We start from the raw sequence: 122,947 nt of genomic DNA, 5'->3' as shown, positions 1-122,947 counted from the left end.
TAGCTATTAATAATAAATGAAGTTATGGTTGCTGGTTTTCGGTCGTACAGCTTTTCCGGCCAGCGAGAAAAAAGGAACGGGTAATTGTTTTGGTTCGAACTGATGACTATTGGACGACTCGAACTGCAGATTTTCAGATGACTCGACTTGTTTACTTTTAGTATCATCTTCTTCAGGTAACCGTACATTGAAGCGACACCAAATTCTTCTTCTATACGCGTGGAGGTCTTCCACTTTTTAACAAGTTTTCGAGACTTGTTTTAACACTTGGTACGGTCTTAAATGATCCACCACCACCATCTCAAAAACTTCTTTAGGAGGACGAATTGGGCACAACGATCCAGCTGGGTATCCGAAGCGAGATTTTAAAGGTTGACAGAATTCACAGGACTTCACATAACACTTCACACTTTTCTTCATATTTTCCACCAATATCGCTGTTATTGTTTCGCGAGTGTCTTTTCGATTCCGTGGTGACCACCATTAGGTGAGTCATGGCACTCGTAGAGAAGATCTCGGCGGTGGGTGATAGACTTTGCGTTCTTCTTAAACAGTGCTCCTTCGTGGAAAATGAAGTGCGCCACAACTGGATTGTTTTTTCGGTGCTATAAGTATGCTATGGTAAGACGATCAGCCGGATATCTTCATCGGCTTGTTGAAATTGAGCCAGTTGTCTAGCAGAATACTCTCCTGCTCGGACACTACATAAAAATTTATCAGTTGAATCTGTCAGTTCTTCAGCTCCTACCTGAGTAACGGTTTCAACAAAATGGACTCTCGACGCGAGAATTCCTCTCACCCCTTTTAACCGAACACACGTTTTATGTTCTCTTTTCGGAGCAATCACTTCGTCTTCTACCATAACACCCATTAAAATTAATTGATCGACGGCTTTTTCAAATGAGTTGTTGGTTTCTACATAGACGACTTCTGCTTTTTCCTCATCATCGACGAATTCTTGTTCAGTTCTACCCTATGAAGCATCATCACCACCTAATTTCTCTTTTTCTCGATTTACACTCGGCGACCGCGTTTTTTCTTTGAAATTCTTCGAAACGTTCACTACCGGCTTCTCATCTTTGACGTAGATGACGGCTCTCGCTTTTCCAATCCAATCCTTCCCCAATACAACTAGGTAAGCCGTGTTTTCCATCACAAGCACGTGTTTTAAATCTATTGTTTCACCATTATATCTTACAATCAAATTAGTCTCTCCTACCACAGCTAAAACGTTACTATCTTATGATCTCCAGTTTTTTAGAGGGATCTGAATATTGAAAGATGACCGCTCTCGAACTAAATTAGCAAAAATAACACTTTTTCTTGATCCTGTATCAACTATAGCTCTTTGCGTGCCCACTCTGAAGATGTCCACTTCGATTATTGGGCTTCCATTCGGCGAGGTTGTGGGGGATTGAACTGTGTTCATGGCCAACTCTGCCCCGAGGGGTCGGCTGACTCGTTTTCCGGTCTCGGTCTGTTCCAGCGGAGGTTTGGACGAGGACAATCGCGCGAGGAGTGGCCAAAATCGTTACAGTTGTATCACTGAATTTCGTCTCTGGACTGAGACAAAACACAGTTTCTGTCCTTTAATTTTGGAAACTTTATGTGGTTTTCTCCTTTCGATTTTACCATAGGGACCATCATATAAAGTCTCTTGTCTATACTCTTGTCTATACTGAGATTTTTTATGTATCTGTAGATTAAAGCAAAGACTAAGATTAGAAAGACTGATATCTCCTATACAGCCATCAGGATAATGCTCATGACTCCCGATGTGACGCTTCGAACAGTCCAGAGGGAACTTTTGGGTGAATTTTTCCTTTATCCCTACTGATAGACCTCTCGCACCGTGCGGATAGCAGGATTCTTGCAGTCCAAAAAAGTCGGCAGCCATATTGAGAAAAACACACCCTTTTATTACACGGGCTCTTATGGAAGTATTTTTTCAAAGTGTTTTTTCTCTTAACTGGATAACAACTTCGACCAAAGAAAAAATTGAAAAATACTAAATCATTCAGATAATCCGTAGCATGTAAGTTTTCCACTATTGAAGTAGTAGAAGTCATAATAATAAAATGTTTTGTACAGGGCATATGGTCATTTTTTATAAATGTAGGACCCACACATGTATAGTTTACTTATAATGTTCAACAGTTTCCCACTGAAACACTTGGTAATTGATTTTTCCGAATTATTTAGATTGTCATGTGTGACGAGGAATTGGTGTAAAATGCTGTAATCCAATTGTTCGACCTCTCAAGAAGAACTGGTGGTGTTTTGCGAGAAGACGCTGCTCACCGTCGTCCGCTTATTGTGAGTAACAGTAGTTGTGTTAAGTTGTTAAGTATATGCAGGGTGAAATTCTACAGATTGACATGGTAAACAGTGAGAAAAATTTGGAGGGCAATGTGAGGGAGCAGGAATCGAATCAGGGCCTTTTTTCAAGTTTACATTTGAAATTAAATGTGTTGAGCTAGAAGTAAAGCCTCAGAAGTTTTATGAGCACAATACATTTTTTCACGTACAGTAACCATGAAGGTGTTCAGTGCCATTTTTTATTTGTAGAAGAATCTTGAAAGCTTGGAAGATTTGGAAACCAATGGTTTCAAACCATACTGTCCACCACGTCCAGAAGCTGAGAAACATTTCACATGTAAATAAAATGTTTTTAATTGCAAAATCTTTCATTAAACAGATGAAGATTTTCCACATAAACTTCACTTCAGCTATCCTTTCTAGCACTTACGTCAAATTTCGCAGGCCTTTGCTGTTAACATCAATAACATGCACTAATTGAAGGTTAGCAAAGTGACTATCTAATTAAGGTTAACAAAAAATTAAATGTTTTGATTTGGGAGTCAAACTAAAGGCGTTTTAAGGAAAAAATCTTGGCTTCCATTGATTAGTTTTAATATTTTGGAATTTTGTTGAGTCATCAACATTGAATAAAGTTCAAATTCAAATGTGAATTTGTATTTAAATCTTTAATGAGATGATCTTTGATGAGATCATCTAAATTTCTGTTTCAACAAAAGATATCAGATAATGTTGCCATGGAATATTTGGGTTAACCATGTGAAACACCATAGCATTATTTTCATTGATGCTAAAATTAATTTGATTTCATTTTTTTTGTAGTTCCATGTTCCCATTGTTGCTGCCCAATGTAGCGTGTTATCATCAGAGATAAGGAGATGGGCCACTCTGTGTTAAGTCCAGCAGTCGACTTTTTCCCCCCTCCTCCTTCTTTTCGACTGCCCTGCTCCTTTCGGCGAGCTCCGGAAGCTTTACCTTACTTGGCGGTAGGGGAGGTTCTGAAGGGAGAGAACTACTGGGAAATGCTTCCGGAGCTCGCCGAAAGGAGCAAGGCGCGAGGTGGAGGTTCGTTGGCGCGAAAGAAAACAAAAGGATGGGAGCAGAAAAAAGGGGAATTCTACTTTTTCGTTTTTCAACTTAAAATTTAACTTAGATAATATAAATGAAAAAAATTGAAAATCAGACCTGATATAAAGCTAACGCAGACCGATTTTTAGAAAAAAGTCGAGTTTCCCTAGCCCAAGCCGTTCAACTGCAAAAAAAAGGTCAAAGTGGCCTAATTTGCATAAGGTCCTCTCGGCATTCCAAAGACTTTTAGAACCGGCTAAAATTACTTCAGTGAATGTAAACAAAAATCTGAAAAAAAAATCAGAGGTGTTCTCACTACCTCTAGCAACTAGCTCTAGCTAAAAAACACGATAAATTATTGCAAAATTTTTCACCCGAATTATTGATCTTGTCCAAGTTTGTTTGAGTAAAAAAAATTTTAAACACATCAGTGTGTAAAACTGTTTGTCCTTTACAATTGTGTGTAAGAAAATTATTTTTAGGTGCTTTGGTGTACCTACAATTAATTAATTTGCGGGGGGCATGATTTTGAGGCCATTTTGGACAGTGGACAATGGGTAATATATTGATTTCAGCGCCACCTACATTTTTTCCCTATCTCGCCCCATATAAAAGTTGTAATTCTTTCACTTTAAGAAAGTTTTTTCAGTTTTAAAGATATAATTTCCAAAATTTGTTTGGGGTTAAACTACATTACCATCTACATTTCCTGATTTTTTCATAATTTTTAATTCATACTATCCCTCTTTTAATACCCTGTCTAACTTGGTACAGGCCCCTGTCTAATTTCACCCCGGATCGGTAAAAAAACCACGAAAAATGGAAATCAATGTAAATTCTTAAATTTTAAAGTTACACATTTTAAAAAAATCAAGGGGGTGGGGGCAAGGCTAAAGAATGACCTTAGCCAAAAAAAACTCTTTTGCCCAAGGGGATCGGGATATATGCGGGAAAAACCGCGACTGTCCAAGATGGGTCCAGTCTCCCCTACTGTCGTCTGCTTTCGATTTGTTTTGTTTCAATCGCCAAGCAGACGACAGACACGACACACACACACAAAAAAAAGACAACACCAAGAGGGACCTGCCGCCACACCGGCACCTCCTGGTATCTTCTTCTACTAGATGGCACCACAATGCGTAAAATCAGCGTTAGAAAATGAAAACAGCAACTAAAATCTTGCATTAACATGCACTTCCATGAAAATTGAAGGCTAAAAAATTGTCATTTAAGTTTACCTGATAGTTGTATTTTTAAAAAATTACTTTTTAGTTTTTACCCGTGACTTGGAAATCACAAATCAGTCTGGCAATGTATAGGGGCCAGCAGCCAGCAGCTGCTAACATGCTGAAATTTCAAATAAATCTTGATTGCAAATTTGCCATAATGTTTTCGACCTCTATAGCTATAGTGTTGCACGATGTGCGGGCACACCTGTGGGTGTGTAAGCGCATGGACCCCCTCCTCAATGATCGGATGTTATATAAGGTTTGTAAAAATAAAAATTATCTCAATTGTGTGTTCGTTAGCGTGTTACGCCGTACCACTTGTGCGTTGGGCGTAATTTATTTCTTGTTGGCTCAAGTTAAGCGAAATAGAGTTTAGTTTTTCAAGTTTTGTTACGGCATTATTAAACAAAAAAATGCTCTGTGGTAGAAGAATGCATAAATGATTGAATTCCCATGTTTTTGCTATGCTACACATAATTTCTATAGTGGTATGGAATTTGACCTTATTTAGCAACTCCTATTGATTTCATTTCAAATAGGGTTCCTGTTATTGAGGCACATAGCTAATCGAGGTCCGTTAGTTTAGCCTATAGATAGCCTATAGGCTATCTCGATAGTCGATACTAGTGAGGAATTTGATTCGCTAATGGAGCTCCAATTATCTAAATAAAAACATTATTACTATTATCTACAAAAAGAGCCTCATTTAGGACCCTCGATTAACTCTTGTAACTAAAAACACTATCCCTTTTGAACTAATTGTCATGTGTGTTGTACTGTATGTTGAATTTATTTCTCGTTCAAGGTACCCGTCATATTTGGAATTATTGCCATAGTTGGGTTCTTCGGTAATGCCCTAGTTGTAACGGTGGTCGTTGCCAATTCGCGAATGCGTAGCACAACCAACCTGCTCATCGTCAATTTAGCACTTGCCGATCTTTTATTTATTGTATTTTGCGTTCCGTTCACTGCCTCGGATTACGCTCTACTCTTTTGGCCGTTTGGTGAGGTCTGGTGTAAAATTGTCCATTATCTAGTTATCGTGACAGCTAATGCCAGTATTTACACCTTAGTTCTAATGTCACTTGATCGCTATTTAATTGTTGTCCATCCGCTCAGTTCCATCTCTATTCGAACAAAAACAAAGACGTATTGCGGTATTGGGCAATCGCCGTTACTTGGGTATTTCTTTCTCATGAAGTACTAACCTTTTCAATTTCTCCGATTTCTCCATACTTACAGCGTAGATTTTCACGTTCCATTTAGGTTGTTATTTTCTCGGCCTGTGTCCCATTACTGATGGCCCACGGACACGTTGTGTACCAATTTGCTGGCGAAGAGTATACCGGTTGTCGGTTTCTCCACAAGGTTATTGAATTCTTTCAAACATTACGAAAACGGCAGTTAACTCTCCTTATTAATTGAAAAAAAATTTTCTCTTAAAAAAAAACCAACAATTTCGTTTAGGAAGGATGGAGCTACTTCAGATCGCATTTTTTGCAACTTCTTATGCAAGTTCTTATGTCGTCCCACTTTTGCTAATTTGCGGATTATACATAGGCATGCTCACGCATTTGTGGAGACGGACAACGCACGGAGGACGTGTTTCCGTTAGGCGTCAGCGCGGTAAAAAGATGCGTGTTACTCGCATGGTGTGCATCGTTGTTTGCACTTTTGCCATATGTTGGCTCCCCATTCAGCTGTATTTGCTTTTGAAAAGTCTGGCCTTGTTTAACACCTCACCCGTTACCGTTGTGATACAAATAACGTCGCACATACTAGCTTACATGAATTCCTGCATGAACCCCTTTCTGTACGCATTCATTTCGGATAACTTTCGAAAATCATTCCGAAAAATCATTCACTGCCCGAGGTAAAATGTCGCTCTGTTGTCAGTTACAGCAGTACTAAAGTAATAATAAATACAAATGTTACAAAAAAAATATGCACGACTTTTACTTCCGTTTTCTAAAATTCACGCTGCATCAATTCGTTCAAATGTGTCAAAACTCTTAATAGGTCTCGATATGTCAGCCAAACCTAGATATATTTGAATTTGCATTCCTGTTAAAATTCTGGTGGACCAGCTTTAGAAAAACCTTCCATAGAAACTGAAATTTTGAAATTTTCATTTACCTGTTATCAATGTGAAATGACAAACTTATTTTTATCCATGGCGCCGTCCTCATTATCGCTCGTGAGTTGCTGTTACATATTCAACATCACGACTGTTGTTATGCAAGTTAGTATCGCTTATTACGTGATCTGACTATGTAATGTAGCAAAGGTTATCGCCAAGGTCAATACAAAAAGCACTGCTTACACTGAGCATTTAGTTTAAATCAGCCAGGATTAACTAGGTTTTAGTATTATTCAGTACATACGCAAATTTGCTTTAATGTCTTTCCTTAAATCTGGGAACCGGTATCTATTTTTGAAATGGTCGATTACAGACACCAAGTAATTTAACTGTTAAATCTTAAAACTATCCGCAAAATAGATTTACCCAAGAGACGTTGACTTAATGAAAAGTGGACCCTTGATAAAATGCTAATGAAAATTCATCAAGAAAGAAAATCGCAAAAAATAAGTAAAATAACAAGACGCATAGTCATATATCTTGAAAAAACCTGACACTGCTGTTCACCTTGAGTGAAGCACATTTGATTTAATCTGACTCAGAAAATAAATTTTCTTCAAAATGACAACAACCTTTTTTATGTAAAATAACTAGTAGTTTGAAAAGGTTCGGTTACCCGCAAAAACATGTCAAATGGAATATGGAACTCACCTTTCGCTTCCGGCAATTAGAAAACCTGTTCTTGTTCCTAACTATCGCCCGCTGTTCATTGCGCTCTATTTCCTAGAAGAAAAGAGTCACTATCACATAGTTGAATCTGTTAACAAATCACTGGTTAAATCAAATCGGAGACTTAAAAAGATGATTTCAACGTTACGTTTATGGGATTGTAAAACGAGCTAATTGTATTGAAACAGCAAGCGAGTATATACCGTTAAAAAATTGAACACACAAAACAAAAAGCTGTCGGTCATGACACAAAAAGTAGAAAATTCACATGAAACCCATGAATTGTTTAAATATCCCCGCAAATTTATGCTCGTGCTGACTTACGTTTTTTAGTCACTGATAGTCTCCATCATTCTGTATGCATCTTTCGACAATTAAAATTGCTACTAGTTACCGGTGAGTCCTTAACACTTTTAAAGAATGACGAGATTATCCGCTCCGGGTTTCCAAATTTTTTGTTTTTGTTTTTACCTTTGTGTCTCAAAAGTCAGCCGAAACGGAACGGGCAAGTATTCGGATGGGAGGATAAAGAAACGCGTGAAAAAGTACAGTAAGTAAGTCATCAAAAATATCACACGAAATAGCGCAAAATTTCGCAAATCATACAATGAAGGGGAAAAGGATATTATTATTTTTTTTGCTTGCTTTTCATTTCCAATTGTCACGACTAGAGCCGGAATAACAATCTCTAAAAAAAAATAATAATAAATGCGGATATCCGATTTAGGCCTTTTCCCTGTCAACATTTTAATCAATCAACTATCAATCTAGAAAAATACAACAAATGTCCCTTTTTCTTCAAAAAGAAAAGTACAAAAAAAAAGTAAGGGTCATTGGAATTTTTCGTTTCCTCTGTACAGATTCTTATTCTTTTTTTATGATTCTGCGCTCCTTTCTTTTAAAAGCTACTTCGCATTCCACTCGTTTGGTAGTTTTCTTTAATAAATTGGGCTGCAAGGATTTTAGCTCGAGAGTGCCATTCCCAATTGTCAGATTTGAGGCGAATTTTTGGGGGGTGTATAGTTGACCTGGCATCTTTCGAGTGGTAGATGGATGCTTTGTCGTTGGGGAGGACATTATTAAGACTTTGTTTCCTTTTCTTCTGCTGTTTCTTGCTACCACTCTTGCTCGATTTGCCCCTAGCTCTGTTACCATCAACTGGACTTGGATCGCGACTTGTTGTTGTACAATTTGAATTTGGGAAACTGAAAGCTGACTCGCATCCGGAGCTCGAGCTGTCGGCAAGACTGGGTGTTGGACTAACCTGAGTTTTCGTCTTGTATGGCTGCAAGGCCTTTTCTGACATATTCAGGGACACGGGCAAAGTTGTTTTGACCATCTCGACTTCTTCAACCTTCTGACCGACCTCGAGCCGGAAATCTAATGGAGCTGGCTGGTGCTCTTTTTGTCGGTGAGTCGGAGAATGACGAGGATCGGGTGGCTGATTAAATTGTGGCCGCGTAAAATTACGTAGAAGGAAGACGACCAACACTGCTATGACAATCACCTCAACCACCATAAGAAACAAGTGCTGTTCAATTGTCTAAATAAAATACAAAAAAAAAAAACATCTTTAGTCAGCTAACAAAATCCAAAAAAGGAAATCGTTTGGAAAAATGGGTCACCTGAGCTCGAAGGACCAGATTCTCCTCTGCCAGTTTGTACGCCGAGGTTTTTAATTCGGCCATATCAAAATGGAGCTGACTTAGTACGACTTGATAACGCTCTTCTTGCGTGCTCATTCGCTGCAACGTGTCGTTCAAAGTCTAAACGGGAAAATAAATTTCTCTGATGACATTGATGTTTTATTTTTTAAATAGAATTTGACGGAAACGAACCTGTAGAGTGCAATTTAACGATTTCTGCATATTGTCTACTTGGCGTTTGTACCGACGGCTAAGCTCTTCCAAATATTGGCTGTGTCTGCTGCTGACGATGTTGTTGTTGCTGTATCTGTTGCTCCTGGGGCTGCTGTTGATCATACTGTTGATGTTGCTCTTGTTGTTGCTGTTGTACACCAATGGGCTTCGAAGGCTCAATTAAGAAGCCATCATTTGGGATAATGGTCTCCATTCCGATTGGTAGGTCATCCGACGACGTTGCTACTGTTCCCATTTCTTCAGAAAATAACTGCTCCAAATTTTCGAGTTCATTCTGTTCAGCACTGGGCTGCTCAGCAGCGATGGATTCCACTTCACCGACCTGTTGAGCTTCAGTACACGGATTTACATTCTCAGGCACATCCAACTCCACAATTGGGGGTGAGACTGATTCCAATGAAGCTGGAATGTGCGGGTCTTCTGGCAAGATCCAGTGGCAAAGAGCTTGAATAGTCGACCGAGTCCATATGGATTCAGCGAAAGCCAATTCTACCGAAGAAAATGTTTGATCAAACGACTCTTTCTGACATTGGAGGAGCAACGAAGAGTGAAGCCAAGGCAGTGAGGCAAGAAATTTCAATTCTTTCCATTCGCAGCTGAGAGATCCGTTGATAGCTCGTGACACATTGACCGGCTGGACTGCTGTGTAGCAAACAGTTGGGTGTATCGCTTCTTTATTATCTGTTTCGTTAACGGTCACCATCACACTTTGCGGAGCAGGACTCTTGGTAAGGACTTCGGCTGCTTTCTTCACTATGTTTATGACAGCATCTTTGGCACTCCCAAATAAATTTTTTCCTTCCACGACGACATCGGTGTTGCTGTTATTTTTTTTCAAATCAAAAGCATTTCTTCCTCTGTTGAATCCTCTTCTTGACGGTGTGAAATTTATCCCGTCCGGGAATCTTCTTCATTGTCTAGCACCTCGTATTCGCTGTTACCGTAGACGTGAAAAAGTGAGATGGGACAAAAATGTTCCTTGCTATAGTGACTGACCAATTCCACCTATCAAATTCCAACAATTATTTTTAAAAATGAAGGAAAAAATTCTCCATTTAGTTATCTCACCTTAACGAACTTGCCAAGGAGCTGCCTTTCCAGTGTGAAACTTTGAATGGACCTCAGCGGCGGTGAACAGACCAATCAAAGCCCAATCCCGAGTTGGATAACGGTCGCTAATGTAAACGCGGAAATCCTTCGGCGAGGATGAAAATAACTCGAAATTGGCAATGCCCACCTACAAATTAGCAAGAGGAAGTGATAAAACCTCAGAAAAGAAAAATCCAAGCTAATCGCCTTACCCTTTGAGCTTGAATGGCTTCACATAATTCAATCACGAACCAAATTTTCGCCGAGCAGATACTTTAGATAATTTAGCAGGGGTTTGCACACCAGTACTTCCGTTTGCACCTACACAATTTGTGAATGTTTAAACGATCAGTAAACTTTCTCGATTTTAAACAAAAAAAATTTACCTGATTTCTCTTCCTCCGCCAACACCTTTAACGTCCATTCACTGAATGATGGGATGTCATCTTCACTAGATCCACTCTCGTTGTTACGGGTCACATTGTTGGTCACATTAAGCACATTATTTGTAGTTAGAACATTTTCCAGTTTGACATTGGGCTCAGCATCAGCAGAGATAACCTCACTGGCAGAAATATCGGGATAAGCAGATTCTTCTAGAATTTCGGTAGAAGATAAAACTTCAATACTCGGTACCGATAGATCCGCATCTAGATTATCCACAGGCACTGTCACTTCACTTGATGTCAGGTTGCTGTTGAAATAATAATAAAAAATAAATAAATATGATGAAATAGATTTAACAGATGGATTGGATAATCACTAAATACATAGACGTGAAAAATACCCATTCAGTTGATGTGGTAATAAAGAAAAGAAATAAAATTCCGAAGGAGACTTCAAAGAAAATTTGACATAATTTAGTCTTCTTTATCTATGCTGGTGTGTACAATTTTAAAAGACCCACGTCACCTGAATGATCATAATCCAACCTCCAACTAGCTCGATTATAACAATGGTTACATCAGTGAATTTCTAAATAGTGGCGTTTCTAGAAGATAACCTTGAAATTCTTGCTTCCTACTAATGTTCAGAGACAAAAATGAAATTTTTCGGTTGAATTAATAACCGTGTTTATCAATCACTTTAATCAATAATTCAGATAAAACCAAAATCAATCAAAGGAAACGAAAATGCCACCACATTCTTTCAGAAGCCACGCTTCAACCATGCTTCAAGTGACAACAAAACAAGAAGAAGGAGGGGCTTGACGAACCCACCCACCTAGCCCTCGTCAATTACCACCCACCCACCCAACTTCGAATGTCGGGTGTTGGACGACGACGACGACGTTTGGACAATGTCCAAGACCATTCCTCTCAGCCCCACCCCCGTTCATACTTCATAGTCTACAGTCTATACAGACATACAGTCTACACCTCTTAGTCTGTGCCTCTGTGGTCTGGTCTTAAACGTTAATCTTGCTTTTATTCTACTGGAAAAAAGGATATAGTAGCATAAAATGAAATACGCTAACCCTGAAATATCTTGGCACAATCGTGAACCAGTATTAAGTATCGACTTTCAGCCCAAATCTAGTGATGGCCTTCTCAGATTAGCAACGGGAGGGACTGATTCTCACGTTGTGGCAAGTTTCTCGTTGGTTCTTGCTTTCATTTCAGAATTGAATTCCAATTTTATTTTATTTTATTCTTATTAGATGTGGAGTGTAATTGTTGGAAAAAATGGAGCAGGTTCTGTGGAATTCCTTTCTGATTTAGATAAACATAGTAAACCTGTCAATGCAGTCCGATTCTCACCAAATGGAGAAATGTTAGCTTCTGGTGATGATGGTATTGTTAATCTTTCAAAAGAAGCTCTGAATATTTCCTGAATTAAATGTTGAATGTCTGAAATTCATAGAAGGTATCATTTTGCTTTGGATGCTGCAACTGAATGAAGATGCTGCTAAGAATGAAGAAAAATGGACTGTTCGAAAAATTCTTAGGGGACATATGGAAGATGTCTGTGACGTGTGCTGGTCTCCTGATTGCATGAAGATTTTGTCAGGGTCTGTGGATAACACAGCCATTTTATGGGATGTCAGCAAACGTATGAATAATTAATCTATTTAGTGATATTAAAACTAATCAAAACACTTTTAATTGCTATTTTTTAAAGGGAAATCAATCAAACTACCAGAACACAAGGGATTTGTTCAAGGAGTAACTTGGGATCCCAAGAACAAATTTGTTGCAACATTAAGCAGTGACAGGAGTTGTAGAGTTTACTCACTTCTGACCAAAAAAGTGGAAACTCTAAATTCGGTATTTCATTTTATTCTTCAACTCATTCCATTTTGAAAAAGCTAAATTGTGTAACTGGAATTAAATTATTCTTACAGGTGCAAATAAAAAATGCCGATGGTGAAGAAAGGCCTCACCAAATTTTTCACGATGATACACTCAAGACATTCTGTCGTCGCTTGAACTTTTCGCCGGACGGTAGGATTCTCTTTGCCCCTTGTGGCCTTTTGGAACTTGATGAGGTTACCACTACCGATGACAGCGAACCCACCAAGAAAAAAATCTACACCACTTACGCATTCGTTCGCTATGATAATTTCTCGAAGCCGGCTGCATATTATCCATCAGACGATGGCTATTCGGTTGCTGTTCGCTGTTGTCCGATCCTGTTCGAATTGCAACCAGGCCAGCCATCTTGTTACGACATTCCTTACAGGATGATATTCGCTGTCGCAACAGAGAAATCTATTCTGCTCTATGACACGCAGGAGATGGCACCTTTTGCACGAATTAGTCGTATACATTACACCCGCCTTACCGACGTGGCCTGGTATTTAGTATATATCGACGTTGTTCCTGCATCAGATTTATAGTTTCCACGTTTCTCTTTCAGGTCTAGCAATGGACGGATCCTAGTCGTTTCATCTATGGATGGCTACTGCTCGATTGTAACGTTCAGTGATGGCGAGCTTGGAAAACCTTATGAGACCATGAAATGTGTGGAGGAAGCAGTCTCGCCAAATTTACCTTCCAGTTTCCAACCATTACTACAGGGGGAAATATTCCACGAAAATGTTCAGCCGATAATCGATGACGAAGATTTCCACCTGGCCAACGAAGTCACCGAAATGACCCTAGACACTCCTGCTGCACCTTGTCCTCCTACCCAAAGCAAGTTGAATTCCAAATGCACCGCCCAGGAAAGTCCGAAATGCGTCAACGTTCGCAACAGTCCGAAACGTGTTAAATTAGTGACGCTTCCCAGTCCCAAGAAGTAACCCTGTAGCTGTAGAAGTTTTATTTCGTATGTAAAAAACGAACCCCTTCTTACTTAAAATTGATCCTTATGTTTTTGTTCAAGTTCGAATATAATTTACATTTAAAATATATTATACGCTGATGGCTGTCGCTTCTGGTTTGGAATGTGGAAATAGATTCCAATTTTGGTGGTTATCAGGTCAATGGCGAGCTTGAAGAACAACCAAACGTTTGGTTGGTAAGAATCCTTGAACATTTTTCATTTCATATTAATTTTAATACTGGTGGTTGAAACTTAATCAGCATTGACTGCCCTGATGATGTTGCTAGATAGTATATGAAGTTCTTGTAAAGTAATTCTATACCTGGATGTTAAATGAGATTCTAATATTTGATTTTAGATTTGCCGTTTTATTAGGCTGGAGATGTTGCCTGCTTCTATTATATCAAATTGGGTCGTCGTCGTGTGGAACATCACGACCATGCTATTGTACAAGTATAACTCTGCCCCGATTTACATCACCAAAGAGGCTGAGTACTACACCTAGGTTTTGAAGTACTACACCATCAAGGCACCGGAGTACTGCACGACTACGTATGCTGCCCCAACAGAGGCTCCGGTTTATTTCACCACTTAGGCCCCGAGTATTACACTACAACCTACGCTGCCCCCAGCTACTACACTGAAGCTCCAAAGTATTACTCTGCCCCGAGTTACTACACCACTAAAGCATTTGGATATTACACCACCACCTACGCTTCTTCAGTTTACTAGAGAAAGTCTCCTAAATACTAGCCAAATTTCAGTTTTATTTAATTGTATTCAGAGTTTTCGGTCATATCATAGTTAGGCTACTAGTCACTGGTATTGTTGTTCTTAAATGAGAAAAATAGATTTTTTTATGAAGGTAATCATCTTGTATAAGACTTCTCTTAACACCTCCAAGCCATTGCGATGGGTCCTAATTTCGTATGTTGGAAGTGATTATTGCTCTAATCGCTCTGCATTCGGAAATTTTCTGGTGTTTGGAAAACACCATTTCAGGGTAACTTACGAAAGACTGTTAAGGGTTTACTCTAAATTTGTGAAGTTTGTATTTTCAACTCATTAACAATTACTTAAAGTAAATGTAAAACTTCAAATTTTTAAGAAAAATATTGATAAGAATTGCTTTATTGTCCCACCTCCACCCAAAATTCCACCACACATTTTACAATCACATACATACATACATACACTTAATTAACCCGTTGGCTGCCACGCCATACAACCCGTAGGTTGTACTCTCTACTACTCTACGCGCCATGTCCTAAGGATCCATGACCAAGGTGGGACTTGCTATTGATGACAAGTCCGGGCTGACACGGTGACAGGAGAAGATGGAATGCACAACCTCTAGAATCCATCACCGTATCGACAAGGGGGAAGGGGGATGGTGCATTGCCTAACTGGCGCCTTGCGGCGAATTTTGGGCTGGTGCGACTTTCCGACCCCGCGGCATGAAAACCACGAGACCGAACAGCGCACGCGGCCCGTGCTAAGGAGCTAGGGGAGAACAAAGGCGTGGCAGACAACGGGTTAACTAACACAAACGCAATAATACCAACAATACGATGATCCACGTTGATGAGGAGTCTCGGTGCCGGTCGCGATTGTCCATTTCCGTTTTCCAGTGATGGTCCCTTTCCATCGATTATCCTTTTCCAATGCCAGAAGTATTTTGTTGGCGAATTCTAAATCAGATTTTAAAAAATTTGATGGGATTAAAATACAATACAGACAACCTAAATGTGAATAACTAGTAAATGATGAACTTACATCCATGCACTCCACCGAGTTTCGTTCGCACCAGGAGCAGGGGCAACATCCGACGGAGACCGGTGACGATTTTTAAAGATGAGAAAATCCATCTTCTCGACGTCTCCTCTTCATTACCTGAATAAAGACAAAAAAATTCTTATTAAGTGACATGTCAACAAAAGTTAAATAATAGTCACATAATACATATAGGTACATGGATCTGGTTTTTTTGCTCAAAACTTTAAAGGCACGCTTTAATATGCTTAAAATCTACCTGACAATATTGAGAACTGAACACCTAACAAAAATCACTTGCTAGTCTTAAAACAAAATTCCTGAACTTAAGTTCAGGATAATTCTCGAAACCGGAAGTACGCGTACGTAAAAAAACAACAACATGAACTTTACCACAAATTTTACGAGGATCACGAATATGTGGTTCTTTTGCTCCTCGAATGAATATTTACTGAACTACTGTCTGAATTGAGCAAACCGGAAGTGGAAAAAAAATTACACATTGTAAAAATCTAACAAGTGAACTTTGTTGGTGGAATAGTTATCGTCAGTTTGGACTAAAAAATTTCCGCACAATAAATCTGCCAATGAATGTTTTAAGAGATTTGCAAAGTAACTGAAACTGACTGTAAAGCCATCTAGCGTTAGAAAAAAGAAACGTCTTTAAGTAACAATTTGTTTTCGCGTAAGAAGGGCCCGATTTAGGAATTATAATTACACAGACAAAAAGCTTAAAGCAAGTAGAATATTAGTAGATAATCTACGAAAATAAGTTAATTGTGTGCTACCTGGACATAATCCCGTGGTGAGTAACTGCAGGTGTGTAGCAGCGAAGCTAGATGATGAACATACGTCGGGAAGATAACGTGAATGGAAGTCACTCGTCCGTCCTGGACAAAGGGCAGGATTGGCTTATGGATCTCTAGCGTGCTCTGCAAAATTAATGTAATACATTAAATGAAAATAAATAACAGTTAATAAAGCATATCAATCTTTACCTTTAGTTCTTAACTAAGAAGCACAATGAAATTTTCATGATAAAAAAACCGTAAAAATGGAAATCACAGCAACAAACAGTCCTCATGTTGAGATTTCCTGATGTTAAAGAAAGTGTCATGAAGTGTTGCAGTAGCATGGTGAAAGGTGGTATCAATGCTTACCTTTATCATACAAGTGATGAATTTAGTAAGGCATTGTCAAGCAGAACTGGAACATGTATGTACACACATGGCATTATTCACGTCACACTCTTCATGTCACTGAAACTTTCATTAGCAATTGGACAAGGAAATTCTTTACGTTATTTACAAATTTACACAAATTTACGCATGAGAAATAAAACTCTACCTACCCCTCAGCTTGGTTGCCTTCTAAACATAAGTAGAAACAGCCATAACAGCAAACATGCTGTTGCAGGTTACACCAACAAAATTGTGAGATTCAGAAAATATCCTATGGTTCATGAACAAGAATACCTATGTTACATGAAAATCTGAATTGTAATGGTCTGGTAGCAGCAATGGGGAATACCTTATCTCGGCACATTTGTATTCCACTATATGTGTACTTCAAACATGAGTTTTATGCTTTTGACAGCATGAGGGTCTGATCTCTGATGGATGGAAAGTGACTGCAAAGTCAACTTGTTGGAATGACTGACAGCATGCATCTAAAATTTGAAGAAATAAGTTGGTACAGTATAAAAATAAGGAAATCAGGTCAAGATAAACCTACATAAGATACGAAGTTAAATCAGTTGTATGAAATCCCAGGAATAAAAAGTTTAAATTAGCAACAATTTGTTACGCCCATTCCGCCTCGTTTCACGATGCGAAACAACAAGGGCGACACTGGCGACATCTAGTAACGAGTTTTGAATGGGCCACCCTATATCGTGTACGCATCACCGTGTACGCATACTGCCTATATCGTGTCCATCTACCGTGTATTTGCTCAACTCCTCCCCGAAGGGGGAGGGGCCTAGGGCCTTTTGTACACGATATAGACCCAGCAGACGACAACAGAAATTGTCTAAATCGTGTACGCATTGTCGTGTACGCTATTTTTGTTCACGTATTGCACCTTCATTTTGAATAAATAAACGACTTTTTATTGAAACTTTTTAGATAAACAAATTAATAAATCCAGGACGTGTCAAATTTTTAATTAGAGTCCATTTTGTTTTTATATATAATATATACAACATATTAGTTTTATATACTTTACATAATTTATAAATGCTGTATCATATATAAGGTATATGGAGATTCCTTATTAGAAATAATTTTTTTCAATCAAGACTCTTGTACCAATTATAAACATATTCTTGTGAATGAATTTAGTTATTGTGCATAATATGGTTGTGGCAATCACAATTGTTGTTGCACGGTCGGTCGGTTATGGAGAATAGTCCTCCGTAATGATAATTTATTTCAGTTATTATCAATTTACATTTGTAATTATGAAATGAAGTACATGGTGTTATACGGTACTATGCTATTTTTGTTATAGACTAACACAAACAATTATGACTTATAGATCGTCAGCCGTTATTAATTAACGGAAGGACTATCGCCATAAGAAAATAACCACGTTCACATTATTGGTGTAGTCGTTCCCTGTTTTCAAATTCATTAACTAGAATACAGTAAAATTTTGTGCTTAATGGAGATATTAAAAAAGTTTTATTAAAATCATTTGTTAATTTAGTCATCTCTTATATTTCTCTCATATTCATCTCTTGTATTTTGAAGAGTAAGTATAACCATGTCACTTATCAAATTTATGAACAAATTTGCTTTTTGCGGGCAGATGGCGCAGAGCGGCGCACGCGCATTTTCGATAACAATTTCAGAAGTGCTGGCAACACTGTTAGATATAGAGAGCAGGAAAACGTTGATGTTTATCAAGAAGAAAGATGTCTATCTTAAAAAAACTTCGGAGCCGAGTTATTTTGCAACCAGTCATGGTAATATTATATAACATATTAACGTTAGATAATAGTTAAATTGTATAGTGCTTATAGGTTATAGATGATGTATATTTTAGATCTTTCATTGACTTTCAAGTACCTATAATCTATATCACGTGTCTGTACATTTCTATGATGCATTTGTTAACAATCACTTGAAGATATAAATGTTAAGTTGTGAACTTTGTGGGTGAATTATTGGAAATATGTGTAATTCAAAGGTTTGTTCAACATAAAAATATCTTGAATTAATCTTTTACAGGAAGGTGGGATGATGGAAGACGTGAAAGAAAGTAATCAAGTATGTAACTTATCAACGCTTAATAGTTTTTGTTTCAAATGACATTATGTACATTCATCCTGACAGGAAAATGTGTCAATTGAAGAAAGAGTTCTTGAAAAAACCGCAGATCCCGATGCTATTGTTGATGCGGAAAATGGAAATGGCGATATTCCTGATGCAGTAAGTTTATTATTTCCATGTTCATACATTCCACATATTGAACTGATTATTTTCACACTTTTTATTCACGAAAACAGGGAAATCCCAAAGTTGGTGAAACATCCAACCATGGAAGGAGTGATATTGGCGAGGAATCCGACGATATTGCTCATATGCCTGAAATCACTGATGCGGTTAGTATAGCAACTTTATACAGTTTCTTTAAATCATATAATGTATACATGGCTTATATTTACCCACTTTTTTCATTTGTTATGTTCACGATCACAGGAAAATCCCACAGTTGGTGAAACATCCAACCATGGAAGGAGTGATATTGGCGAGGAATCCGACGATATTGCTCATATGCCTGAAATCACTGATGCGGTTAGTATAGCAACTGTATACAGTTTATATAAATTATATAATGTATACATGGCTTATATTTACCCACTTTTTTCCATTTTTTATGTTCACGATCACAGGAAAATCCCACAGTTGGTGAAACATCCAACCATGGAAGGAGTGATATTGGCGAGGAATCCGACGATATTGCTCATATGCCTGAAATCACTGATGCGGTTAGTATAGCAACTGTATACAGTTTATATAAATTATATAATGTATACATGGCTTATATTTACCCACTTTTTTCCATTTTTTATGTTCACGATCACAGGAAAATCCCACAGTTGGTGAAACATCCAACCATGGAAGGAGTGACAGTATCGATGGGGTAGTAAATACTTTTCTGTTAATTTTGCTCATTATAAGTATACATTCCGTACATTTACATTCACAGGATAATTTTGTAATGAAGGGACCCTCTCGAGAATTAGTTCTTAAACTGAAAAGATGCGACCATTTGGTAACGTTTGGGTTTATAATGTGTTAATAACGTTCAACATAAATAAAATCGCTTCTCTATTAGATCAAGGGCAGGAAAGTGAATAAAACAACAAAGTTTTTAAAGAAGAGAAACAAGAAAGGGATGAAAAAGATACTCGAAGAAATGAGTAAACGTTTGAAGGAAAGTCAAAAGGTGAGAGGCAAAATAAAAATATTGGAAGAAAACAGAAATTAATTAATTCTCATTTCTATGTTAGAAATTGAAAGAATCTAACGAAGAAATATTGAAGTTGAAGAGAATGTTGAAAGATAAACAGGAATCAGGAGGAGAACGTGGAAGTCGAAGCGTGAAGAATGTCGAACGTGAAGAACGTGGAGGTCGAAGCACGGAATATGTTAAGTCATTGCAGGAAAAGATAAAGAAAATGGAAGAAGAAAAAGATGGTTTTTTTGCACCGAAGGTACTGTAATTGTTACATTGATTGATTTTGGATAAAAAGAAATTTGCACTACAGAATGCTGTAGAAACTTTATACATTTTATATCAATTATATAATTTATAAAATTTATACACGTGTAAATGCTATATACAAAAAATTTTCTTCACACAGGGCATGTTCCCAATCAAACAAACCTGGAAAAATAAGTTAAAGGCAATGTATCCCAAGAACGAAGAAGAATGTGTTTTGAAATTGGTGGAGAAGGTATACACAAAAAGTTTTTTGGAAATTCACAAAAAGACGACTATGCGTTCAAAGGTGTCAGAAGATTTGAAGATTGCAATCGACCCTGAACAATTATCCGATATACGAAGTAAGTCATCTCATATATATATTATTATATATCATAATGTATTATATGTTACCATAATACGTTTCATTTTTCATAATTTATTAGATGCCATTTCCGAGATGTACCGCATCCCGCTGTCCAAAAGAAATACGCTGCCTTCTAACCTGGAAGCAAAAATTGGACAAAAGTTTAATACCGTTTTAACAGCTTCCAGCAGAGAATGGCTGCAAACGTACAAGGAGTTGTTAACTGAATTAGAATCATTGCTGGAATAACAAATAATGATTTGTGAAATGTTCAATAAACGTCCTTTCTCATTAAAATTGTAGTTCTTAAATATCTTTAACTGAATCACCTATAAGCACTGACGGCTCATATGAAAATAACTGTTTGTTTAGTTGTAGAAAATCTTACTTCTCTCTTGAGCGTCTCTCTCTTGCGTGTGCAAAGATATTTCATTCACATGCATTTGCATTTCATTTATTGATGAAGAAATACGAGAGATTTGTAATGAAATGGGTAAATATTATTTATTGAATCTTACGTTTGTAATGCTTACACACTGTTTCAAAGAAATAAGCTGAATTGCGTGCTTATCGTGGAAGAAATTTTTATCGTCCGTTTTGGCGTTGAACATTGGCAACTGATTTTTTTAAGTAAACGAGGACGGATATTCCATCAGTTAATTTCGACTGCCTTCGCTATATCTGTCGCAAACAAAACATTCCAGTTTACCCCAGGGGTTGGCAATTGATCTGATTCTCAAGAAACGCGTAAACTAAAGAGCACATCGTATGTAATAAGATTGCAAGGCAATTGTCTAAAGTTATCAATCTCAAAAACATGCGCCGTTATACAGCACAGAGTATAAACTTTATTTCAGAACAATTTCCTATACCCTCGTCATCGATTTCGTCTGAAATCTCCTCTTCCGATTTAGATTATTCGTCCTCCGCAATCCTTACATTTTCACCGGTCTTATTGATCGGAGACTTTTGCCAGATAATTTGGCAATTGTTGCAACTGGAACCTTTCATCTGATAACTTGTCCCTCTCAAAGAAAAACTTTCCCTTGTCGTGGACCTTATTGTAGTCGTTCCGGTCGGATGGCTGGGCACGGAAGAACTTTTTTTCCGAGTCCCTTTCTCCATCCTCCGTTACCCCATGCTCCCAAAGCGTGAACAAAAAGTTGGACTCTTTTTTATTTTTGACTGATGATTTTATTTTGACCCCAAAAGTCTTGGGTGAACTTTTCCCGTCCTGGGATTTATACAGTGAAGAGGTACAAGCGCCAAGCTGGAGCAGAAACAATATATCTTCGATTTATCTAGTGGTACTGGTTATGCCAACACGTATGGAGAGTAGAAGCAATTATGACAACGACGGGTTATACCACCTTTGCTAATAATACCAATGTTAATTGTAATGACAAAATCAAAATTTTTTCAACAGCAGTACCCGTTACAAATTCTTGACACATAATTTAAAATGAAAAACTTGACTAAAAACCATGTAGTAATCCAACTGCTTCAATATGGAGAATGACCTTGACTGGAGAAAAAGACCCTGATGGTGCAACGGAAATGGCTACTGAGTAACACCCTAAGGGCTTTTTTGGTGTTCACATATAGTAGTTACAGTATCACAGTTGGTTGTGCTACGACCACGAATTACTTTGTTGGAAACCTTAGACGACCTCGAATGACCTCTAAGCGGTAACGATCTAAAGTCATACTGCATATCGATATTTGTGGGAGCAACAGATTTTTGAAGAATATCTTTGGGCTATTAGTAGTAGACGACCTTGAATAACCTCACAGCTGTCACCATATATGGTCATACCGCATGGTAGTATTTTTAACCTCTTTTCAAGTGTTTGCTGGACAACGTGATTGAGAAAGTGTTTGTAAGTTTGTAGCTATTCCAATAAAATGGGTTCCTACAAAAAAAGAATGGATTATATGATAAATATAATTTCCATGTTTTCTGATACCTCTTTGCCGACATTTGTGATCAACAAGGACAGAAATTTGCCATCACAAGCTCTTCTACCGAAACCTGGTAATATTAGTAATTTCATTTTTTTTTCCGGTGTAGTATTTGATTGAATTGAAACTAGAAAAATGTAATAACTTTTGCAATTTTTGAAGTAATTTTTGTTATCATGACAGTTTTGAGTAATGTTTACGTAATGTATTTCAAGTGGATATTGATGTGTGAGTTATTTAAATTGAGATGAAACCATTTTCTAATTTTTTTTTTATAAATTGTATAAATTGTATAAATTGTATAAATTGTATAACTTTAATTTTTAAATTCCGGAAACAGGGTCGAAATTCATGATAATAAGGGCTTTTTTGGTGTTCACATATAGTAGTTACAGTATCACAGTTGGTTGTGCTACGACCACGAATTACTTTGTTGGAAACCTTAGACGACCTCGAATGACCTCTAAGCGGTAACGATCTAAAGTCATACTGCATATCGATATTTGTGGGAGCAACAGATTTTTGAAGAATATCTTTGGGCTATTAGTAGTAGACGACCTTGAATAACCTCACAGCTGTCACCATATATGGTCATACCGCATGGTAGTATTTTTAACCTCTTTTCAAGTGTTTGCTGGACAACGTGATTGAGAAAGTGTTTGTAAGTTTGTAGCTATTCCAATAAAATGGGTTCCTACAAAAAAAGAATGGATTATATGATAAATATAATTTCCATGTTTTCTGATACCTCTTTGCCGACATTTGTGATCAACAAGGACAGAAATTTGCCATCACAAGCTCTTCTACCGAAACCTGGTAATATTAGTAATTTCATTTTTTTTTCCGGTGTAGTATTTGATTGAATTGAAACTAGAAAAATGTAATAACTTTTGCAATTTTTGAAGTAATTTTTGTTATCATGACAGTTTTGAGTAATGTTTACGTAATGTATTTCAAGTGGATATTGATGTGTGAGTTATTTAAATTGAGATGAAACCATTTTCTAATTTTTTTTTTATAAATTGTATAAATTGTATAAATTGTATAAATTGTATAACTTTAATTTTTAAATTCCGGAAACAGGGTCGAAATTCATGATAAAATGGGAAGGGGAAAAATTTGAGGATTATTGGCGGTGCGACGGATATTGCTGGCGTCAACAAAGGTCAAAAGTGGACTATACCCTACAGAAAAAAATGTTGTTTTCAGAGAATTCTGAAGATTTCAAACATGCAGAGAGACAAAATCTTTCATTAACCTTTTCACGTATAACTTTTAAATTGCGAATTAACTGCGGTGAAACTGCAGAGTCATTCACAACGAAGTTCACCAAAAAAGTCTATATGCTTGATGACTATCCCAATCAAGTTTTGGTCGTATACGAAGGGGATGCATCTGTGGCCAATCCAACCTATTCCCATGGTAATGCTAAAAAGCCAGAAAAGACGCAAAAGCCGTTCTTCAGAACAGCAAAATCAGTGTTTGAAACTGCAAAGGAAAGGGAAAATGATCAGCCTGCTGAAATATATGGGGCTATGATAAAAAGTGTTGGAGAAAATATGAAAAAACAAGCTGTCCAGGCACCCAGAGATATCAAGCAGGTAGAAAATGCACAAAGTAGAGCAAGAGAATTGAAGAAAATGGGCCGCGACGCGCAATATCACGCTTACGAGGTCGGAATCGAAACAAACTTTATGAGAAAGTTCGAGTTGTTTCCTAATGTGAATTATGCGTGCATGCAATTCGGTAAATATATTTATATAATTTATAAAACAAATAACAAGTATATAAACATACGTGAATTTTCTGCAACTAACAATCATTTCTTCGTTTCAGAAATGGCTCACGAATTGGAACTTCTTCTTAACCGAGAAGATTTACCAGCGGTCATAATGGAACTAGACACTACCTTCGATATTGGAAATTATTATGTGACTTTTATCACATTTCGGCACTCGGAGTTCGAAGATCTTCCTGATAACCCCATGCCAACAATGGGACTTGCCTGTTTTATACACACAAGCAAGCAGCAGTCATCACATGAGTACTTTTTGAATATGATTAAAGAAGAAATTCCTCCATTACAATCCGCTAAAAATGTAATGATGTGCACTGATGACGAAACAGCAATAGTTAACGCATTTAAAAAGGTATAAAGAAACATTCGTTGTACAATATAAATTACGGTATATATTGTATATATTGTATTTATTGTATAATATATATATACACATTTTCGTTTGTAATTAAAACATTTGCTAGGTTTTCCCAAATATTCCTCATGCAAGATGTCATATTCACGCTTGGAGGAACATTAAGAAGAAGTTGAGAAGCATGGGAATCTCAAAGAATACTGAATTGACACCCTATCGTGAGCAGTTTTATGAGCTGTTACACAAAGACACTTACGATGACTACAAAGTTAGTCTCCATATTTTCAAATCACACGTTTGGAAACAGGTTTGACTGAGCGAAACTATTAAATGTAATAAAAATTAATGAAATTAACGAACATTGCTATTACTGTAAAGGAATTTTCTGTGTATTTTGAACGACAAATTCACCCGGACATGAAAGATATGGGTGTTTGGGCACTTCGACCTTACGGTGTTAAAAATATCCTTTCGACAAACCGCATGGAATCCTTCAATTCCCTTTTGAAAAGAAGATTTAAGAAAAAAAGAGGGTACGGAGAGGAAGAAGTAATAGACGGATGTTCAGAAATTAGCCGACTTCAATTGCTTCGGTGCAAAAGGGCGAAGCACGCCGTAGGGGAGAAGTGGTTACTTCGGGATCACCTAAGACAAGCTTACCCCTTGCAAGAAGACAGCAGTGAGTTGTATGAGCTGGACACCGATCTTATTGAAAAAAGAAGCGATTTAATGGAGGTATAGTATAACATGTATACATTTATTACAATTATTACATTTTATATACTATATATAATTTGATAGGTTATTAGTACTCCAAAGGGAACCTCAAAGGAATATATACCAAGTCCCACTGTTCTTAGTCGAGCAAAGCTGATAATATTGGAAAACAGAATTTCACTGGTCCCTCAACAGAAATGCTTTGCTGTAACCTCCCATGGTGGGCAGAAACATGCGGTAACTTTGTTTCATGGTGAAAATGGAGAACCAGGACAATATTGCACGTGCTCATCAACAGTGACTTGTTCACATATTATGGCTGCAATGCTATCAATTGGATACATTCCGAGAAAGACGAATAAAAAACCAAATGGAACAAGAATGAGAAGAAACATGAAAAATTCTCGTTCTGGAACTAAAGGAGAACCAAGATCCGCCAAAGCGCAGAAGAAGAAGGCCAGTGGATATAGGAAATTCAAGAAAATGAACACGAATGTATGAAATGTTTACATTATATATCATATATACAAATCAGTTATAATTTTTACAGCTATAACAAAATACTCATAATCTATATGTTTTTATGAAAATTCAATAGTAATTTATGATTACAGAAAAGATGAACAAATAGTATTAAGTTTTATGATTTTTTTGTAGGAAAAACAAAATGATGATTTATTCTCATGCAACCCTTATGAAGAAGAGGCCGAAATTGCAAAAATAGAATCTTTGCATCTCCAAGAAAATCGAGAAAAACGTTACCAAAGCGTGGAAGACAAAACGTGTGATCGTGATTCAGACTGTTCTTACAAGCCGAGTACTTATGATCCATTACCAACAATTTTGAAGAAGAGGAAACATTCTTTTTCTGTGGTGAGAAACTTTCCTATATAACATATATAAAATACTTAAAGTAGGCTAAATTAATTAACTCATATTATTGCAAATTATCCAGATCGAAAATTCCAGTGAGGATGGGGAAGATGAAGACAAAAAAAAACAAAGATTCACCTGCGGAAAAAAAAGAAAAACAAGACAACAGAACGGAAGAGGACTTGAATGGTACAATTATAAACGGCGATTACATTACTGAAGGGGACGCTACGGATTGTTTATCAAATTCAAGCGGCAATTATACCAAAAAAATGTTGCAAAAAGAACCTGAATTGAAGAACTTCAAACAACGACAAATTCTGGAACATGATAACCAGTTTTCTGATGACTTCCAAGACTACGAAGACAATTATCATTACAACATCAAAGATGATTCAGAACTTCAACAACCAGAAATAGAGAAAACAGTAGAGGAAGAAAGACCCACAGTTACGGAAGAGGAGAATCTTTGTTATGTCAGTGGAGAAGAGGAACTGTGTACACATGATTCATCTTCCGAAGAAAGCACACATGATTCATCTTCCGAAGAAAGCATTTGTAGCATATATCGCGATATTTCCTTTGATAAAAACATAGACGAAGACATTAAAAAATACATGGAGAATTATGACGCCCAATGCAGAAAACATCAGGAAGGAAACATCTCATTGGAATCAGTAAGAAGCAACAATAGTGTTTCACTTATGAACAACAAAACTAATATGCTATTTAGGAAGAAAGGATTGGCGGAGATATAGGACCGGTCGAAATAGGCCCCGACGAAATAGGCCCGGCAAATAGGACCGGTCGAAATAGGACCCTACGAAATAGGCCCACTTTTAAAATATTTTTAAAGCGGTCCTATTTCTCCGTCAAAGTGGGCCTATTTCTCCCAATTATTTCTAAGTTCCATAAGGTACTCTGAAATATTTTCAAAAAATATTCGACCTTCTCCACATGAGCGAGAAGGCGGAATATTCAACGAAGGATCCGCCACCGCTTATATTCATTGCCGTAGCTCAAACCACGATGAGTGAATTCACACATTGCCGTTTCGTTTTTCACATGTTAGGTAGCTGATTTCCGTCTTTATTTTTTTATGAACGTATTCCCCTTGATCTTAACTGTAAAATTCATTTTTTACAAACGTCGTTTTCACTTATTAACTATCGCTAATTTAAAAAAATGAACAAATTTTCGTGTTTTCTTCGCCATTTATTTGTTCCGTAGCTCGATCCCCCCTTCAGCGGCTCAGCCTTGAACGCGTCTCTCCCCTTCAGCGGCTCAGCCTTGAACGCGTCTATCCCCCCTCTACCTATGCCAGTACTCAGGTGAAGTAGGAAATGAACATGTTTGATGAAATAAATCTTACGGATTGATTTCAAACATATCCATAACAATTTCATGTTTTTTTTAAAGCAACAAACGCATATCACTTTTAAGTTTCTTGTTTTATGGGGCTGACGCGAGGTGCTGCTCAAGCCGGCCAGAAGGGTGGTCGAGCGGGGGAGGCTGCACGCACTCATGGGAGAGGGGTGAGTGAAGGGGGGTTTACCTGGGCCATACCATACAGTCCCATCTTTTCCCTTCCACGTACATGTCAACGGATGGTCTAGTGGTTATCAACTCGGGGTAATAATCTCAAGTGCCGGTGTTCGAATCTCGGCCATGTCGATTAAGATTTTTATTTACAAAATATTTTAGAAAAATTAATAGCTCAACAGCATAAAGCGGTGTGGAACTATCCTGGCGAAATTGATCGTTTTTTGTTTTTTTAATTGATGATATATACATTAATTGATTTAATATACAGCACGAAAAGGAAATTTCTATTATAGTTGAATACCAAATGTGGTTTTGAAGATTTCCATCTATCGGTGATAGTGGCGTCACTAGCGTGGTTCAATAGCGTCATAAAGATGGCGTCATCTGCTCATCGTCAACTTCAGCGTTTAATTTACAAATAAGAAATAGAAATCTTATAAAAAAATTAAAATAGCTTCAACATGTGTACATTTTATTTTTAATCATTTTAAAATTTGAATTGCAATTTTCGTTACATTTGATCTGTAAGAATTCGATTCTGAATCATTTTCATTTCAAATCGATTCACACACATAGCAGACGCTAACACATCAAGCGTCATCAATAGCGTGGTCTGTGGTGCAATGCTATCGCTGGAGTAAGGCGTTTACCTTCAATTCGGGTATGTTAGAGAACTCTTATCATGTTATTTTCAATCTTTAGTTAATACTATTGTTATTATCAACTTGTGTGGATAGGTAGCGTCATGATTGGCCTACCCTGATGGCGTCATGATCGCTGCTGATTGCCTTTCAAATAGGTTTTCAGCATTCTGCTTACACCTTTGGCATAGAGTCACATATTTCACAATCCAACATCAATTGGTACCAACAGCAGCCCTTCTCTCCATCATCCAGAAGGGTCTGAGATCAGTGTTGGAGATGTGTGTGACAATTTTAATATGATGAAATTTATCTACCACCAAATTTTTACTCTTTTATGTTTTTGTTTTCCAGGATGGTTCGGAACAACCCATGGAAAGCTTATCACTCATTGATGCTGTGATGCCTGATGTTGTTGCAAGTCGTTAACAGCAAACACAGAACAATCAGAAACCACAAGTGGTAAAGACAGAACCACCAAATTCCAGGAGATGAACCCATGCATTCCTATCGTAAGATGGTCAATACTTTTCTTTGATCCCCTTAATACTTACTTATTTTCCCTTCAACTATTTAATGAAGGCTGGGAAGAGGAAACAGGAGTAGAGATACCTGCCAGCAAATCAACTGTACTACGTGGCCATGAATCTGAAGTTTTCATCTGCGCCTCAACCCAACAACTGATTTATTGGCTTCTGGCTCTGGTGATAGTAGTGCCAGAATTTGGAACATGAATGAAAACCCATCTTCACCAACTCAATTTGTTATTAGTCATTGCATTCAGAAGGGTGGAACTGAAATGCCGAGCAACAAAAATGTCACCTCACTTGACTGGAATGTACGTTTTTTCTTATACCCTAAGTGCCAAATAGTTAGCTGTGTAATAATAGTGTTCTTTTTTTCTTAGTGTGATGGAACTCTTCTTGTAACTGGCTCTTACGATGATTACGCTCGCATTTGGACAACTGATAGATTAGCTAGCACTTTGGGACAGCATAAAAGACTTATTTCACACTAAAATGGAACAAAAAGTGCAACTATATCCTCAGTGCTGGAGTCGACTAAGTAGACTTAAGTTTTCATTTTTTAAAACGAAAACTGTTGATATTAATGTATTTCTTTCATTAGACGGCCATCATTTGGGACGCTTCAACGGGCCAGTGCACGCAGCAGTTTGCTATCCATAATAAAACGCAGGAAGACCGGTAATTAATTTGAATATTTAAAAAACGGGAAGCCAACTCAAAGTTTTTATATACGGTAATTTTATATTCTCAATGGCTGGGATGGAGTACAAGCGCTGGAGATGAAACAAGTTTAACATGGTCTAATATTATCGCAGGAGATTCAAAGGATGCATCTGCGTGGCATGGAAAGACAGTCTCGATTTAAAGTTGAACTTGTTAAAAAAAGTAAAAAGAAAAAAAACAACCGTTCTATTATTAGTTATTCAAATAAAAGTGATTCTGTATTCATCGGCAGAAAGATAACAGAATAAACGTTTGACTCCATTAACTACGTTTGTAGTTTGCTATTAGTGATAAATTCAACGTGACGCATTTTACCTACATTTAATTTAACCATTCATAATGTTTCATAAGGTTTTTTCTTCTTTATTATTGAGAGGCGTGTCAGTGTCGCAGCGACGATAAAACCTAAAAGGCCTTGGTAACCAGATTACCGCTAAGTCTTCACCTTTAATGCTCCGTATGTTATGTAATGACCTGATTAGCATTCGTTACGAAGCGCTAGCCAAAATCAGATTCATGTTTAGGTTATTTGTTCAAAGGCCGGTAGGACTCCATTTTATGGTGTAGATTTCCTTGTTGTGTGCTTGCAAATCATGAACACAAGTGTCTTGTTTCATGGACCATATCTAGGAAAAGGATCGGACACATTTGATTTGATAGTATTTTGACAAGAATGAACTTGCACTTTACCTTGAGCGTCATATCGTCAGAACAGGAAGCCAAAAGATTACCCTGAGGATCCCACTTGATAGCGTTTACTTCATTCTAGAGAAACAACAAAAATATTTCTCTTTTAATCATTCACAAATTCGCAAGAGAAATAAGCATATGGTTGCCGTATGTCCTTGGAAAGATTTGGTTGGCTTGTCACTGCCCAGCTTACAAACATGAATACACTGGTCAGTGGAGCATGAGGCAAAACTGACATTCGACTGCCAATCTACGTCGAGTGCTGGGGCGGAATGGAAAGCAAACTGCTGCGTGCACTGACTCGTTGAAGCGTCCCAAATGATGGCCGTCTAATGAAAGAAATACATTAATATCAACAGTTTTCGTTTTAAAAAATGAAAACTTAAGTCTACTTTGTCGAATCCAGCACTGAGGATATAGTTGCCATTTTTGTTCCATTTTAGTGCGACAGTAGGTCCTTTATGCTGTCCCAAAGTGCTAGCTAATCTTCCATCAGTTGTCCAAATGCGAGCGTAACCATCGTAAGAGCCAGTTGCAGGAAGAGTTCCATCACACTAAAAAAAAAAAAAAGAACTCTGTTATTACACAGCAAACTATTTGGCGCTTAAGTTATAAGAAAAAAACTTACATACCAGTCAAGTGAGGTGACATCTTTGATGCTCGGAACTTCAGTTCCACCCTTCTGAATGTTGTTGGGTTCAGGCGCAGACAGATGAAAACTTCAGATTCATGGCCACGAAGTACAGTAGATTTGCTGGCAGGTATCTCTACTCCTGTTTCCTCTTCCCAGCCTTCATTAAATAGTTGAAGGGAAAATAAGTAAGCAGTTCAGGGGATAAAAAAAAAGTATTGACTATCTTACGATAGGAATGCATGGGTTCATCTCCATTGGAATTTGGTGGTTCTGTCTTACCACTTTGGTTTCTGATTGTTCTGTGTTTGCTGTTAACGACTTGCAACAACATCAGGCATCACAGCATCAATGAGTGATAAGCTTTCCATGGGTTGTTCCGAACCATCCTGGAAAACAAAAACATAAAAGAGTAAAAATTTGGTGGTAGATAAATTTCATCATATTAAAATTGTCACACACATCTCCAACACTGATCTCAGACCCTTCTGGATGATGGAGAGAAGGGCTGCTGTTGGTACCAATTGATGTTGGATTGTGAAATATGTGACTCTATGCCAAAGGTGTAAGCAGAATGCTGAAAACCTATTTGAAAGGCAATCAGCAGCGATCATGACGCCATCAGGGTAGGCCAATCATGACGCTACCTATCCACACAAGTTGATAATAACAATAGTATTAACTAAAGATTGAAAATAACATGATAAGAGTTCTCTAACATACCCGAATTGAAGGTAAACGCCTTACTCCAGCGATAGCATTGCACCACAGACCACGCTATTGATGACGCTTGATGTGTTAGCGTCTGCTATGTGTGTGAATCGATTTGAAATGAAAATGATTCAGAATCGAATTCTTACAGATCAAATGTAACGAAAATTGCAATTCAAATTTTAAAATGATTAAAAATAAAATGTACACATGTTGAAGCTATTTTAATTTTTTTATAAGATTTCTATTTCTTATTTGTAAATTAAACGCTGAAGTTGACGATGAGCAGATGACGCCATCTTTATGACGCTATTGAACCACGCTAGTGACGCCACTATCACCGATAGATGGAAATCTTCAAAACCACATTTGGTATTCAACTATAATAGAAATTTCCTTTTCGTGCTGTATATTAAATCAATTAATGTATATATCATCAATTAAAAAAACAAAAAACGATCAATTTCGCCAGGATAGTTCCACACCGCTTTATGCTGTTGAGCTATTAATTTTTCTAAAATATTTTGTAAATAAAAATCTTAATCGACATGGCCGAGATTCGAACACCGGCACTTGAGATTATTACCCCGAGTTGCTAACCACTAGACCATCCGTTGACATGTACGTAGAAGGGAAAAGATGGGACTGTATGGTATGGCCCAGGTAAACCCCCCTTCACTCACCCCTCTCCCATGAGTGCGTGCAGCCTCCCCCGCTCGACCACCCTTCTGGCCGGCTTGAGCAGCACCTCGCGTCAGCCCCATAAAACAAGAAACTTAAAAGTGATATGCGTTTGTTGCTTTAAAAAAAACATGAAATTGTTATGGATATGTTTGAAATCAATCCGTAAGATTTATTTCATCAAACATGTTCATTTCCTACTTCACCTGAGTACTGGCATAGGTAGAGGGGGGATAGACGCGTTCAAGGCTGAGCCGCTGAAGGGGAGAGACGCGTTCAAGGCTGAGCCGCTGAAGGGGGGATCGAGCTACGGAACAAATAAATGGCGAAGAAAACACGAAAATTTGTTCATTTTTTTAAATTAGCGATAGTTAATAAGTGAAAACGACGTTTGTAAAAAATGAATTTTACAGTTAAGATCAAGGGGAATACGTTCATAAAAAAATAAAGACGGAAATCAGCTACCTAACATGTGAAAAACGAAACGGCAATGTGTGAATTCACTCATCGTGGTTTGAGCTACGGCAATGAATATAAGCGGTGGCGGATCCTTCGTTGAATATTCCGCCTTCTCGCTCATGTGGAGAAGGTCGAATATTTTTTGAAAATATTTCAGAGTACCTTATGGAACTTAGAAATAATTGGGAGAAATAGGCCCACTTTGACGGAGAAATAGGACCGCTTTAAAAATATTTTAAAAGTGGGCCTATTTCGTAGGGTCCTATTTCGACCGGTCCTATTTGCCGGGCCTATTTCGTCGGGGCCTATTTCGACCGGTCCTATATCTCCGGCTTCCGAAGAAAGTGGCGACGAAAAGATGTCTGCCCAAAACAAAAATGACATCTCCATTCCAAAAGATGACTGTGTTTCATCTGTCCAGGAAGGTGCGGTAAAAGGAATCGACGAGATCGATGTAACTATTCCATCGAAAGAAATCAATGTAGATCCACACGCAAGGCGTGAGGTAGGCCTAATTTTTTAATTCAAGTTACATTTTCACATATAGAGACAATAGGTTATACGTAATAATATAAATGGTATAATATATAATGTTTTGTACATTAGATACAAAGGACGGTGTTTTCTGATGAAAAACTATCTGAAAAGGAAATGAATGAAATCTTGATTCCGAGGTCTTGGTTCATGGATTACCACATGGATGCCGCTTCAACAATCCTACGTCGGCAGTTTCCTAATATTGGTGGCTTCATGTCAGTGAGGTTGTCGCAATTGGCTAATTACCCGGTTCCCGATAAAGAAAAATGGATCCAAATACTGCACAACCCGGGTCACTGGCTGGTTGTTGCAAAAGGTTTTTTTGGTGGTGGTAGCGCAATTCGCGTTTACGATAGGTATGAAACCATCAATACTGTTAGATTAAGGGAAATGTTATTAAATTAATAAGAGCAAATGTGGAATTGTTACCATTGTTTTCCACAAATTTAAAATTTCAATATTATTTAGAATGTTGTTTATATGTATTATATATATTATATATACATTACATTATATAACTATTATATACATAGATAATCATTTAAAAATTACTCTATATCTTTTACAGCATGAATTTTTTTGAAGACGGAAGACAACCGGTTTTGGCTTGTATGTCATCGTTGGTGAAGACCACAGACCGTACCATGACTTACCAGATAGCACCATGCCAGCGAATGTTGGATAAAGAAATTGGAGATTGTGGGGTTCTTGCTATCGCGTTTGCAACAGCAATTGCCAACGACATTGATCCCATTCATTACCAATTTAATGGCAATGAAATAAGGAAACATCTTTTCAACTGTTTCGTTAATCAGGAAATGACAATCTTCCCTGGTGAAAAGCGAAGAAGCACTAGCCGCATTCCGTCAAGAAATATACCAGTTTACTGCTATTGTCGAAGGATTGAGTACAAGAGTGGTGGGAAAGATTGGGATCTTATCGAGTGTGACAAGTGTGAAGGATGGTTTCATCGAATGTGTGTAGAAGATTACCCAGCGAAGCCGAAACATGTTAAATGGTACTGCACATCTTGCAAATAATAATGGTTTACCTTCGTTCATCTTCATGGTTAATAAAGAACAATACATTGTAAAAAAGAAAAAAAAACTAGTTCTGACTGACTGTGTTTTAAAATCGCCATGTAGCACAAAGTAACAATAGTTGTTTTATTTAAATAAAGCTTTTTACAACCAAAATGGTAGGGTCCCAAACGTGGGGATAAACGATGTATAAATTGTATAAGTCGTATATAATATATAAATATTATATACCTTTATCAATAGATTTACCTCTATAGTGTTTCTTCATCATCCTTCCAAAGACGTGAATATGGTTAAACACTTAAATGTAAGCTGAATATTTGTCTACCCTTGTCTACCCTTACAAACACTATGCTAAATTTTCTTTATTGTGGAATGTAAAGGGATAATAACAGACAAAATAACGCTTCAGCAGTGTTACATAACAAATTGTACATTTCATGTTGACCTGCCTTTTACATTGATACATCTCAACTGAAAGACATCAATAAACTAAACAAGTTAATGCTTCAAATTGTTCATGCTGAGAGACAGAAATAATAGACTTGAAATACTTGAGCAAAATTTTTCCAGGTAAGGAACGGGGAAGCTTTCTTCACTCACAGGAATGACTTGAACTTTCCACAAATATTTGAAATATTTCGAAAGAATTTAACAGCTGAACTTGTAATACTTCAGGTTAAAGTTACTAAATACCTATAACAAAAATAAAAGGAGTTAACTATGAACAGCTTAGTAGTGTAACGTATTCAGTTATGTCAAAAGAAAACCTGTACGATATCCACTGACATGAAGCCAAATAGCAGTAAGATACTTAAATCACCTCAACTTTGAATTTTTGTCTGAAAGCTTCCTGTGTATGAGAAAGAAAAGAAATATTACATGCAGAAAAGAATATAAAATTTGTAGCTGTGTTACGTGTCAATATTTACCATTGTAGATAAACCTTCATTAAATGTCACTTACAGAAAAGAAAAAACCTTAATGAATTAACTGTAACCTACCTTTTCTAATATGATTCTTATTTTTTTTTAAATACTTACTAGTAACATATCACCTCAAATTGTTGTAAAACACTACAAAAATATCTTTCATTCGGCACGACACGAATACACGATTTAGGAGAAATCGTGTACTTGACACGGCCCTAGGCTCCTCCCCCTTCGGGGAGGAGTTGAGCAAATACACGGTAGATGACACGATATAGGCAGTATGCGTACACGGTGATGCGTACACGATATAGGGGGGCCCGTTTTGAATCTTAAGTTAGTTGCACAGTCCATAGCCTACTAAATGTCTAAATGTGACTTGTCAAAGCCTGCTCCATGGCTATCTCGCCCGTGCATTGGTTTTGACCGATGTCCTGCCTCCTTTTTTTCTAGGTCGAATGGACTGTGGCGCAATCTACTGGAGACGAAGAACAACTTTTTGAAAAATATACACATGTTTCTATATTTTTAAATTTCCGCCAAATATTACTTGGTTTGATCGCTTAGTTCCATTATAGTGAATCTTTCAAAATTATATATGAAAATACAGAAAAATAATTCAGATTCTATTTCTTTTAAGATTTATGAAGAAAGAAACCAGCGATTTTTGATTTTGCGTTCCGTTTAGCCTAATTATAGGCTTTATAACCGAAGGGCTTCATTATTATTTTATAACCTAAGGGCTTCATTATGACTTAATGCGCCTTTTTATTCAATTATCGAAACAACACATATGCAGGAAGATTTCACAAATTTCTTAACTCCTTTTTTAATGAAATGTGACACAATGAGTTGTGGGGATAAGTCACCTAAACACAATGAAAAGATGATTAGATGGATACTGGCTAAGTTTTTACGTCCAGCATTTACTAATTTTGGCAACGAGAAAACAGATAAAGAAATGCCAAAGATAAATTTCAAATCAAAGCCTTTGAACCAAAAATACAGAGCCTTTTCATAAGGCAAAGTTTAAGAAAACCATGACACATTATACATTTCTTAATGTAATGATTTTTGTTTACTTATGCTACTTACCATGAAACTGAACAGAAGGCTTGCAATAGAGAATTTTTCAAACCATTCAATCATTGTCAACGTCTTTAATGTCCAACACTTTCAAAAGAGTAAATGTCTAACAAACAAAACAAAACTGTTTACAAAACAAAAACCCAATGAAGTTCCAAAACTCTTTGGTGGAGTCGCTAGTGTCCATTCTGGAATAAGCTCCTCCCATAGCCTGAGGCGTCGGTCACTTTTAGAGCCCAATGGAACAGGCTTGAACTAGGTCATTTAGTAGGCTATGCACAGTCACAGCTCAAATTTTTGGAGTTCTTGATTTGATGTCCCTCTTCAGTGCCCCAGACTCTTGGTCAGTTTTGGCGTTTTGTGATTTGTGATGATTAAATCTATTGCCAAGATTAAAAATGAGCAAAAATCATTCAGATCTCTTTAAGGAAGCCATGGCCCGGATGAATGCCTTTGGATCAGGGACCTTTACATTTTCAAATAAAACATTGTTTTTAAAAACAGTTAATTTTTAGATCTAGTGGTGAAAGGGATCATAGTAGGTCTACCCTCTTTTGGACTGATAAAGGGGCTGCAAAACCAAAGAAGGAATTCAAACCGAACATCTCATTATCAGTTCGGCAGCGAACGACTCGTGAGGCACCAAAACAGAACATCAAAGTGAATAAGGCTGCTGAGAGTCAATTAGCACGAGAAGATGTCTTGGATGATTCTGAACTGGATGATGGTTTTGACAATAACATGGTAACACAGTCCGTCCAACCACACAAATCAAGTTTAGGTATGCAGAACTGGATAGCAGTAAAGAGATGGGAAATTAAATGTGGTTGTTTTTGTTTTTATAATTACATAGATGCAAATAATGTAAAGGAAGAATGTGACAAAAGTGATATGAAATCGGAGAGCAATCCAGCCATTACAGCAGAAGGAGGGGTCACCGCTGCAATCAAACAGAAGACCAAAGTGAACATCCACAATAACGAAACTATTTCATTTATTTGAATATTTGTTCATTCATTTTTTTTCAATTTGTTTAGGCTAGAGAAATAAAAATTGCAGAGGAGAAAGTACTTAAGGAACAATTGAGGAGAGAAAAAGAAGAAGAAAAGAAAAAGAGAGCAGAAGAAAGAGTAGCCGAGATGAAAAACAAAGAAGAAGAAAAGAAGAACAAGGAAGCAGAAAAGAAAAAGAATTACGACGCGCGTATCGATTTTCTCGAACGTTCGTTTTTGGTTCAAAAAGGTATTCAAACCTACTATTTCTCAGTTTGGCAGCGAACGACTCGGGAGGCACCAAATATTGGTAAAGTTGAAGAATCATTCAGCAAGGGGACAGAAGGTGGGGGCTCTTCTGTAGGGTTAGCAAAACCACAATTGAACTCTCAGGTAAGAACACCCAACAATAGAAAAAATAACAAGTACACTAATTCATCTTTCAGTTTTTCTGGTTCTAAACTTACTTCATTCTGTGAAAAATGTTAACCTTCAAAATATGAAAAAGGTTAGTATTCATGAGAAACTTGTGTGAAGTCCTAGAGGAAAATCACAAGACACTAGATCTGTGTACATTGATGACACTTGTCAAAATCTAGTCATTCAGTGGGCCCAAGACGTCCTTTCGGCAAAGAGGTATGTATTATTTGAAAGAAAACATGAATAAAGCAATAAATGTACGCCATCTTTTCTACAGAATATATTCGATTACGATGTCGATTCTGATGACGAATGGGAAGTTGAACCAGACAAACCTTCGACCGATTCGGAAAGTGAAGGCGGAGAAAATGAGCCATACGATGACTATGAGGTTGTTTTGTTGGAATGAGAATGTAAAAAATCCTTCACTGACAACTAACAATCATCTTTTTGTAGGTGGACAATGTGTTCGTTGTACCTGGTGGGTACTTGAGCGGTGATGAACTTCGCTTTACTTCCTAACCCCCCAAATTCGGCCTATAAACCAAATCCAGTTCCCCGCAATATGGATAGGTGGCTTTTTGAAAAAAACAAATTGTCGTTCGGATTCTTTTGAAGGATACTGCACATTGGGCAATGGAAAAAGAAAGATAATTTTTCGTGAACGGACGTTTTTGCCAAATGCTCAGTATGCCCAAATGCTGAAACTAACACACAACATTATGGCAAGTCGGTATTAAACAAGCCACCTTCTTTAACCTAACCTAACTGTAAGACGTGACCGGACGTAACGTTTCGATTTCTGATTTGTTTACTGCAGACGAACTTCCGCTGGAAAGTAATGCTGCTATTTTCAAGATCGATGCCAAATCGATTATATCTCCTTCTACTAGATGGCACCACAATGCGTGAAAACAGCAAAAAGTTGGGTTGAGGTTTATTTATATTAGATAACTAAAAACTTGCCATAATAAACTGCACTTACACGAAAATTGAAGGCTAAAAAATTGTCATTTAAGTTTACCTGATAGTTGTATTTTTAAAATTACTTTTTAGTTTTTACCCGTGAGGCCGTGACTTGGAAATCACAAATCAGTCTGGCAATGTATAGGGGCCAGCAGCCAGCCAGCAGCTGCTAACATGCTGAAATTTCAAATAAATGTTGATTGCCAATTTGCCATAATGTTTTGGACCCCTATAGTGTTGTTGCACGATGTGCGGGCACATCGCACATCGTGTGTGTGTAAGCGCATGGACCCCCTCCTCAATAATCGGATGTTATATAAGGTTTGTAAAAATAAAAATCTCAATTGTGTGTTCGTTAGCGTGTTACGCCGTACCACTTGCGCGTTGGGCGTAATTTATTTCCTGTTGGCTCAAGTTAAGCGAAATCAGAGTTTAGTTTTTCAAGTTTTGTTACGACATTATTAAACAAAAAAATGCTCTGTGGTAGAAGAATGCATAAATGATTGAATTTCCATGTTTTTGCTATGCTACACATAATTTCTATAGTGGTATGGAATTTGACCTTATTTAGCAACTCCAATTGATTTCATTTCAAATAGGGTTCCTGTTATTTGGGTACATAGCTAATCGAGGTCCGTTAGTTTAACTAGACTATCTCGATAGTCGATACTTGCCTTGTGAGGTATTTGATTCGCTAATGGAGCTCCAATTATCTAGATAAAAACATTATTACTATTATCTACAAAAAATTACCTCATTTAGGATCCTCGATTAACTCATGTAACTAAAAACACTATCCCTTTTGAACTAATTGTCATGTGTGCTTGATGTTGAATTTATTTCTCGTTCAAGGTACCCGTCATATTTGGAATTATTGCCATAGTTGGGTTCTTCGGTAATGCCCTAGTTGTAACGGTGGTCGTTGCCAATTCGCGAATGCGTAGCACAACCAACCTGCTCATCGTCAATTTAGCACTTGCCGATATTTTATTTATTGTATTTTGCGTTCCGTTCACTGCCTCGGATTACGCTCTACTCTTTTGGCCGTTTGGTGAGGTCTGGTGTAAAATTGTCCAATATCTAGTTATCGTGACAGCTAATGCCAGTATTTACACCTTAGTTCTAATGTCACTTGATCGCTATTTAATTGTTGTCCATCCGCTCAGTTCCATCTCTATTCGAACAAAAACAAAGACGTATTGGGCAATCGCCGTTACTTGGGTATTTCTTTCTCATGAAGTACTAACCTTTTCAATTTCTCCGATTTCTCCATACTTACAGCGCAGATTTTCACGTTCCATTTAGGTTGTTATTTTCTCGGCCTGTGTCCCATTACTGATGGCCCACGGACACGTTGTGTACCAATTTGCTGGCGAAGAGTATACCGGTTGTCGGTTTCTCCACAAGGTTATTGAATTCTTTCAAACATTACGAAAATGACAGTAAACAGTAAACTCTCCTTATTAATTGAAAAAATTGTTTAAATCACGCAATTTTTTCTATTAAAAAACAAACAAACAAACTATTTCGTTTAGGAAGGATGGAGCTACTATGCCTTTCAGATCGCATTTTTTGCAACTTCTTATGTCGTCCCACTTTTGCTAATTTGCGGATTATACGTAGGCATGCTCACGCATTTGTGGAGACGGACAACGCCCGGAGGGCGTGTTTCCGTTAGGCGTCAGCGCGGTAAAAAGATGCGTGTTACTCGCCTGGTGTGCATCGTTGTTTTCACTTTCGCCATATGTTGGCTCCCCATTCAGCTGTATTTGCTTTTGAAAAGTCTGGCCTTGTTTAACACCTCACCCGTTACCGTTGTGATACAAATAACGTCGCACATACTAGCTTACATGAATTCCTGCATGAACCCCTTTCTGTACGCATTCATTTCGGATAACTTTCGAAAATCATTCCGAAAAATCATTCACTGCCCGAGGTAAAATGTCGCTCTGTTGTCGCCACGAACAGTTGCAGCAGTACTACAGTAATAATAAATACAAATGATACAAAAAAAAATATGCACGACTTTTACTTTCGTTATCTAAAATTCACGCTGCATCAATTCGTTAAAATGTGTCAGAACTATTAATAGGTCTCGACATGTCAGCCAAACCTACATATATTCGAATTTGCATTCCTGTTGAAATTTCGGTGGACCAGCTTTAGAAAAACCTTCCATAGGAACTGAAATTTTTGAAATTTGTATTTACCTGTTATCAATGTGAAATGACAAACTTATTTTTATCCATGGCGCCGTCCTCATTATCGCTCGTGAGTTGCTGTTACATATTCAACATCACGACTGTTGTTATGCAAGTTAGTATCGCTTATTACGTGATTTGACTATGTAATGTAGCAAAGGTTATCGCCAAGGTCAATACAAAAAGCACTACTTACACTGAGCATTTAGTTTAAATCAGCCAGGATTAACTAGGTTTTAGTATTATTCAGTACATACGCAAATTTTCTTTAATGTCTTTCCTTAAATCTGGGAACCGGTATCTATTATTGAAATGGTCGATTACAGACACCAAGTAATTTAACTGTTAAACCTTAAAACTATTCGCAAAATAGATTTACCCAAGAGACGTTGACTTAATGAAAAGTGGACCCTTGATAAAATGCTAATGAAAATCCATCAAGAAGGAAAATCGCAAAAAATAAGTAAAATAACAAGACGCATAGTCATATATCTTGAAAAAACCCTCACTGCTGTTCACCTTGAGTGAAGCACATTTGATTTAATCTGACTTAGAAAATGAATTTTCTTCAAAATGACAACAACCTTTTTTATGTAAAATAACTAGTAGTTTGAAAAGGGTCGGTTACCCGCAAAAACATGTCAAATGGAATATGGAACACACCTTTCCCTTCCGGCAATAAGAAAACCTGTTCTTGTTCCTAACTATCGCCCGCTGTTCATTGCGCTCTATTTCCTAGAAGAAAAGAGTCACTATCACATAGTTGAATATGTTAACAAATCACTGGTTAAAACAAATCGGAGACTTAAAAAGATGATTTCAAAGTTGCGTTTATGGGATTGTAAAACGAGCTAATTGTATTGAAACAGCAAGCGAGTATATACCGTTAAAAAATCGAACACACAAAACAAAAAGCTGTCGGTCATGACACAAAAAGTAGAAAATTCACATGAAACCCAAGAATTGTTTAAATATCACCGCAAATTTATGCTCGTGCTGACTTACGTTTAGTCACTGATAGTCTCCATCATTCTGTATGCATCTTTCGACAATTAAAATTGCTACTAGTTACCGGTGGGTCCTTAACACTTTTAAAGAATGACGAGATTATCCGCTCCGGGTTTCCAAATTTTTTGTTTTTGTTTTTACCTTTGTGTCTCAAAAGTCAGCCGAAACGGAACGGGCAAGTATTCGGATGGGAGGATAAAGAAACGCGTGAAAAAGTACAGTAAGTAAGTCATCAAAAATATCACACGAAATAGCCTAATTTCGCAAATCATAAAATGAAGGGGAAAAGGATATTATTTTTTTTTTTGCTTGCTTTTCATTTCCAATTGTCACGACTAGAGCCGGAATAACAATCTCTAAAAAAAAATAATAATAAATGCGGATATCCGATTTAGGCCTTTTCCCTGTCAACATTTTAATCAATCAACTATCAATCTAGAAAAATACAACAAATGTCCCTTTTTCTTCAATAAGAATGTACAAAAAAAAGTAAGGGTCATAGGAATTTTTCGTTTCCGTCTGTACAGATTCTTATTCTTTTTTTATGATTCTGCGCTCCTTTTTTTTAAAAGCTACTTCGCATTCCACTCGTTTGGTAGTTTTCTTTAATAAATTGGGCTGCAAGGATTTTAGCTCGAGAGTGCCATTCCCAATTGTCAGATTTGAGGCGAATTTTTGGGGGGTGTATAGTTGACCTGGCATCTTTCGAGTGGTAGATGGATGCTTTGTCGTTGGGGAGGACATTATTAAGACTTTGTTTCCTTTTCTTCTGCTGTTTCTTGCTACCACTCTTGCTCGATTTGCCCCTAGCTCTGTTACCATCAACTGGACTTGGATCGCGACTCGTTGTTGTACAATTTGAATTTGGGAAACTGAAAGCTGACTCGCATCCGGAGCTCGAGCTGTCGGCAAGACTGGGTGTTGGACTAACCTGAGTTTTCGTCTTGTATGGCTGCAAGGCCTTTTCTGACATGTTCAGGGACACGGGCGAATTATTTTTGACCATCTCGACTTCTTCAACCTTCTGACCGACCTCGAGCCGGAAATCTAATGAAGCTGGCTGGTGCTCTTTTTGTCGGTGAGTCGGAGAATGACGAGGACAAGGATCGGGTGGCTGATTAAATTGTGGCCGCGTAAAATTACGTAGAAGAAAGACGACCAATACTGCTATGACAATCACCTCAACCACCATAAGAAACAAGTGCTGTTCAATTGTCTAAATAAAATTAAAAAAAAAAAAAAAACATCTTTAGTCAGCTAACAAAATCCAAAAAAGGAAATCGTTTGGAAAAATGGGTCACCTGAGCTCGAAGGACCAGATTCTCCTCTGCCAGTTTGTACGCCGAGGTTTTTAATTCGGCCATATCCCCATGAAGTTGACTAAGTACGACTTGATAACGCTCTTCTTGCGTGCTCATTCGCTGCAACGTGTCGTTCAAAGTCTAAACGGGAAAACAAATTTCTCAGATGACATTGATGTATTATATTTTTTAAATAGAAATTGACGGAAACGAACCTGTAGCGTACGATTTAACGATTTCTGCATATCGTCTACTTGGCGTTTGTACCGACGGCTAAGCTCTTCCAAATATTGGCCGGATAACGACATGTTGCGCTCCAGCACTTTAATCCTGTTTTGTAAGTAATTAAGATTTATTAAACGTAATTATTTAGTATTGGTCTACTTCACTCTACCTGTTGGAAAGCCGGACAAACACCGATTCCTTCTGTGTCTGCTGCTGACGATGTTGTTGTTGCTGTATCTGTTGCTCCTGGGGCTGCTGTTGATCATACTGTTGATGTTGCTCTTGTTGTTGCTGTTGTACACCAATGGGCTTTGAAGGCTCAATTAAGAAGCCATCATTTGGGATAATGGTCTCCATTCCAATTGGTAGGTCATCCGACGACGTTGCTACTGTTCCCATTTCTTCAGAAAATAACTGTTCCAAATTTTCGAGTTCAGTCTGTTCAGCACTGGGCTGCTCAGCAGCGATGGATTCCACTTCACCGACCTGTTGAGCTTCAGTACACGGATTTACATTTTCAGGCACATCCAACTCCACAATTGAGGGTGAGACTGATTCTAATGAAGCTGGAATGTGCGGGTCTTCTGGCAAGATCCAGTGGCAAAGAGCTTGAATAGTCAACCGAGTCCATATAGATTCAGCGAAAGCCAATTCTACCGAAGAAAATGTTTGATCAAACGACTCTTTCTGACATTGGAGGAGCAACGAAGAGTGAAGCCAAGGCAGTGAGGCAAGAAATTTCAATTCTTTCCATTCGCAGCTGAGAGATCCGTTGATAGCTCGTGACACATTGACCGGCTCGACTGCTGTGTAGCAAACAGTCGGGTGTATCGCTTCTTTATTATCTGTTTCGTTAACGGTCACCATCACACTTTGTGGAGCAGGACTCTTGGTAAGGACTTCGGCCGCTTTCTTCACTATGTTGATGACAGCATCTTTGGCACTCCCAAATAAATTTTTTCCTTCCACGACGACATCGGTGTTGCTGTTATTTTTTTGCAAATCAAAAAGCATTTCTTCCTCTGTTGAATCCTCTTCTTGGCGGTGTGAAATTGATCCCGTCCGGGAATCTTCTTCATTGTCTAGCACCTCGTATTCGCTGTTACCGTAGACGTGAAAAAGTGATATGGGACAAAAATGTTCCTTGCCATAGTGACTGACCAATTCCACCTATCAAATTCCAACAATTATTTTTAAAAATGAAGTAAAAAATTCTCCATTTAGTTATCTCACCTTAACGAACTTGCCAAAGAGCTGTCTTTCCAGTGTGAAACTTTGAATGGACCTCTCATCAGCGGCGGTGAACAGACCAATCAAAGCCCAATCCCGAGTTGGATAACGGTCGCTAATGTAAACGCGGAAATCCTTCGGCGAGGATGAAAATAACTCGAAATTGGCAATGCCCACCTACAAATTAGCAAGAGGAAGTGATAAAACCTCAGAAAAGACAAATCCAAACTAATCGCCTTACCCTTTGAGCTTGAATGGCTTCACATAATTCAATCACGAACCAAATTTTCGCCGAGCAGATACTTAAAAAATATTCATCTCTAGACGGGTCCAAAATGGCAGACGTGTGTTCAGCTTCGCTGTTGGCATCCAATATTTTCGCTCCGCAATCTGGCGAGGCATAGTTTTTTTGTCGCAATTTTGGGGTGGCAGACAATTTAGCAGGGGTTTGCACACCAGTACTTCCGTTTGCACCTAAACAATTTGTGAATGTTAAAACGATCAGTAAACTTTCTCGATTTTAAACAAAAAAAATTTACCTGATTTCTCTTCCTCCGCCAACACCTTTAACGTCCATTCACTGAATGATGGGATGTCATCTTCACTAGATCCACTCTCGTTGTTACGGGTCACATTGTTGGTCACATTAAGCACATTATTTGTAGTTAGAACATTTTCCAGTTGGACATTGGGCTCAACATCAGCAGAGATAACCTCACTGGCAGAAATCTCGGGATAAGCAGATTCTTCTAGAATTTCGGTAGAAGATAAAACTTCAATACTCGGTACCGATAGATCCGCGTCTAGATTATCCACAGGCACTGTCACTTCACTTGATGTCAGGTTGCTGTTGAAATAATAATAAAAAATAAATAAATATGATGAAATAGATTTAACAGATGGATTGGATTATCACTAAATATATAGACGTGTAAAATACCCATTCAGTTGATGTGGTATAATGAAAAGAAATAAAATTCCAAAGGTGATTTCAAACAAAATAAGAAAGTTTGACATAATTCAGTCAACGGGAGACATTATGGAGAAAAGACCGACTAGTTGCTCGGACGAGTGACGCAGCTGAAATGAGCGCTGGTGTGTACAATTTTAAAAGACCCACGTCACCTGAATGATCATAATCCAACTAGCTCGATATAACAATGATCGATAACTAAGGTATCGATCGCTTACATCAGTGAATTTCTAACTAGTGGTGTTTCTAGAAGATAACCTTGAAATTCTTGCTTTATACTCATGTTCAGAGACAAAAATGAAATTTTTACCAAGGTCTTAGAACCAGAATAAGGAAGGAGGAAGTACAGTCAGACAGAAAACCCCTCTAGCACAGTAAATGAAACTGGAAAATGCACTCACTCATCCAAAATTGCTGGAGATTCAGTGGTTAGAAGAATTCCATCGTGGGGTGGTTGCCCAGCAACAACTGGAGAAATTTCTAGAGAATTTGTTATAAGCTTGGGATATTCTTTAACATCCACTTCCTCATCTTTGGGATAAATAATTGCTTCTTCAACAGGCTGATATTCATTTTCAATAGAATGTGTGTTCACACTGTCAGTTTGGTTGAACGAAAAAGATAATGACACCAAGCTATAAATTTTAAAAAAAACAGGATCAAATTAGTATATTAAACCATAGATGTATAAGTTTTTTTCAATCATCTTACCAATAGATAAGGCACCACACAGTGGGTCTCGGACTAATACGAGATCTCATTTGACAAGAACCGAAGAATCTGTTCGGTATCAGCTTCACTTCCAGATGTGTAACGACAATTTCCTTCTCAATTCATTATTCGGTTCAGAGCTCGAACGTACGTCTCCTGAATAACGGTCAAACTAACTCTACTAATAGTACTAAATTGTGCAATTTCACTTGGTCCGATATTTGACAGCAGAGACCAGTTATCGGGTTTATTTGTATGAACGACAAGTAAATTTTAACGGTTTTGGGGCTCGTCTTGGCCCTCTAGCGGAAAAACGAAAACACAGAAATACAAGTGGTCCTACTGCAGTTATATTGAGCTGTATTGACTCGTTCGTATCATATGATATAACACGCACCACGCAAGTTCGGCACGTAACAACGAATCAATCCATTTTTGGACCTGGCTGGCATAGCAACTAAAACAATAAATGGCAAAGGACTTAATAATAGGGCTTGAAGCGATAAAAAAAGAAGAGTGTTATGTTCCGTTTGTCCTTGACGAATAGATCTGATAATATGAAAAAGTACGTACTTCTTGCGTAGAACATTGTGTGAAAGAGAATGTTTGGTCCAGTCAATTTTGCGAAAAAAGCTCGTCAGGAATGGCGCATCTGGTTAAGTAAAGGGCAAAGCCAAGGTCGAGTGCTACAAACCAAAAGGAAGCAATGTTTATTGTAATATAAAACATGCGGTAATCTAACCACAAAACAAAGTTCGTTTCTCAGCCTTTTTATGGGACAAATGTTTTTCACCGATAAAATCGCTGAATTGCAATTTAAGAAATAAGAATGGAATTTTGCGGTAATTTAAAAATAAGGCTTTTTAGTGGGCATGATAATTCTTCAGCATCACGCGAGTAAGATGAGATGGGTTATAGTTTGATACATTCTCGTTCTCAAATTTCTGTTTGAGTTGACGTCAGTTGACGTAAACATTAGCGTTCACAGTTTGCAACGCGCGTATACAATATAATGTCGCCTCTCACAGCAACCACAAAATTATTGAATAACAAAATTTGTTGCATTTGTGTGCGCCTGTCTTATCGTGTGCATCCGTTCAAACATGCAAATAGACCAGGACATCCGTTTCAATTAGGACTATCAATGAAATTTGGTTTTTGTTAACCAACTGCTAATTAAATAAATTCATACGTGATTAGATAGAACCGCTTTTTTCGATTTCGAAGCTTACTAGAGAAATTCAAATGCAGATGTTTGTTTACATGTTAACACCTTGGCCCTGTTTTCTATTTATCTGGATACAAAATGAACCTCGTCCTCTCTATGTATGGGCCTGAACGGTTTCGAGGTCGGTTGTTTTCCCGCTAAAGGGGTTACGGTTGCCGCCGGATCACTCGTCGTATTTCGAGAGTAAAAAAAAGCTGGTAAGTCAATGTATGCCTTAAAACACGGTTGTTGAATGGAACTCAAACGTCCAAAACCACTATTGACCATTACGGATATCTTTTCAAGGATTTTGTGGTTTAGTTTCTCCAAGATTTTCTCAAATAAAATAAGCTTACAGCAATGCGTGAATTTGTAACCTTCGGCAAACGATCAAACGCAGGTTGACAAAACTTTGTCATAGTCGCACCGCTCCAGTGGCCCACTAAAGTTGAGAGCTATAAAAGGACCGAAAGTTTTCGACTATGTTTTGCCAACAAACTGGCAAACATCACGACAACTTGTATGGACATTTGGATAACCATTGAAATGCATTTTTGCGAGCATTTTTGCAAGCCTTTTTAAAACAAAATAGAACAATCTATCATTGACTTGTGGTTTCATAGATGGCGTGAAGAACTGATTTTGTGGGAAGGAAGTTTTATGTGGTTGGTATGGTTACGGTTATATATGACGTCTGAGGCAGACGAAAAAAAAAACTCGTTGGGGTTGTTAACTACTCCTCCCGTTGTCGTCTTCGTACAGATTTTTTTTTTCTGATTTTTTCCCTTCGGAAACAAGATTCTTCCGGGTCGAGTCATTTGAGATCTGTTTACTTTCATTCGTGATTGAGACTTTGAGTATATAGCGTGCAACTTTTCCCCTGCATTGACAGGGGACTGGCGGGCTTTTTCATCCTGCTAGTGGCGTGATATTCCTTTCTATCGTGGTTCGACGCTTCTGTCTTATCGACAATTTCCGCACATTATCAGGAAAATGTTCTTCAGTTGGGATGTACTTTTGGTTTCCTTAGTGGTTCTAGCCATCACTTATGAAACACAGTCATGGTTCAGATACTACTTTCGATTTACCCTCTACATTTCCATAGTCATGCTAACTGCTGTGTTCCTAATCCCTATTGCCATGTTCAGGCCTGGCAATGTTCATAACACAGTGTAAAGCACTTTAAATATTTCAATTAAAAAAGATGGCACCTAACATCATTTTCATTTTACAGACTTGTTGCTTATTTCCTTGGACCCCTCTTAAATGCTCTTCTTGGAATGAAAGTGCACCTACGGAACCCAGAAAATTTTGTGAATGATGGTTCAATTATTTGTGCAAACCATCAAAGTTGCCTTGATTTCCTTGGTAATATAGTTATTTTTAATTATACATTGCTTTTACTCCAATGAATTCATTCTCAACATCAGGGATGATAACTCATTGGCCCACTATGGAGCGTTGTGCAGCTATTGCAAAGAAGGAGGTAAATTACATTGGTCCATTTGGCTATGTAGCAGGTCTTTGTGGAACCATTTTCATAAAAAGAAACAAAGCACACGATTCTCACGCTACAATGAATGAGGCAGCTGAGCAAGTGAAGCAGAAAAAAGTAAGTTTCTTCTGATTTTAATTCTTTAATTAATCTGAGTAGCATTTCAAGAATTGTTTTGCGCTTTATTTAGTTGAAGTTATGGATCTTTCCAGAAGGAACGCGTAATAGCGGGAAAAGAGACATGCTCCCATTTAAAAAAGGTGCTTTCTACATTGCCATCAATGCGCAGCTGCCTATTAGTCCTGTCGTTTACTCGTACTACTACTTTCTTGATCACAAACAAAAGCGGTTTGACCCAGGTGAAATTGTAATGACCGTATTACCACCAGTGTCTACTAAAGGCATGACAATGGAAGATTTACCTGAGTTAATGGAGCGAGTGCGCAACATGATGTTGGAAGTGTATCAATCCTCTTCTGACGAAATATCTAATGCTAATAATGCTCAACCTTCTAGTTAAAAGCTCTGACATAGACTAAATCCGCTGGTCTGGACTAATGTTGCACCGCTTCAAAAGTGAGAAATTTAAAGTGTAACAATTGATAATTTTTTTCTGTCAAGGCGAAAAAATGTGCTGTCTAGTCCCCGTGTAGACCTGAATTCCTAAATTTTTTTGTCCCATTTCCAATGTTCGGTTTGGCAATTTTTTTTAACTACTTTTTGTGTGTTAACTTCGCTGTTGTTGCGTATGTTCAATGGCCATCAAGTTTATCTGCGACCGGGCAGGTACAACGATGCACAAAATCGTTTTTTCTATTGGAAATCTCCCTTTTTGTACTCCTCCATGTTATTAACAGTGCAAGTTTAACTGTTTGAGACTCAGCAGCTTCATTACGAATCGAAATAAAAAATTAAAGCAATGAAAATGTCAATTTGTTGATGATGAAATTTTATTATTCATTTATTATACTGTACGGATGGTCTGTTTAAGCGCGAACTGCAGCCTGAGGGTTGGCGGCAACTTGGGCTTGTACTTTCAAATCCATCACTTCAGCAACAGCTGCAGTAAAAAAATCTTTAGTACATAGAGAAAATTAAAAATAATATCAAAGTAAATTACCATCTCTGACTTGACTCTTTTCAATACCAAGCATCTGTACTTTCTCCATTTGTTCAGTAACAAACTTTACTTTACGTCTGAAATAACTCTTAGCTTGTTCAATTGTCTGAACATTAAACAATAAAACTTAGTAACCATTTCAATCTTTTGACAAGATTATCAGCACTTACATTCTCTGCATAGTAACCGGTTCCAATATCAATCAAAGGTTGTTCTGGTTTACTGATTTTTCCAGGCACATACATCTATCAAATATAAGGTCTTATACCAAGAAATCATATGTACAATTACTTTAATCTAGCTTACAGATCCTGTGAGTGGAACAAGTATAGGTGCACCTTCCTGGGTAGATTCTAGTTTCTCAGCACTTTCAGCTGATTCTTGAAATTTTGTCTGTGCAATTTTCAAAGTCTGAAGAGAATCTTGGTACAGGCTTAAATCCTATACAGTCAAAAATGAAAGAAAGCAGTTATAAATAATTCTATAAAATAAAATAATGAAATAATGACTTGTTCAAGTTGCTGCTTTAACTGAGACAGCTGTGGAAGTGTCAAAGTGGTCAAGTCTATTTTCTGCATATTATCTCCTCCTTGGGCTTTATCTTTTTGTGCATTACCAGCCATTTTCACAGGTGTGTTACTTGATTGGAATCTATCAACTTAACGAGAAATACAAATATATAGAACCGCAAAAATTCGAGTATTTTGGGTGTACCTTTAAAAGGAAATGTCCACCACCACCAGTGTAAAAGAGCAGACGACGTGATTTAAAGGTTTGGGCGTTTAGCATTTCTAAACAGCATCTGTTCTTATAAGATGGTTTCAGAGAAAAACACCTGAAAATGAAGTCACAATTATTTATAGAAATATTTCTAAAGCCTTCAGTCATTGAGAATTCACGGAGAAATTTTTTAAATCATGCATCTTGTTTCTAATTTGAGACTTGAATTCTTTTTTCAAGTTGCAAAAAAATAGGAATAAGTATAGACGGATTGGATTCCTTGTTATTGTGATTGCGAAATATTCAGCGTTGAAGGAGCCAGAGGAAAAAAACCGGCCTCTCGGCGACAGTCTCTACTTCATCGGTATCAAGATCAGGAGCGATCAGGAGTATGAAAAGGGCAGACAGTGGTGCGTTTTCCGACCTTCCGTCATGAGTTGACGATTTCTTCACAATCAGTCAGACGACAGATACCGGGTGACACGACACGTGCCGCAACGTAAGACCGCTATATATTTCCAATCGTCTACAATCATCTTGCGAGACACACAGAGAATAGTCTGAACTCTTATGGCCTATTGGCTACTGGAAAGGCAGGAATCCTTCAGAACAGCAAAGATCAATGTACTGGGGGTCACCGAGCATCAAAATCTGCTGGCCAGTCCAGGATGTAACTCCCTTTTATCACTTTCGATATCTCGATATACAGAGGTTCTTGATATACAGATATTGTGTGGGCGGACTGGAATCTGACTAGACACCAGACAGAGCTCTCTTTTACTGTTACACTGAGACTAAATAACATTTTTTTAATTTGACAGCCAATAAGGACACTATAAGCTGCAACTTAACTAAGCGATAAGAAAACGTTGCTTTTTAACGAACAGGACTCGATAGTCTATGCACAACGCACTGGCACAATTATGCTTACCATTCACACAATGAATACTTTCAGAATCAATTACTAGGATGCACAAGTCTAATCAATAACTTTTAATGAGGAACTCAGGATGAATTGAATATGTAATGTATAGCATTTTTTTAAAGTATTTTTGTGTATCGTGTCAAATATTTTACATGAAGAAACAAGCGAAAAATTTAGACTAAATGCATTAAACGATATTATGTTTTTCTGACTTCTTTGACAATATTAAAAATGGGTTGGTTATCCATGGAATGCTGATCTAAAACAAGATTTTTAAAAAGTAATTACCAATAACGAAACAAATTATTTTCCGATATTCAAATTACCTGAATTAATTGTATCGGACGGATCTCATCAAAGAAGAACAAAATACAATTATTTGAAAAAAAAGGTGACTTAACCGATATTCGGCCGGCACTTTCCTGTCTGCGTTCGGCGGCTACCGGGACCACAAGGACGCATTCCGGCTACAGCGACGGATCTACCTGATGGGGATCTACTTTCGGCTTCCTTATCTTCCAGATTCCGTTCATCAATTTCGTTGCCCCCGTGATGAGGTCTCCTACCAATCTTAAATGCTCTTAATTGACATCCGACGGTATTTGTGGCGTAACGCTCTAGCGTTTCATTTTCGGAACAAGGTCCTTGGCTCCCCAACAGCCAACATTGTTTTTCACTTGCTTCACTCGATCCTTCATAATCGGGGCTCCAAAATACGTAGTGTCCGTCGGCCAGGCATCCGTCTGGAAGCGTTTCGCACGACAGTATTCCGTCGTCGGTTAACGTAAACCATTCTCCATCTTTACACGGTCCCTAATCACAGACAAAGTTAATTTTTTAAATTGTTTACGCACTCTTTAAAATTAATAATAATAAAAAAAAACCTGGGAGTTTTGCTGATAGCATTCGCCAGTTTCAGCGGAATAGATGAACAGACTGTTTTCGCAATCACAGATGCCGCTGTCGTCCGAGTCCAGATAAAATAGCTGATTAGGTTCTTCGAGGTCGAACAAAAACATAATATAATAGCAATAAATTTAAATTGTAATTATTTTATTTAATAATGTGTGTTAAAAATTTACTGCAGGGTCCTTGCGTCATCAGCTGGAAACACGATAACTGATCATCAATTATGTAAAACCTTTCATTTGGCGAAAGGCAGTCGAATCTATTTCGAATCACAGTCGATTATTTTTGCAAGTAAATGGCTTTAAAAGTAAATTAACTTACGCTGATGATAGATTGCTGACGACAGCTAATGGAGACTGAGTTGACAAGTCGATGAGGCTGTTTTCCGCTATGAATCCTTCATGGGTTGCGTTGGTATGGAATAAATCCTGATCGCTGGTCCAAGAAAAGATAAACACGATTAGTTGTAGGAGGTTAGCCATTAAGAGAGTTAGTAAAGATTCGGCCATAATACGAACACGCACCAATTTAAACTGGTCTAATGTTTTCACTAGAGAGGGGAGGAATGCGTAGTAGGCGTATTCAGACGATTTACATCATTCCTCTCGCTGGATTTCCTGCAATATTGTCCGACCTTTGACACAGAAACATGAACCCCCTTAAAAAGCTGAACTTCAGTCCGAATCGAATAGCATAAGCAAGCTCATGTGGCGCAACTCTCAAAATTGATAAGCAGTGCAGTATGCGTGTTGTATTCATTTATATGACTATACAGAATATTACAGTCTAACTAAAAGAACAAAACACAAATTAATAAATCAACAGCAACGTCATCAGTTGTATTTAAAAGGGGAAACTAACAAATAATCAAGTTTGTTAAAAAGAAGAACCAATTGACCAACCGTAGCCCGATCGATATTGCTGGCCAGATTACCTTTTTGTTCCCGTTCTACCAATTGTTTCATAATTCCCTCAACCGTTTCTTTTAATGGGGAAACTACTTTTTTCTCAATAAAACCTTGTTTCTTTTCCAATTCGTAGAAAATATGTATTGTGCCGTGAACCACGGCTTCGAGCTCTTTCATTCCCCGAGCAAAGTTGATGACGTTTTCGATTGGAATCCGAAATTCGTCTTGGAGAGCAATCGTGATAAGTATTATCGTATTGTTTAGCGACTCTATTTTTTCAAACTCTTCCAAAGCTTCTTTGATATCACCGGATTTCAAACTTGCAATTACGACTTTTGCTTGGGCTCTCCTGTATAAGTTGTCAACGGATTCTAATTTCTCCAAAGTGTCCCGCATGTTCTTTTCCAGCTTTTGAAAATCTTGATTCAATTGTTCAATCTTGGTTTTGTACTTCTGCTCGATTTGCAGGTCTTTGTTGTCCAGTTTCTCCCTCAGTTGGGCAACCTCGGTCTCGTAAGCTGCTTTCTTCTCGTTGAAACGAGGATCTAACTCCTCGGTATTTGACAGATCACAGTAGGCGCTCCTGACACTGCTTGTGCTTAACTGGATTGATTCAATAAGCTTATTGCATCCTCCTCCCGATTTGGTTGGCAGTGACCGTTTTCTTCTGGTTAACAAAGGTGCCGACGAGTTAGCGGCGGCTGTTTCGGTCGAATTTTTATTCGGATTAACTATCGGTTTCGTTGAATTACGTGCTGTGGATTTCGTGGAACTTCCAACGGCCAATTGGACCACATTAGCCGCCGATTTAATGGAACTGATTTTTGGTTTTGTTGAGTTAGTCGCTGACTTTGTCGGACTGACCACCCCAGTTGATTTAACGCCGGTCTTTGGACTAGTGGCCACTTTTGTCGAATTTACGGTTGGCTTGGACGCGCTGCTGATCAATTTCGAATTGCTTGTCGGGTTACTTATTGCTGTCTTCGTCGAATTAGTGGATGCCGGACGACTAGCCACCGTTTTTGACGAACTCGCTGGTGATTTCACGGTTGTTTTTACCGGATTAACAACGGGTGTAACCTTACTATCGGTCGATTTTGAAGGAGCTGCGTCTGACGTCGCAGGTCCAATTTGTTTTGGGCGTTCAACATTTTGCACGTTGCAAAAATTCTTGTCCACTTTTGTGAACTTTTGAAAGAGACCAAGAATCTGATCGAGTTCGGTTTCCGATAGCGTGCAACTTTCGGGACCGTCAAACGGAAATGGTTCGCTATCACTGTTGCGTCGCTTCCTGTGATTATTCAATAAAGCTGTATCCTTATCTGGCACTATGGCCAAATTGTTGATCCCTTCCAAAAGACTCGCCATGGTACTGATGTAAATTATTTCCAAATTTGTGATAATCTTTGGAGAGTCATTAATAAGGATATTCGTCTCAACATCTGCAAAATATAATTTTGTCGTTTAATCAACAATAAAGTAAATAATTCGTTAATATTATTCATTCTACTAACCCGAATGTTGGAGATCGGTGGGTACGGAGCAAACAAATGTTTCCATCGTTAAGAGAATAACACTGATTACTAGCGCTAGACAAAAAATGCATTGTTGAGGTTTTTAAGATTGCCAACTGGTATTTAAACGAGCCATTCCAGCTGAATCGTGATGGACACTGTCCGCTCATCAGTGAAAGAGGCAAAATGTTGTTGCAACAAATAGTTGAACCGAGACACCATTCATATCGTTTGATTTATTTTGGAATAAATGGGAGATAATACGGATTATTATTTCGTAGACTGCGTCAAAACTCAGAGGTCAGTTTTGATGTCAAAAAGTCATTCCGGTCGTGTTTCCCCAAACCGTGATAGTCCCAGCATCCAACTTGAACTATAATACTTATCTGGGTTGTTATTCTAAAAAACCGTACTGAATCGAGCTGTGCACTGCTCTCGGAAATTAAAGATACAGAAAAAAAAATATTATGCATAGACGATAAGTCAGCATATGGTTCTAAAAATTAACTGGGAGGTTTTCAGTTATAGCTTATAGCAAATAGCGCAGTTAGAAATGGTTTGAGAATAGACGCTATACACATGAAGTGGACAGAACTGTCCAGACTAAACTTTTAGTCTGAAGTTCGGAACGCAGGCCCATGTGCACATAATATTTAAAGTTGCATAGATTACCAGCGTATTCAGTGTCAGTTATTGAAATAATTTTGAGAAAAATATGATTTTACCGCAGCGTTCCAGCAGCACGGCCATCAGATACAGAAGAGTTGTATTGCTCAAGAGATGTATACCGTTGAGTAGGAGTTGACTTGTAAATAATTATTTGATGCTACAATATTTTTATCTAGTATATGAAAATTGTGCTTCAGGTAAAAATACCAGCGTTCAGAAAAAACGACATCCCGGGGGGACAGTTGGATCAAACCTTAATCGATGGCCGAATTTGCTGTCAATCCAGTAACTGGTTTCAGACGTTTTTTTCCCCTCGCCATGATCCCCTCATTATGATGAACGACTAGGCTATACTACAACACATAAGGGAGATTAAAACACGCTACATGTAATCACGCGCCCGATATACAGCAACGCATAATAAAGACGTAGTCATTCCTCTCACGACTCTCAAAATACTGACCTTGTTTTGTTACCCCGCAACTTGTTACACGTCATTTGGCCTTTCGCGATGCCTTAAGAGATGCCTTGATTCATCAACGGAAGGGCATTGACATCGTTGCATAACGGGGCATTCTGAATTAAGCTGAGAAATTGATTGAATTAAACATTTGGGTTGCAGATTCAACGCGATCTAGAGCTATGTCTGGAACACGACGATTGCTTCAAAAATCCAAACTTGATTTTCCAGTTCTCCACCACTCATGCACATTTGGCTTGTCTTTTTTCTCAACTTCAAATTTAGTTACCATTTTCAAAAGGCCATGTTTCTCTGATAAATTTGGCAATTTGAATTTGCGCACCGAAACCAGGTTGAGCGGACGACGCTAGAAAATCTTGTTGGTTGGTAATCGCAGTCGCTAGATGTCTTGGTTGGTAATCAACTAATCACCATGAAGTACAGAATCGTATGCCAATATTGCCGAACTTGGAAAATTAAAAAATCTTTTATATACATACACTATGAGTTCTTTATGCTCCAAAAATCTGAAATTTTCACCGCTTATTTATCGGAATGGGTACTCATACCTTAGAGTAAAAACAGATTCGGTTACAGGTCCGTGTATGGGAGTTGGATAAGGCGTCGGATTATTATTCCTTATTATTGGCCATGAGTTCGACTCTCCGTTCACGCACTACTTATAATCAAGCAATATGAATGTTTATGGGAAATTAATATCATTATGTGATGGATTGTCGGTTGTTTCGCGTATTTGATTAAATCATATTCCGAAACTGTACGAGTATGCAATGGTTTATAAAGAATTGTTGCGTATGAATCATAGTATCTCTTGTGTGTATTAGGTATAGGCACACAACATACAAGATGTAATACTAGGTCCGGTATGGTCATCTACACGGTTCACAGTTAATTCATGGTTAAACTGTTCTACGTCTCAACTGAGATGGGCACTGTACACACATTGTGATTTCTCATAAAATATTCTATGAGAATTGCTATAATCGATACGATTAAAATGAAAAATTGGGCTTCCAACGGGTAGCTCAATTTTTAAAAAATCCATAGTACCACATAAACATATTATCTGTAAAACTTTAAACTTTTATTAATTGTTTTTGGAACCTATGAAAAATGAATGAAATGGATTGAATGAGAAAAATAAATAAATAGATGAGATAAAATCATAAAACCCAATGATAACAAAATAATTATGAATGAAGTATCGAATGTAACAGATAAAGACCACGAAGACGTAGTCATTCCTCTCACGACTCTCGAAATACTGACCGTTTCCAGTTTTCAAATTGAGAAGTTTCAGCATTTTTTTAACATTTTTTAAACTATTTTTTGGGGTATTTTTACGTATGCCCATCAGCCTATGGGTAATTGGACACGGGTAGATAAGATGAGGGCCTCTGCCGCAGAATAAATATTCAAACACATCAGCACAGTCTCCACCAAATAGTTTTGCTATTCAAAATGGGTTAGGAGATCAAGTAAATTTGGAAATTGTGGAGATAACGGAGATGTGGTACAGGATGAAGGCTAATTTTAAAACTCCACCGGCCCAGTTACTACGTTAGGACTGATTGGCTTTTGGAAAATAAAAATTATCGTTGGAATTGTACGTTATGCTGAAATAATTTGCACTGACTAGGGCATGGATAAATATTTTAAATTACAAATGTAAAACATAATTTTATAGTTAAATAGCTTCTTCTCTGTTATGAAGTTAACTACTTAACGTACATTCGAACTTTATTTTCCAAGTAACATTTTTAAAATTGGAGCCTGGGGAATGCCTACTTCTCATTGGTTGAGAGCCAGACAGACGACAGACAGAAAATAACAACAAACTTGTCAGTTGTCACTGTTTTTTTCTGACATAAAAAATGGCCACTGGTTTTGAAAGACACTCTTTTCCTAGTAAACACAAATATTTCAAAAATCGATTGGAAGAAAAACCAAAACCACAGTTAAATTTCAAAGAAAAGATTACAAACGATTCGAAACCATTTCGTCACAAACTCAAAGAGAAGCCTCATTGTTTAAATCCGCTGTCAATGGAACAGCGAGACAGACATCCCTACGAGTTTGAATTGAAGAAATTTTCTCCAGATTCAAAATTTTTGAAAATCAAACATCAAGTGCCACATTTCCAACCTGTTGCTTCAACGCCACTGATTATGGTTGATATAACAGAAGCTTTCGAACACCTCTTACGAGATTTATTATCACAGACAGTGATAGGTGTTGATCTTGAGGTAATAATATCACTGTGATTTTTAACAATGACATGTTAGACCACTGGGTCTTTTTTTCTAGCATCATAGTGACAGATCATATCGAGGTATTACTTGCTTGATGCAAATTTCAACCGACAAGACTGACTACATTATTGACACACTTAAATTGTGGGACCACTTACAGCCACTGAATAAAGTCTTCTGTGATCCAAACATTGTTAAGGTACCATCTTGCAAAAAATTGTGTTAACACGAATGTAACTATTTACTTAACTTTGTTTAGATATTCCAAGGAGCTGACAGTGATGTTATCCCTACTAGCACACATTGTCCATAGGACGTCCATTGGATATCCGACGGTCCATTTTCCGTTTGTCCGTTTAGCGTTAGCTACGGATATCCTATGGATGGTATATTTTGATCCAGATAACGGTTGGTCGCGGATGGTCATACTGGGAGGTCCTATGAATGTCCATCTGGTACCAATCTCGGATGTGAAGTCAGCCGTACATTCGTGATGAGTATTGGACATCGTATGGATATCAGAATAAGGATCTGAAACGAACGATTAATTTCACATCCCAGATTGGTACCGATGGACATCCATAGGACATCCCAGTATGGACCGTGTTTTCTTGATCCAAACATTCCATCCATAGGATATCCGTAGCTGACGCTAAACAGACGGACGGTTTTCGTTCACAGGATATCCATAGAACGTCCTGTGGACATTGTGTGCTAGTGGAGAACATTAAATATCCCCTTTGTTTCATATTGATAAGAACAAGTATAGCATGGATGCATAACACTGGCATGTCATCCAAGAGTCCCGGGTTCGATCCCCGATGAAGTTAGATCTTTTAATTTTTCCCAAATTTATAACTGATACCAAAGACGTCCGTTTTTTGGACGTCCATGGATATCCCAAGTTGGACGTCCACAGGAGAGGACATTAGTATATCCTTTAAACATCCATAGGACGTCCAACTGGGACATCCAACTGAATCGGCTCTGACATCCATAGGATATCCTATGGATATCTCTGTGCTAGTAGGGATCTGGCTTCAGCGGGATTTTGGGATTTATGTTGTCAATCTTTTTGACACGTTGCAAGCTGCATCCCTCCTTGGATTTGAAAAGAAGGGCTTGTCTTTTCTTCTTCAGCACTACTGCCAAGTCCATGTCAACAAAAAATACCAACTTGCAGACTGGCGAATTCGTCCCTTGCCTCAGGAAATGGTGAAGTACGCCCGAGAAGACACGCACTACCTGATCTATATCTACGAAAGGATGAAACAAGATCTCTATTCACGTCATTGTCTTGGGGATGTGAAAATAACACCCGAAATGAAGAAAGGAGCGCCCGAAGAGTCAAAAGACAGGAAGCCTAAGAGCAAATCGAGTCAAATCACACCGGTAAACGAAAAGGGCGTCAACCAGGTCTTACAAGTGTGGAACAATAGCCGTTCTGTCTGCCTGAAACAATACAGGATTCAAACATTGGAGGAAATGTACTCGAAATTTTACGGCAGCTTGAATAAAGAAGGAAAAAAGTTCAACAATCAGCAATCGTACGCCCTTCAAGAAATCTTTTCCTGGAGAGATCGAGTGGCCCGCGAACTGGATGAGAGCCCTCATTATGTAATGACGAAGTTTAATATGCTGAATATTATCAATCAGCTTCACAACCAGCCGGAAAACATCCTGCAACCCATTTCTCGTCACCGTTTCGTCCATCATCATTTACCGGAATTGCACGAGGTTATCGTGAAAGCAAAAGCCATTGCTATTCAATCCAGTCCAATATCTAAGAAGCAAACGAAGAAAAGAGGTGCAGCTTCCTCATCTGTCACTGCCGTCCCTCCTGTTTCCCTACCTCCGATGAAGAAGCGCAAAATTGACAATGTTGCATCATCAACAATAACAAAAGCACGTCTAGTCCAACAAAAGATTTCCAAAGTAGAAATGATTGATTTGAGTTGTGAGCCCAATCAGAGGAAAGAGCTGCGCTCAGCCAAGAAGATAAATACGTGCAAGATAGTTTTAACCGATCTGGTCCAAAAGATTGACGCTGTTGTGGTGAAATCATCATCAGGGAATGAAACGAGGCCAACCAGGAAGTCACGCAAGGTAGAACTGATTGATTTGACATAATCTTGCTCAAGGTGATACGTTCCCCGTTTTTGTTTTAGTTAATGTACTATCAATTGCTACAGATTGGGAGGAAACCGTTGTGTTGGGTTTTTTGAAATATAAATCGACTAATTTAATGTACATGACTGAAACAATTCGGTTGCAAACTGCCTCATGTAAAAGCATTTCAGTTTGCAATACACAGAATGCTCAAGTGATTTATCTGATTAATTGAATATTCATTGAGAAGGTATTGTTAAGCATGTCGTCGTGATACTGATAATCAATTTAAATTTGTGAATGACCCTAGTGTATTGAATGTTTTTGCGTAGTATGTTGGTTGGTACATTGTTTACTTGATAGCATTCGAAAAGAGTTTGCAGGTAATTCTTGTTTTGATAAAATAACTAAAATCAATCCTTATTTGCGGGAATGAAATAAATACTACAAATCGCCACAACAAGAAATGTTACAGTTTAGGGGAGACACTGTCACATTTGTGATGATTCTTGGCATTGAGCGGAAGAAATCAAACAAGAATCTTAAGGGTAGGTAGCTGTGTAATGGCGGTAAGAGTTCCAGTAACATCTCACCACTGCGCCAGGCGCTGTGCTAGTGACTACGAGCTGCAAGTATCCGATTTCAGTTCTAGGTGTATCCGTAGTTAAAAGAATTGGGCCAGTTTGCTATTCATGGGGGGGGAAACGATTGTGAAAATCATTTTTTAAATATTTTATAATTTCCGCGGTACAAGAATGAAACTCTCTTACCGTATAAATTGAAGCATCGGTGATTGCAGTGCAAATAAGCTTGATTCTGGTATTTACTGGCGAACCAGCCGTGATGGCAATAACTGCTGTTTGGTCAGCAGCCGGCATCAAAATATCGATCCTACCGTAATTGGCTTGCGATGCTCGTTTGCAGGGACCGAGACCTTCGGTAGCAATATTAGCAATAAGGCATTCTAAAAGAGAAAAACACAAAAATTTCAATCAAATATGCCATCGGTAAACGTACAAATGCCAAATCAACGAAACCAATAATTTTACCTGCTGCTACTGGATGGACAGTAATTGTAGCTTCTCTGTTAAAATTCTTTTTCCACAATTTCCACGGGCCGAAGTCGTCAACTCCTTCGTGATATCTCCCAGCGGCAGGAGTTTCCCCTTCTTCTTCTTCTTCGCGATCGTACTTCAGTTCTTGAAATTGAAATTTGCAGTTGTCATTATAGTTTTCTATCGTAATAGGCCGATTGGTTACCTGGTGATGACAAGAGCGGGTAATCGTATGGCCGGTTCAATGATGCAAGTTGTTGTTGCTTGCGAACTGGGTACCGCTGGATAAAAGGTGACTGACGGGGCATCATCAACGGGAGCTCGTACGGACTGCCGCCGAGATAACCTGCTGCTGATGACAGCTGAGGCACAAGGTAAATCTGCTTAGATTGGCGATTTCCAGTTGGAGCCTGGTCGACTGATGGCACTTCTTCTTCGGCTGAAATCGTCATCAGACAGCTGACCGCTACGATCTGTAATTTAATTTCAGAATGAATTAAAATAAAAGATAGAAATTCTGTAACAATCAAATGTTTAATTATAATTTGAATAATTAATTATACCAGCAACAGTGAAATAGATATGGAGTTAGCGAATGCCATTTTTATTAAAATAGCACTTTAATATTTTTTATCCCTGTAGAATTCCTGGATATGAATCTTGGACGAAAGATGCAAGTGGACTGAAGACTAAGAGCAGAACGCCTGGTATTTATATAGGTATCAGGGGGCTTGCCTGGGAGATGTATACTGTTTACGGCCAAATCTTGAGCATTTGAATGCGTGTTGGATTTTCACATGTATGTGTGGGTTGGTCTCAGAGTCTGTGCGCATCACCAGTTATGTTTTTGTTTTTTTCTGCTCATTTTAATCACCTAATTTGGGCATCGAATTCATCAAGCAATTGAGGAATGTAACACTCCGGCTGCTGAATATGCTGATACCTAAACGTAAGATGGACGGACATGTGGATTGTGTATTCGATTCGATGCCGAAATATATAGTCCGCTATTTGACGAATATGAATTGATTGAGCTGGTATTGCAAAATAAGATAAGATTATATAGCTCAACCGTCCTGATTGCCTACTCATTTTTATTCCTTCAGACTTGTATGTTCCTTTACATAATAATTCCGATTTATTTCATCGACCATAATTCGCCCTTGAGGTTGAAATTATAACTTGGAGTTCACCAGGTCTAGAACGGCAAACAGGTTTATTTCAAATCGTTTCAAATATTCTACGTCAGTTGAGAAAATATACTGTTGTGCGTGTCGTTAACCCCACATAAAAATTTATTTTTTACTACTGCAACCATATTGCTATAGCATAGCTATAAAATCATTTTTTATATTATGACACACAAGGCTTTATCTTTATCGAATTCAAATTTATGAAAGAACTTTTAAGAAAATAATCTTTGGATAATACAATTTTTTTGCTTGCTATAAATTTAGTAATAAAAAATAATAATATGGATCAGGCTGATAGAGTGTATTAAGTGTTTCGATGCTGGTACATTGTTCGCACGTTATACTTGATATAGCATTCAAAACAGTTTGCCGGTATTTTTATTTTTAAATATTATAAGAACTCAAATCAAACCTTTTCCTGTGGAAATGAAATATAAATACTATACTAATCGCCACAACAAGAAATGTACAGTCTAGAAGAGACACTGGCACATTTATGGCGATTTTATCGGCATTGAGCGGAAGCAATAGAGTAATAATTTGGCCGGATGGAACATCACGTCGTCAACAATCCCTAAGGATAAGTAGCTGTGTAATGGCGGTAAGTTATCCACGAGCATCTCACCACTGCGTTGGCCGCCGTGCTAGTGATTACGATGTGCATAAATCCAACCTCAGTTCTAGGTGTATCCGCAACTGTAGCAATTTTGCCATTTTGCTATCATTCCGGAGAAAAAAAAAATATCGATTGTCAACCATTATTTATAAAAACAAATAAATCAATAAATCCACATGAAATTGAATGAAATTTCTTACTGTAAAGACTCCCGCAGAGACGATGTCAGTACAGATCAATCTGATTCTGGTATTGACTGGCGAATTAGCCGTGATCGCAATAACCGCTGACTGCGCGGCCCACGGATCAGGACCCGCAAGTCTAACATCGATAGTTCCGTGAGGGGCTTGTGTTGCTCGTTTGCAGGGACCGAAACCATCGGCAGCAACGTTGGCAGCCACGCACTCTAATTTGAGTAGATAAATTTGCCAATAAATCAAAGTGCATAAGAGCGAAAGGGATTAAATCCAAATGAACAAAACCAATGTTTCACCTGTTCCTGCTGGAATGATGGTAATTACTGCCTGTCTGTTGAAACGTTTTTTCCACCATTTCAAATGGTCAAAGTCGTCAATTCCGTCTTGAACCCTCCAAGCGGCAGGGATTTCCTCATCTTCCGATTCTTCGCGGTCGTCTTTAAGTTCTTGAAATTGAGTGAGATTTAGATGAATTTCTATACGTTCATTTTATATCGGTCGATTACCTGGTGATGACAAGAGCGGGTAATCGTATGGCCGGTTCAATGATGCAAGTTGCTGTTGCTTGCGGACTGGGTACCGCTGGATAAAAGGTGACTGACGGGGCATCATCAACGGGAGCTCGTATGGGCTGCCGCCGAGATAACTTGCTGGATAGATGCTGCCAGGTGACAGTGGCATAAGCATAAGCTGCTTTGATTGGCGATTTCCAGTTGCAGCCTCGTCTACTGATGGCACTTCTTCTTCGGCTGAAATCGTCATCAGACAGCTGACCGCTACGATCTGTAATTTAATTTCAGAATTTGAATTAAAATAAAAGATATAAATTCTGTAACAATCAAATGTTTAATTATAATCGGAATAATTAATTGTACCAGCAACAGTGAAATAGATATGGAGTTAGCGAATGCCATTTTTATTAAAATAGCACTTTATTTTTTATCCCTGTAGATTTCCTGGATATGAATCTTCCTGGACTAAAGACGGTAGCAGACTGAAAACTAAAAGAAGAACGCCCGGTATTTATATAGGTATTGAGGGCTCGCCTCGGAGAAATACACTTCATATTCACGCAGCCAAGTGTTGAGCTGAGATGAGTAGCGCGCGCAATTTTTTTTAAATATCTGTATGAGTCTTATTGTATATACCATATGTATAGTGTATACCAATTTCTTTCTACTGCTGTGCTTCTGCCCATTCTTATCGTCTAATTTGGACATAATTTCGTTCGTCCAACATTTTGATGCCACACTCGGATTAATAAATCTGATTATCTTCGTAATATGGTGTTCATGCTGGCGACACATTCCGTTATTTGACATTTATTATTAAATTTTTTAGCTAGGCTTATTTGGCCCAGAAACACTTTTTAGCTCCTCCAGAGTCCAGAATAATATTTCTTTAATTAATTCCTGTTTGCATCTTCGACCATGTTCGCGCCCTTGAGGTTCTTCGGAGATTATCAGGTCTAGCCTAAGAAACAGGTTTCTATCAAAAAATAGTTCGACGTCCTCTCGTGTCCCGCTTGCGTGATTATACCACAAAAGAGAATCAAAAACAAAACAAAAATTTCATTGAAACGCAATCCTAAAAATAAATCTTGAAGGGGAAAAAATAATAATATTAATCTAGGAGATTTTTCCGCTATTGTCGGTGATGGAAAGTGTGCTCAGAAACAGGCTTATTCCCCACAGAATATTAGAAAATAAGATTAAAATGTTTTTTTAGGGCATGCTGCTCCCAAATGCTGGCATATATGCATGCAACTGATTATCCAAAGGTAGTTTCTTATATAATAGCACCAGATTTCTCCTAAATTAAATTGTGTTGCTTTAATTCATTTTTTGAAGCAATTTGTCTTACAGCATTTTCATGGAAAATTACGTGCCATCGTTATACGCTTTCGAATTAGACTATCTGATTGAAAGAAAATTTGTCGACACATTTTCAGTTACATGACGTCGCTTCCTCTTCCTGTTAGATTTGAAGATACCAAATTCTATTTCTAATGCAAATCTATCAAATGTTATTTCCGTGTCGTAAAATACAAATCAATTTTATGTGTCCTACATTTGATCAGAGAAACATAACCAATTTGATTCGGAATTTTTTTACGGGTATTACGTAATTTTATTACGGTGCTCGTCCAGGTTTATTATGTTATAACATTTACACACTATGTCGCAAAAGCCGCTACAGCGGCTACAGCTACAAAAAATGTTGGCTTTCTTAAGTATTTGAATTTTGAGTTTGACTGATGTTGAACTGTCAAAAGTTGCCCGAGAACAACTAAAACTACACCTAACGAAGAAACAGCTGTATGGAGCTGACCCCGTGATTATGCAGTTAAAGGAATTCGACTTATGAACTATAAGAATGCAACCGGTTTGATGATTGATAGTCTTCATGCTTTAATGACGTCTGAGCCTTGCTATAGTTGCAGCAGCACAAAACCTTGAATCCCCTGGTGAAGAAGGTTAAGAGGTGTTAGTCACGATATTACACCAGACCACCACACAAACTTCTATGTTATATAACAGATATTTTTGAAAATTAAAACAAAAACGGTCTATTGGCACCTTAAATCCAAACAAATCGATTCAGTATCGATTTCGTCGCTTTATTATAGATTATATAATAATTTGATATTCAGTTTGATTTTTTAAAATTTTTTATCATAAAAACGGATGGCTGGACGAATAAAACACGTCAGTTGGTTCATTTGAACATTAGATTTCCTTTTAGAACGCCGCTCATCCATCACCAAACTGGTCGAATAATTAAGCAGTGACTATAAGCGCGGCTGCGAGTATAAACCACCGCGATCATTCACATTGAGAATCTCGATTTGGGTGGGTAGGTGTTACAGGCGAACTGGCTCATTCTGATTGCATATTCGTGTAGACTTTTTTTTCGTCAAAGAAAAACAAAATGTAACCCGTTCATTTTTTGTTATAGGGTGTGGTTAATATGCATTGAATCACAAGAAAATCCCACCGGTTCATTGCCCTCAATTAATGTCGGTGTCTGAAAAATCACGATTCCTTTGTCTGTAAGAAATAAAAGCCAGACGGTTGCATTGGCAGCCTTTGCCAATACAATTTTAAAAAAAAAGAAAACAAAAATTTGGTTGGTAGAGAGAGTAGAGGGATTGGGTAGCAACTTTTTTACGTGGGGGTAGGGTTACCTAGGAAATTGGAGGTCAGAACCAAAATATTAAAATAGACAGAGAAATTCTCAAAATTCAAATTGCAAAGGGGAGGGGTCTGAAAAAGAGACATTGTTATTTGTTTCCACCAAAAACTGAGTGACGTCTTTGGGCAAATCCGTATCTCTGAATTGTTCACGTATTTACAAAAATGATTAAATAACATCTTTGGGCTATACGGCTGTGTGGCCTGAGGAAATCAATTGCTCTTGAATCACAAAATGCGAGAATAACGGTAGCAAATCATCTGCTCGATTCAGGACAAAGTATATATAGTCAAAGGAAGGTCAAACTAGAAATCATATTTAAAATGTTGTTATTATTCTTTCAAAATAAGAGCTTGTAAAAAATTCAAGAATTTGGCCAGAGTTAATTGAGTTGGCCAATGTTGCCATTAAACAAAAATCAGGTTTAAATGGCAATGACAAAGAAACGTTGTATTTACCCATAAGGTATTATTACAGGATTACTTGGGATTCCGTAACGCCCTCTCCGAGTAGTTGTAGCCAAACCCTGGAAACAATTGGCTCTTGATTGCCAAACTACATATACTATACAGTTACTTTATTTCTGTTTCAATCTGTTAATTAGATATTCATCCACGCCGTTATTTCGACACCATGTTATATAACGAAACATTATCCGAGTTTCAAGCGTTCTATTTTCCTATTTAATTTCGATTGTATAGGCTATTACTCACGCAACTTTCAGCAATATAGTAAAATTCATTCTTCTCATACAGGCATTAAGGATATCGAGAATTAATTTTTGGTTTGACTCTTTAACTATGTTTACATTATATACTGTATGGCGTTTATTTGTGATTTATTTTGTGATTTTCTACAGTATTGCGTAACGTAATTAAAAATTTCTGGGGCTTGGGCTTGTTTGAAATTGAAGAGGGCGTGTTCATCACGGTACGTTTTTAACCCCCCAGGTAAGCTAAGACCGTTAGAAGTGATGATGGATTGATTTCAAAACGTGCTGGTGAAAAGTCAACTTGTAATCCTTGATCTTTGTGCCAGAGAACATTGAATAATATTTTTGAAATCAAACTAGGTTGATTATCGACTTTTTGCGTGACTTGCTCCAAGGGTTCCGGGTTAAATAGCGCGAGCTACTACTATACCGTACATTTGATTGATTCTTTTTGGACTTGGCGGCTTATTAGGTGTCCTCATTTTTTAAATACCAACAGCGTAGCAAACTAGATTGAAGCGCAGTACGGAAATTCACATCAGACAAAAGTGCAATGACAATAGACTGCTGTTACGGATCAACAGATTGATAGCGAAAGAAGATAAGCTTTGGCCCATTTTGAATTTCTCCCGCCCTTGCATGATGACCAGCCAATCAGCCTTCGGCTCAGTTTTACCCCCACACACACACAAGCACACACACTAGTAGGAATGCCTATAGCTGGGGAAAAAACTGGTTAGAATTGTAACATTCAATTCATTTAAGGGGATATGCTTGGCGCGTATTCATTCCGCCGGATGACGTCTACGTTTGATACGAGTAAAATTTTAATTTTGGACGTAGGCTACCGGCTACCCTACACTGCTGACGTGCTGAGTGCTGACCAAAATTCTCAGCTTGATTTGATATCAATAAAAATTCAAAAACTGAAATATCCCGCAACCTGTAACGTTGTTTCAATCATTCGTTTTCTCAACAGCTGAGGTTGACGAACTCGTGTGATGAGTTGACGTCATTCAGCGGCCTACATTATTTTTGACGCAAATCAATTGCAGCTGCAGCTAGACGAGTCCATCAAACACACATTGCGATGACGAAATATGTAGAATTGATGAAATTGCATTTTGCCAGAGGTCATAATTATACCCTGTAGGTTTTATGTTTTTTTCTGAAAACAGGATCGGACTTAAAATGGAACGGAATTCGCCAAAGGTGCCAGAACAATCCATCATGTAAATGCCCGATAACTCTAGTTCCACACTTGTGACCCTTATTGATGAAATGGGGAAATGTTACGGTGCAAAAGCTGAGAGACCGAAGGCGAATCTTTTTGGAAATCGAACAGCATTTAAACAAACCAACAATTAAATGATTGATGAGAGAGTATTCTCTGGCACTCATCTCTAGCTTGAGGGTCAATTTTTTGGCGCAATAAGAACTATTTCAGTTCGTTGACATTTTGACGAGAAATGGGAAAACTCGTCAGGGTAGCGGAAAGGTCAAGAAATCAGGACAGAAAAGGTTTTTAAAAATAAATGTATTTAGAGCTGAAACTGTACATCGCCTGTTTTGAACTCGTGGACAATAAAGAAGCAAGTGACCCTATGTATTTCTGAATTATTCTATTTTGTGAACCCTTCTGACCTTTGCAATAAAAGAAAGTTTGTCGATGAGGTTGTTGGTCTTGGACTGTTGGCGACCTTTGCGGAAACCAAAGTTGTTCACCACGACCTATATAAAAAGCAATTGCCATTCAAATCAATCAGTCGACAAAATGAAGAGCTACAGCACCTTGTCCCTGGTTTTTCTCGCCGGTTTTCTATTATTAGTTGCCGTTTCAGGTAAGATACTTTTGAATATTACTGTTAAAATGTATAATTTCTAGACTAATTAAATCATTCGGGTTTCTGCAGGTAACAAGACAACAGGCAATGAAGACACACCGTTTTTGTCGTCTACCATTGATGTCAGCAATGCTTCAGAGACTCGGCCAGCATCAGCACCGGTAGCCGCTACTGCCAGCGAAGAGGACAAGAAATTGCTGTTACCTATACTGGCTATGAAGCCGCTGGTTATCGCTGGCGGTTTACTGGCTGGTGGGAAGTTAAACCAGAAGAGACCTTCAGTGCCGAGCCCGGCAGTCGCAGCCGCTAGACCCACATCAGCAGTCAACAATAACGTTTTGGTGGTGATCGATGACAACATGCAGCAGCAGCAGCTCGTGCTGGAAAAGAGCGAAGATGATGATGATGAGCCCAGAAAATTGCTGATCCCGATGATGGCCATGAAACCGCTGTTACTCGTCAGTGTGTTGACCGGCGCAAAGCTAGTTAAATTACCCGCCATATCGCCACCGAAAATCGGCATCACAATTACTAAACATGAATATCCCGAAAAATTTGCTGACGACATTATTATGTCTAACACGCCAATATAAACCGATTCACTTCCGTCAACACTGAAATCATTTATTTATATTACAATCGTACATATGTACTGTGTTTTCGGCAATAAAAATACAATCAAATCTTTTCTAAAAATATTGTCATTTTACTTATACTTAAAATTTATGAATCTATAAGTTAACTGGAGACAAAAATAGATCTTTAATTTTTACAATGTTTAGAGAGAGGTCATTGATCTCCGTATCTGCGTGACCTCTTTCGACCTACCTTAACCTAAATAAAGGTCGTTGAAATGTAGTCAAAATTATTTTCAATTATAGGCATATGTGGTGGTGTATATCGTCAAACACGGATATAGTTTAGTATAAAAAGTGGCGTACGGAGCTTTGGATGACAACAGTATAGCGAAACATGTCGAAGCGCAGCATCTTGTTCTCCGTGTTAGTCTGTGTGGGTCTTGTTTTGGCTACTGGTAGGCAGTTATTAATTCTTTTAAAATTTAATTGGTTTAAAATTAACAGTGTGTTGGTATTGTAGGTATTCATGGTGAGTCGGTTGGCGAAGTAGACAACAAATTCTTATTTGGAGGCATTTCAATTTCAATCGACAAACCTGGGGTAAATCCTCCATCAACTCCGACGCCAACTCCACCAACTCCGCCAACTCCGCCAACGCCGCCAACGCCAACTCCGCCAACGCCAACTCCGCCAACTCCGACGCCTCCCAATCCGAACGGTATAGTACTATTAGATTCTAGAAATTGAACAATTTTATTTTTCGCATGAAATATTATAAGTCAACTTGTATCCGTGTAGAATGTGTCAGTTTCACCGGCGGCTTCAAATGTTACAAGCTGCCGACAGGTTGTGTTTGCCCCGTCAACACTCAGGTGAGCATTTTAAAAAGTGATTTCATTTTATTCCAGTTTTGATTATTAAACTATGTATTTTATTCTATAGAAACCGTGGGTGGATGCCTTTGATTTCTGTAAGGCCAACGGTCGGTCTCTCATTAGCTTCAAAACGGCGGAAAAACAAGCCGAATTCGAAACTTATTTACCTGCCATAATAGCAAAATGTAAGTTTGCTAATTATTTTTATGTATTCGAATGGTTCATTTTATCTCAATTGATTTGTTGACAGCGGATAACCTTTTTACGACAATCGGATTTTGGACATCGGGAACTTTTTGCTTGGAGACGTTGGCTGCAAATGTTTACTGCCCTTCTAAAAACACTTGGGCGTGGGCGGCCACTCGTGAAAATTTCGGTTACGTTAACTGGGAGACGGGTCAGCCCGATATGACCATGTTGCCAAGGACTGCGTGCGCTCGTTCCGTACCCACCAACAAATACAAATGGGACGACATTGACTGCGGCCAGTTCCTACCATTCATCTGTGAATAGAGAAAGTAATGCCACTATTTTGTCGGGATAAAATGAGAGAAATTCAGCGCCTTTTTTCCACGTCGTATAATTTATCATTCTGTAACAATCCAATCAATCGCAATAAATTTTAGAAGGACTATTTGAAATCCATCGTGCAGAAAATCCGAGGTCCTTTGGTCGTTTAGAATTGTTCTGTCTTGTAGGTAGGAATTGCATTCATATTGAGTCCTACTCTTGGAATTGTTTGCTTATTTTCATCCATCTCAGGTTTTCCTATATTTTTTTTTAGAAAAAGAAATAAATTTCGAATTCAATTTGGCTGTTGAATTTTAATGATTTGAATATTACTTGTCTTGGTGGGACTGACGAGCAGCTTCTCCAAATTTAACAGCGGAACTTCCACGGTAAGGGAGATGGCGAATGCCATGAAAAAGACCATCAACAGGACTCCAAAGTAGTGCTCAACGTGAGTGAACTTGGTGTAGTAATACGGCTTTCGGATGTAAGCGTGATAGACCGTTAGGTAATTTAAATGAACCAAATAGACGACGTAGGTTAGACGGGCTAATGGAATAAAAGCCTTCCATGACAGAAATCGGTTGATGAAACCTTTAAAATCAAACATGAATGATTATCTAAATGAATTTGATGAGGAATTTCATACAGGTTAAATGATGATGTAATACCTCCGTAACCATGGATACAGGCAAATACAATCCAAGCGACAACAGTCGCCCATGCAAATCGATGGAGCGATCCGTAAGAAACGCGAGCGACGTCGTTCATCTCTGGTATCTCGAGCTCGTTCAAATAGGGGACCATGCCATAAACGACGGCTAAGCCGATTAACGTCGCAAAGAACCAACCAGCTGCAACAACTCCCTATTGAAATACAAATTTAAAAAAAAAAAGCTATTGATAAAAGACAAATAAAATGGGCATCCTATAAAACCTTGTTCATCTTGATTCTGGAATTTTTAGTTTTGTGAAGAATCCAACCGAGTAGAATTCCGAGTATGTAAGGCGGGAAACGGGTCCATGTTTGGACATAATAGCCGTAGTAATAATACGGATTGCTTGTGTCATTCCTGTTAAAGAAAAATAATTCGTGAAATATAGACTGATTTTTCTATTAGGATGAGATCTTACGGTCTTGTAAAGAAACCCATAGCTGGAAGATCCCAGACAATGAAGATGGCGATAGTTCCAGCAATGAGCCCCAATATGTTGAAGATGGCCCAGCTCAAACCAATTTTTCTCCATCGCCAAAGAGGATAGATGAATAGCGGACTCAGTATAAACATTTGCATATCACATGCTAAATACCAGGTTTCACCCATACACTGAAATCATATAATCACATAAATGTCAGTAAAACTTTTAAAGTATATCCTAAAGACTCGAGCCAGTCGCTTTACCTCCAAATCAAAAGTACGGACGTAATTATTGACGTAGAGAAGATTATTCCACCAGTTCCAACGGCAGGCCACACTCAAGTCCCGGACATTTTGCCAATTGGGTCCTGATCCCAGATAAGCCAACAGTGTGGCTATGAAACCCAATATCACGGCGTAAACTGGGGTCAATCTATAGATTCAAGTTAAAAATTGATTATTGTTACAAGTTCTGCTTTAAAAATCACTCCTGATGATCCACCTAAGGAAGCGATGGAGATAAAAGAGGGCGACATTGAATCGGCCTTTATTCCGGTCCAGTTCACGCATCAAGGAATAAGTGACGAGCAGGCCGCTCATCAAGAAAAATGTGTCAACTGCAATTGTGCCGTTGAGAACGCCGTGCAACTGCCACTCTAACGCATCCTAGAAAATAATTGTTACATAAGAGGTCCTTTATTTAATTCATTACTATACTCTACATTTCTTGTTATACCTTTAAGAATCCTAAAGGATTGTACATGGGACTGATAATAGCTAAATAGTACGTATGGTAAAGAACGATCCAGGTAGTGGACAACACTCGCATTCCGTTCAAACAGGACAGATTGTCAACAGCAGCTGATTTGGTTGACAGCAATTTCTTGCCGTTGGTTAGCATGGAGAAACACCGCAGGGCTTTCACAGGCAGTCCAACTTTTTTCGGCTGATCGGGTTGAATTTGGTAATAACTGAACCACACATCGTGTAGTGTAGCACAAAGAATCACCAAGCCAAGGATGCTTAATGTAACACTGTAAAATAAGAGAGACCATGGTTACATAATAAATTAGATAATCAGCACTTAAGCGGTAAATTACATCACAGCTATGTCGGGTCCGTCAAAATTCGGAGTGGCTTTGATCTGCTCGGCGGTGTAGCAATAATTATCGTCGTTGACGGCCACCATGGAAGTGTAGTAATTGGTGTCGTTGTAAGTCGTGTTATCTATCGCCCTACTTCCGATCAGTTGCGCAATGGACAAGCGGAAGTCTTTAGCGGTGCAGGAAGAAGGGATGCAATAATCAAGGGCTGCCAGGTATCTTGAGTTAAGATCGGTGTCTCTCACTTTGGGCTCTTTCAATTTCGGACCGTTGTAGAGCCATTCCAACACCTGTATGATTCCCACCCAATTTGTCCGCTGCATTTCGTCTCCTGTTACGGGATTCTCCTCTTCCAACTCTTCTGGCATTACCAGGTCCGAATCAAAGAACACCGTGCAGTACTTGCCCTGGAAGGATGTGTTGGTCCAATCGGCCTGGACGGCTAGACATTCGTCGAAAAGTCCTAGCCCGTGAAAGTTACCACTGTAATAAAGCGCTTCTGGGAATTTCCCCGTCGATTCATACACTGTGCAATACGTAGGAAAAAATTTTAATAAAATAAAATAAAATAAAAACATTTTGAAGAAGATTTACTTTGCTTGGCCCAGTCGACTCGAAGAAGGTAGGCTTGGTGGTAAGCGATGCTGTCGTTTAAACATTGCTCGCTGATGTTGGTGGCCACAAGTGTTGGGAAATTGGATCTTTTTGAAAGATTGCGCCGTTCCCGCGCAAAGAAGGCGACGATGGCATTAGTAACAATGTTACTAACGATGGACTTGTCGTCGTCATTTTGTTGATTTAAATAAAGGCTTGGATCAATTTCTGACAATTCTAAATTTTCGAGCTCCTCTGGAGAGATACCTAATTCGATTGAATCAAATCGACTAAGTTGATCTAGATTGCTCGTTAAAGAAATCACTTGGCCGGCCCCGGCAAGAACTAAAATAAAAAATAAAAACATGGCGTTGAGCTCACGCCTATAAGAACCTGTAATAACTAGGGCGCTATATACTAATTATAGTGTACTAGTATAAAAGGTTCACGCTCAACTGTTCGATAATGGACAATAATAATCAGTTTTATATGCTGTTGCGTTAACGAACTTCCTGATAAGGCACACACTATTACGTTTGTGATTATTGTGACCGGATGAAAGTTTCGTCATTGACACCGTTGGAGGTTATAGAGCAAAGAGTTGCCGCTCTTTTTGCGTTTTAAATTTTGAAATGAAATTGTCGCGCCTTATCCAAACAATTGGGAACGCTATCGACAAGGATAAAAAATTAATTTGACATGTGCGGACAAATAGTTTTATCTGTATTTGATGGTGCAAGAATGATTTGAAAACGTATGGACATCAAAGACGAAGGCTGCTTATTTACATACTTGTTACTTGAGACAATAAAAAAACGACCTTTCGCCATCATAAGCTCTAATAATGACCGTTATCCACTGAATGCACTTATAACAAAGGTCACCTTTACTTATCATTATTCAAATCTCATCTTGTTCTTTTTTTGATTTACTAATGATTAACTGGAGACGTGATCACGTGAACGGAACGTGACAATCAAAATCTAGTTAATTTACAATGTGAAAGTTGCAATATTCATTATAATGCGCACTAATGATAGGAGGCGTTTTCCCTTATTACGCAATGGACAGAATAATCAAAAATCGTCTACAGCTTGAAAAGAAAAGTGTTTACACTTATATGTTTATGATTTATGCAGGCATTACCGATTCTATCGGTATTATACTATATGCTATAATAATGTTATCTCTATTGTAATAGCGTGACGCAAGAATCAACATTACATTACATACTTTTGCAATCATTCATGTATACGTGTGTGTGTTCCATTAAAACCAATATTTCAACTAGCGGGTGATTTAAACGAATAACGTGGAGATTTAACTCAATCTTCTTCTCCGTTCGGCCTCTTTGGCTCAATTTCAATATCGACTGCCGCAGGTTTTTCTGTTTTTCATTGTCAAAAGGGAAAACAGATGAACGAAATGAACTTTGAAAAGGTAAAGTCAAATGACATACTTGTCCTGGTGGGATTGACGAGCAGCTTCTCCAAATTCAAAAGAGGAACCTCCACGACCAGGCAGATGGCGAATGCCATGAGAAAGACCATCAAGATAATGCCAAAGTAGTGCTCGGCGTGAGTGAACTTGGTGTAGTAATACGGCTTTCGGATGTAAGCGTGATAGACCAGCAAGTAGTTTTGATGAACTAGGTAGACGACATACGTCAAGCGGCCCAACGGAATAAATATCTTCCACGATAGAAAGCGGTTGACGTATCCTTTTTCACGTTCGATAATTTTAGGTTATTCTATAATAGACTTTAAAGTATTTAAATAATTAAATATATACCTCCGTAACCATGAATGCAAGCGAAAATAATCCAAGCGACGCAGGAGGCCCAGGCGATGCGGTGAAGTGATCCGTACGAGACGCGGACGAAATCGTTCATTTCCGGAACCTCGTACTCATTCAAATAAGGCACCATACCGTAAATAACGGCCAATCCAATCACGATGGTGAGGGTCCAGCCAACAGCCACCACAACCTAATTTTAAAAAATTAAAAAAGGTTTTATAAAAAAAAATAATGATATGGTTAAAAATTCACGCTAAAAAAGTTACCTTCTTAAGTTTAATCTGCGTGTTCTTTGTCAAGTGAAGTATCCATCCGAGTAAAATTCCAAGAATGTATGGAGGAAAACGAGTCCACAGTGAAGCATAATAGCCATAGAAGTAATACGGATTGTTCATGTCATTCCTATAATGTTTAATTAAATTGATTAGGTATAATCATCAGCCTAAAAATAGAAAAGAAAGTAAAAATAACATACTCTCTTGTGAAAAAACTCATAGCTGGAAGATCCCAAACAATGAAGATGGCAATAGTTCCACACAGAATTCCTACTATATTGAAAATGGCCCAGCTCAAGCCAATTTTTCTCCATCGCCAAAGAGGATAGATGAATAGCGGACTCAGTATAAACATTTGCATATCACATGCTAAATACCAGGTCTCACCCATACACTAAAACCGATAAGGTAATAATATTAAATCATTCAGGCCAAATTTAAAATAAGTGTTACTCCATTATTACATCAGCTCCCAAAAAGTTATTGATGTAAAGAAGATTGGTCCACCATCTCGAGCGACAAACAAGGCTATGATTCCGGACATTTTGCCAATTGGGTCCTGATCCGAGATAAGCCAACAGTGTGGCTATGAAGCCCAATATCACGGCGTAAACCGGCGTCAGTCTGTGTCAAATAGGAAAATCAATTAGTCCAGGATAAAATGGACCAAACAATAAAATGTATAGAGACCTGAGATATCGATGAAGATAAAAGAAGCCAACGTTAAAACGGCCTTTGTTTCGGTCCAGCTGGCGCATCAAGGAATAAGTGACGAGCAGGCCGCTCATCAGGAAAAACGTGTCGACTGAAACGGTGGCGTTCAGAACGCTATGAAGTTGCCATGTCAGTGCATCCTAAGAAATAATACTTTAATTATATGTATAATACGGACGGAATTCATTTATTACCTCAATTAATGTAAAAACGTTGTACATGGGATTGATAATTGCTTGATAGTACGTGTGATAGAGAACGATCCAGGTGGTTGACAGGACTCTGATTCCATTCAAACAGGCCAAGTTGTCGACGGCGGCCGATTTGGTGGACAACAATTTCTTGCCGTTGGTGAGCATGGAGAAACAATGCAATGCTTTCACGACCATTTTCTTCGGCTGGACAGGACGATTTTGATAATGCAGCCATAATTCGTGCGATGTGGCCAAAAGAACAACCAATCCAAGTAAACTCAGTACGACACTTAATTTCAATTAGAGAGATATTACATCGATGAATGATTGAAAATTAATTGAAAATATACTATGACTTACACAACAGTAATATCGGCTCCGTTATACTTGGGTGGGGCGTGGATCTTCTCTGTGGTGTAGCAATAATTCTCGTCGTTGATGGTGACCATGGAAGTGTAGTAGAAATTCCCATCGTACGTCGTGTTCCCTATGACTCTGCTCCCCACCAATTGGGCGACAGACGAGCGGAAGTCTTGAGCGGAGCACGAAGAAGGTATGCAATAATCGAGGGCCATTAAATGTTTCGAATTGGGATCGCTGCTTCTCATTTTGGGCTCTTTCAATCTCGGGCCGTTGTAGAGCAACTCCAAGCCTTGCAGAATCCCCACCCAATTGTTTCGCTGCATCTCATTATTCTCTGAATTTTTCTTGGTTGGACTAGTCTCTTCCAGCTCCCATGGCATTACTAACGCTGAATCGAAGAACACCGTACAATACTGACCGTGGAATGGCATTTCCGCCCAGTATCCTACCGATAAACACTCGTCGAAAAGTCCTAGACCGTGCAAATTGCCACTGCCGTGCCAGGCTTCCGGGAGTTTGCCGGTAGATTCAAACACTGCACATATCAAATTATAAGGTTTTTAAGCATTTCGCGGGTGAATGTTGAATTTGATTTGAATTATAATTACTTTTCTTAGCCCAGTCGACTCTAAGGAGATAGGCTTGGTGATAGGTGACACTGTCCTTGTGGCACTGCTCGCTGATATTGGTGGCCACAAGGGTCGGGAAGTTGGACGACTTGGTGATGTTGTGTTGCTCACGAGCGAGTAACGCGATGATGGCTTGAGTGATGATGTTGGTGGCGATCGACTTTCCATCACGTTGTTGGTTCTTATTAATTTTTTCCTGTGGAATTCCGTCTGACGAGACTGAAGAATTGTGATGTAATTCTCGGTTGTTAATTAAGGAAGAAGTCGTTTTTCCAAAACCGACTAATAACACTAAAAAAATTGGGAAATGCATATTCCCGTAATCGATTTGAACGGCCCGCTCAACCTTTTTGGATTACCAACGCTTGACCGCTGTCTACTGACTGAGTTGAGACCAAAATAAGCTTTTGTTTATGTATCGAAACGCAGACGCTGATAAACATTTGTTTCCGGTTGATCTTCGGTGTCTGGTAATCACTTCCTTTGTGGTTACTAGCTAGCTGTTGCTTGTGACAGAGTTTTGTGCAACGAACGAATTATTTTGCTAAGAATTGGATGAAAGATGATCAACTTTTTTCCAACTTTTTATCGACGGTCAAACGTTTGTTCCGTTGATTGCGTCGAGTCTCGTTAAATAAACACACACATTAGCAAGTTAAGTTAAGACAAGGAAATATCTATATAGAGTAGATATGGAAATCAATATAGAGATGAACATTTAACACTATTTCCCAATTTCCAAGGTGTGCCACGAACCGCAAGTATATAAAATACCAAGTGCTCCAGTGTAACTTGAGAGTGACTATGTTATACACCCAGCTGGAGCTTTGGGTTTTCTATACATAATATTAGGTAATAAGCAAACAGAAAAAGAAAACATGTCAGCTGTGATGACGGCCATGAGGAAGCAAATAATAAATACATTCATTTTCGTGACAGCGCTGCAAGCGCGTTCTTTTTTTGTAGCTTGTTCCATCACTTAGTATGCACGGAAATTCATAATAACCAGCAAAAGAGGGAGTGACGCAACCGGTCTCTAACGGGTAATGGTGTAAATAAATAATTGATTGATGTATTGATTAATTTCCCATATACTTTATTTTGTGGCCGAGTGTCTCAAACTTTTTACTGTAATCTAAAGGGCGAGTATTTTCCACTGGATTTTAAAATCTACTTATTAATCTTACTAATTATTTTATCTTCCACGATCTTCTACAAGTTATCTGGATACAGTTTGTATTGAGTATTGACATTTGAATTTTCTCAAAGATTTGAACCGGGCAACCGCCACCGGCGGTCCGCGAGGCTGCGGGAAAGAACTGGCTTCTTTAAAGGTTGGCCCATCTTCTTTTCCTCTCCTTTCAAAATTTCTTGGCGTTGTAGTTGCCGCTAGATCTCTGCTGTCTCTCTGTACACCTGAATCTCCAAAAAGGCAAAAAGCTAACTTGCTTTCAGTGATTTATATTCAAAATTAGAATTCCTCGTTAAACGCTACAGTTTTCAGAGCGAACTTTATAAAATATGGCTCCAGTTAGAGTTCCAGAACTAGCACTAGAAACTGCAAAAGAAGAGCTTAAAGGTATCTTTGTGTCCAGAAATAAAGTTAAAATGGAATCAGTCTTGCTCTAATGATTTGAATTTAGCTTTTGTAGCGAAACCAGCGAATAGAGATCGAGAGAAATGGAAGGGATTTGCAATCATTAATGCAGATGAGAATATGATGCAAAATATGGAGTCTGCTACCCAGTTACAAGAATCACTGCTTTCGGTCATGGAAACCAAAGTACGATTACCAGTAAGACAAACAGTGATAACCTTTCCTATTAATGTTTAAATTGACAAGCAATTATTACATTTGCAGTGCATAGTGTGCCAAGGTCAAAAAGGTGCTATATTTTGTAGAATAACATATACGTCTGCCCTAAATGCCAAAGAAAAACTTGCAAACTCCCGATTTAAGCCCCCATTCTATTTTGTGGTTTTTCCAAATGAAACTGTTTTCTATTGCATTAAAAAATCCATCCCTGATATGATCGCCGACACCCTGATCAAAGTGTATGGAGCAACTCGATTGAGAATACTTCCTCTTGAAGGCAATGATTTCCGTTCCCTAAGACAACTGCATTTAAACAAGATTAGCAAAGGAAAGATCTGTAGAAGACCTGTCAAAACTACACATCCAATCGATGCAGACGTCGAGATGAAAGAATCTCATTCGGGTAATTTGTCATTATTCTGGAAGCCAATTTTTTGAGACATAATTCTTGTTGTTTGATTGCAGATTTAAAAGAAGACATAGAAGATGAAGATAGACCATGGAAGAAAAGAAAAGATGAATACTATTCTGAGCATTTCTATCCTGAGAAGGATCCTGTCATAACCAAATTCACTGTTTCGGTAAAATTTTGTTTCTCTTTCTAGATCCAGTTCACGCCTAATTTTTTATTTTCTATTGCTTAGTCTTCGTCCAAGTTCTCCGGTACCCGGACGACTTCGAAACTTAAGTGCGACCTTAAAGTAACCTTACGATCAGACAACCTCCTCGAGTTTTTTAACTATTCATTGGACAAGGGAATTCTCACGTACCCTTTAAACCCGTTTTTTGAAAACATCGTTAATTTAGGGCGCACCTCAATTTCAACAAAGGATATAGAAGAAAACTAGACTGTAATTGTTGCTACATTTTTCATTTTCAAACTGTATGATACGGTTATTACGGTAAATTTAAATGATTTTTAAATACACTAAATTTGAATTCATTCTATTATCGAAAAGTGTTTTGGTAGAGTGATTGTTTCGGACTTTCAGTCTCGTCTCGCTCGATCATAAGTTATGACAAAGTAAGAGAGTAAAAAGCATAATTATTCATAATTTTCATCAGCTACTGGATTTTCATGGATTTCCGCTTATTCTCTGCTTATGACTATGAATTATGAGTTAATGAGTTGTGTTCAATTTATCTTGCAACCTCGCGATTTATTCTGACACATAAACAAGCAGACAGTTTTCAATAGCAAATTGTAGTGTGGCTGTGGCAGCCAGTGAGCAGCAAACAAGTTGTGTAAACAAACTTAATAAATTACACATATTTATTGAGATGACGGAGGAAAACCCGGATTTGCAAAGAAAAATTGTAAAAGCACTCAATGAAGAAATTGGATCAGATTTAAAACAACTTCACAAACTCAAAGAACTGTATGATGAAACCAAAACCATACAAAATGATCTGAAAGAGAAAGTAAAATAATCTTGCTTCACCTGTTTTTCCAACATCTATTTATCTAATATTTATCTATTTTCAGCTTTCATTAGTTAGCACAGAAGCTCCAACAAAAGTTCAAAACACCTTGAGGGAGGTTGAAGAGCTCTCAAAAAAACTAGTGACTCTTGAAAAACAATACTTGGACTTGAAAGTTGAAGCCCAATCACACTTAACATCTGTCGACACATTTCTAGGAAATTTCAGCAGTCAACTACAAGAAATAGAAAGACTTGAACTGGAATATTCCTACCTGAAATGCATCAAAACTGTGGAAGATCTAAGGTATTCAATTTAATAAACATATAAACCCCATCATAAAGTATTAATCATGTTTCATCACTTATGATATTAGTGAGAAAATCCGACAGAGTTTACAGTCTAACCTAGATTTGGAAGCTGTTGAGTTGTACAACAAACTCGTACAACACAACTGCATGCTGGAAACATCTCAGTGTGAAAATCTAAAAAAGTTTGTTAATGATACTGTAATTTTCTGGTTTGAGATGATCAAGGAAAAACTAAAAAAGTATAGCCCATTTCAATTAAAGATTTATTATACACGTTAAAAAATGTTCTTTTGAAAAACAGGGAAATGCAAGATACTCTTAAACTGATACAGTGGCCTTTGATTTCAACGAACCAGGAGGTTTTAAAAACTGTCCCTCCACCTGATGTGATGAGCAAGTTTCAGTTACAATTTCAGTGCCTTGGCAAACTGGAAATCCCATCCAAACAGTCAGTTCTACACTGGCCCAAGTACAAGTTTGCGGATACATTTTGAATTCTTTATTTCTTTCAGGTTGGAAGATCCAAGTGTGGCAGATCATGTGATTTTGTCTAGATTTACTCCTTCCAGCCTAGCCATCCAAGAATTAATATATCCTCTATTGAAAAGATTTTTATATCATTTTGGTGGTAATCGACCAACCAACCGTCGTGACAAACCCGAGTGGTATATGCGCCAGATTCTTCAGTGGATTGGAGATCACGCTAAATTCCTCGAAACAAACGTTCAACCCTTGTATGCACCTAATGATGCTTTAACGGATTTTTCACGAGGACTCGTTCAACTTGCTGTCGAGAAACTAGTAAAGGACACACCGGTTATCCTTGAGGATGAAACCATTTTGGCACACACTATCGGTGAAGTACTCAGCTTTGAGAGTGAACTTCGATCCTCTTACAACTACCCATCCTCACAGCCGTCAGCTTTACTTGTTCTCTCTCAGCCCCAGTTTTTTACTCGATGGATTGCCTTAGAAAGAGCTTGTAAGTTGACTAATGAGAATTTCCTCGCATTCTACTTAAACTTCAATCATTCTGTTTCATTCATAGTCGCCGTAGAAAAAATGGACATCCTTTTGATTAGCGATAAAGCCTGGACTTGCGTCTCTGGAGACAATTCCGAGGCAGAAGACGAAGTTCGATTAACTGAGTGTGGCGAAGGATTTCTCCAAATGCTGCTGGCCATTACGGATCGTTACAAGATCTTACCCCAACCCGGTCATAAGTTGCAGTTTTTGGATTTACAGCTTGAACTGCTGGACGAGTTCCGTATTCGGTTGCTACAGTTAGCCCGTCAAGACAAATTTCACGAATTATTCGCCAATCGATCATCGCCCAATATCAGCCCTATCCTGAACACGCTGACGGCTGTTATTAATGTTCTAGATGACTGGACTGATTTGCCGGTAATAATTTATCCAAATTATGAATTATCGTATAATAATCGTTTATGTTTCTCTTTTGTGATGCAAGTTCTTCGTTCAACTGCATAGTTATAAAGTCCAGACGGAAAATATTGAACGTTTAGCTGCAGAAGCTATTAGCAATGATGAGGCCTCGCTTCCTTGGCTTCGTACTCAAGCTCATACTAATCGAGACGAAGAAGGTAAACAAATAGTCTTTTCAATATTATTTTTCCGAACAAAACATTATTCCGAATTTGATCATCAACAGGATCGGTATTTGACAGCATCATTGAGCTTTTAAAGAGAATGCAGGAAGATTTGCTGCGCCGTCTGGTAGAGGCGGTGATGCTCGAAGTGAAAGCCAAATCGCAACCCTACAGACTTGACAAGTAAGTAATTGAAATAATTTTTTGAATTGCCTTATTATAAAAAATGGAATTGTCCGGTAGGTGGGCATCACTCCCCAATCCGGATGAATTCATTCAACCCAGCCTATCGCCAACAGGTCAGTATTTAGATTCGTAGTTTTTATTTGATAATCCGTTTTATTATTTGACGTCTTTGTTCTATAATAAATAGGATCTGCAATGCTCCAGGCAGTAGCGATTGGCTTGTTGTGGCTTAAGGATTCCCTGGCATCTACTATGTTTGTCGAAGCGTGGCAGAAATTGGCCTCTCAAGTGAACGACGTATGAAATGACTGTGCCTGTTTTTATTCAATCAGAAATTTTAACGAATCAAACATTAATTCTAGTTCCTCTTGGAAGAGCTGATCCTACAGCGGCAGTTTAATGAAGGAGGCGCTTCTCAACTTTGCTTCGACATCCAGCAGAATCTGATACCGCTTTTTGGGCAATACACCACAAAACCGGAGATTTACTTTAAAGAGTACGTGTCTGTCCGTTATATTACTTTGCATAACTTCTTAATTGTATTTTATTTTGATAACAGGCTTAAAGATGCATGCACATTATTGCGGCTTCCGCGTCCCATCACTCTTTTGTTACTGGATACTCTCTCCGTAGCTATACAGGATAGTGAAAGCACATCTGTCAAATCAAATCGGGCCACATTCAACGGCAAACAAGCGCTGAAAGACCAAGGAATTAAAAAATTATCCGTTGAAGATTCTTTGAGCGTTCTCCGTCGGAGAATTTTGTAAAGGAGGTTTTACAAATTGGGATGTTAATACAAGTCTAATGAATGTTTTAGACTGCTGGGTAGAGACGGCCACTGTGAGTTGTGATTATAGCGGGAAAAAAGCGGTGAAAAGGGGCAAAATCAATTCTATTGTTGGAATTTTGCGTCGTGGGAGATGTTCAAGGCCGGTATAAAGTGCGTTAGTAGTCCTAGTGCGCGAGAGCCCAGCAACCTGAGTACGGTGCTGGAGGCAGTTCCAACTGATCGAAGTCCTTGAAAATTTGACGGAGGGGTAGGGCCTTATCGGTCCAATCGTAAGATAATTTTACATTTGAATGGTGAAGTGTCTAACATGCAGAGTGGGCTCTCGGTCAAAATCTAAAGTTTTCTCAAGGTTCGGACACACCGATTATCGCCCTTTTTTTTATCGCAGTACCACTTTAGTTTCATTTAGTTGTTGTTTTTCAGTTGTTACTATTTGTTTCTAAAATTTTGTTGCCTAGTGACTGTTTTTCAAAAAAGTAATTTTCGTCGTCGACACATTCGCAATGGAAAAGGAAGGTGAAATCCTACTCAAACCCGGTCAACAGATAAAACCTCACGTTCCAAATGAAGTGGTTCATCAACTTGTTTTTAAATTGTACAATCTTGAAGTGGCTTCAGTAAAAGAATTGAATAGTTACGACGATAAAAACTTCCACGTCACGGTAATGTTTAGTCCATTTTTTAGCTCTCTAGGTTTTATATAAAAATAACTTAAAGCATTTAAAGTTTTCTTTCATTTAGGTTAAAAGTGACAGTGCCTTGCCTGATATTCACGATGCATGCCCTCACGGATATGTTTTGAAAGTCCTGAATTCCCTTGATTCTAAAGCGTACAACTTGATTGACGCACAGAATGAAATGATGCTTTATTTGGGTATGTTAACCTGTTTTCTTTAGTAGACATTCAGAGTTTATTTATTTCAATGAATGTTTTGTTTAGCTAAGACGGGGTTGCCTTGTCCAAGACCGGTGAAAAATATTGACGGAAAGAGCATGTCGTTGGAGCATTTGAAAGGTAATACTATTGATGGAGTTACATGAGAATTTATACAAATGCTATTATTCGTCTCACAGATGCACAGAATCAGTCTACGGATCAATATATCGTGCGGCTTCTGTCCTTTGTGCCCGGTAAAATTTTGTTTAGCGTTCCTTATACAAAGGAATTGTTTTTTCAAGTCGGAGAGTTGGTGGCTAAAACAGATCTCGCTTTGATGGTATTTAATTTGATATATTTACTTATTTCATCTATATTAAAACTATACAAGGAAATGTCACTAATTCTTTACAGGGATTCAAACATGATGGTCTCAAAGGAGTTGATCGCATATGGAATTTGATTGCCGTTCCAAAGCTTGTAGACTTTGTTTATGTGATTGCAGACGAACAAAAACATTCACTGTCGATGGAAGTCATTGAGAATTTCAAGTCCAATGTTATTCCATTTCTACAAGAGCTTGAGAGTGGCCCGATTCATGGAGATTTCAACGAACAAAATATACTGGGTAATTTATTAAAGAGAAATCTGCGTATTCGAAAAGCGCTGGATTTAATTATTTCTTACTTTGCAGTGGAAGCAGATAAAGAGGATCCGGAAAAATATTCTATATCCGGCATGCTGGATTTTGGAGATGTACATTTTGGCTATTACCTTTTTGATATCGCTATTGCTATTTGTTACATGATGATCGAGTGTAAATCAATGGACATGTTGGATGCGCCAGGCCATGTCTTGGCGGGTTACAATCGCGTTCGCCCGATCCCGCAAAAGGAATTTGACTTGTTAAAGGTATTTGGCTCTCAACATTTTTAGAAAATCAGTAAATGCTAACAAATTGGTTTCTTTATAGGATTGCATTTCAGCCAGATTTAGTCAGTCTCTGGTTTTAGGCGCTTACTCTTATTCCCAAAATCCGGATCCCTATCTTTTAACTACGGCGCAAAGAGGTTGGCAATGTCTCAAGACGCTCTGGGATTGTCCGAAAGGTGAACTTTACAAACGATGGAACGAAATTATAAATAGTTATGCTAATAATTAATCTCGCAATTTTATACAAACACTTTGGAAGTTTGTGAAAGCGTTGAAAGTTCCTGACTTAAAGCAACTTAGACATATCCAATAAAAGAGAAAATTAAAAGAAAGTAAAAGTTCCAATTTTTTTTAAATTAAAATTAATTAAAATTAATTTGTGCCAACTTTATTTAACGACTTAAATTTTCCAACGGAAAGAATATTCTACATTTTAATGTTACTATACTTGGACCTAGGACGAGTTTCAGAACAGACAGACAGACTACATGATCCATTTTCAAAACGCCGGTTTAGTCCCAAATAATATTTACAATTTTTTCAACGATTCAAACGAAAAGTAGCATAAAAACTATTGAACAATGTTCGAAAAACATTTATGCGAGTGACTAAATAATATTGAATTACGTTACATTAATTGTAATTAAATAAAATGATAAAAAAAGTGTCCTTTGGCTTTTGCCATCGCAGCCCGAGATTGCCGGGCCTATATAAGTTGCAAGGTCGACCACTAGATTTACAACATTTCTCTGAGTTGAATAAGTCAAAGAAGCAGCTAGCTGAAAAATGGGTTTCCTGGATTTTTTGTCATCAGTCTTTTTGAAGAAGGAACCCAGTCCTTCTACATTCGTTAAGAGGCAACAGCAAGCGCCATTGCAATACCCCAACAACGACCAATCACGTCATTCTGATATGTACGCATATCAGAACCAGAATACGAATGAGATGAATGCATACCAACTGAACTGGACGTACGAGGAGCCGAAGCAGCACCAACAGCCGCCACAAAACGGTCAGCAGTACTACGAACAAAACCCAAACGACCAAACTCCGTATTTTCAATATCTGCCGTCATATTATGATCCGGAGCCACCTATTCCCAGTGCGGAACCCAGTAGGTGTAACGCTTGTCCACAAATCGCTGCTAGAATCCAACAGCTGGAAGACCGGATACAAACATCTTGGCAGAATAATCGTGAGCTTTGGAAGCAGCTCAACCAAATCCAAAAGGAGAAAATCCAAATGGAGGCGTCAGTTAATAAAGAATCATTTAATCCCTATCGCATTGTTAAGAATGATCGTTTGAAAAGAGTAACACTCCCTTTTTGCTCATCAGCCGACATTCCGGACGAGATTAAGAATGATCATCGGTCTTGGGACGACAATTACGCAAATCAACCAAATGTCACTTCAGTCAGGATTCCCTCCAAACCCGACATGAGTCATCCAAAGAAGTCCGGTGTCCATCCGTTGAACAATAACAGCAAGCCTCCGCAAAATATGCCGAATAATCCTGTACAAAAACCGCAGAATTATTACAAACCTCCCCATGTCATCTGGGATAATCAACGGAAATTATGGATGGATGTCAATAATCCCCGAGCTGATTTTGCTGAGCCAAGTCAGCAACAGTTCTTGGCACTTTTGGCGACACAGGCGACTGAAAAGAAATGGAATGAATTTATTCAGCGGACTTCTTCCGGAACGCAATCGGTCGAGCCAAACTGCTCAAATCAAATGACTGGGCACTTTCCCCCCACGCCAATGGCATCGATGTCTTCGAATTTCAGATTCAACTACGAAGTGGATGCTTCTCATACCTTTCAGTCGCATTACAGCGAAGACGTTTAAAACGAAAGGATCGTTTTTTTGGATTGAAAATGAATAGTATGTTGTTCTTGATCGCAGTTCCGAATGTCTTTTGTTTTTCATTGCCCTTGTGGTTCAATACTGTTCTGTCAGTTGCTGATACACATAAATAAATAATAAAAAAAACTTTTGCATTCTTTTAATTAATTATTTATTTAGTCGAGTTATCGTGATAATTTCTTAACATAAACGAAGTTTTTAGCGTATGACGCGCCACCAAACGGAACCGGACTAAGGCACGTTCCAGAGTTCCACTTCGTTGTCTGCTGTGCTATGGGGCATGGGCTGACCGCTGACTGTGAATGATTTAGCCATGGATTAAGCTTGTTTTTCAACCAATTTCGGATACTTTAAGCCCTCGGTAGGTATAATAGATTTTATTTTATGGTCCCCTTAAGCTAAACTCATGTTAAATTGCAATTGATTAGGATAAACAGATGGCCGGAATTATCTGACCATCACATGAATAGTATAGTTGACACTGAAGCAATAAAAGTTGGAACTACGCGTCTTCCATCTAATAAACCAGGGGCCACGTGACATGCTCTGGACATGAGATTGTGTAACATCCTAACATCTGTTGATAATTTTAAGGATTATCTCAGGCCTTCATCGTAAGAGTATAGTAAGTTTTTGACACTGTAATTGACTGTAACCAACTAGTTACATAAGACCATGGAAATAATGCAAGCCCCATTAATATATAGTATACATACCCCCTAACCTTTGCATGACATCACTTGTTCAGCAGATTGACATCTTTTACCAATGCAAGACTTCATATGGATCTGCCTAGGTTATAGTAGTTATACCTAACTCACGAACTTTTTACGTACTTCCTCGATCGGAAATGGATTTATACATCGCCTATATATACAGCAGCGTAAGATTCATTTCTAAACAATAGTTGGCAGCTGGCGGCTAACAGTCTAGCACTTTTGCAAAACGTCCTTAAATATTTTTTCAGCAGACGCTTAACGATTCTACCGTCACTTTGACTCTAAAATGGAAATGAAGAGATGGGTAATTGCGTTGATTATTTGTTGTCCCCTGCTAATTGTTATTGGCGGAACGAGATACTCCAGAATCAACAAGCATCTCCGCGTTGCAACCTTCTACGTTCGTATTATTTGTTTGTTTTATTACGTTTTAGGCTTAACTGATGCATTTTCTGTTTAATTGTTTTAACATTTACCTAAAAGCAGAATCCTCTCGGCGGTATTGATAACATATCAGTTAATAATAAAGGATTAATGGAAAACGAAATACTTGAAACGTTGGCTTACAACTTGAATTTTACGTAAGCTATACTAATGATGAATTAAAATGTTTGCTACCTACGTTTTTAGTTCTTATCATGAAACGTGATTCTAGAAGATATGACATTGTAGTTCCCAACGACACCTTACAGCTGGGGCTACCCGGAAATGAATCTTGGTCCGGTGTTCTTGGACTGATCGATCGGAAGGTACAGACGTACAGTGTTCATTTTAAGCCTTAGAAATTTTTTTAGAATTTTAATAAATTTTGTTTTCCTGTTAACAGGAAGCTGATGTTACAATTTCATTTGGGCCTGTCAGTTATCCGAAATTTTTAGCCTTCGATGTCACCGTTGGAATCATTATGGACCACATAGTAATAATGATCCCTTATCCGGAACAAGGAATCGATGCCAGCGGATTGATTTCCAATTTTTGTCCAGTTGTAAGTAAAGAATTAAAAATACAAAAATTAATTTTTATATGTGCAAACAATGTGTGCAAATAATAACGTCCAAAAAAGACGTGGGTATGCATTGCAGTTTCTACGGTGATTGTGACGCTAGTTCTTTGGCTCATTGGTTGGTTACAAAAAGAAAAGGACGGCAAAATCGACGGAGGGATATTAATACTATACATATTGGCAATAACCTTTTCTCAAGGTATAATCGCCAGCACTTTTATTTGTTAAAATTGATGTACATAATCCCGTCTGTTTTGCTGTAAATGAATAGGAGGTTATTTGATTCAAAAGTCTACCGCTTTTCGCATGGTTCAGTCCGCTTGGCTTCTGGCTCTTCTTGTCCTCGCCTATGCTTACAGCGGATCTCTCATTTCTAAGCTAACAGCTCCTAAGAATCGCTTCCTCATCAATTCCCTCGAAGACGCTGCAGCCAACGAAGATGTAATGCCATTAGTTGTGAAAGACTCCAGCAGTCAAGAAGAATTTTTGGTGAGTATTTTGTATACACTACTATGGCACAAATTCGTTCGCTTATGTGTACTATTCTTCAGTTGTCACCAGTACCCAGTTTCCAGGAAATAGCTAGACGCTGGCAAGAACATCCAGAGCTACTGCTCCGGGATTCAAATACAGTAGTCGATCTCATGTCAAACAAAACGAATCATATCTTTATTGGGGTAGGTTTATGACAAAGGCACATACAAATAGGCTATTTGAAATAGCTAATTTAAAAAAAGTATACTCTTTCTACTGGTTATAGAGTGACATCAATGCTAGAGGGAATATCGAACGGGATTACAGAATAAATAAGAAATGCCGAGCCACCTTACTTCCTAAACTTCAGTCCCGAAGTAACGGACTATTCCTACAGAAGAACAGTATATTAACATCCTCATTTAACGCTGAGTATTTCTTTTGCCATATACGTTGCACACGAACAATGCTTTAAATTTCGTAACGTGTAGGAATTTGCGTCTCCTGCAAGCAGGAATATTACGTCAAATTGCGGTGAGGCATTCGTCGAGGTCACCGACGTGTTCTGTTGATTTGCTATCGCCCAGCTCAGCTATTCCAACTCCGCTAAGATTCAATCAACTTGATGCTGCCTTTTACGTTTTAGCCGCTGGAGGTTGTCTATCACTCGCCGTCTTTTTTATTGAGCTTGCCTTTTATTATTGGAAATCATTTCAGTCACGAGTTATTGTAATATAAACAACAGTTGAATCAGCAGTCGGAAGGGAGTGTTATAACAATAATCTACGGCACCAAATAGTGAAAACAAATTAGAGTTGTAGCCAGGATAATTTTTCTTTCCTTGAATGTTAAAGCCTGAAAAACCGTCAGCCATCTACAATTGTTTCGTCCGTGGAAAAACTGGATATGTCCGATTCCGGCGGGTTTGGAGGTAAGGCATCCATGAATATACAGTCACGAAATTCTCAAATCAAGAAGTACGCGTTCAAAGAAAAAATTAAACCCCGGGTAAACGTTTATTTTTGAATGGGTGACTGTAAAATTAACTGTAACACACTGAACACGTGCAAGTTATGTAAATAATTTCAATACAAAACATGTTGATGTTATGTGAGTATTAGTAATTTAGTATCATAAAATGAATGCTGATGAAACTGACACTTGGAAATGAAAATGAAACTCACCTGGAAATCTCTCTTGGATACCTGCTATCAAGTACATAGGTTCAAGGTACATTGATGGTAATGAGTTTTGAAGTTGGTTGCACAGTCGCAGCTCAAATTAACGGATTTCTATTGTCGCGTGTGGAGTTCTACTGTCGAGCACTGGAGTTCTATTGTCGGGTATTTTTAATAATATTGCAACCAACTTAGGATTCAAAACTCCAGTGCGCGGCAGTGCGCGACAATACAACTCCGTTAATTTGAGCTGTGACTGACTGACTGTGCAACCAAATTAAGATTCAAAAACTCATTACCAGATGTCGCTAGTGTCGCCTTTGTTGTTGTTACATCGTGAAACGGGCAAAATGGGCGAAACAATTGGATGCTAATTAATAATTATATTCCTGTGATTTCATTTACCAAATTGAACTTCGTATCATAAGTAGGTTTATCTTGATCTAATTTCCTTATTTTTATACTGTACCAACTTATTTCTTCAAATTGTAGATGCATACTGTAAGTCATTCCAAAAAATTGACTTAGCACTCAGTCACTTTCCCTCCAATAGAGACCCATCATGTTGTCAAAAGCCTAAAACTCATGTTTGAAGCTCACATATCTTGGAAAACAAATGTGTGGAGACAAGAAATTTCCCCATTACTGCTACCACACCAACCACACCACGTCAAATGCCAAATTCAGCACCATTCACCCATATGATCAAGGTAAGCATCAATATAACCTATCACCACGCTACTGCAATACTTCATGACACTTTCTTTAGCATCAGGAAATTTACCTCAACCTAATGAGTAAGGCTGTTGGTTGCTGTGATTTCCATTTTTGCGGTTTTTTTATCATGAAAATCTTCAGTGTGCTTCTTAGTATAGGTAAAGATTGAAATGCTTTATTAACTATTATATTTTCAATTCATTAATGCATTACATTTTTTTTACAGAGCACGTAATAGATCCTTAAGCCAATGCTGACCTTTGTCCATGAAGGAAGAGGGACATCCAACAACGTTCTGCTCCATCCTTATCTTCCCGACGTACGCTCATCTAGCTTCACTGCTTTTGCTGCTACAACTTGTTTTACTTAACCGACGAGTTGGAACACTTCAGTGGTCGCTACCCCCTTTGCTGTTACACACCTGCAGTTACTCACCACGGGATTATGCCCAGGTACCCGACAATTGACTTACTTTCGTAGATTATCTACCAATAGTCTAGTTGCGTTAAACTCTGTCTGTGTAATAGTTTCCAAAATCAGGCCCTTCTTACCACTTCTTACGCGCAAACGAAGTTTTTCTTGGACGCTTCTTTTTTCTAACGCTAGATGGCTTTTCAATCATTTTTAGCTGTCAAAACAGTCAGTTTCAGTAACTTTGCACTTCTTTTTAAACGTTTATCGACCGTTTTTGGTGGTAATTTTGTAGTGATAACAAACGATAACTATTCCCCCAACAAAGCTCACTTGTTAGATTTTCGATATTTGATTTTTTTTTCTACTTCCGGTTTACTCATTTCTGTCAGTAGTTTAGTAAATATTGATCTGACGTACAAAAGAACCACATATTCGTGATCCTCGTAAAATTTGGGGTAAAGTTCATGTTCTGTTTTTTACGTACGCGTACTTCCGGTTTTAAAAATTTTCCTGAACTATAGTTCAGGAAAATTCTCGATTTTGGCCAAATTTTGGATTTCGTTTAAATCACATCTAATCGACCCCAAATTTCATGGAGATCACGAATATGTGGTTTAATTTGACGACAGCTCAATGGTTGAGGCGCTGTGGTTACTTCCGGTATACTTCCGGAATTTTTTTTAGAGACTAGCAAGTGAGCTTTGTTCTGTTTACAGTTCTCAACATTGCAAGATTGATTTAAACTTTAAAAAATTGCATATTTAAATCTTTGAGCTAAAAACCTGATTATTGTTTCTATCTGTATTATGTAACTTTTATTGGCATGTCACTCAATAAGAATTGTTTTCTCTTTAATCAGGTAATGCAGAAGAGACGTCGAGAAGATGGACACCAAAACATCGCCGGTATCTCCAAAACGTCAGCGTGGATCATCATTTGTTGTTGGTAATATGTTTGTGTTTGTGTAAGTTAACCCGTTGTCTGCCACGCCTTTTTTCTCCCCTAGCTTTGCACGGGCTGCGTGCGCTGTTCGGTCTCGTGGTTTTCATGCCGTGGGATCGGAAAGTCGTACCAGCCCAAAACTTGCCGCAAGGCGCCTGTTAAGGCAATGCACTATAGGGACTTCCCCCTTGTCGATGCGGTGATGGATTCTCCTGTCACCGTGTCAGCCCGGACTTGTCAGCAATGGCAAGTCCCACTTTGGTCACGGATCCTTCAGACGTGGCGCGTAGAGTAGTAGAGAGCAACCTACGGGTTGTATGGCGTGGCAGCCAACGGGTTAACTTAAGTATATGTATGTATATGTGTATGTGACTGTAAAATGTGGTGGAATTGTGGGTGGAGGTGGGACAATAAAGCAATTCCTTTTAAAGTTTTTGTTCATTGTGTCTTAAGTATTTACAATTTTCAAGTCTTACATTCTTGCACAAGTGATATTACAAATATCTTTTATCTCCAGACTTCCTTTCAATAAAATTTTAAAAAGAGTCGAAGACTTCGTTACAATTACAGAGCTGTTAAATTCAAAATTTAGAGCTAGCATTAACAGTAAGTTTCTCCTCACTTACCCTGAAAGTGAAATTAGCCCAAGTTCCAGAATGTTCTTTCACAGAACGACTAGAGCAAGTTAACTCCGACATGTGAAATAGGAAAGTTAAAAAAAAAAAAATCGGAACACTTCTCGACGTCAAAAGGCTTGAAGGGTAAGAGATGTCGTACAAGATGATTACCCGCTGTACAAAGTGTATTTTCTCACTTAAGATCAACAACAATTACCAGTAACAAGTAACTATTATGTGACAGAAGATCTATACCAAAATAAATAAAACAAATTCGGTTCTAATATTTTGGAACCTCCCTGTAGTAAGTTGGAGAAGCGTAGGTCGTGATGTAACATTGAGATACCTTAGCGGTGTAAGTAACTGGAGGCAGAGTAACACTTCGAAGCTTCGGTGTAGTAGGTAGTAACAGCTTCGTATGTAGTGGCATTGCACTCAGGTCCCTTCGTAGTGTACTACTTCAGAGTTTCGGTGTAGTAGCAGAGTGTAGCGTAGGTTGTGGTGTAGTAAACTGGGGCTTCAGTGTAGTATTTCGGTTCAGCGTAATGCGAAGGGGCAGCAGTTGTGTAGAAAGTTGAAGCTACGTAATACTTGGCCGCTTCAGTTAGGGTTGTGTAGCTCGGGGAAGAGTAGTACTTTGGCACTTATGTGTACTTTTCGACCGTTGGTGGTGTGATAAGCTCGAGCATCGGTGCAGTAGCTGAGAGCAGAGTAGTACTTGGGAGCCTCGGTGTAGTAAGCTGGCGCTGCATACGTAGTTGTGTAATACTCCGGTGACTTGGTGATGGAGCTCGGAGAAGAATCATACTTCGGGGCTTCTGTGTAGTAACTCGGGACAGCTTATGGTTTTGTATAATAATCTGGAGCATTGGTGGTGTAGTACTTGGAGGCCTCAGTGCAGTAACTGCTCGTTGCGTATATGTTGTTGTCGTGCAGTCAGACGCCGCCGTTGTGGTTTGATACCCGCCATACCCAGGAGACATCGGCACACCAGTGGTCAATCCAGCCATCAACGATCCAACACCCAACAGCAGCACGCCATAGTTTACTAGACAATAAAAATGATTTGAACATTTATTTGAAATAATAACTAGCATATTAATAAATTAAAGTACAGTTGATTCACATCTCCATGAAAAAATCATAATATTTACCATAATGATTACTTCTGTGTAGTATTCGACTGTTTTAGTGGTGTAATAAGCTGGAACCTCGGTGTAGTAGCTGGGAGCAGAGTAATATTGGGGGCCTCGGTGTAATAAGCTGGCGCGGCATTCGTAGTTGTGTAACACTCTGGTTCCTTGGTGGTGTAGTACTTGGGGGCCTCGGTGTAGTAACTGGTCGTGTCTACGTTGTTGTTGCATAGTAAGACGGCGGCGTCGTGCTTTGGTATCCACCATACCCAGGAGACATTAGTACACCAGTGGTCGACTCGGCCATCAACGAAACGACACCCAACAGCAGCACGACAAAATAATTTACTACACAATAATTCAATATAAAAATAAATATGCAATAATAACTGACATATTAAAAAATAGAAAACACGTAGAGCTTATTCACATCTCCAGAAAAAAAAAATTACCCATGATTGCAAAAACTGGTGGTACGACGAAGAATGCAGTTGGTGACGACTACAACTACTGCACTGCAGATGTTGCCATATCGGTGATAACCATTCGACTGATATCTATCGCCTTTTCTCTCCTGTTATACGAGAAGACAATAAATATTTTGAATATTCAATAATTGGCATATTTAATTTCTATGTAACAGAATATTTACCCATGATATGTAGTAGTGTAGTAATTAGGGGGCTCGGTGTAGTACTCGACACTTTTCATGGCGTAGCTCGGGGAAGAATAATTTTTCGGGAATTCGGTGTAGTAGCTCGGGGCAGCGAAGTTGTGGTGTAATAATCTGGAGACTTGGTGGTGTAGTACTTGGGGACCTCGGTGTAGTAACGTGCGGCGTTGCGGTTTCACACCCGCCAGACCCAGAAGACATCAGTACACCAGTGGTTGACCGAGCCGATACGACACCCAACATCAGTACGACGACATATTTTACTAGACAATTAATTAATTTAAAACACTTGCATTCAATAATAACTAGCTTATTAACAAACAAAAAATAAGTATAGTTGATACACAACTCCATGTAAAAATATTTGGCCATGATTGAGAACAGTAAAGCGACGAAGAGGGCAGTTGCTGACATATTGTGCACTGCAGTTGCTGTTGCCGTGTCGGAGATACTCACTCGACTGATTTCTATAACCTTTTCTCTCTCCTTTTATACGACTTTTTCTCACCCTAATCCACCTCTTAAGCCTTGCAGCTATTGTACCTTTTTGATAATGATGCATAACGTCCGGTTCTCACCCAACCTCTACACCACCGCATGCCAGTTTTACGAAATGTTTCTTGTGACCTCCAATCGTGAACATCAGATTTTTTCGATTGTAACTAACAAATTAACAAATAAAAAAAGGAGAATAAATTCAAATTTCACAACTCCATGTAAAAAACATAATATTTACCCATGATTGCAAACTGATAATAGGATGAAGAATGCAGCCGGTGACGACTAGTGCACTGGAGCTGTTGCCGCGTTGGAGATGCTTACTCGACTGAATACTTTCACCTTTTCTCTATCCTTTTATACGATTTTTGCTCACCCTCACCTCTCAAGCCTTGCGGCTATTCTACCTTCTTGATAATGGTGCAAAACTTCCCGTTCTCACCCAACCTCTACACCACAGCATGACACGTTTTACGTAATGATCTCCATGACCTTCGATTGAAGTGCAAACTAGTCTTTCCTTCTGCAGGTGACATGGTGCTGGGGATGGGTCTACAAAAACCAATATCAAAATGAATACCAAATAGCTTACGCTTGCGGCTATTGTACCTGCTTGATAATGATGAAACACGTGCCGTCCTCACCCAACCTCTCCGCCGTCGCATGACACGTTTTACGTTATGATCTCTGTGACCTTCGAGCGTGAAGAAAATGCAAACTGGGCTTTCCTTCTTTAGGTTGACGTTGCTGGGGATGGGTCTACATTCTCTACAACAAACAATATCAAAATGAATACCAAATCAGTCCAAATCAGACCAAATGGCTGAGCCTTGCGGCTATTGTACCTGCTTGATAATGATGCAACACGTTCAGTTCTCACCCAACCTCTACACCACAGCATTGACAATTTTACACGTAATATTCCCCGCAACCTTCAAGCAGAGCTTCAAGCGTGAAGGACATGCAAACTGGTCTGCAGGTTGAACTCTACAATAGTAATTGTAAAATAATTAATAAACACTGCATCAGTTAACATGTTAAAAAAACACCTAAATTTAATTTTAAACATTCTAAAGTAACATACAAGTGTACGACTCTTTAGCACACATCCGTAGACTAAAATGTAAGCAATATACTTACCTACTTGATTTATCTTACAAGTACATTATTACCATCTCAGATTTCCTAATCTCATCACATTTTTGTCTTGCAATATAGTAGAGACCCTCTCAAAGAAGCATCTTCGTGATACGGCAGCGATCACGTGGAGAAAGGAAAAAGATCCTTCGGCATGCTTTCACAAAATAAATTGAAGTATACATTAAAAAATGGATCTTTCGAAAAGTCAAAACTATCACGATTCACTTACATGCCTTAAACACAGGAGAATGAACTAAAACTGATGAAGACAAGTCTTCACAATTGACAGTTGTAAATGCTGACAAATTGAACTAATTCCATTTACAGAAACTATCCAGTAAAACAGAGATACCCTTAATAATACACTTAATAAAGAACTACAAAATAATTGATTAAAGTGAGTGAGGCTTAAAAGAAGATGGCTTACCCTTACATGCCCTTGGTAACGAGAACAAGGAAATCCTATTTCACCATTGAAGATTCAGACAGAGATTTAGATGGACTTTAGTAATCGTAGTAGTCGCGGTTTATCCATCACAATCGGTCGTAAAATCGTTGACCTCTTGCTCAGCTGATTCCAATTCCGTCGTCATCTCTTCGGGCCAGCAATCCTTGGGATCTTCGGATTCCTTCATGGTCATAGCTTTTCGGTTTCCCTCTCAATATCCAAGTCTATGGTGTACCCTTGAGTCGAGAGAGGTGAGGTGTAGAGATTGACGTACTTGGTGCACTTTTTTGGCTTTTTCCAAAGTCCAAAAAGATCTTCATTCCTCTTTGACGATTGGTTGCCACAACTTCATAGTTTCCATCATATTGCGTTTACACAATCCACATTGAGATGGGACTTAACTGGTTGTTTTTGGTACGTCGAATGGGATAACTACACGCCGATGGATTTAGCGATTTACTTCACTTGTGCGTCTACTAACCGCCCGATGTGTCCAGATTTCAGTGATGGTGATCTCCGTGTCCGGATGTGTCACCATTTCTTCCCAACGGAGCCATGCATAGTGAGTTCGTTCGTTTAAACTGGCAAAGAGAACTCACTTAACGAATGGAGGCCAACGAATGGGCAGATGCAAGCCAAAGAGTTTTTCTTGGGACGTCGGGCTAGGCTGTTCAATTTGCAATCTGGTCGATCGAAGTTGGTCCGTTTTTTTCTCTCCATGTCATGTACTTTATCGGATATTTCATGGGCAATTATTTTTAACTACTAAGGTCCGTCTGTTGATTTGTTCGACTGACGCCAGTTGAAGCATCACATTGTACGCACCAAGATTCCAGGCTTTCTATTAAGAATGGATTTAATGAAACTCGTCGAACTCGTCACAGAGTCACCAGCAAAATTACCATATAAGTGAAGTATGAGTGACGATTCGCCAGGATCCAGTTCTTAATCCGCATTGCCTGACATCGAAAAAGGCGAGTGAGCGTCTTGGCCAAAACTGCAAATAACTGTTTGAATTTATGGGGCTGGTTTTTTCAAAAAACTGGTTGCAGTCATTACGGTCCTCAAGATTCGAAAAGAATTTATGAATTCTGTAGGAAAAATCCAGAAATTGTTATTTTACTAAAATACACACAACAAAGAGTTGTAGAAGTTTTTCATCTTGTTACTTGTGTTGCAGGAGATTAGGCATGATTGATCTTTTGTGAGAGCTCTGAACTCCACATGGAATCCGCTAATAATGGAAAATGAAATTCTTGCTACTTCAGGTCAAACAGTGTCAGTCAATTGATGTGAGTAGCTATAACAGTTACTGAACATTAGAATTCACTTCACCAGGTACCTTTTCTTCATCAATGCACCTTTCATAAGCAAACGTAACTTCCAACAGTCACATAACACTTGAAAAGTTGAAAGGCTTAACGTTTTTGTTGCTGTATTAAGATGTAACATTGGCCTGATGACAACACAGATAAAAATTTTCTTGTAGTATTCCCTACTTCTTTCCAGCATGGAAGAAAATAAATGCAGACAAAATAATCCATACCTTGCTACTTGGCTTCTTGCTTCTTACAAGTACCACTTGTACCAAATTGCCAACGTACGATATGATCTGGGAATTCTGGGATTAACTCCTTGACTTGAATGCTTTGTTTCAACCACGTGTATCACAAGGAAAATCTTTATGTGTACGGACAAATTTGCCAAATGACCACGTTATAATCACACAATTCACACGGAATCAACGGAAAAACGCGATTTTGATTGCACGTGATTGAACGATCAACTGATTTTCTACTGCAGACGAACTGGAAAGCGTGTTGCCAATTTTTTAAAAGGAGCTCGATGCCGCTTTGTAAATTCTGTGGGATAGCAAAATAGGAAATAACAAAAAGGATCAGAATTACGATAAGAAACAGGATTAGATTTGAGTTGTTAAATAAGAAAATTTATTGAAATAATTAAAATGTGAGGTTGTTTTAATATGTATTACTCGATGTTCTCGTAGCTTCATTTGCACTGTGCTGCATATTCGGCCTTATAATTGTTATAAGGAAATGAACTTATTATATAATAGGATAGGGAAGTGCAATGATTCGAAAATGGGTAATTTTTTGTGGTGATGATATCCGTTGATCGATGACCGCGCATTCTGAAATGGAACGTCATCGCCGTTGCTGTTGGATTTGGCAAGTAATCATCAGCAAACGCTCACTCCAGATTTCCTGTTTCCGATTCTGCCAGTTTTAGTGGCAACTGGCAACAGTATCTGATGTAAAGACGAATATTTAAATAAAATTCATCCTAAATCATGTCAAGTCGCTTCTAATAATTAGTCTCTCCTGCCGATCAATAAGACGGTAATTAAGACAACGTCTGCTGCTTTTTAGCTGATGCTCAATGCTAATTAGATCCTTGCGATTTGCAATACTCAAATAAGCCTTCAACCAGGTAAACTGCTTTTTAAAAGGAAAATTGATTTCAAAGATTATTTAGAGTTCAAAGACGACAAAGAGCTCAATTGCCTTTATGCAACCTACATACCTGCTGATTTACGTAACAAATACTCTTGGCCTTTATTTAGTACATCATATGAGTTGCTTCCTATTTGCTTCCATCGCAGACTATAAGACAGCATCCACTGCAAAATGTTCACTCTCTTGCCCTAATTAATTTGTTATTTTAATTCGGCAAATGAAAAGTTGAATGAAATTACCTAATTAAGAGGATAGGCATATCATAATCACACATGTCACAGCCAAGTCAAATGCGCGCATTTTTATTATTTTAACGTGCAACTCCTGAATGTCCGCATCGGTCTACGTCAATCGTGGTGCGCAGCTGTATAAACATAAATACCTCTTAGCCGAATAAAAATGTTGAGCCGTCGAAGCGGTCAGCGACCTCCAGAGAAATGTCAAGAAATAAACGGTATATCAAGTAAAAGTGGCGGACCTTGGGGATGATTCTGATTTCAGGTCAACAATTTTTAAAAGAAAGGCTTTCACTACTCTTCCGGGTTGAACGACATTCAGGTCAACTTGAGCTTAGTTTTTTGTATGTTCTCGTGCTGGGTGTGATTGCCTCTTGTAGTCACAAGAGTTTACATTTAGTGAGCATCAAATAATTCAACAACAATCACAATAAGAGAAACGCGCATTCGACTAGACAGTTGGTTAGTCCCATACAAATCAAGGTGATTAGAATTTAGAGTAACTTTTACAATTGTATATCGCAATATTTACAAAAAAGACACTTTATTAAATAAAAACTAAACGTGTGTACATTATCTTTCAAAATCAAGACTCAAAATATTGAATGATTTCATCGACGTTCCCGTTTTTATAATTGTCTCGAACTAGCGACCGACAATCAATGCCATTCGAAATCGGACCTCGAGGTTTAAACAGCTGAATTATTTGGAACATATTTCCTCCGTTGTAATAGCGACACAAATAGTGAAGAGCCAACCACCCGTCGCTATCATGGAACTCCTTGTCAACTTCCCTTTTTTTAATTAGATATTTGACAATTTCGTACAGGTCATCTTTGGGATAGTAGCGACACAGATAATGAAGGACGTTGGCTTTGTCGTTGTCCTTGCAATGCACGTCGATCCCTTTGTCCATCAAGAAATGAATTTTCTCAATCAGTTGGTGTTTCTGGTTTTTGCACAAGTAGAGCAGAGCATTTATTCCGCTGTTGTTCCGGCAGTTGATATCAGTTCCCGCTTCAAGCAACACCTGAATTACGTCGGTTAAATTATCTTGGAAATAATTCAAACACAAGCCATTAACAGCGTTGTTTCCGTCTCTGTCTGTGCTGCTGACATCCGCTTTGTGGCGAACGAAAAGTTGGACCATGTCGATTAGATTTCGTTTGGAATAAGTCCGGCAAACAATGAGGAAGGCATTCCATCCGTCCTTGTCTTTGCAGTGGATGTCGATGTCCTTATCGATCAACAACTTGATATTGTCTATCAAATTTGCGTTGGAATAACTCCGGCACAAAATGTGGAGGGCGTTTCTCCCGTCGCTGTCCCGGTAGTTCACGTCATCCACCTTATCGATCAATAGTTTGACTAAAGAGATGAGATTGTCTCTACCATAAAATCGGCAAGCCAGGTGTAAGGCGTTCCATTTGTCCTCCTCCACTTGGATTCCTTTGTCCAGCAAGAGTTGAGCAATGTCCACCAAATTGTCCTGTTGGTAATATTCGCACAAGAGATGCAGGGCGTTCCGGCCGCATTTCGTGGTGGAATTCACTTTGGATTCCGCTGTCCAGCAAAAGGCGAACTACGTTGATTAGATTTTGATTTTCGTAATAGTTGCACAAGAGGTGAAGGAGGTTCCTGTTGTGTTTACTCTGGCAATTGACCTGTATTCCATTGTCAATCAACAATTTCACTACCTGGTCCAAATTGTCATTTGAATAATTAGCGCACAAGTAGAAAAGCGCATTCTCTCCGTAGTCGTCAATGCAATTGAGATCGATTTGGTGTCGAATGGAGAGCTTGATGATGTCTATCATATCATCTTGAAAGTAACTGGTGAAGAGATAATGAAGGACATTCATCCCTTTGGAATCCTTGAAGTTGATTTGAATTCCGCGCTCAATCAAGACGTTCACTAATTCCAACATGTTTTCACCTTTTGAACGCTTGACTAGCTGGAGGAGTAAATTCAGACCTTGCTGATTGACACAGTTGATATTGACGTCATCATCCTGTAATAAATCTCTTATTTCGTCCAGGTCTGGATTGGCTTCAGCCAGCAAAGTGAATAATCTTGTTTCCTTTTGTCATAATTTTAACTATTATTCGGTCTAGCTGTTAACTTTGAATTTATAATGCACCTACCTTGCTCTCCATGGTGAGATACACAAAATCAATAATGCTGTGGGAACCAAGAAATTTCGCCTACAGATGTACAAACGTGAGTGGAACTGCTAGACACTTGTTAGCCGGAGAGTATATTGGGATTGAGATAACCCGAGATATACCTATACACGACGTCTTTGTAGATAAAGTCAACGAAATGAAAAGCAACAATAAATCGTCAGCGCTTTTCTTTCAGGCAAAATTTCCAAAAATGTTTTCTCTCCTCCTGGAGTTGTTCATCAATTATTCATCTTCCAATAGAGTACGTACACGATGACCGCTCATGTGTTTGGAACGACCGAAATGGATAGCACCATAGATTCCGTTTGTTTTCCGCACAGGTAAGAAATCATTTGACTAAAATTATTCACTCAAGCTATATAAGATTGCCTATCAGATATGTAACCAGCAAAGTCATGGTACATACGTACAGCGAGTGGGGCATATAGATTCCGCGATAAATCAGCCCGTGATCGCGGCTACGCGTTCAATGTCCGGGATTGTCTTGGGATGATTTATGGCATTTCTGTTTTACTGACACTGAGCAAATGTTCCCCGTTAAGCGAACTGCTGAATTGCGTCGATCCAAAGTTCCATATTTGAATGTCTATGAATTTACTATAGCCAAATTGTGACGCAAATTTCTGAAATTCTCCAAAGTTCAGCTGTAAGTTACCGTCGGTGGTTGAACGGAATCGAACTTCCAATTTTTTTAAATAGGGGTGAGGGAATTGGCCAACGCCGTATTAAGTCATAAACGATCAAACACCAGTCAAGATTTGCAACACCAAAAGCCGCTAAACGGCTGACTGTTGAATATTGACGATATTGGAGCGAGGAGAGAAAATTGGCAGTTCAAAAAAGTAACTCTTTTCGTCTGGATTCGTCGAGGTATGCCGGAGCAGAAGCGGGAATCCGAACGTATGGAATGCGCATAATTCCAAACTGATTTATCAGTGATTGCGTGCTGTGCCGTTTTTAACGCAAGGCAGTACAGACCGTCAATAAAGACAACATGGCCATTCAAAGAGATGGGTTGATATTGGGAGGGAGGAGAATCGACAGATACAAAAAAAAAGAATAAGTTACATAAGGAAGATTGTTGCGAGACCTTACATGACATTTGCTTGGCTAGAACGGATCGGTAAGACACCGCAGTCGCAACTGACCTTTCGATACCAGCAGTGGGACGGAAGAGGAGCCTTTGACACTTGGAAATGTTGGAGAAACACAAAGTCTTCTAGTCTAACCACAAAATGATGAAGTACACTATTCTGTTCACTTTGGTAGCTTCATTAGCAGATGCTCAAAGGACAACTACGTTGACATCCACATCGACGCTGACGTCAACCGTCACTGTCACCAGCAAGGTAAGTCGAACAACAAACCAATGACAATGTTGCCACTTTTAATGAATTAGGAACGTTACGGTCCAGTTTGTTTGCGCTAAATTGGTAAATGTGACGGGCTTGTGCCGGCGTCGTCGTGGACTTTTGATTGACGAGCCCGTCATCCTTTCGTTCGACGACCAACTGGATGAGTCCATTGACGATGCGTTTCAACGGGTACTCCATCCAGGACAGTTTGTGGCTACTAGAACGCTAGGGTGACTTATTCAACTTCATTACAACGGTTAGATTATTTTAGTTGTTTAATAATTACCTGCCGTGTAGTGTGGAGGTAACACCTTTGGTGGTGTTGCCGGATGGCATTGAAGAGCATCCGGACAGTTTGCATCGTCGCCCGAATTCCAATTCGCCCGAAACGATGGACGTTATCGAGTCATCGATCAATCACAAGTTGAATGATTTACAGAGGCAAATGGGCCGTCAGGCGAGGATGAACGATGACGATCCGCAGCCACGAATTTACTTTGCCCAGCTGGCCGCTTTCGCCAATTCGATTTTTGACGCCATCCGGCCATCGACTGTTACTTTGACCACCACAATTACTGTTACGCGTAAGACTCGCCACCTTTGATATAATTAAAGAAATTAAAAATGATTTCATCAAACGGAATTGACAGGAAGGTCAAGTTCGACGACGGTCGATACCAGCAGCTTTTTCATCATGGGATGCACGCCCAGTCCTCTGCCATTCGCAATCTGTCCCCGTAAAAGGTCTGCCGAAAGCCGTTAGCCTGACTGATAAACAATTGTTATTTATTTGTGTTAACTTAATTAGCATTTAATTTAAATTATTTTACACCTCCAAGAATTTCTGTCACTGGGGTGTTTTAAAAAATGTAAAATTTAATAAATCTAAGTACATTATTACCTTAACGCGACCTTGTAAAAGATGCGCAACATATGCAAAATAGGTTCCAAAGAGTTTCAATCAAAACACGCTACTCGAATTCCTGATTTTTGAAACGAGTAACGTGTAACGGTTGCGCTTTCAAGCGTGTTATTGTTAACTGTGATATTATTCGGGTGCCATCAAACGGAAGAAAATGATCAACGGGCGAAGCTGACAGGTGATGCTGCCGCTGCGGGAAAAGCCTTGAGTTGTTGTCAATCGAACAACAGGTGGTTAATACATGCATACGTGTAATATTAGACGAATCTTCTTGTTAGCTATTTAATACCTGCTGTATACATGGGAACCGTTTTCATAGCTCTAACTTACCGACGGAATTTCATTATCACATAACATGAGCCATCATAGCCGTCGATTAGTTTTGCGGCTACAGTTCCTATGCGGCTGCCTCCGATTAAGGTGCCCCAAGTAAAGTTGAGCTGATACTACACAGTTAACCGGAAAGGAATAATTCTATTTTCTATTCTTATAATTTTAAATAAAGAATTACTCGCACTTACGTAATCGTGGCGGGAGTCGAACCCGCAATTTTCGGATGCCTTTTTATTCTAGTTAGAAGTCCGACGCCTTATCCATTAGGCCACACGATCCTGCTATCAGAGCCATTTAAAAAAAGAAAAGTTGCTGTTAAATAATTGCCCAACTTGCACTTTGCTTCAATGTGGGAGTGCATAGGGAAATATATCCGGCTGAATCCGAGATGCGTTTCTAAGCGGAAACATCTCCCGACCTACCCGACCATAGTGGCATCCATATTTGAAAAATATCGATTCCATTTCCCTTGCACCAATAAGAGAGAGACCCAACTTTATGGCCGTTGACATTCAAAAGACTTTGAACTTTAATAAGATAGTAAGTGCTGCCTGAAATTTTTTGTTGGCCCAGTCCCTGCCAGATTATCCCCAAAGGAATAGAGGCGTTCCTTTTAAAAAAAAAACCTCCTCCATGTCTGCTGCTGGTGCATCTCCGTATAGGCCTATTTAACAATTCAAATATAGAGGAGGCATCAGACGAAAGGGTAGAGGTGAATGGCCGAATTTACTTGGATGTAGTTCACCTGTGTTCCATTGGAAGCAGCACTCGGTATATAAGTGGAAAGGCTCTGTGCGATTAATATTCAGAGTTGAAAGCACATCCGAAGTTTGAACATATACTCCTGAGAAAATGCAAGCATTTAGCTTTCCCGGTATTTTCGTCTGCATTGTTGGCGTTCTCCTGTTCAAAGGTAAGGCTCTCTAGCTCTTTTATTCGGCTTAATTAGATCACAATTTAATAGAGTGCGTGTGGATCTGCAGGGCAAGTGAGCGAACAATTCGCCGTTATCCAGCAAGAGTCGGAATCGGACATGATTCCGGCAGATCAGACATTAATTGAAGATAAAACCGAAGCGGCTTGCCAGGGCAGTATAGGAACGAACAAATGTATTAAAACCAACGGTGTCTGCTATTGCTTCGTGCCTCAACAGGTAAACAGATGAATAATCATTAAATCCAAACTAAGTACTAATTTTCTAAACATTTGAATTGACAGCTTCCTTGGTTGAAAGCTTACGAATTCTGCAACTCGTACCGCAAGAATTTGATTAGCATCCAATCGTCAAAGGACCAGCAAGTTGTTTCCCAATTTCTGATGCCCCTCATCTTAAACGGTGAGTCTAGAATCAATCTCCCTTTGTGCCAGCGTATTATTTTATCGATCGCGTCTCAATTTACCCTTGACAATTCTTACGCAGATCCGGTGGCGAAGAACATTGGAGTGTGGACGTCTGGCGCATCCGTCCCCGGATTGAAAACTTATTTCTGGGTCTCCAAACTGAGTCTGTTCTTTTACAGCAACTGGTTTTACGGCGAGCCCAGACCCACCAGCTTGTCGGAATGCGTCCGCATTGCACCAGTGCCGGAAGGCCCGTGGGCTTCCACTCCGTGCGAGCAATGGCTGCCGTTCGTTTGCCAAGACTGAGAGAGCTGTGATCATCTCCTTTTTATAATTTATTCTTCTCACATTTTACAACATTCTCGAAAAAGGTTCACCGATATAATACACGGAATTCTCTTTCGAAATCGCCAGTTTCGGGTTGTACATAATCGGGACAAGTGAAAGGCTGTTCGGGTTTCTATTAAACGGAACAGGAGAATCTGCGGGAATTCAACTTGAGATCTCGCGGCCTCACCTTCTCCGCTGTGAACTGGAAAGCGTATAGGATGTAAACACTTGAGTGAAGCAATATACATGTTCCGTGAATAAATTCCCACAAGGATTATTTGACGTTTTCGATGTCGGCCACTCGGCTGTTTCCGACGACAGCAGCGCAACTTTATGAAGATGTTCAAAGGGAACGAAAGAATTCACCAACGCAGTGAAAACCGAAACTTTTGTTGATCTCCCAGACGCTTTGATAACAAAGACGTTGAGCTTATTTGGTTATTTCATCAAAGTTCGTACGGTACGTTGCCACCGAGACAGAGCGAACTAGCAACACGAAATAGAGCCGTTAAAGATAAAAGCGATTAAATGATATAAAAGCAACAATGTCGTTTTTAACAAGGACGCCGCCGAACCCGAAATCTTTTGACAATGTGCACTTAGCAAGAAATCAGCAAAGTAACTCGGCAAAGCAACTACAAGCTACTTAACGATGTATCTACAGAATGCCGAAAAACCCGAAATAATTGGCCAAATCAAAACGAAATGTTACTATTTTCACAATTTTGTTAGTAATAATAATGCGAATAAGAGGGTAAAACTGATTATGATCATGAGACTGGTTTCTTCGAACCGACGTGAGCCACGTGAGCCATTATATACAATGTACATAGTATCCTATAACGTGCCCCTTACAATGTTGTATTAATCCTGTTTTAGCAAGCTAATTGAATACTGGTTGTCTGGAGAGAGAGAGATAGCGTCTGGAGTTGCCGTCTGGCATTCTATTTCAAATGGAAAGAAAGCCAGACATCGCAAATGTGCCCCACAAAAAAACCCAAGCAGACATTGTCTGGCCGAGGTACATATAAAAGCATATTTATTTATTGAAGCGTGTACACCACCCCGCGGATATATCAGATTATCTAACAAGCCAAACTTTTGTTTTTTTCCCTCCCAGGGTTCATGGATGAAAAACTTAAAAAGGGAAAATTGCCTAACTGGGGGTTATAAAAAACAACCGATTCCATTTGCCGAAAAGGAAACCGCAGTTGTTACTTAACAGATGGAAATTTCGCAATAACTATTAAATTACGAATGAAAGTGTACTTACATGGGTTGTGTGGCATTGGACAGCGGAGGAACTCCACCCTGTGAATTCTGCGGCCAAAGTCATTTGCATTCCATTGGAATCCAAGAGCCAATTGAAGTCGCTTCTTGAGAGAGTGGAGCCTTTGAGACTCGACCTAATTTTTAAAAATTTTAATCAGCATATTTAAAACTTGTCAGATGTTCTCAATTTACAACCTGTGAAAGGTTAACGTTGGGTTCCACATGGAGTGTGTTCAATAGAATGAACCAGCAGCTTTTATAGGTATGATGACGTTTAACACTTTTTGGTTGGCACTTCTCTCTGCGGTGTGTCGAAACGAACATAAAACCACTTTTCGCAAGACACTTCAAAGATTAACTGTTGCTAATGGTTGGACGAAAATCTTGACAAGTTTGCGGTGATGGCAAAAAAAGAAAACAGTCGTCAACAATTTTGTTTCTTCATTTTTCAGATGAAAAATGGAGAACCGAGTGGTTATTAATGTCATGTCACAATCCGAGGGTCACATTGCACTTTGTCAGTAAACTCGGAGAGAATAGAAGAAGAAAAAACAACAACAACTTTCTTCCGAGTTTTCAGACGATTAGAGCCGTTACAAATCTCTACATTGAAATCGTGAGTGGAATATAATTTCAAAACGTCGGTAAAAAAAAAATAATAATAGAAACTAATGATCTACTTACTTGGAAATGTTGGCGCAACATATTTGAATGGGGCTGGCTGCCCTAAAAACGAATTTCCTTCTTGGAACTTTATCCGGGAAGAATACATAAGATAGATTGCTGGTCACATGCGGTTAACTTTTTCTTTCTGACATATCCTGCCGTCAAAGTTTCATTTTTCTTTCAATTCAAATGCAGCGCGGGCTTTTGGTCTTTTTTCATGCGTGACACATTACTAGACTATAGGCCTAAAACTGTAAAACATTTAAAAAAAAATTCAAGATTTAAGTTTAAAAGGAACAATCTTCTACACCGAAGGCATCGAAAACATCCTGGAACAAAACAAATAGTAAATAGAAAAAATGTTTCACAGTTGGCGATGTATTGATTAGATTGTGCGCGCTAAGGTAGGAACAAGGCACAGCACGGCAGAGAAATCCGTTATCGATTGGCTCACATTCGAAACAAAAAATTAAGCTGAAGGAATGGCAAGAAAACTGTTCTTTTTTTTTTAATAATAGGAATAGGACAAATAAAAAAAAATTTAGGAAAGACTTTTGACAAGTTGGCGCTATCGTTGAATTTGTTTTTTAGCCGCCCGCGTACGCGTGGTGTTCAATCCAATAACGGGCCAGCCGCTGTTGACTTGCATAAGTGCCGGCGCGCGTGCCGACGCACATTTTCTTCTGCTTCTCCGTCAAGTTGGAATCGTCGCAGGCGATCGGGTGGAAAACGTGAACTAGATCGGGATCGGGGGCCCGGAAAACGGCCAAATCGGGACAGGCCACCGTTCGATCGTAGAGGTCGACGTCTTCCTGGCCCCAGCCGTGAATCGACGTGTTCATGCCGCCCACTCGCTCCAAATCGCTCCGGTAGACGCTGACGATGCCAAAGCCGTAGAATCGCCAGTATCCGCGGTCGTCGTCGATCTCGAACACGTCGTCCGCAATCTCGGCGTCGAACGATCCGGCCAGAGGGGCTCCGAACGACGGGTCGAACTGGCTGAAAACAATGGGGAAGTACACTTGACGGCCGCGGATCGTGTGCGATCTGATGCGATCCAGCGTCTTCTCGGTGAACACCATGTCCACATCGATAAAGGCCAACAGACAGTCGTCATCGGGTTGACAGCTGGATTTGCCCGTCTCCAAGGCCGCCGCTCTGGCAAAGGCTTCTTTCCGTTCGATCAATTCCACTTCAACTTGTCGACCTTTGGTCCCCCGCTGGAAAGCCCCGACAAAGCTCTTGATCTCATCCGACGGATCGTCGGTTTCCATCGTTGGGTAGAGGACAATGACCAGCCGGACATGTTCGTCGGGCTCGACGCAAACGCGCTGGAAATTGTTCATAAAGCGCTGGAAGATGACCAGACGGCCAGACAGCGGCAGAATGAAATGAATTCGGCTCGTCGAAGAGTCACGAGCGACTAGAGGACTCGGACGCAGCTGCAAAGCTCCGAACGCTTGCTGGAGGTAAGCATGCCGCCGGACGGGGAAGATCATCTTTCGGCCGCGGTATTTCTTGTAGACTAAGAGCAGGTCAAGGATGTAGTCGACCCCAAGTCGAGGGTTGAGCCGGTAATAGCCGTAGAGGAGCTCTTTGAAGTCAATGACACGACCTCGTTCTTTCGACATGGCGTTGATGCCTTCCATCACTTCTCGAATCACGTCCTCGACGCCCTCGCGCAATGGGGCGTCGATGGCTCGCCTCGGGTTGACTGTTTCCGTCGAGTCGACCGACCGTGCCAAGAAATTCCACGTCAAAATGTCACTCTCGTCCTCCGGCAAAAATTTGTTTAAACTTGGCGCCAAACCTACAAACAGCCAAAAAACGTAAATAAAAAAATGACTGACGGGAATCAAATTGACTATTTGTTTACACAAAAGATTTTTCTTTTACCCAGAGATTCAAGTTGGCTCGAGTCCTGGTGCTCCCAAGACGGGCCGAGTCGTTTACGAAGTTGCTCAACCGAATTAGCCATTTCCCTTCGTATTTTGAGACCGTCGTAAATCTTTTCCCGTATGGACACGCCCTGAAAGAATAGGATGGCGTTATCGAATTATAAGTCTTTTTGATTTTATTTTTTAAATCAGAATTTTGTCCAACCTCGAACGGCTGCTCACCTGTAGGAAGTTGTTGAGGCGGTACATGTGCGCGTGTTCTTTGATGGGGTGTAACGTGATGGCTCGGTGGACTTCACGGGATTTGAGTGGGCCAGTGAAAGCCGTCCGCCCGCTGGAACTATGATGGAAGATGTTCTGCATCTGTTGAGAGGATCACAAAGAGAGAGAGAGAGGTCAGCCAAGCGAAATATAAAACTGCAGGTGTAACGAGAGACGTTGTCGGCTAGACTGCTGCCGGCCAGGGAGCTCACAAACGAGGCCTCTGATGTAACGTGACGTTTTACAAAGCAACCTACACACAAAGTAACTGGAGGCCCTGAACTTTCCTCAAATTTCCCGGGCGCTGGGGTTCTCTCGGGCGAGAGTCAATATCACACAATTCCCTTCACAAGGATTCAGTTACGGGGACGGGGGCGCAACTTGAGCGAAAGTCCTTGGGGCCAGGAAATGGCTGTATAACTTACACTTCAAGATTTCGTATGCGAAATGCCTTTCATCTATTTACACTCCTTCCTTTGACAACATCGACCAATTGAGAGCGGATGTTTGGTTTAGTTTTCTTTAAAATTTTTAAATTCGGTTACGTTAAATCTAAATTTCGGTTAAATTACCTCGTAGGACCAGGTGCAAGGAATGCCGGCAAACCGTTGAACGCATCTCCCCAATTCAACGTCTTCGTGTGTAGTGTAGAGATTCTTCAGGCAGTCCTTGACGTTGGGTGCAACTCGAGAAAGGGTGACGTGACTGAATATCATTCCTGGACCACCCATACAATAATTTTCGTCGTACTCGAGGCTCAGCAGACCAAATTCTTGCTAGATAATCATAAAAGTCATTTGTAGTTATAATGACCTATTTTAAAAAAAATTTAGTTAACGAAATTAAATGAAATTCTTACCGCAATTCCCTTGCCGGCCTGACCGATAAACCTGGGTTGACTGCTGTTGATATTTTTCAAGAAGATCTCCAAACGTTCGGTTTTGATAAAAACGTCGTCGTCAGCTCGCATAAACCACTCAAACTTGTCACCATAGTTTTCGTACATGTATTTGAGCATCATGAATGACTTTTTTTGAGGTGGGTAGGAATCATCTACACCTTTTAGCCTGACTACTGGCAAGTCGTCAGTAGTGTTCTGTGAATCAGAAGTGAAGAAGAGCAATTTTCCAGGAACTTGGCTTCCCCACGTTTCATAAACTGCTTTGGCTCGAGTCCCTATGTATTTGTCAGCTGTCATGACTCCGACCAACAGCAACTGTCTGTTTCTTGCTTCAACCTCTGTTCGTTCTTGAATGTTGTTCACTTTTAACTTTCGATGGACTGGGGACAATTTGTAGGAGACACATGCACTAGACGATATGAGTAATGACTGCAGTTGACTGGCCAATATAATTCCCACAATGAGACCAAAAAAGAATTTGACAAGCAGAGACCACCTATTCCAAACTCTTTTGGGGAATGATTTAACGTGGAATCCATTAATCATTCCATTGTGGCTGCCACCAGGTCCAGGTCTGGGCTTGTAAAACATCTTCGCCAAACAACTATTTCCGAACGAATTGAAACGACAAAAACACGTGTTATCTCAACGAGACGACAGACGAGATAACACTGCTCATTTTGGCGTAACGCAATGTCAAACTAAAAGACATTTCCTAGTCGAGGAATACTACATGTCGTCACAAATCAAAATGGAAGACGTCAAACAAATTGCAAAAGAACCCAGAAAAAAAAAAAAAACAAACAAATGGAGGGCCACTAGTATAAACGCAAAAAGAAATGAGGAAAGGAGTTTCTGACTTTCTAACGTGACGCCTGACAAATGACTGGTGACTTCTGCAGCAACAGACGGCCGCTTTGAGCGACCTCATCTGAATAAATATTAAACTTCCAGACTTTCTCAAGGATTTTACTAGCAGTAAATAAGAGTTTTGTGTGTTGATTGAGACGAAGACGATTTCCCTTTTTTTGTTTTTAAAACAAATACTTATCGATCGTTTTCTAACATTTTATTAGACAAAACAGAAATTTAATATTGTATTACATTGACCTTGTTGTCATGAAACAAGTTACAAATAGCGATAAGTGTTTTTGCCAGGTTTTAGCGTACTTAGCAATTACATATAAAATCTTAAAGGGAATGCATTTATCCGTTGGTAAAATCTATTGCACTTATCCGTTAGTCTAGCGCTTTACCACATTTGATAAACAAGTCAGATAGTTTGGGGTCATTGAGATTTTCTTCAGAAGCCACTAGCAGGAGTTGAGTAACAAATCTGGAGAAATTATATCTACCCAAAACTTTATCTAACTGGGCTTCCAACCTATATGTGTTCGAAATGAAAATCAGATTTAAGGTGAACACAAATTATGAATTAATTGATGACACACCTTGTGAGTCTTTCAGATTTGGATCCAGCACTAGTTTTTGGATTAGTCTTGAGTTCTAAAATATCCAGCTGAGTTTGTTTGAGGTCATCTTGAATCCCTCTTATATCGCTTAATATCCCTTCAAGCTGCTGTGATTCCAACATATTGCTTAAGCTGAGGTTAAGGTATTCATTAGACGCTTCCAGTAGCTCCTCTTCTATTTGCTCTGCAGCCCTATTGGAAGTTTAGAAGTTTAAGATTTGATACGATTTAAAACAAAGGAAAGAAGAGGGTCTTACGGATCATCATTTTCAGCTGACTGAAGAGCAAGACTGAATTGGGAGGTTTCTATTCCCTGCTGGCATATCATGTACAATTGCGTACTTTCTTCATTCTTGACACTGGCCTTCTGAATCTTGTCCACCAACTCGTCAGTGTCTTTTATTTCCTCGTTCTCCGAGAGACTACCAATTTTTCGTAATTGCAGATCGCCTTCTACGATCAACCGCTGCTGCACCTCAACAAGGCGAGCCAGTTCCTCAAACGTTTTCAGACTGTCATCTTCGTTTTCGGCATTGACGAATTCAGTATCAGCCTGCGATGCATAATAAATGTCCTCCCCGAGTTCATTAAACGACTTTTCCATTTCCCCCATCAAATTGTAAATAAGAAGACAACCAACCAAAAAAACAATAAAGTTGGCTTCACTTTTCTCCCGCCTAAAACAAGCTGGCGTCTGCTTGAAAGTCGACGTTGCCAAATTCCATTGTTTTTTTAATTTCTACTCTGCCGATTGCCGACTTGCCGTGTCGCCAAAAACAAAATTCACAGAAATAAACACATTTTTTTCTCTCCAGTCTCTGGACTTTGGAATTTGCCCTTGTGCAACTCGCAGCTAAAAATACAACCGAAATAAAAGTATAAGATAACCGGTCGATGCTTTCGTGCTATAATTGAAAGATAAACAGAAAACATCTGCTTCGGCGAATGTATAGCAAAGCCTACGGAAATTAATCTACCTCTTGGTTGCGGCGTACGAAAAAAAATATGCGGAGCAGCGGAAACAATAGAAGTCGGCAATTCGAATCCCCCCCATCATCAGCCAACGCGGAATCCGACCGATTTATTCTATTTTGTTTTGTTTTTTCTTTTCCACATTAGAATCTTCCTAGTAATAGTTGCGTCGTGAAGGCCAAATCTATCCGATCCATCGAATTGCATTGAAGCGTGATGAAAATTCTCGGAAAGAAAATTGTTACCAAGCTAAAAAGAAAAGAAAGAAATGTTTGCCTGCCGATGGGAGTGATCACTTTCAATATAAACGACAGATTTCGACGAAAGACGTTGGGTTTCCTATTTATTTTCATTTCGAAAAAAAAAAATACATTACCCGGTGCGGAAAATATCGTATAGTCCTATAGATTCCGGCCAAAACAAATAAATGCGGCTTATATATAACATTCTTCCCCGCCCATCATATGCTAGAGCAAAAGAAAAAATAAATAGATTTTAAAAGAGGCCCCCGACGTATATATAAGTCAATCAAGTTCTCCATCTCGTCAGATGATGGCGTCTTTTTATTTATTTTTTTTTGTGGGGGGGGGGTCCACCATTTTCCCTGTGCACAGGCAACTATAGAAGCACACCAGTAGCATAGAGAGAGAGAGAAGCTTTCCTTTTTTTTTCTTTTTCATTACATGTTACACACGACCATTTTGCCTTATTTTTGCGCTCCCGGCTGCTTTTGAAGCGCGCAGTCCAATCACGAATTCCCGGAAGCTGCGCTGGGTTGCAGCACAGCACACACACAACAGTGTGACAGCAGCAGCACTGAACCAGTTTTCTCTCTCGCCTTTCTCTCTGTCGTTGCTGCTGCTGCCATCGTGAGAGACGTCCCACATGCTCGTTTCACTCCGTTTCCAACTGCTGATGCGTGCTCGCCCCAATGCGCTTAATGTATGTTGCTTTTCCTGGAAAACCAATGGGCCGCCTTTGTCATCCATCGAGAGAGAGTATAAAAGCAAGAGAGCGCTTCTATATAATACCCCACCGCGCCAGCACCCGTATATATAGATATAGTAGTATAGGGCACGCGTGTGTGTAGTGTACCCAGCACAGCACATGTATAAAGTAAACTCGAACTTTCATCTATTACTGCCGACCGGAGATGTATAGCGCACATCAGGGCTCGATGAAAAGTTTCGAAACCCGCGCGCATTTGGATATATGTATCCCATAGCATCTATACTCTCCCACGACAAATAAAAGCTTATAGATTCCCGTTGGCGTTTATATGCCAATTAGCATACGAACGCAGCGCGTGTGTGTATATATATAGACTGAATAAAATCTCTTCCTCTTATATATAGATGTGTGTAGAGAATACTATATAGCTATGCTCCCTCCGCCCCGTGCTGTGGCTATAAATACTATACGCGCGTTTGAGATTATACATGTAGGATGACAGCAGCTATTTCTCACTCGATTGCGTATATATCCATTTGTGGCTGTGGGGTATTTTATATATTTATTGGCGTTTGCCAATGCGCCGAAACTCTTTTGAAATGGCGTGTAAAGGACAAACGCGGGACCAGAGCCCCACCCACAAAAAAAAAGATATTTTATTCTTTTGGTATATATAACAGGATGTATGTATATTTAGTATTCTATATTGCCTTTTATATATCTCTACCGAATATCTTACATATGCAGTATAATAGAATTGCATTGTAAATCAAAGTGATTAGAATAAATCCCTTGGATGCAATCCAAAACCAAGGTCAACCCTCGTGAGCACACCAAAATCGGCTCTGCTGATAACGATAGCGAGTTGACCGACTTGAAGCAAATTATTCATTTGGTTTCCATTATTATTATAGAAAATGTTTTTATTTTTATTTTTTCTATTCTTCTCTCGAATTCAATTTCAAAACGCGACTTGATGCTGGTAGCAATTGTTTCATAAAAATGTATATGTACATTATATGTTTTATTCCCCTTTGTATAACGATATAATATGCCAATTAAAAGGGACACGGAGAGGTCGTTTTAGAGATATTATCGCATCATCTTTTTCTTGTTATTATTATTATTATCCAGTTGAATTTGATTCAAATTTCATGCGTGTTTGGTATATAATATATAATGCCGTGCTGTGTATTTATTTATTTTTTCGCCAGATTATATATTCTCTTTTCGTCTTCCTTCTATATATACAGTACGTCTTGTTGCGCAGCGCAGCGATGGCGTTATAGCCAGCAGAGTTTTGTTTTGTTTTGTTTCCCTTTCTATTCCACGAATTTTGACGAGCGCGTCATCACCAAAAGGAGCGCGCGCGTAGGAAGCCAATCCCCGTCGTGTTTCAAGTAGCCTAGTTTGTGCTCGTTTAAACCGCTAGCAAGTTTTCCCGTCTATAAGATAAGAAAGGGGGAGAGAGAGAGAGAGAGAGAGACAGTTCTCGGAAAATTCGTTCGGTCGTCAAGCAAATGCTCTCGTCGTCGTGTGATCTCCGACTTGTGCACAGCGCAGCTCACGAATTTATTATATATACACTTTAATCAAATCTCCTCTCTGCTGCTGCTGCTGTGTTCCAACACACACAGGATGCGCATATAGCTCTTATTATATACAGGCGCAATGCTTTTTAAAACTTTTCCATATTATATAACTTTGAAGATGATGCGAGATGATGTGAATGCGACGCAACTTTTTCCGTATTAGGCCTATTAAATCTATATATAGGGTCTCCTACTATAATATTCAATTAATTAGAATACAAACTGCGGTATTCTTTTTTGACCAGGTTTTTGGTTTAGAGGGACACCGAACGCTGGCGACTATAATCGACTATAATAGACATAATATTTGAAATGTCTTTATCAAAATCGTGATGTGCTTTTTTTGTTCATTTAAAATTAATATTTTTTTACAAAGTCTGCATGCTATTGCTATTTGCCCAATTTCACGCTATGCGTCTTCTTTTCTTCTTCCTTATTCTTTTGCGGAGATTGTATATGTATTCATAGTTGCGCAAAAGATGAACTGGAATTGATAAAATAACAAATAAAATTACGGGGTGGTTTTCACGTAAATGGAAATGGTTTTACCTGCTGCTGCTGCTTGCTGATGTTGTCGCTGCTGGGACTGCTGATCGATAAGACAATAAAGGAGTCTTGGGCAGCAAGTTTGGGTCCCCACGTCTTGTATTCACAGATACACGCAGCACCTGCATGATGCACCCACATAATCAAATGAATAGACAATAACGCAGCGACCGTATTAAGACCATTTCTTTTTCTTTTCTAATGCCAAAGCAGCACTCGAGATCGACATAATAATATGATACAAGAGTTGTGTCTGAATAACCCAAAAGTTAAAAAAAAAGTTGGACAGGTCAGTTGATGTAGAATATTATTAAAACGCATTTGTGCGGATGCATATACAGCATGAGTTTGACGGGTCGGATCGAGCTATATAGATATCTTTTTGTTTTTGGAATGCTGTTGTTCACCGGTTTAATTAACTCTATATACGTATTCGATTCCAGGTATTTCGTAATACAGCAGAAATTCAGTGCTGCATGTGTATACGTGTATGGAATGTTTCAAAGAGATTGTCCGCGAGTGATTGATGGAAATCAGCTCATTGAAATGCATTTTACTCAAATATAATATGAGCATAATATAACGATATAACCAACAGCGCATTGGCTTATTGGTTGCTATTGGCTATATGTAGAGCTATAATGTAAAACGTACGCCATTGTTAATTGTTGTAATGCGAAGAAAGGAAAAAGATCGGATCATATAATAACGTCACACACAAATGGGACAGACATCAGAAGTTTCGTTGTTGGAATTTGACCGTCTGCTGCTCCCGTTTTTATCGCTTATCCATAACGTCTATCTCGCCCATCGTGCAGCATATCTTATCTATATACGTATTATCTCGAAAACGTGCTGCGGAGCGATCTAATCTTTCAAGTCCGGGATCGGAAATATATTGCAATGTCTAAATCTCAAATTTCAACGATTAACGTCGCATAAAATTTAATATAGACATTTTAAAACAAATTTCTATTCATTCAAAATTCGCGCCAGATAGGTTTATAAATGACATCTAGTTAAATTCGTTTGATGCTGTAATTGAAATTCAATCGAATTATATAGACACAAACTTCAATTTGTATCATTAGCATCTTGATTTGAAAGGATATAAAAGATTTCCCGCCGCAATTATATTTATTAGACAGATAGACTGATGCTGTATGGTGGGGGTCTCGTGGGGAGGATGCGGTTGATTGGTTCCATCAGCCGTTATGTATACAGCATCTTTAGTATGATATAAATACACAAACACATAAAGTGTATATAGTATATAGATATATAGATATATTTAATACTTTCTCGTGTCGACTTTTCTCCGCTTTTTGGCTCGGCATCTTCGTCGTCGTCGTTTCCCCGCAAAAAGATAAGCCCAGACGACCGAAAAGCAGTCTCTCTCTCTCTCTCTAAGTAACGAGATTCGTCTCCCGCGCGCCAAGCTCTTAATATTGCTGCTGTTGCTGCCTATATAGCTCTGATGCTGCGCTGCTCTCTCGAGTCCCTCAAGAGAGTAGCGAGAAACGACGTTCGAGTGTTTTCTTAGGAAACACAATAATTAGACGAGCGCCGAGCGCTGTGCAGCAGCATTACAGCAGCGCCAGCAAGGCTGACGGTGATAGTTTGACGGGCCATGATAATAATGAAAAAGATGAGTGGGGAGAAAAACAACAAAGTTCAACCGAGCGTCAATATAATGGAGAGAAACAGCCCAGTTTCCCAAAAGTTATAATAAAAAAACCTCTTTTCCAGCGACCGCGCTGATGCTGAGCCAGCACATGCAGGGCGAAAAAGGGCCTCTCTCGTACATGTCTCTCAGCAGCATGCATATATGCTAGTGATGCTGCTGTCAGTTGTGATGAGGCGCAAACGAAAATCTTTGACAGCAGCGTCAACTCTCGCATCTTCTTATAGACTAATATTTCCCACCCGTTGCGCTTCTGTTGGCAACGTGTCAAACGCGTGTCGAGCCGAAACATCATCAGCTCGTGATCGTCCATTTCCATCTCGTGCGCGCATCCCTTTTTTAAGTTCCCGGTTATATATTACAACAACTTAAACCAATAAAACAATGTCGGGCGACTAATAATATATTCAAATAAATAAACAAATCGTTTCTCAAAACCTTCGAATCTAATCGTCAAAGCATCCGAGAAAGAAATTCATCGAAATAACAAATAAGCCGCCCTTGACACGATTCTTCTTTGGCGCACGTGCCTGCTGCTGTGATGGCCGATAAAAGGGACCAAAGTCATATTGTATAGAATTATAATAAGCCTAAATATATATAGGATCTATAATAGCCTACAACGTAATATCATTATGTCTGTATTATAATCAAATGATTTCAACGGAAAGCCTTGCATGAGCCGGCATGAGCAGCTGCTGCTGCTGTCACCGTTCCAGCAGCTCAGATTATTATAATGCTGGAAATTCACCCGTGCAAATCTCGGCCAATCAATGTCTCTCTCTCTCTCGTTATATATATCACATATAGCTACCGATAATCAACACTCCTCCATGTAGGTTATTTCGATAAATATGGCTGCTGCGGTGCTGGCTGTGTCTATATATTGGAGCACGTCATATCTTATACACAGCAGCGGTAACATACTTAATTTCCAGTATGTTAGTAGGTTAAAAGTACTGAATTTGTCAAGTAGGGCTTTTTTCATACTTAATTTGGAAAATTTCCTACTTGAAATATTTTTTAACGTACTTACCACTCATTTTCATACTTGCAAGCACTATCTTTTTTAAATATCAAGTAGTTTAGGGAGTTGTAAGTATGTTCAACTATTTGTAAGTATTGTAAATTTGTAAGTATATTGGACGAACATACTTATACCTATTTTTCATACTTATTTTCGTCGTATACATACTTAAACAGCTAATAACATACTTGTACTTTGTACTTGTACTTTTGCTCACTTTTGAAATTTGATTGAGCTTAGCCTATATATATCGACTACTGGATTCAACTTGTTAGTCGACGAGGCTAGTGATCCCACGTCCATTGAAGATATTGTTATTGCTAGTAGTAACACAACTGATGGCGTCAGGGCTGGTCTTGAACAATCATCAGCTGAAGATAGGCATGATTTTGATCACGAACAACAACCCCAACATTTTGGCCAGCAAAATTTGGTTCCTGCTGCTCATCGTGAAATTGAATCCCTCCTTTTCACTCATGGTGCTGCGTTTAGTGAATTTGAATGGGAGGCTGGCTTGCTACTTATGTTGCGACAAAGATATTTCCTGACCTACGAGGCCCTGCTCTTTGTTTCTCAGTCCATCCATGAGCATTATTCAAGAAATATGGCCATCGTTCAGGTAGAACTCTAGAATACATGTAAACTACTTGTTTAAGGAATCTAACTCCTTTTTTTTCATTAATTGTAGGAAAAATTTGCTGCCCTATTTATATCTACTGAAGGAACTGGTAGTACCGAGTTTAAAGCAGCTTTCCTGTAAATCATTTTTGTGAAAAAAATGAATAAGGGCACATGCTCGCCGCTTTAGGAGAGAAAATTGAATATAATGTTTGGACATAAAATTCTCTAAGTCCTAAACCCCCCCGTTGATTCATAACGGTTATTTAATTAGTTAAATCATATCTAGAATGGCACAGCGGAACAGCATCTGACTTTGATGCGGAAGACCCGTGTTCGATTCCTACAGAAAGCTTTTCTTTTATTCCAGTAAGTATGTTGGAGGCACATACTTACATGCTTACTCGTTACTTACAAAATGTAAGTATGAAAAAACTATTTAAGTATGTTAAGCTCGTAAGTAGTTTCGTCTTGTAAGTAATCCTGGCCCACTAAAGTATGTTAAGGTAAGTATTCTACCGCTGCTGTGTAAATGTCTACAGACCAGCAGCAGCAGAATCGATCGAAGAGTTGTGGAAGCTGCTGCTGCTGCTGAATTGAACGTGGCTATATAATATCCTTCAACTATTTAGAGTGCAATGCATGCGTGCTGCTGCTGATGTGCTGTCCTCCTTATAAAGCGAATTCACGATATTCTTGTTTTTTTCTTTTTCTATTTGGCAACGAGAGTCGAGGATTTCTCGGAAGCCGCCCGAGAGAGAGAAGGGGAATATAATATCAAAATTTACAAATGTTCAATTACAGCAGCAGCAGCAAGCAGCAGCACAGTTGGCCAAGAAGAAAATTCACTTCCTAGATTAGATGCGAAAAATGTGTCGATTTTTATTGGGTTTATTTTGTTTTTTTTTTATCTTTGGCCAAAAAGGTACACACACATTGAAAACCTGCTCTATTACTGATGCTGACATTGTCTCATAAAATCTGAAACAAAATCTGCTGTAGTATAGACGAGTTTGACAACTTTTTCTTTTTTCTTTCTTCTTCTTCTTCTGATGAATTCTTCTTTTTCTTCTTCTGCGAATAATATCATGTCGTGATTTGGTGACTGCTGGCGACAGGTCGTATTAACGGAGAAATATAACGATTATCAAAAAGTCTGCGTCATTTGATTATATTTGAATATATAAGGCGCATAGTTATTTTGAATCCAAACAACTTTTGACAGAATATGGAATGAGATACCCCATTCATATCTATAGCCTATATATATATAATAGCATATCATTGTATATATAAGTCGAAGAATTCAATATTTTTTCAACAGAAGACCTTGCTGACTGCTGCTGCGCTGCTGATTGCAGAAAGCTGTCGCAGCAACTTTACATCATCAGCAGTCGAGAGATTAATCGAGAGACATTAACGGAGCTTTTATATTGAAAAGAGACCCGAAAAAGTCTCGGAATAATCATTAGACCAATAGATATATAATCAATGCCACCCTCGTCCCTATGCAGGATCTGAATATATAGCCTATAATATGGGACGCTGAATATACATACAACACGGGTTTGATGGTCAGCAGCAGCATGTGATTGAATGAATCGCGGTGCGCGGTATCTAGTCGTCATTGACATCGACATAAAAATTGTAACTATGTACAAACGATCTCTCTCTCTCTCTCTAATAGAGATTACTGATTAATTGGTTGTCATCCCATTCAAGTACCTATGCTCGCGCGGTGTGTGCTGTGCGTATATGGCGTCACCGGGTTCTAACAAATTATTCACGTTCCAGC

General features: G+C 38.8%; 24 protein-coding genes, 8 long non-coding RNA genes, 1 other non-coding gene and 2 pseudogenes across 52 annotated transcripts; 15 read left to right on the top strand and 20 right to left on the bottom strand.

The window, feature by feature from the left end:
* The first annotated feature begins 4,972 nt into the window (after positions 1-4,972).
* On the top strand, positions 4,973-6,714 carry LOC124197346 (allatostatin-A receptor-like). The gene is made up of 3 exons (XM_046592733.1): positions 4,973-5,104; positions 5,883-5,984; positions 6,084-6,714. The coding sequence occupies exons 1-3, from the start codon at positions 5,056-5,058 to the stop codon at positions 6,491-6,493; spliced, it is 561 nt and encodes a 186-aa protein (XP_046448689.1). The 5' UTR covers positions 4,973-5,055; the 3' UTR covers positions 6,494-6,714.
* Positions 6,715-7,578: 864 nt separating this feature from the next.
* Positions 7,579-11,575, bottom strand: LOC124197342 (SUN domain-containing ossification factor-like). The gene is made up of 7 exons (XM_046592727.1): positions 11,307-11,575; positions 10,781-11,088; positions 10,607-10,715; positions 10,374-10,542; positions 9,264-10,310; positions 9,051-9,191; positions 7,579-8,968 (listed from the first exon to the last, which is right to left on the bottom strand). The coding sequence occupies exons 5-7, from the start codon at positions 9,405-9,407 to the stop codon at positions 8,324-8,326; spliced, it is 930 nt and encodes a 309-aa protein (XP_046448683.1). The 5' UTR covers positions 9,408-10,310; positions 10,374-10,542; positions 10,607-10,715; positions 10,781-11,088; positions 11,307-11,575; the 3' UTR covers positions 7,579-8,323.
* LOC124197739 (uncharacterized protein slp1-like) lies at positions 10,194-11,733 on the bottom strand. The gene is made up of 5 exons (XM_046593272.1): positions 11,648-11,733; positions 10,781-11,088; positions 10,669-10,715; positions 10,384-10,542; positions 10,194-10,310 (listed from the first exon to the last, which is right to left on the bottom strand). Exons 1-5 carry the CDS (start codon positions 11,731-11,733, stop codon positions 10,194-10,196), a joined length of 717 nt encoding a protein of 238 aa, XP_046449228.1.
* Positions 11,734-11,769: 36 nt separating this feature from the next.
* On the top strand, positions 11,770-13,762 carry LOC124197341 (chromatin assembly factor 1 subunit B-like). 2 transcript variants are annotated; one of them, XM_046592725.1, is made up of 6 exons: positions 11,770-11,982; positions 12,055-12,187; positions 12,261-12,446; positions 12,516-12,661; positions 12,739-13,190; positions 13,254-13,762. In XM_046592725.1, exons 1-6 carry the CDS (start codon positions 11,857-11,859, stop codon positions 13,636-13,638), a joined length of 1,428 nt encoding a protein of 475 aa, XP_046448681.1. In that variant the 5' UTR covers positions 11,770-11,856; the 3' UTR covers positions 13,639-13,762. The 2 variants fall into 2 exon arrangements, with proteins under 2 accessions (XP_046448681.1, XP_046448680.1); XM_046592724.1 differs by having other exon boundaries at positions 12,258-12,446.
* Positions 13,763-15,224: 1,462 nt separating this feature from the next.
* LOC124197349 lies at positions 15,225-17,023 on the bottom strand. Its single transcript, XR_006876109.1, has 7 exons — positions 16,965-17,023; positions 16,786-16,886; positions 16,595-16,699; positions 16,433-16,529; positions 16,223-16,366; positions 15,438-15,554; positions 15,225-15,352 (listed from the first exon to the last, which is right to left on the bottom strand). It is a non-coding gene; the product is annotated as an uncharacterized LOC124197349 (long non-coding RNA).
* An 11,218-nt stretch (positions 17,024-28,241) lies between these two features.
* Positions 28,242-29,917, top strand: LOC124197345 (annotated as a pseudogene).
* On the bottom strand, positions 29,843-32,451 carry LOC124197735 (annotated as a pseudogene).
* A 2,302-nt stretch (positions 32,452-34,753) lies between these two features.
* LOC124197351 lies at positions 34,754-35,294 on the bottom strand. The gene is made up of 2 exons (XR_006876112.1): positions 35,175-35,294; positions 34,754-35,021 (listed from the first exon to the last, which is right to left on the bottom strand). It is a non-coding gene; the product is annotated as an uncharacterized LOC124197351 (long non-coding RNA).
* Positions 35,295-36,949: 1,655 nt separating this feature from the next.
* On the top strand, positions 36,950-38,940 carry LOC124197350. 2 transcript variants are annotated; one of them, XR_006876111.1, is made up of 6 exons: positions 36,950-37,200; positions 37,290-37,382; positions 37,457-38,047; positions 38,109-38,222; positions 38,288-38,564; positions 38,652-38,940. It is a non-coding gene; the product is annotated as an uncharacterized LOC124197350 (long non-coding RNA). The 2 variants fall into 2 exon arrangements; XR_006876110.1 differs by having other exon boundaries at positions 37,273-37,382.
* Positions 38,941-39,147: 207 nt separating this feature from the next.
* On the top strand, positions 39,148-41,199 carry LOC124197343 (allatostatin-A receptor-like). 4 transcript variants are annotated; one of them, XM_046592730.1, is made up of 4 exons: positions 39,148-39,345; positions 39,650-40,036; positions 40,103-40,204; positions 40,421-41,199. In XM_046592730.1, exons 1-4 carry the CDS (start codon positions 39,322-39,324, stop codon positions 40,574-40,576), a joined length of 669 nt encoding a protein of 222 aa, XP_046448686.1. In that variant the 5' UTR covers positions 39,148-39,321; the 3' UTR covers positions 40,577-41,199. The 4 variants fall into 4 exon arrangements, with proteins under 4 accessions (XP_046448686.1, XP_046448685.1, XP_046448684.1 ...); XM_046592729.1 differs by having other exon boundaries at positions 39,166-39,345; positions 39,650-40,018; positions 40,333-41,199; XM_046592728.1 differs by having other exon boundaries at positions 39,166-39,345; positions 40,333-41,199.
* A 629-nt stretch (positions 41,200-41,828) lies between these two features.
* LOC124197338 (SUN domain-containing ossification factor-like) lies at positions 41,829-46,827 on the bottom strand. Of its 2 annotated transcripts, XM_046592720.1 has the most exons (9): positions 46,447-46,827; positions 46,137-46,370; positions 45,302-45,609; positions 45,004-45,236; positions 44,766-44,939; positions 43,702-44,702; positions 43,523-43,637; positions 43,308-43,448; positions 41,829-43,222 (listed from the first exon to the last, which is right to left on the bottom strand). In XM_046592720.1, the coding sequence occupies exons 1-9, from the start codon at positions 46,494-46,496 to the stop codon at positions 42,572-42,574; spliced, it is 2,907 nt and encodes a 968-aa protein (XP_046448676.1). In that variant the 5' UTR covers positions 46,497-46,827; the 3' UTR covers positions 41,829-42,571. The 2 variants fall into 2 exon arrangements, with proteins under 2 accessions (XP_046448676.1, XP_046448677.1); XM_046592721.1 differs by lacking the exons at positions 46,137-46,370; positions 46,447-46,827 and adding an exon at positions 45,703-46,020.
* A 1,508-nt stretch (positions 46,828-48,335) lies between these two features.
* On the top strand, positions 48,336-50,080 carry LOC124197344 (1-acyl-sn-glycerol-3-phosphate acyltransferase alpha-like). Its single transcript, XM_046592732.1, has 4 exons — positions 48,336-48,825; positions 48,888-49,021; positions 49,084-49,265; positions 49,339-50,080. The coding sequence occupies exons 1-4, from the start codon at positions 48,647-48,649 to the stop codon at positions 49,666-49,668; spliced, it is 825 nt and encodes a 274-aa protein (XP_046448688.1). The 5' UTR covers positions 48,336-48,646; the 3' UTR covers positions 49,669-50,080.
* On the bottom strand, positions 50,081-51,132 carry LOC124197348 (prefoldin subunit 5-like). Of its 2 annotated transcripts, none has more exons than XM_046592734.1 (6): positions 50,983-51,132; positions 50,778-50,926; positions 50,575-50,709; positions 50,439-50,513; positions 50,269-50,374; positions 50,081-50,208 (listed from the first exon to the last, which is right to left on the bottom strand). In XM_046592734.1, exons 2-6 carry the CDS (start codon positions 50,889-50,891, stop codon positions 50,135-50,137), a joined length of 504 nt encoding a protein of 167 aa, XP_046448690.1. In that variant the 5' UTR covers positions 50,892-50,926; positions 50,983-51,132; the 3' UTR covers positions 50,081-50,134. The 2 variants fall into 2 exon arrangements, with proteins under 2 accessions (XP_046448690.1, XP_046448691.1); XM_046592735.1 differs by having other exon boundaries at positions 50,778-50,919; positions 50,983-51,097.
* Positions 51,133-51,966: 834 nt separating this feature from the next.
* On the bottom strand, positions 51,967-56,373 carry LOC124197339. 3 transcript variants are annotated; one of them, XR_006876108.1, is made up of 6 exons: positions 55,245-56,360; positions 53,144-55,172; positions 52,996-53,081; positions 52,798-52,910; positions 52,240-52,726; positions 51,967-52,172 (listed from the first exon to the last, which is right to left on the bottom strand). XR_006876108.1 is itself a non-coding variant. In XM_046592722.1 (3 exons), the coding sequence occupies exons 2-3, from the start codon at positions 55,288-55,290 to the stop codon at positions 53,656-53,658; spliced, it is 1,563 nt and encodes a 520-aa protein (XP_046448678.1). In that variant the 5' UTR covers positions 55,291-56,085; positions 56,167-56,360; the 3' UTR covers positions 53,548-53,655. The 3 variants fall into 3 exon arrangements, 2 of the variants coding, with proteins under 2 accessions (XP_046448678.1, XP_046448679.1); XM_046592722.1 differs by lacking the exons at positions 51,967-52,172; positions 52,240-52,726; positions 52,798-52,910; positions 52,996-53,081 and having other exon boundaries at positions 53,548-55,172; positions 55,245-56,085; positions 56,167-56,360; XM_046592723.1 differs by lacking the exons at positions 51,967-52,172; positions 52,240-52,726; positions 52,798-52,910; positions 52,996-53,081 and having other exon boundaries at positions 53,548-55,172; positions 55,245-56,373.
* Positions 56,374-58,230: 1,857 nt separating this feature from the next.
* On the top strand, positions 58,231-60,973 carry LOC124197335 (exosome component 10-like). The gene is made up of 4 exons (XM_046592717.1): positions 58,231-58,640; positions 58,702-58,845; positions 58,906-58,932; positions 59,679-60,973. Exons 1-4 carry the CDS (start codon positions 58,269-58,271, stop codon positions 60,774-60,776), a joined length of 1,641 nt encoding a protein of 546 aa, XP_046448673.1. The 5' UTR covers positions 58,231-58,268; the 3' UTR covers positions 60,777-60,973.
* Positions 60,974-61,042: 69 nt separating this feature from the next.
* LOC124197337 lies at positions 61,043-62,507 on the bottom strand. The gene is made up of 5 exons (XM_046592719.1): positions 62,374-62,507; positions 62,016-62,283; positions 61,805-61,954; positions 61,526-61,719; positions 61,043-61,441 (listed from the first exon to the last, which is right to left on the bottom strand). The coding sequence occupies exons 1-5, from the start codon at positions 62,410-62,412 to the stop codon at positions 61,298-61,300; spliced, it is 795 nt and encodes a 264-aa protein (XP_046448675.1). The 5' UTR covers positions 62,413-62,507; the 3' UTR covers positions 61,043-61,297.
* Positions 62,508-63,289: 782 nt separating this feature from the next.
* LOC124197336 lies at positions 63,290-64,847 on the bottom strand. The gene is made up of 5 exons (XM_046592718.1): positions 64,692-64,847; positions 64,323-64,599; positions 64,113-64,262; positions 63,820-64,025; positions 63,290-63,721 (listed from the first exon to the last, which is right to left on the bottom strand). Exons 1-5 carry the CDS (start codon positions 64,728-64,730, stop codon positions 63,578-63,580), a joined length of 816 nt encoding a protein of 271 aa, XP_046448674.1. The 5' UTR covers positions 64,731-64,847; the 3' UTR covers positions 63,290-63,577.
* A 4,501-nt stretch (positions 64,848-69,348) lies between these two features.
* Positions 69,349-70,169, top strand: LOC124197334. Its single transcript, XM_046592716.1, has 2 exons — positions 69,349-69,564; positions 69,637-70,169. The coding sequence occupies exons 1-2, from the start codon at positions 69,393-69,395 to the stop codon at positions 70,158-70,160; spliced, it is 696 nt and encodes a 231-aa protein (XP_046448672.1). The 5' UTR covers positions 69,349-69,392; the 3' UTR covers positions 70,161-70,169.
* A 370-nt stretch (positions 70,170-70,539) lies between these two features.
* Positions 70,540-71,533, top strand: LOC124197734 (C-type lectin BfL-2-like). The gene is made up of 5 exons (XM_046593270.1): positions 70,540-70,600; positions 70,666-70,863; positions 70,944-71,017; positions 71,088-71,205; positions 71,271-71,533. The coding sequence occupies exons 1-5, from the start codon at positions 70,540-70,542 to the stop codon at positions 71,531-71,533; spliced, it is 714 nt and encodes a 237-aa protein (XP_046449226.1).
* Positions 71,060-74,822, bottom strand: LOC124197330 (nose resistant to fluoxetine protein 6-like). Of its 2 annotated transcripts, XR_006876107.1 has the most exons (11): positions 74,367-74,819; positions 73,770-74,298; positions 73,406-73,703; positions 73,172-73,335; positions 72,934-73,102; positions 72,665-72,858; positions 72,468-72,603; positions 72,202-72,397; positions 71,864-72,124; positions 71,279-71,788; positions 71,060-71,187 (listed from the first exon to the last, which is right to left on the bottom strand). XR_006876107.1 is itself a non-coding variant. In XM_046592711.1 (10 exons), the coding sequence occupies exons 1-10, from the start codon at positions 74,731-74,733 to the stop codon at positions 71,697-71,699; spliced, it is 2,406 nt and encodes an 801-aa protein (XP_046448667.1). In that variant the 5' UTR covers positions 74,734-74,822; the 3' UTR covers positions 71,207-71,696. The 2 variants fall into 2 exon arrangements, 1 of the variants encoding a protein (XP_046448667.1); XM_046592711.1 differs by lacking the exon at positions 71,060-71,187 and having other exon boundaries at positions 71,207-71,788; positions 74,367-74,822.
* A 714-nt stretch (positions 74,823-75,536) lies between these two features.
* LOC124197332 (nose resistant to fluoxetine protein 6-like) lies at positions 75,537-79,117 on the bottom strand. Its single transcript, XM_046592712.1, has 10 exons — positions 78,318-79,117; positions 77,707-78,244; positions 77,347-77,635; positions 77,129-77,292; positions 76,903-77,062; positions 76,639-76,832; positions 76,430-76,565; positions 76,158-76,353; positions 75,826-76,086; positions 75,537-75,753 (listed from the first exon to the last, which is right to left on the bottom strand). Exons 1-10 carry the CDS (start codon positions 78,649-78,651, stop codon positions 75,692-75,694), a joined length of 2,334 nt encoding a protein of 777 aa, XP_046448668.1. The 5' UTR covers positions 78,652-79,117; the 3' UTR covers positions 75,537-75,691.
* Positions 79,118-79,673: 556 nt separating this feature from the next.
* Positions 79,674-81,097, top strand: LOC124197333. 2 transcript variants are annotated; one of them, XM_046592714.1, is made up of 5 exons: positions 79,674-79,917; positions 79,982-80,121; positions 80,200-80,557; positions 80,620-80,735; positions 80,799-81,097. In XM_046592714.1, the coding sequence occupies exons 1-5, from the start codon at positions 79,860-79,862 to the stop codon at positions 81,000-81,002; spliced, it is 876 nt and encodes a 291-aa protein (XP_046448670.1). In that variant the 5' UTR covers positions 79,674-79,859; the 3' UTR covers positions 81,003-81,097. The 2 variants fall into 2 exon arrangements, with proteins under 2 accessions (XP_046448670.1, XP_046448669.1); XM_046592713.1 differs by having other exon boundaries at positions 79,687-79,917; positions 79,982-80,133.
* A 244-nt stretch (positions 81,098-81,341) lies between these two features.
* On the top strand, positions 81,342-84,514 carry LOC124197328 (RAD50-interacting protein 1-like). Its single transcript, XM_046592708.1, has 12 exons — positions 81,342-81,576; positions 81,641-81,882; positions 81,953-82,126; positions 82,189-82,335; positions 82,400-82,869; positions 82,936-83,291; positions 83,359-83,491; positions 83,560-83,680; positions 83,741-83,796; positions 83,871-83,980; positions 84,046-84,179; positions 84,243-84,514. Exons 1-12 carry the CDS (start codon positions 81,436-81,438, stop codon positions 84,451-84,453), a joined length of 2,295 nt encoding a protein of 764 aa, XP_046448664.1. The 5' UTR covers positions 81,342-81,435; the 3' UTR covers positions 84,454-84,514.
* A 51-nt stretch (positions 84,515-84,565) lies between these two features.
* On the top strand, positions 84,566-86,618 carry LOC124197329 (hydroxylysine kinase-like). 2 transcript variants are annotated; one of them, XM_046592710.1, is made up of 8 exons: positions 84,643-84,825; positions 84,935-85,138; positions 85,218-85,350; positions 85,417-85,491; positions 85,551-85,693; positions 85,768-85,981; positions 86,048-86,265; positions 86,327-86,618. In XM_046592710.1, exons 2-8 carry the CDS (start codon positions 84,980-84,982, stop codon positions 86,513-86,515), a joined length of 1,131 nt encoding a protein of 376 aa, XP_046448666.1. In that variant the 5' UTR covers positions 84,643-84,825; positions 84,935-84,979; the 3' UTR covers positions 86,516-86,618. The 2 variants fall into 2 exon arrangements, with proteins under 2 accessions (XP_046448665.1, XP_046448666.1); XM_046592709.1 differs by having other exon boundaries at positions 84,566-85,138.
* A 1,785-nt stretch (positions 86,619-88,403) lies between these two features.
* LOC124197327 (probable glutamate receptor) lies at positions 88,404-91,460 on the top strand. 7 transcript variants are annotated; one of them, XM_046592706.1, is made up of 12 exons: positions 88,404-88,516; positions 88,584-88,780; positions 88,907-89,038; positions 89,126-89,274; positions 89,361-89,455; positions 89,533-89,623; positions 89,701-89,859; positions 89,938-90,076; positions 90,149-90,366; positions 90,429-90,554; positions 90,638-90,783; positions 90,843-91,460. In XM_046592706.1, the coding sequence occupies exons 4-12, from the start codon at positions 89,161-89,163 to the stop codon at positions 91,087-91,089; spliced, it is 1,335 nt and encodes a 444-aa protein (XP_046448662.1). In that variant the 5' UTR covers positions 88,404-88,516; positions 88,584-88,780; positions 88,907-89,038; positions 89,126-89,160; the 3' UTR covers positions 91,090-91,460. The 7 variants fall into 7 exon arrangements, with proteins under 7 accessions (XP_046448662.1, XP_046448659.1, XP_046448661.1 ...); XM_046592703.1 differs by having other exon boundaries at positions 89,530-89,623; XM_046592705.1 differs by having other exon boundaries at positions 88,904-89,038.
* Positions 91,461-94,386: 2,926 nt separating this feature from the next.
* On the bottom strand, positions 94,387-96,959 carry LOC124197326. The gene is made up of 6 exons (XR_006876106.1): positions 96,762-96,959; positions 96,569-96,687; positions 96,005-96,288; positions 95,805-95,926; positions 95,374-95,700; positions 94,387-95,267 (listed from the first exon to the last, which is right to left on the bottom strand). It is a non-coding gene; the product is annotated as an uncharacterized LOC124197326 (long non-coding RNA).
* A 284-nt stretch (positions 96,960-97,243) lies between these two features.
* LOC124197325 lies at positions 97,244-100,014 on the bottom strand. Of its 2 annotated transcripts, XR_006876104.1 has the most exons (7): positions 99,658-100,012; positions 99,014-99,567; positions 98,091-98,952; positions 97,893-97,993; positions 97,696-97,817; positions 97,369-97,510; positions 97,244-97,282 (listed from the first exon to the last, which is right to left on the bottom strand). It is a non-coding gene; the product is annotated as an uncharacterized LOC124197325 (long non-coding RNA). The 2 variants fall into 2 exon arrangements; XR_006876105.1 differs by lacking the exon at positions 97,893-97,993 and having other exon boundaries at positions 97,369-97,817; positions 99,658-100,014.
* Positions 100,015-101,410: 1,396 nt separating this feature from the next.
* LOC124197733 (putative ankyrin repeat protein RF_0381) lies at positions 101,411-102,752 on the bottom strand. The gene is made up of 2 exons (XM_046593269.1): positions 102,522-102,752; positions 101,411-102,406 (listed from the first exon to the last, which is right to left on the bottom strand). Exons 1-2 carry the CDS (start codon positions 102,750-102,752, stop codon positions 101,411-101,413), a joined length of 1,227 nt encoding a protein of 408 aa, XP_046449225.1.
* A 216-nt stretch (positions 102,753-102,968) lies between these two features.
* LOC124197323 lies at positions 102,969-105,728 on the bottom strand. Its single transcript, XR_006876103.1, has 3 exons — positions 105,268-105,728; positions 104,653-105,134; positions 102,969-104,591 (listed from the first exon to the last, which is right to left on the bottom strand). It is a non-coding gene; the product is annotated as an uncharacterized LOC124197323 (long non-coding RNA).
* An 82-nt stretch (positions 105,729-105,810) lies between these two features.
* Positions 105,811-105,899, bottom strand: Trnar-ucu. The gene is given in 2 exon segments: positions 105,811-105,846; positions 105,863-105,899. It is a non-coding gene; the product is annotated as a tRNA-Arg (tRNA).
* Positions 105,900-106,437: 538 nt separating this feature from the next.
* LOC124197321 (type-2 ice-structuring protein-like) lies at positions 106,438-107,268 on the top strand. The gene is made up of 4 exons (XM_046592698.1): positions 106,438-106,534; positions 106,605-106,774; positions 106,840-106,957; positions 107,042-107,268. Exons 1-4 carry the CDS (start codon positions 106,474-106,476, stop codon positions 107,266-107,268), a joined length of 576 nt encoding a protein of 191 aa, XP_046448654.1. The 5' UTR covers positions 106,438-106,473.
* Positions 107,269-107,488: 220 nt separating this feature from the next.
* Positions 107,489-109,495, bottom strand: LOC124197322. The gene is made up of 3 exons (XR_006876102.1): positions 109,249-109,495; positions 108,760-109,167; positions 107,489-108,698 (listed from the first exon to the last, which is right to left on the bottom strand). It is a non-coding gene; the product is annotated as an uncharacterized LOC124197322 (long non-coding RNA).
* A 97-nt stretch (positions 109,496-109,592) lies between these two features.
* On the bottom strand, positions 109,593-113,227 carry LOC124197319 (chondroitin sulfate synthase 1-like). The gene is made up of 5 exons (XM_046592696.1): positions 112,249-113,227; positions 111,962-112,165; positions 111,351-111,491; positions 111,127-111,259; positions 109,593-111,040 (listed from the first exon to the last, which is right to left on the bottom strand). Exons 1-5 carry the CDS (start codon positions 112,879-112,881, stop codon positions 109,818-109,820), a joined length of 2,334 nt encoding a protein of 777 aa, XP_046448652.1. The 5' UTR covers positions 112,882-113,227; the 3' UTR covers positions 109,593-109,817.
* A 147-nt stretch (positions 113,228-113,374) lies between these two features.
* On the bottom strand, positions 113,375-115,049 carry LOC124197320. The gene is made up of 4 exons (XM_046592697.1): positions 114,740-115,049; positions 114,020-114,615; positions 113,742-113,954; positions 113,375-113,674 (listed from the first exon to the last, which is right to left on the bottom strand). Exons 2-4 carry the CDS (start codon positions 114,373-114,375, stop codon positions 113,530-113,532), a joined length of 714 nt encoding a protein of 237 aa, XP_046448653.1. The 5' UTR covers positions 114,376-114,615; positions 114,740-115,049; the 3' UTR covers positions 113,375-113,529.
* A 5,438-nt stretch (positions 115,050-120,487) lies between these two features.
* LOC124197318 lies at positions 120,488-121,305 on the top strand. Its single transcript, XR_006876101.1, has 2 exons — positions 120,488-121,153; positions 121,223-121,305. It is a non-coding gene; the product is annotated as an uncharacterized LOC124197318 (long non-coding RNA).
* The last annotated feature ends 1,642 nt before the right edge of the window (positions 121,306-122,947 follow it).

Source organism: Daphnia pulex, chromosome 7 (assembly GCF_021134715.1).
Source record: "Daphnia pulex isolate KAP4 chromosome 7, ASM2113471v1".
NCBI lineage: Eukaryota > Metazoa > Arthropoda > Branchiopoda > Diplostraca > Daphniidae > Daphnia > Daphnia pulex.
The sequence above is the reverse complement of the archived record's forward strand: the minus strand, read 5'-3'. Positions and strand labels throughout refer to the sequence as shown.

Coding starts and splice junctions, on each gene's coding strand:
- LOC124197346 (XM_046592733.1), top strand. CDS start 5,056: ATGATTGAATTCCCATGTTTTTGCTATGCTACACATAATTTCTATAGT. Junction 5,105..5,882: donor TACACATAATTTCTATAGTG/GTATGGAATTTG, acceptor CGTTCCATTTAG/GTTGTTATTTTCTCGGCCTG. Junction 5,985..6,083: donor GTTGTCGGTTTCTCCACAAG/GTTATTGAATTC, acceptor AATTTCGTTTAG/GAAGGATGGAGCTACTTCAG.
- LOC124197342 (XM_046592727.1), bottom strand. CDS start 9,407: ATGATCAACAGCAGCCCCAGGAGCAACAGATACAGCAACAACAACATC. Junction 9,192..9,263: donor CGTTAAATTGCACTCTACAG/GTTCGTTTCCGT, acceptor TTTCCCGTTTAG/ACTTTGAACGACACGTTGCA. Junction 8,969..9,050: donor ATCTGGTCCTTCGAGCTCAG/GTGACCCATTTT, acceptor TATTTTATTTAG/ACAATTGAACAGCACTTGTT.
- LOC124197739 (XM_046593272.1), bottom strand. CDS start 11,733: ATGAACGGGGGTGGGGCTGAGAGGAATGGTCTTGGACATTGTCCAAAC. Junction 10,716..10,780: donor GGCGGAGGAAGAGAAATCAG/GTAAATTTTTTT, acceptor CAAATTGTGTAG/GTGCAAACGGAAGTACTGGT. Junction 10,311..10,383: donor GAAAGGCAGCTCCTTGGCAA/GTTCGTTAAGGT, acceptor GGAATTTGATAG/GTGGAATTGGTCAGTCACTA.
- LOC124197341 (XM_046592724.1), top strand. CDS start 11,857: ATGAAATACGCTAACCCTGAAATATCTTGGCACAATCGTGAACCAGTA. Junction 12,447..12,515: donor TTTATGGGATGTCAGCAAAC/GTATGAATAATT, acceptor TATTTTTTAAAG/GGAAATCAATCAAACTACCA. Junction 13,191..13,253: donor CGCCTTACCGACGTGGCCTG/GTATTTAGTATA, acceptor TTTCTCTTTCAG/GTCTAGCAATGGACGGATCC.
- LOC124197343 (XM_046592728.1), top strand. CDS start 39,322: ATGCTACACATAATTTCTATAGTG. Junction 40,037..40,102: donor GGGTATTTCTTTCTCATGAA/GTACTAACCTTT, acceptor CGTTCCATTTAG/GTTGTTATTTTCTCGGCCTG. Junction 40,205..40,332: donor GTTGTCGGTTTCTCCACAAG/GTTATTGAATTC, acceptor TATTTCGTTTAG/GAAGGATGGAGCTACTATGC.
- LOC124197338 (XM_046592720.1), bottom strand. CDS start 46,496: ATGAGATCTCGTATTAGTCCGAGACCCACTGTGTGGTGCCTTATCTAT. Junction 44,703..44,765: donor TCTTTGGCAAGTTCGTTAAG/GTGAGATAACTA, acceptor GGAATTTGATAG/GTGGAATTGGTCAGTCACTA. Junction 43,638..43,701: donor TTTGTCCGGCTTTCCAACAG/GTAGAGTGAAGT, acceptor CTTACAAAACAG/GATTAAAGTGCTGGAGCGCA.
- LOC124197344 (XM_046592732.1), top strand. CDS start 48,647: ATGTTCTTCAGTTGGGATGTACTTTTGGTTTCCTTAGTGGTTCTAGCC. Junction 48,826..48,887: donor GGCAATGTTCATAACACAGT/GTAAAGCACTTT, acceptor TTCATTTTACAG/ACTTGTTGCTTATTTCCTTG. Junction 49,266..49,338: donor AGCAAGTGAAGCAGAAAAAA/GTAAGTTTCTTC, acceptor CGCTTTATTTAG/TTGAAGTTATGGATCTTTCC.
- LOC124197348 (XM_046592734.1), bottom strand. CDS start 50,891: ATGGCTGGTAATGCACAAAAAGATAAAGCCCAAGGAGGAGATAATATG. Junction 50,514..50,574: donor TTGTTCCACTCACAGGATCT/GTAAGCTAGATT, acceptor TATATTTGATAG/ATGTATGTGCCTGGAAAAAT. Junction 50,209..50,268: donor AAAGAGTCAAGTCAGAGATG/GTAATTTACTTT, acceptor TTTTTACTGCAG/CTGTTGCTGAAGTGATGGAT.
- LOC124197339 (XM_046592723.1), bottom strand. CDS start 55,290: ATGGAAACATTTGTTTGCTCCGTACCCACCGATCTCCAACATTCGG. Junction 55,173..55,244: donor CACCGATCTCCAACATTCGG/GTTAGTAGAATG, acceptor TATATTTTGCAG/ATGTTGAGACGAATATCCTT.
- LOC124197335 (XM_046592717.1), top strand. CDS start 58,269: ATGGCCACTGGTTTTGAAAGACACTCTTTTCCTAGTAAACACAAATAT. Junction 58,641..58,701: donor TGATAGGTGTTGATCTTGAG/GTAATAATATCA, acceptor CTTTTTTTCTAG/CATCATAGTGACAGATCATA. Junction 58,846..58,905: donor GTGATCCAAACATTGTTAAG/GTACCATCTTGC, acceptor AACTTTGTTTAG/ATATTCCAAGGAGCTGACAG.
- LOC124197337 (XM_046592719.1), bottom strand. CDS start 62,412: ATGGCATTCGCTAACTCCATATCTATTTCACTGTTGCTG. Junction 62,284..62,373: donor TATCTATTTCACTGTTGCTG/GTATAATTAATT, acceptor ATTAAATTACAG/ATCGTAGCGGTCAGCTGTCT. Junction 61,955..62,015: donor CCCGCTCTTGTCATCACCAG/GTAACCAATCGG, acceptor TTCAATTTCAAG/AACTGAAGTACGATCGCGAA.
- LOC124197336 (XM_046592718.1), bottom strand. CDS start 64,730: ATGGCATTCGCTAACTCCATATCTATTTCACTGTTGCTG. Junction 64,600..64,691: donor TATCTATTTCACTGTTGCTG/GTACAATTAATT, acceptor ATTAAATTACAG/ATCGTAGCGGTCAGCTGTCT. Junction 63,722..63,819: donor TCTCTGCGGGAGTCTTTACA/GTAAGAAATTTC, acceptor CCGGAATGATAG/CAAAATGGCAAAATTGCTAC.
- LOC124197334 (XM_046592716.1), top strand. CDS start 69,393: ATGAGGTTGTTGGTCTTGGACTGTTGGCGACCTTTGCGGAAACCAAAG. Junction 69,565..69,636: donor ATTATTAGTTGCCGTTTCAG/GTAAGATACTTT, acceptor GGGTTTCTGCAG/GTAACAAGACAACAGGCAAT.
- LOC124197734 (XM_046593270.1), top strand. CDS start 70,540: ATGTCGAAGCGCAGCATCTTGTTCTCCGTGTTAGTCTGTGTGGGTCTT. Junction 71,018..71,087: donor TTTGCCCCGTCAACACTCAG/GTGAGCATTTTA, acceptor TTTATTCTATAG/AAACCGTGGGTGGATGCCTT. Junction 71,206..71,270: donor ACCTGCCATAATAGCAAAAT/GTAAGTTTGCTA, acceptor ATTTGTTGACAG/CGGATAACCTTTTTACGACA.
- LOC124197330 (XM_046592711.1), bottom strand. CDS start 74,733: ATGTTTTTATTTTTTATTTTAGTTCTTGCCGGGGCCGGCCAAGTGATT. Junction 73,704..73,769: donor GGACCCGACATAGCTGTGAT/GTAATTTACCGC, acceptor CTTATTTTACAG/TGTTACATTAAGCATCCTTG. Junction 72,859..72,933: donor TCCGTACTTTTGATTTGGAG/GTAAAGCGACTG, acceptor ATATGATTTCAG/TGTATGGGTGAAACCTGGTA.
- LOC124197332 (XM_046592712.1), bottom strand. CDS start 78,651: ATGCATTTCCCAATTTTTTTAGTGTTATTAGTCGGTTTTGGAAAAACG. Junction 78,245..78,317: donor AGTCGACTGGGCTAAGAAAA/GTAATTATAATT, acceptor TGATATGTGCAG/TGTTTGAATCTACCGGCAAA. Junction 75,754..75,825: donor CGTCAATCCCACCAGGACAA/GTATGTCATTTG, acceptor AATGAAAAACAG/AAAAACCTGCGGCAGTCGAT.
- LOC124197333 (XM_046592713.1), top strand. CDS start 79,860: ATGGCTCCAGTTAGAGTTCCAGAACTAGCACTAGAAACTGCAAAAGAA. Junction 80,134..80,199: donor AAACCAAAGTACGATTACCA/GTAAGACAAACA, acceptor TTACATTTGCAG/TGCATAGTGTGCCAAGGTCA. Junction 80,736..80,798: donor TAACCAAATTCACTGTTTCG/GTAAAATTTTGT, acceptor TCTATTGCTTAG/TCTTCGTCCAAGTTCTCCGG.
- LOC124197328 (XM_046592708.1), top strand. CDS start 81,436: ATGACGGAGGAAAACCCGGATTTGCAAAGAAAAATTGTAAAAGCACTC. Junction 83,292..83,358: donor ATGACTGGACTGATTTGCCG/GTAATAATTTAT, acceptor TTGTGATGCAAG/TTCTTCGTTCAACTGCATAG. Junction 83,981..84,045: donor TGGCCTCTCAAGTGAACGAC/GTATGAAATGAC, acceptor CATTAATTCTAG/TTCCTCTTGGAAGAGCTGAT.
- LOC124197329 (XM_046592709.1), top strand. CDS start 84,980: ATGGAAAAGGAAGGTGAAATCCTACTCAAACCCGGTCAACAGATAAAA. Junction 85,492..85,550: donor GTCGTTGGAGCATTTGAAAG/GTAATACTATTG, acceptor TTCGTCTCACAG/ATGCACAGAATCAGTCTACG. Junction 86,266..86,326: donor AGGAATTTGACTTGTTAAAG/GTATTTGGCTCT, acceptor GTTTCTTTATAG/GATTGCATTTCAGCCAGATT.
- LOC124197327 (XM_046592703.1), top strand. CDS start 89,161: ATGGAAATGAAGAGATGGGTAATTGCGTTGATTATTTGTTGTCCCCTG. Junction 89,275..89,360: donor TCCGCGTTGCAACCTTCTAC/GTTCGTATTATT, acceptor ACCTAAAAGCAG/AATCCTCTCGGCGGTATTGA. Junction 89,624..89,700: donor TTGGACTGATCGATCGGAAG/GTACAGACGTAC, acceptor TCCTGTTAACAG/GAAGCTGATGTTACAATTTC.
- LOC124197733 (XM_046593269.1), bottom strand. CDS start 102,752: ATGTTGGAATTAGTGAACGTCTTGATTGAGCGCGGAATTCAAATCAAC. Junction 102,407..102,521: donor CAAATGACAATTTGGACCAG/GTAGTGAAATTG, acceptor TAATCAACGTAG/TTCGCCTTTTGCTGGACAGC.
- LOC124197321 (XM_046592698.1), top strand. CDS start 106,474: ATGCAAGCATTTAGCTTTCCCGGTATTTTCGTCTGCATTGTTGGCGTT. Junction 106,535..106,604: donor TGGCGTTCTCCTGTTCAAAG/GTAAGGCTCTCT, acceptor GTGGATCTGCAG/GGCAAGTGAGCGAACAATTC. Junction 106,775..106,839: donor ATTGCTTCGTGCCTCAACAG/GTAAACAGATGA, acceptor TTGAATTGACAG/CTTCCTTGGTTGAAAGCTTA.
- LOC124197319 (XM_046592696.1), bottom strand. CDS start 112,881: ATGTTTTACAAGCCCAGACCTGGACCTGGTGGCAGCCACAATGGAATG. Junction 111,492..111,961: donor CTTGCACCTGGTCCTACGAG/GTAATTTAACCG, acceptor TCCTCTCAACAG/ATGCAGAACATCTTCCATCA. Junction 111,260..111,350: donor GCCTCAACAACTTCCTACAG/GTGAGCAGCCGT, acceptor CTATTCTTTCAG/GGCGTGTCCATACGGGAAAA.
- LOC124197320 (XM_046592697.1), bottom strand. CDS start 114,375: ATGGGGGAAATGGAAAAGTCGTTTAATGAACTCGGGGAGGACATTTAT. Junction 113,955..114,019: donor TCAGCTGAAAATGATGATCC/GTAAGACCCTCT, acceptor AACTTCCAATAG/GGCTGCAGAGCAAATAGAAG. Junction 113,675..113,741: donor AAATCTGAAAGACTCACAAG/GTGTGTCATCAA, acceptor GAACACATATAG/GTTGGAAGCCCAGTTAGATA.